Here is a 102,920-nt window from a genome sequence, read left to right as displayed (position 1 = left end):
TATATTAGAGTATAACCTAATGAAAACAGTATTATTCAGTGAGGATATCGTGTTAATATGATTTTGAATAGAGCAAATATTATATCTTATAGTCTAATACTACCCATCATTTAATAACACTGAAACGTAATTATCAATAACATTAAGTTTCCCACAATCTGGAGTACATATGACTAAACCAATGGCTGTAAATTAGTATAATCCTTGGCAAAAATCTAATGGTTTTGTTTGATCTCTCGTTCGGCTAGTGGATGAGGAACACCTTGAAAGTACTATTATTGTATATAGGTCCTAGAATTTCGATTATTCAGAGAAATTTAAATTAATTCTCTGAGATTTTACCAATATATTCTTCCTCTTTAATGTCTCACATCAACTTGGCGCCCAAATACTGTGAAACTATTCGATCAAATTTAGACGAAAGTTCTTATGAATTTCTTCCATCTTTCAATGAATTGGTACAAAAATCTATCATAGTTTGTATTTCTAACTAATCTTATCTAGACGACCAGTAAAAACCAGACAGCACTGGTCAGCTGATTCATCTTAGTATAAGACTTGTCAGGAGTGAATATCCATGAACTCGTCCGAGATCAAGCCTTAAACATTCAGTCTCTGCGTGTGCCATCTGCCATCCAATGGTGTACTGGTCTGTATTTGATTCGCGATAATAAACGGTTATTTTCAGTGATCTGGATAACTATCACAAACCCGACTTGGTTGAAGTTTACTAGTTATGACTTCTCACTAGAACTACGAAACGTAAACTATGAAAATTCTATAATCTCCACAAGTCCCTCTATAAGGATAATAGTCTTCGTCAATGAAAACTTAACACTTGTTCATGGAATTGCTCAATAGTTTTCTGTTTTTTTCTAATAGAAAAAAGGCATCAAAATTTAGCAATAAAATTTATTATCTATACTTCCCAAATTTCATTTCGTTTTTACACTTTTACATAGTTTCAATCCTATCCTTCATGTTCACTTCATTCATGTCAAGCGTAAATTAGTTGTTCATCAGTTACATAGTATGGTTGTAGCCCACTATCACGAATTATCTGAAGTCGAATTTCAATTGAATGATTTAAAAGTAATCCACTTGCCACGTGACTTGAATTTTTTTGATCCCATCCCACTTGAAGCCAATGATGATCAGTGTTGAGGGACCCCAAAATAGGACAAAACAGCTATCTAATTGTTGGGGGATCCAAAAGACTCCTTGAAAAAAAGCCAAAAAGGCTCTGAAAACATTGAGAAGCATCTTATCCAATCAGCACTCACTAGAAGTTTTGTCAAAAACATCTAGAAGGTGAAAAGTCACATGTCGAGTTTCTGATTGGATGGTTACCTATACTGCTACTATGTTTAGTAGCGTTCCAGAATTTTCCGTAAACCCAAGGCCATTTAAAATACTATAAAATCCCTAGATTTGCTGTACATGAACGGACTTTTAGAGTAAGGTGTTTCTTGAGTATTTTGCGCATTTTCTCGCGCGCTCAAGTTGCTGTGTAGATCTAGCCTGAGGGTTACTAGTAGAGCTTAGGAACCGAATCTAGCGTTCAATTAGAAGACTTGTCACTAATGCTTCTTAGTTTCTAATAGCAGCCCAAACTGATGTCAATATATAATGAAATTCAACTATAAACATTTTTCAAACCGAGTATCTGTTGACACAACTCAGTAATGATGTTTCAAATTTCATCTGTTTGTTGTTGGCATAGGTAATAAAAGATATATAAATTTTTCAAAAAAAAATAACTCTCGAGACAAAATGAAGACAGATATAAAAATTACCTTTGTTGTAATTATACTTATCATTTGTCTTCCATTCTCTTACTTAAGTCTACCATTTTTTTAGATTCAGTGATTGAAGTTAAATTGACACTTCATTGTAAAAATTGAAAAGACAGTTTAGAAGTCCAAAACAGTGAGCATTTTCATATTTACATCTTTTTTTATAGCAGCCCTAATCAAAATATTGAACGTTTTGGAACGTTTTAATGTGAGATTTAAAAGATATTTTGGATATATAAAATAGTCGGACAAATATATTCCTCAGTATGAGGTTGTGAAGAATCTTGAATCTCACTAAAGTCATTATTGTTATTATTATTAGCTTTATTCAGTATTTTTGGTACAGTATAGGATTTTCAGCACAAAGCATTTCAGCGAGCAAACTACTTACAATGTTTTCAGTCGAGTTATATTTCAAGCCGTATTTTCAAAGTTAAGAAATGTGATCTTGAGACAGGGTTTATTAAACAATTTATCGTATAGACACATTCGTGAAAACAACTGGTCGAATATATGAATCAAACCAAGATACCAATGTTTTATTTTGGTAGTTCGGTAATTAATGAGAGCTCTGTTGATGCCTCACAATGTGAATCTTCAATCAAACCTAATCAGCTGCTGTCATCACTTACTACTTACGCCTGTTACCCCTTGTGGAGGAGCGTAGACCACTCACCAGCATTCTCGATCGAACTCTGTCGTCAAAGTGCAGTTTATTCTTTTCACTGCTATAACGGAGCTAGGTTTATTTAGGGGGTTATGGAAATTTTGTTCTATGTGGTTAATATGGGACAGCAGTGGTTACATATAAAACATAATAGTGGAAAACCATGTGAACACTAGTTATTTAATGAAAATGTAATATGGATAAAAACATCTGAAAAGTAGAGTATTTTTATCAATATCACCGAATGATCAAAAATGGATATCCACTAGACATCAGGAAACACTGAACACTTAGTCCCATACTATGATAAAATAGCTGTCCGATGTTTTCTGATCTCTAATGGATGTCTAACCTAGATCAGTTTGTGATATAAATAATCTCCATCAACTTGCACACTATGTGTTTGTTTCTTTTCGTTCTATTCACGAATTGAATCTCAAATTATATATCCATATGAAATTTGTTCTATTTCTTCTACTATACTTAAAACATTTAATGTCATAAAACCACCTCACTCTCTTTTCCTTAAATCGACCAATTTTTTTTGTTATGGTCCGTCTAATTACATTTTATTGTCTTTTATTTTTCTTTCTTTTTTATATTCTGAAACTTATTTTCTTTTTTATTACTACAATATGCCTAAATAATTTTTTCAGTCATTTAATAATTCCGTTTTCAATTACTGGGTGAGAATAAAAACAATCCCTTTTTATACCTTCTTTTGTTCTTATTCTTTTCTAATTTTAGTCAATAAATTTTTGTTCATGAACTAAGAAATATTATATATTACCATTGAAAAATTACTTGTTTATATATGCTATTTTATGCGTTCCAGAATAAAATCGCTTCATGACAGATATCTTTATGAAAACAATTCCCCTTTCATTCAAACAAGTTAGTGAAGCCTAGTAGGCCCTCCTGGAGAAAAACAAGCCACATCGAAGCAGGGCACAACTACCGGAGCTAGAATAGCTGTTTTTGCAACCGGTTGGAGTTTGCCCTGTAAGGAGCAACCCCGTACATTACATACACCACTTTTGTCAATTTTTACTTGTTTTCCCATCCAAGAGTAATTGTACTGTGATTCTTTGTGGATTTTGTAATCGGTTGGAGGGTATCGGTCGAGTGGATGATTAGACCTATCTCTAACACCCGGGTTAGAGCTCACGTTGATTCATGGGTCATCTGTCCCACTATCCAGGAGGCACGACGAGGACATGTGAGTCAAGTTTTCTCCTCCTTTATGAAAACACTCTCTCCTGTATAATGTTTCAGTGAATATTTTGCTTGTATTTTATACATAATTTTTCAATAGTTTCATGGTTAGACTACTTTCACTGTATAAAAGTTTGAATCAAGTTTGGAAAAATATTTACTTAGGATTCCCTAAGTAAATATGAATACTACTATATAATGGTAATAAATCTTTTTTAAGACATTTTTGTGGGGATGGCTGTCAGTGAGCTCAAGGAAGCTATTAGAAACTCTGAAAGAGACGAAGACATTCCATCCAATCACCGCTCAGAAGAATATTCCAGAATCCTGACGTATAGATTCCCGATTGAGCAAATGCTAAAAACCACTGCATACGGATTGGATGATTTTGTTTTTACTAAAAAATATAAATACTCGAGTGTTTGTATCATATTTGACTGGTTGGAATAAGATTCCTTACCACTCATCTTCTGTCTCCCAACTTGAAACTTGAAAGATTCAAGCGTTCAAGTGCTCAATTTGTACGCGGTATAGCGAAAATTCAAGTTCTAGGTATAATAATTTCATATGGTTTAAATATTTGGAACAAAAAGTAAATTCATTAACGTGTAATTATTGTAGAAACCTATTTAGTTCATATCATGAAATGAGCTCATAGTTTTAATAATTCTAAGCTTGTCAACATATTAATCAGCATTCTAATTGTGAATAGCCCTCAAAAATAGATTGCTATGTAAGCATTCGGCATTGATGTTGACCATGTTAGTTTTACTGGACACACAACTATCTGACTAGATCAAGTTCCAATTCGTTATAGAAAGTAGCTATTCCGATAATTAATCAACTTAGACATTACATCCTACGATATCTTTGACTACATTTTAAATAAATCTTCCTACTCAACCATCATTATCTTCACATTTAGTTGTTCCGGGAACATTTAAATAGAATAGATTTGAACATCAATGTTGTAACACTCTACCTTACTTGACTCATGTTCTATATCATACTTGCTACAAACTATGAATAATTTACCAAAATAACCTATTATGCTTGAAATATTTTTTTCCTTTAGACAAAGATGAGATTTTCATGGAGTGAATTTAAACTGCATTTTGCAATTAATTGATCACTGGCTGGTGATCAATGTTATGTATTTCAAGTCCCTCTTAGTGCAGATCGGATGCTATCGACCAAGTTGCAATGTGGTCACTTGTCTAGGTGACTCGATATTGCGTGCACTATGTTGAGATAAGATGTTGGTTGGAGTTAGTCAACAGGAAACCCTGAACCCGGGTTTCGTGCTACTTGGCACTCGTCAGCAAGGTGTGCCTGTAATCTTGAGGGACCTGGCGCTCCCTGACGGATTCGATCCCGTGTCACCCAGCTTCACATTCAGAGATGTCACCACTGGGCTATCCGGGCTGCGACCGACCTCCTCCTGGATGGTGTCTGGTTCTCCTGAAAACCGATGTAAAATTACCCTAGCCCGCAAGGGTATATTATATAACTATGAATAAACTGGTTGATTCTGCCAGTAGTCATATGCTTGTCTGAGGTATTAAGCCATGCATGTCTAAGTACATACCTTAAAACGGTGAAACCGCGAATGGGCTATTAAATGAGCTATGGTTCCTTAGATCGTAAACGCTAAATGGATAACTGTAGTAGTTCTAGAACTAATGCATGCCTTGAATCCCTGACCCGCAAGGGTCTAGGTGCATTCATTAGAGCAGAAGCAATCGGATGAGCCTTCGACTGTACCTGTTACATTCTGTGATGATTCTGGATAGCTCTACTGGGTTGGGTTGGCGAAGGACCTTTCAAATGTCTCCCCTATCAATTTGTTCATAGGTGATTTGCCTACCATGACGATAAAGGGTAACGAGGAATCAGGGTTCGATTCCGGAGAGAGAGCCTGACAAATGGTTGACACATCCAATCCATCAAGGAGCACGAGGTCCCTCAAGATTACAGGTACACCTTGCTGACGAGTGCCAAGTATCACGAAACCCGGATCCAGGGTTTCCTGTTGACTACCTCCAACCACCATCTTATCTTAAACTGGATTTGTTCTGTATTTATTCTCAAACTTGTTAATTTTGAAAATAATCAACCTGCTGTATGAATCATCATGTTCAACAGTTTTACACCTACTTTCAAACTGATGAATGATTAAAACGTTAAAGTTTGGTTGGTTTTTGTTAGTTGCACATTTTTTCCCATTACCAATATGCAGATTTTTTAATGGCAATAATTTAAATTTTAAGATATTTTGTATCACGTATTGATCTTAGATAGATAACCACTAAAAAACATGCAAGAAATGAATATCCGTTTCATCCAATTACAAGAATTCTCAATTATGTGCATCTATAATCCTACCACAGACTAAGTTCAGGATATTTAAGGTTCGTAGAAAGTTTAATACAACTTAAACTTCTAAATTAACATCCAATAATTCACATTTTGATAGAGTTTTGTTCTCTGAGCTGGATGGTTTGGTCATGGAGTTTTCATCGTTCTTCTGAACGACATCATCAGCAGCACAAACTTCATATAGAAGTGAAGTGTTCGAATTTCTCCATATGTCGTTCAGAAGAACGATGAATGCTCCACGACCAAACCATCTAGCTCAGAGAACAAAACTCCATCAAAATCATCCACCTGAGCTACAAATCTTCTCCACCATCTCAATAATTCACATTTCTAACTTGAATCAATTTTCTAATGTTATTTTACAGGCTGTTAAAATCATTCTTTCGACTGTTTTTTTAAAAAAAAATCAAATAAGTTAAATTTTGCTTATCACAACTGTAAAGTGAATAGATATAAGAATCGTAAATGTTTCCTTTTCATGTACAACTCTTTCTCTTTTGAGTATCTTGTGTTAGGTATTTCAATAAATCATGGATAAACTTTTCATATTGATGACGTCCATGTGGAATACCACATAAATAATTCATACGTAGTTTTTTGATTGTCTTTTTTTATAGAAAGAATGTAATTTTATGGATTAGTAGTTAAAACATACAGTAAATAGAATAGAGAATAGATGTATCTGAATTACTGAGACTTAAATGTGGTAAATTGACTAACTGATATACTCTAATGTGAAATCATGATATAACAATATGACTAAAATTCATTGATAATTACATCTATTTAGCAATACATGGTTTCCTTTGGACAATTGCGAATTACATATGAGTATTTTATAAAGGATGTGTACTTAAAAGTAGATGATGACACTGATTTAATATCAACCAGTCAAGCGGTTCTCATCATTAAGTAATGGTTAGCCAATCATGGAAAAGTTATTTTATTTTAACTTGGTATTCTTGAATAGTACACTAGTACAGTTCAATATGGGATCAAACTCATTATCCTCATATGGTACAACCAATATAATACTATTCATATACTAAATCAGTATAAAATAGTTCGGAATTTAAATATTAGCTAATCCGACCATTATTTCACGCCACCAGTTAGTCAGTGACGTTATGCTAATTTAATTGATGCGATAAGCCACAGTTCCTCACTAGGATTTCAAAAAAGTTATCTTAAAACAAGTTGTGTATTAGTCAAAAATTTAATGTATTTGAATAATAATTTTAAGACTTTTCACAACACATTCATGTATTTTCCATCGCAAATTGACATCAATTGAAGAAGAAACCTGGAAGCACTGGTTTTCCATGGTGGTCTAGCTTCAATCGACTCATGATCTCAACTATTAAAACTACTAAAATCTCCACAAAACCCCTTCTGATATTGAAGATGTATTGTTTAATATTGTAGTGCTTAGTACTATATCAAGCCCACCTGGATTATTCTATCTTCCAGACAGATTAATTTATTCATTTATTTTAAGTTACATTTTGACCTTATCAATTGTTCGCTTATTAACCTTGATTGTTTCAAAAATTAAGTATAATAGGCTCATTAACATGGTGAAATATATGCACACTTCGTACATAATGAAGGGTTTGTCTCTACTCGGATATTTGTATAACTATAAAGTCAGAATTTTTTAAGAATATGAAATTTATGGGTATTTTACCACTTATAACTAAGACTTATTATCGAAGTGTTTTTTCAACAATAATCTAACTATTAATGTCTAGACTTTTCTGATGGATAACGAAATAGACATATTGATAGATAGGTAAAGTGACACAATATGCCGATGAAGTCTGCTAGTTTTCAAGTCTTTTAGCGATATTTTAATAAAGATTCATGTCTGAATTCACGTCTTAAAACTAGGCACGTGTAAGCCATTTTTCAGTGTGCTGCATTATCTAGACAATATATTCACATTGACATGTGTACACTGATAAACACCTAGTCAAAAATAAAATGAAGCATATTTATGTTCATTTACATATCTCGACTGTATCGTGCTTGTCCAAGATCCGAAATTCTTGAGTTCTATCACCGGTTAAGGTTCACATAGGTGAGGATTTACAAACAACTCCGAAACAGTCATTTAGTGCTCCCTACTGCTAATCTGTGATGGGAACTAACTTCATCTTGAACCATATCCATAAATTGCTCATTTTAGGAATACAGCTTTTCATGCACACATCTTGAACAAAATGAAGTAGAAATGGTAAAAGTGTTGACTGACTAACTTTGATTGATGAGAAGGCAAGATGGGAAATCTAATAAAATTTTTCATACTCATCATGATAGTGATCTAATCTGTTTCATTGTTACATTTGACTCGAACATTCCCTTATTTAGTTCTATATTTTCCATGAAATGAATGAAGTTATCACTGTATATTAGATTGGAACCTAGTGAAAATCTAGTCGAAAAGAATTTTGTACCATAATATATGTTGTTTTAATCTCAACCTTTACAAAGGTTAAAGGATATATTTGTACTATGTTTTCAATATCGAGGTTTATGGAGACTGTTGAATGAGTTACTGAAATCACGAACCAATCTAAGTTCAGCAACCTCTGGAAACATAAGGGCACTGGAGAGCATTTTAGTCCTAGTATTGGACTTCTCAGTAGTGCTCATCCAAGATCCTACTAGCGCACGAATCCAAGACCTTTGCTCTGTATACAACAGCTTAAACTCTAGTGGATTGTTATCGAATTCTCTTTGATACTAAAACTTAAATTAGAGACACTATTTGCCCCAGAGACAAAAGTACTCATATAAAGGATAAAAATAGCAGATTACAGCTTAATTATTACTCATTAGAGAGACAACAAGTGACCTTTCTTACCTTCACCCGTTATGCGAAAACTTGGCAAGAAAGTACCAGTTTCATTTTGGTAAGTAAATATGTAATGAAAAAATCAAATTCCAACCGACTTGAACGATAATCGAATTTGAACGGTCACTGGATATTTGAAGCAATTAGTTACTTACTTACTTACACCTGTTACTCCTCGTGAAGGAGCATAGGTCGCTCACCAGCATTCTCCATCCAACCCTGTCCTGGGCAATCCTTTCCAGCTGCTTCCAGTTGTAATTCATCCTTTTCATATCTGCTTCTATTATCCGACGTAATGTGTTCTTTGGCCTTCCTCTTTTCCGCTTCCCTTCAGGATTCCAAGTTAGAGCTTGCCTCGTGATGCAGTTTGACGATTTGCGTAATGTATGTCCTATCCATTTCCATCGTCTTTTCCTAATTTCCTCTTCAGCTGGAAGTTGGTTTGTTCTCTCCCACACAAGGCTATTGCTGATGGTATCCGGCCAATGGATGTTGAGTATCTTGCGTAGACAGCTATTTATAAATACTTGTACTTTCTTGATTGTGGTTGTTGTAGTTCTCCAAGTTTCAGCTCCATACAGTAGAATTGCCTTGACGTTCGTATTGAAGATTCTCACTTTGATATTGGTTGAAAGTTGTTTTGAGTTCCATATGTTCTTCAATTGTAGGAATGCGGCCCTTGCTTTGCCAATCCTCGCCTTTACGTCTGCATCTGAACCTCCATGTCTATCGACGATGCTTCCCAGATATGTGAAGGACTCTACATCTTCCAGAGTTTCGCCATCAAGGGTGATTGGATTGCTGTTCTCCGCTTTGAATTTGAGGACCTTGGTTTTCCCTTTGTGTATGCTGAGGCCTACTGATGCAGAGACTGCTGCTACATTGGCTGTCTTTATCTGAATCTGTTCACGTGTACGTGATAGGAGGGCTAGGTCATCTGCGAAGTCCAGATCGTCTAATTGGTTCTGAGCTGTCCATTGTATGCCGTGTTTTCCTTCAGATGTCGAGGTCTTCATAATCCAGTCGACCACCAGAAGAAAGAGGAAGGGAGAGAGTAAACAGCCTTGTCTGACTCCGGTCCTTACTTGGAATGCATCTGTCAGCTGTCCTCCATGCACTACTTTGCACTGTAGTCCGTCGTATGAGTTCCGGATAATATTGACAATCTTCTCAGGAACTCCGTAGTGTCGAAGAAGTTTCCATAATGTCCTCCTATCTACACTGTCGAATGCCTTTTCATAATCAATGAAGTTGATGTATAGTGACGAGTTCCACTCAACTGATTGTTCGACGATGATCCGTAGTGTTGCAATTTGGTTTGTGCACGACCGATCCTTTCGGAATCCAGCTTGTTGATCTCGAAGTTGGGCATCTACTGCATCCTTCATCCGGTTCAGCAACACCCTGTTGAAGACTTTCCCTGGTATTGACAGTAGTGTAATGCCTCTGTAGTTTTCACATTTGCTCAGATCTCCTTTCTTTGGAATCTTGATGAGGTGTCCTTCTTTCCAGTCCATTGGCACTTGTTCCTCCTCCCAAATCTTTTTGAATAGAGGGTAAAGCATGCTTGTGGTTACTTCGACGTCTGATTTCAGTGCTTCAGCTGGTATGTTGTCGGGTCCTGCTGCTTTCCCGTTCTTGATTTGTCTGACGGCCATTCTAATTTCTTCCGTCGTTGGTGGGTTGACATCTATAGGAAGATCTGTGTGTGCTGCTTCGATGTTCGGTGGATTCATTGGAGCCGGCCTATTCAGGAGTTCCTCGAAGTATTCTACCCATCTGTTTCGCTGTTGTTGAATTTCAGTGATTGGCTTGCCTTCTTTGTCTTTGACCGGCCTCTCTGGTTTACTGTATTTCCCTGATAGTTTCTTCGTTGTATCGTAGAGCTGTTTCATATTTCCTTCTCTAGCAGCTTTTTCTGCCGTCGTTGCTAATTCTTCCACGTATTTCTTCCTGTCGGCTCTAATGCTCCTCTTCACTTGCTTGTTTGCTTCTATGTATTCAGCTTGTGCTTGGACTTTCTCTGCTCGTGTTCGGCTGTTGTTAATTGCTGTCTTCTTGTTCTTCCTTTCTTTGATCTTGTCCAGTGTTTCTATAGAGATCCATTCCTTATGATGGTGTTTCTTTAGGCCCAGAACCTCTTGACACGTTGAAGTCAATGTTTCTTTGAAGCCTTTCCAGTTGTCCTCCATGGTAGTTTCTTCTTCCTTCAGTAGATCTTGAAAGGCTTGGAATCTGTTGTTGAGAGCTATCTTGAATTCATTGAGTTTGTCAGTATCTCGAAGGAAGGCTGTATTGAACCTTTGTATTGCTGTTTGTCCACTTGTCCAGTTCTTTTTTAGCTTCAGTTTTAAATTGGCTACAACTAGGTGGTGATCTGAAGCTACGTCAGCTCCTCTCCTGGTTCTCACATCTTCCATTGTCCTTCGGAATTTTTTTGATGCAAATATGGTCTATTTGGTTCTCTGTAGTGTGGTCCGGTGAGATCCATGTAGCCTTGTGTATACGTTTGTGTGGAAATATTGTGCCTCCTATGACTAATTTGTTGAATGCACACAAATTTGCAAATCTTTCTCCATTTTCGTTCCTCTCTCCCAGTCCATGTCGTCCCATAATATCTTCATATCCAGTGTTGTCTATTCCGACCTTGGCATTTAGATCTCCCATCAGAATGGTGAGGTCCTTTCTTGAGCATTTCTCAATGATTGACTGCAGCCGCTCGTAGAATTGATCTTTAATGTCGTCGTTGCTATCATTGGTGGGTGCATAACATTGGATAATATTCATTAAGATCCCCTCCTTCTTTGTTTTGAATGATGCTTTGATGATTCTGGATCCGTGGGATTCCCATCCTACAAGTGCATTTCGTGCTACTTTGGGCAGCATTAGAGCAACTCCCTGTGTGTGTGGAGCATTTTCCTCTTCGTGACCGGAGTATAGCAGCATCTCTCCCGTAGCTAGCCTTTTCTGTCCAGCTTGGGTCCAGTGGGTTTCGCTGATTCCCAGTACTGCCAAGTTGTATCTCCTCATTTCCGTTGCTATTTGGCTGGTCTTCCCGGTTTCCCACATTGTTCTAACGTTCCATGTACCTATAAAAATTTTTGCTCTGGTTGTTAGAAGGGGCATCGGCCTCGTGGCTTCCGAAGGAATTCGGCTTTCACCATGAAGCGTCATAATTCTTCTAAATGAAGACCTTCTAACTCTCAGGGCAGAGTTAAAATGGTTTGAATTATTTTTTCTGGTAAGCGTTTTTTAGCGAGTTAGTTTTCTACGGGATGGGGACGCTAACCCCATGCCCAACCCTCCTCCTTTACCCGGGCTTGGAACCGGCAGTAACTCTAGAAGAGCTACAGGCGGAGTTGAAGCAATTAGTCCCTTTGATTAATTTCGATAGTGTAATAAGGAGACGAAGATCATCAGAACTATGTTGAATATTAGCGCAATACGTTTCGAACAATCTGGTCACACATACACTTGTTAAGAACATTTATATATAAAAATGAAGGGCCAACTGGACTAGAAGCCTTAGCCATACGAAAATTCAAAACCCCTTTGTGTATTCAAAAACAGTTTGTTCTCGTCTTAAACCTACCCTGGTAATATTAGCTGATTATCCTTATTATCTTTGTTCCCTCTTACCCCTCATTTCTAGTCTGGTTGACCTTTTATTGATATATATAAATATTCTTAACAAGTATATGTGTGATCAGATTGTTCGAAATGTTTTGCGATAATATTCAACATAGTTCAGATAATCTTCGTCCTATCATTACACTGTCGAAAAGATCACTGAATAGTTTATTGAATCTATTTCATGTTACTTAATTTGTAGATTAGTGTTGATAAACACCTCTTAAATGCATACACATCATCACTTTTTTGGTAATATCATGAATCCACCAATGCTAGACCACTATTGAAAACCTGAAAACACCAGACGGCCGTTTACGTCTGGTATACGACTCCTCAGCAGTGCATATTCACGATCCCTCACACATCTCCCGAACCCACAACCTTTGATCTCACGTACTAATGTTCAAACTCTGGACCACTGAACCGGCATCTAACGGTGTTAATGTCTAATTTCAATTGATTCATGACCTTGCACAACCATCTTCTACAGTCTTCAGTGGATAAATCTCGCACCCGACACGGATTGGACTCCATAACCCTATACTGTCAATCATCTCGTGACTAGCTTCGATAAGTGATCCTAGGAGTTCTGGTGAGAAGTTATGACAAGTGAAGTTCAACTGTGTCTGGTGTCAGGCAGTTACCTACCGAAGACAATAGAAGATAGTCACATTTTAGTACAATTATTTCTATGTCAAATAAGTTTACATTGATTAGCAGTTTAAACTATGAGAGATTGGAGCTAGGTTGGCTGACCTTCAATGTTTAATTGAGATTATGAACCGATTGTTGTTAGAGCGCCATTGAAAACCTGGAAGCACTGGACGACTGTTTCGTCCTATTGTAGGATTTTTCGGCAGCGCGCATCCACGACCCCGCGAGCGGGACGAAACGGCCGTCCAGTGCTCCCATGTTTTCAGTGGTGCTCTAACATCAATCAGCTCATGATCTCAGTTAAAAACTTAATAATCTCCATGACCCCCTATACTGATCATCCATGTTTACTTGCAACAAAGCAATCTATCGATTACCAGTATTAAATTATTATAACCAACAAAGAAAGTCTTTAATAAACAAACTATAATTATTCAAGATTGTTTAACAATCTATTCTTTTATTACACTTAAATATTTATCAGTCAGTAAAACTCTGATTCAAATATATATAAATTGATGTCATAACATAATTAACCTTTACACTATCGACCACTTTGAACATGTCAGAAAGTTATTGCACAAAGATGATGAGATTCATAATTGTGAACTTTAACCATTTAAGTGATAGTTTATTCATAAAGTGTTTTGAAACGAACGAACTAATCCATTTCTTCCTTAACACAATTTATAATTTATCACGTTCAATAAGATATATATTCATTTCAGTTATTCAAATAATGTCTACTTCAATTGAATACATAAAGTGTGACGTAATAAGTAAATATATTGATAAATAGCATATTCAGTATTGAAACATTTACAAATACTAAGGTTTTATTAAACGGTTAATAAACGGTCAATATATCAATGTATATCTCAAATTGCAATTAAAAATTCCTAAGATAAAATCATTTATATTTTGATTGAGATCATGTACCGACTGATGTTAGATCACCTTTGGAAACGTAGAAGCACTGGACGGCCGTTTCGTCCTATTGTGAGACTCCTCAGCAGTGAGCATCCACGTTCCCGCTCGCGGGATTCGAACCCAGGGTCTTCGCTCTCGTGCGCGAACGCTTAACCTACTGTTGAAATAATCGAATAAAGCTAAGCATGAACAATGAAACTACTAAAAGCATACAATTATAGTCATCATTAAACTCATTATGATTGAATATGTCGATTAAAATTCATTTTGGTTGGTTTTTAAAAATGAGTTTTATGTAAATATTGGTTATTTTGAATGATAAATTAAAACAAAATTTAATGAATCAATAATTTTTACTGGTTTTTTTCAGTATTACTAAATCACTGTTTTGAATAGATTTTGTTCACTTGATAATTTCAGCAAAATTCTAATGCTCTCTGTTATTGTAAAACATCCTGTTAATAATCAATATGGGTAACAATATTTCTATAGTACCATTTGTTTTTTGCATTAAAGTACTATTCGTCGAAGATTTGGTGGTGGATACTTGTAACTCAGAAGAATTATTTTATTGAAAGTCTGACATTCACTTAAGTCAACCAGGTCTGTTGTTAGATAGGAACTCACTGAAGACAGTGGTGTACGGTGGCGCAACTTCGTGGACTGGTTGGAGTTAGACATTAACACCGTTGAATACCGGCTCAGTGGTCTAGTTGGTTAAGCATCTGGCACCAGACCGATAGGTCCTGGGTTCGAATTTCGTGGGGGGCAGGATCGTGGATGCACACTGCTGAGGAGTCCCATACTAGGACGAAATGGACATCCAGTGCTTCCAGGTTTTCCATGGTGGTCTAGCTTCAATTGACTCATGATTTCAAACAGTGAAGTCAATAAACCTATTGAACTAAACCTAATTTATCAATCAGTCAATTAGAGAAATTTGTAGACAACTAGAAGATTAAGAGCCAGGTGATGGGATAAAATAGTCGAAATAATTATGCAGACAGTCATAGGATAAGTATCGAAAATGGTTGGTCAAGGTCAACGGAATAAGCTGTCAACCACTGGTGGAGAAATCTTCATAGATCACTTCTATCTGAAGTTTATGGTAATGATATTGTCTAGAAGTACAGTGAAAACTTCATAATGAAACCACCCGGCTCAAAGAAAGCAATGTCAAATACATAATGTTATATACGTTTAACGAGACAACTTAATTTTGTTAAAGCAAGAGAAAAAGTGATAAATCATAACTGTACAGTATCAATTCTTTATATGGTATAATTTAAGAACTGGAAATCGACACTTGTTGTTTCATCAAAGAAATCAATAATTACAAATACTACACTACATCACTTATGATTTCACTAATCTATAATAACAAGGTACACTAAATAATCTATATAATAGGGAGGTAATATGGAAACTTGTTTAATTTTTAGGTATTGATTGTAATGAATTAGCTACAATTGAGAAATTATTGGGAACTGAGGAGCAATGAGCAGATAACCAGTTGATAGACTAAAACTTAAATAATCAATCAATACTGTTGATGGTAGTAGAATTACATCTTTCGCCATTACAATTATAAACATCATAGTAATATTTATCGATTATGTCACATAAAAACCCGTTGGTATGGATTTTCGACCTTACACAATTCATGCATGAATCCCATATTCAAAAATTTAATCATAATCAAGTTAATCAAAGACTCAAGTTAGCATGTTTAGTAAGTACAGATATCAATATTCTACACTTTATCAACAATACAATGGTCTGGGTCTGTGATGTTGTTATTTACTTGGTACTTTAGTCAAGCATTTGGCAAATAGAGATGCATGTTTTATTCTTATGATCTCCATCTTGTTTCAACACTGTAAAAGTTCAAAGCGGAGTCAGTAATCATTTCAACCAAATCCACTGCATTATAAACACATAGGAACGAATTGATTGGTTAAAATGAGTGCTGAATGTGTCCGATAATGCTTGCTTTAAAGATGTAAACTGTCACGAATATTAATTAGTTACTGAACAGAAAACAATGTCTTCTTGACTAAATATTACAGTGAATAGAATTCTGTCGATGAGGTTTGTGATATGACCATTAAGTTCAGTTGGTCAACTTCAGTATACGTTTCTATGCTAGATGATTATTCACACAAACGCTTATTCACCAGACTATGAAATTAATATTGAACAATTAGGCACACTTATCGCTTATCACACTAACAACACTGGTTGTAAAATTTCTTCCTCAGGATACATTTTCAATTTGGTGCTCTAAAACTGTAAACTATCGTAATGATATTCACTGCGATTTTAAATAACTAAATCTGTTGTTTATTACAAGATCACTTATGCTACAAACTTACTGTTGTAGCTGTTCGCTTACGGAAACGTCAGTCAAAGTCGAACATAAGCAGTCAACCAATAACAAAACTCAACTAAATACCAAAGATGGTTGAAAAACTGTGATAACACTATCAAGAGATTATTGAAGTTAGAAGCTAGAGGTCAAGTGTTCGTACGCGGGATCGAAGGTCATGGGATCGAGTCCCACGTGGGAGGTCGTGGTTGTGCACTGATGCGAAGTCCCATGCTAGAACTGGACAGTCAACTAGTGGTTCCAGGTTTCCGATAGTGGTCTAGCTCCGATCGACTCGTGAATTCAACTGTTAAGAAATCAGAATTTTTCGTCATTGGATTCCGGCTCAGCGGTCTAGAAGCTAAGCGTTCGCGCGCCAGACTGAAGGTTATGGGTTCGATTGCCGCTTGCTAATGATACATTCGTCCACTGCTTCCAAGTTTTTAATGGGTGTGTAACTTTGACTGGTCCGTGGTCTCAATGATAACAGGATAATTAAAAGATCAAAACGAATGATAAGTCAGTATTGTTTTATATATTACCGCCCAAAGAATTTTTTCCAAACTATCCAAATAGCTGATTATTCCTAATAATATTTAAAAAACACATTTGGAAATAAAACAGTAAATGGATTTTAATGTCATAAATCATTTCATTATAAGGAAAGCTAATCAAGCATGCCATATATTATATCAAAGTAAATTTTAATGAAAGTCCCTACTTATAATAAGGTTCGATAGGTAGTGATAATAACAACTACCTAGATCATTATGTTTATGACAAAAATGTAAATGAAAACTTTGGAATTACCAAGTATTATTGATCGTAGACTTTGACTTTATGAATAGCATGTGTTTATCAAATGAAAGTAATAACGATTAATTTGGATTATTTTTTATACTATCAAAACCTATTCGGAAAATAATTTATACTGACTAATAAATATACACAACTCCGCCTGGAGTCCCTCCGGGGCTACTACCGATCCCAAGTCCGAATAAAGGGGGAGGGTTGGGCATGGGGTTAGCGACCCCATCCCGTAGAAAACTAACTCGCTAAAAAAACGCTAACCAGAAGAAATATTCAAATTATTCAAACTAATAAATATACACAATATTATTCTGTTTTTTGGCAAGTTTACGAAGAAAAAAACTGTTGAACAGTTATCATCATTGAATAACGTTAAATGAAAGTACTAGCAGGTTGTTTTATTTTATTTTTGAACTTTTCAGTGCACTAATACAGTTTCATAAGAGATCCACATAGGAACTTGTAGATATTTCAGTGAGTATAGTGTTATACATCTTAGTTTGTATTAATATTTCAGTTGATATGATTAGAAAAGATTAATTACTTTTGAATTCCCTTCAACACATAACTGAATATTAATTCAGACATGACTGATAACTTGCTAATGAACTAAATATATGTGAACATAGATAAGTGTTCTTATTTATTTTAATCCACATCTCCATTGTTTATATAAACAATCGTCATTTCATTAGAATGTATTCAATTAACATTTATAAACACATACATTTCACGAAACATATGTTTATGTACTTAAATCTTGTTTGGATTAGCTCATATATTTTTGCAGCGTTTATACCACAAGCATTTGTGAATATACAAACAACTCTGAAATTCGTATTTCGAAAAATGCGTTCCACTTATAACTTTATAATATATACATATATAAACCACTGAACCGGTATACAACGGTGGTCATGTGTAACTTCAATCAATCCACGATATCGAGCGACTATCTTTCATTGTATTCGGTGAGTAACTGCCTTACACTCGACATGGATTAAATCCACTAGTCAAAGCTTCTCACTAGAACTCCGGAAATTTCCTCTTGAAGCTAATTCATGAGCTTAATGGAATATTATGGTTAATCAAATTAAAAACTGAAAGAACTAAGCAACAATTACAAAATAAACAAATAAAAATGTGGAGATTATAGCATTCTAATAGTTGAATCCATGAGTCGATCTAAGCTAGATCATCATTGGGAATATGGAAACACTAAACAGCTATTTAGTTCTAGTTTAGGACTCCTCAGAAATGCGAGTCCTCGATTCAGCACGTGGAAATCGGACCCAGGACCTTCTGTCTGGCGCACGAACCCATAATATCTAGATCACTGGACCGGCATCTAACTAGCTTTAAGATAGATTTCCTGGAGTTCTAGTGAGAAGCTGTTACTAGTAGAGTTCAATCCGTGTCGGGTGCGAGATTTATCCACTGAAGACTGTAGAAGATGGTTGTGCAAGGTCATGAGTCAATTGAAATTAGACATTAACACCGTTAGATGCCGGTTCAGTGGTCCAGAGTTTGAACATTAGTACGTGAGATCAAAGGTTGTGGGTTCGGGAGATGTGTGAGGGATCGTGAATATGCACTGCTGAGGAGTCGTATACCAGACGTAAACGGCCGTCTGGTGTTTTCAGGTTTTCAATAGTGGTCTAACATTGATCGGTTTATCATCTCGTGATTAAAACGACTGTCAATATTCAATAATCAGTGATCATTAATTAAAAATATTTTTAGTTATAACAAAACAACTAAAGGAATATATAGTCCTCGAAAAAGAAAATAATAATTTCTCCTTACGTTATCAAAGTAACATTTTTAAGTGTAAAACATGGTACAATAAATTTGATACAAATTCTTGTAGTGAAATCAAACCAAATCAACTGATATCTCTTCAAAAATCTACTAGAGAACTGAAAAATCAACAAATAAGGTCGTGTTATTTTCCCTTTCTTTTCACCAATCCTCTAGACGCTGGATAATCTGAAAATAGGACATTGTAATAGCTTTGTTTTGTTTTTTTTCTAGTACACTTAACTGATTATTGTAAGCGAAAATTTATCAGTACTTTAGCAAAGAAAACTTCAATCAACCCTTACAATCAAAGTAATCAATAAACAGTGGTATGAACTGAAAACGTATACGCGTATATATATATATATATATATATATATATATATATATATATATATATATATCATGCATATAATAAATTTATTTCTCTTCGATTGTGTTATGCTATAAAAATTGTTTATATTGAATTTTGAATAATATATTAGTTATTTTGTGAAACTTTATTTTGTATCCATGACCACTGTTAGTATGATCAATGTGGATGTACGATGACATCAACAACGGGAACAATGAGACCTTTAAATATAATATTCATTCTAATTATAAAAGTATTTGCTGTTTATACTTAGTAGCTCAATTGGTACTATATAATCTTATTTGTAGAAGCTGAATTAACTTGATAATTATCGAATTAGTCGCAGTCCTTATCCTTTTGACTTTCGTAGGAAGAACAAAGAGTTCAAAGAGTACCTATGATATATGAGTCTATGTAAACTGTGTCGAGAGAAACAAAGTAATTCTTAACAATAGATAATTAAAAACTAGAAGTAAAATACAACAAATATTATTTGAAATAATGATTTTCTCAGAACTTAGTACAATGAGAGGATACAGAGAATTATAGTGTCAATTCTAACTATATTTTTGAGTCTAAAAAGAATTATACAACTATGCATCCATTTTTATCTAATTTTAGTCTAATTTAGAGGCTCATACAATTAGTTAGTTCTTTCTATTGAATGTTATTATCACTAACGTAGATGATCTGTGTCGAATGATTGGTAGCCTACACGGATTAGACGAGAATGATGTGGCGAACCAGATAACTTCGAAGTCACACCTTGCGATCAGCATCCAAGGTGGACTACCCCTTCGTCGTATTAAGGTACTATAGCTGCTCTGATGATTGTGTAACACAAAAGACGTTATAACAGAAATATATTAATAAGAGTAGGTACAAGAAAGAGATTACAAGCACCACCACATGGGCCAGTCCATGACGTACGATTAATTGATGCACGTTAGTTGAAATTCAACTTGACAAGGATCGATTAACTGTCCGACATTCAGCGATCGGATCGCCGAATGATTTGGCTAGGGTCAAGTGACATTTTACTGGCCCTACGAATGCTTAGCATATTTCAAACTTCATTTTACCATTAGCAGTACCCAGTTGAATGTTCATTCTACTTTACACTAAAACCGTTCTTCAACATAATTATTTTATTTGGAAAACAAACATGATTTATTTAATACAACCAACTGCATTGCACTATCCTTAGAAGCTACTGTTCACAAAATTGAAGAGATATACATTTCAGTAGTTTAGATCATGAGTCAATTGAGGTTAAACCACCTTGGAAATCCTGGAAGCACTGAACGGCCGTTTCGTCCTACTGTGGGACTCCTCAGCATGCGCATCCACGATCCCGTCTCGGAAGATTCCAAACCATGACCTATCAGTCTCACGCGTGAGCGCTTAACCTCTAGACCACTGAGCCGGCATCCAACGCTATTAATTTCTAACTTCAACTAATCCACAAAATTGAATGACACATTCACCACTGTCTTCAGTGAATTACTATCTCACAACATACCTGGTTGAACTCCACTGGTCACTGCTTCTCACTAGAACTCCAGGAGTGTCTCTTGAAGCCAGTCACTAGTGAGCATATGTTGATTAATATCAGAAAGGGTCTTGTGGAGATTGTAGTAATTTCAGTAGTTGAGATCATAAGTCGATTGAAGCTAGATCACCATGGGAAACCTGGAAGCACTGGACGGCCGTTTCGTCCTATTGTGGGACTCTTCAGCAGCGCACATCCGTAGCCCCACCCAGCGGGATTGGACTCCAGGATTTATCAGTCACATTCACTTCAGAAAAACAAATGTAAGTAATCAGCCCAGAAATTCACCTATCAATAATTGTGCAGCAATAATTTAGCATAATTCTTAACCACAATGTCTCAAATATATATGTTTTTTATTTCTATTTTCAGTCGCATAATCAGTTAAAATGATGATCGTTGTATGCAGACTTAATTTATATTTTAATTAACTTGTATCGTGAATATAAAACTTCTGGTTAATTAATGATATTCAATAAACATTTTGTGAGTAGTTAATTAATTTGAATGAAAAAATAAGTTGTTATTTTAAGAAGAAAAAAAGGGATTCCTTCATTATGTCGATATTGTTAGTAAAGAAATGATTAGTTAAGTTTTAAATGTTACTGGCATAACACTATTTAAAACATATGTTAGAATATGTAGGTAATATTATTTACATATTAGTATCAGCTGGAGTACCAGGGAAGACTGGATAGCTGTTTTGTCTCAGTTTGAGATTATTCAACACTTCATATCAATTACTCGTTCAAGGATCGAACTCTTGACCTAAAGGTTTTACAGTGAATACAGGAAGTATGGAATCACTGGTTCAGCACTGATTATACATTTTTTTCATTATTGATTACTCCAGGATCAAGTAGATTTTCAGTTGCTGTTACACTGGAAATATTTCATTTTAGTAATTATGTTATCATACTGTTAGATTAATTTCACAACACTGTCAGGTAAATTAAAATTTATAAGTCTGGGGTTGTGAAGATTATTAAGTTATTGATTGAGATCGTGAACCGACTGATGTTAGACCACCATTGAAAACCTGGAAACACTGGATTAAAACAAAATGAAAACTGATTTATATCTTTCTTACTTGTCAATCATGACCGTTAATTATTTGTAGCCTACCTATCAAATAGTCTATAAATAACTTCATAATAATAGTTTCATTCAAAACAATTGATTTTATGATGATAAGAAAATTCAGGAACCAATTGTGTTATATTCCAACAATTTTCTGTTCAATACTCTTTCAAACTAAAATTATTCAAAACACATTTACTTATAAAGCTTATGACTTAAGGCAATAACGAGACAATCCTCACAGGACGCACATATGTCAACAAGAGACGGATCAATTGTAGTCCGAAATAACAATGGGAAGATGCAAGTGAAAAGAACATCAAGTGAATTAAAGACATTTTATAAATGTTGTGACGGTCAATATCTGCTATTCATTTTTAATTAAGAAAGCTCTTTACTGTTTCAGATGTCTTAACTATCTATCCATCCATCATATATAAGGTGATTGAATTCCAATATATCAATTTCTTGTTTTATCAAAGGATAGATTTAAGTTTTTCAGTAATTAGTATGGTAATAATTTTAACCCATTTATAAGAGCGTATGAATGCATACAGTTATCATTAACAATTATTCAGTATAAACAATACTAATAAAAAGAGGTTAATTACAATGTCATAATGATATGCAATAGTTTAAAAGGAATTTTCTATAGTTTCAGTTTAAACTCATGGTTTATAAAGTTAATCAATCTTGGAAGTTAACCAGATAGCTACCGATTCCATCAAGTTGAAGTAGAATAATTGAAGAGTTGAAGCAAAATCTAAATGATCATAGTAGATATAATATCATACTCAATTAGAAACTTGTGAACATTGTGTTTGTTGTCATATCTAGTCATGGATGTATACTTTTGAAGAGCTACAAATTAGGACAAAAACAAATGTTCCATTCTTCATTGATTTTCACTGTTTCTTCAATTTATGTCAGTTAACGAGCAAAATTATCAATATCTAAGAGCTTAAAACTCTATTAAACTTGAATGAATTTTCTATAAAAAGAAAGAACAACAAAATTGAGGTGTTTTTAAAACTAAAAGAGGACAAAAGTAAAAATAAACATTCCTATTAGTTAACAGCTAGACAATGTTTGTTCTAAATCCAGGACACAGGAAGTGTTTTTCACGAAAAATATCTCTAATGAATTTTATGAAAACAGTTGAACATCCATATAAGGAATAGTTTTAAGATGTAACAAAGTTATTTCGGTCGATACAAGTGATAAAAAATGGCTAACCAGCAGATTATATTTCGTTTATATAATATTAATGCTTGAAAAATTGAAAGAATTTTTATCTCACTTTCACTTTCATTCAGTCATGAATAACAAATGTTTTGATAGAATATATGAAGATGATGGCTAATACGAGTTTTACTTAACCTACAATAAAGTTACTATTGATTGATCACCATATAGTGGTAAATATCTTGTGTGTCTAGCCAACAATGCATACCTGTAGTTGTACGGGGACTTATACTCAAGACTGTATTATCCAGTTTCATAATTTTAAGAGTTATCCCATGACCACTGAAGCAGCGACTGACCTCAAACAGAAATGAGATACTTAGAAGTAATTTGTCACTGAGTAGTCACTAATAAGTATACTTCAAGAGTTGTGTTTATTTCAACAGGGAAGAAAAATTAACATTTGCTACGCATGTGTTTTTTTCTCAAAATAGAAGCCCATTGATTATGTCAATTAGAAATGTTCTCTGAATAGTAAACAGTGTATTTTTCATTACGGTGAATATTATATTGTATAGCTTTCCTTTATAATTTCAGTACTATAATAATTAGTGAGATTATTATTTTGGATAAGAAAATGAATATTAGTTTGTTTGTAAGCAATGATGGATAGTGGCTAGCAGTGAAATCCAGGACTCGCGTTTCATCCTATTTGGGACTCGTCAGCTGGATGTACCTGCATCTCAGAGTTGATGTACACTCTGGGACTCAAACCCAGTGCCATTCGCTTCAAACGTCATCGCGTTATCCACTCGGCTACTGAGTCCTGATAACCACTTGCTTGTGCAATGGGGTGAATTTGAATTCACTTGGTATTGTTTGGCTTGTATCTTCCCATTGAGGTTTAAGACTGCAATTGATCAGTCTGTTATTGGCATATGTGCATACTGTTCGTATGCTTCGATATTACCTTAATTCGAGTCCCAGAGTGAACATCAACTTTCTGAGATGCAGGTGCATCCAGCTGACGAGTCCCAAATAGGACGAAACGCGCGTCCTGGATTCCACTGCTAGCCGCTATCAATCATTGCTTACAAATAGCTTGTGAATTAAGGTAATATCGAGGCATACGCACAGTATGCACATATGCCAATAACAGACTGATCAATTGCAGTCTTAAACCTCAATGGGAAGATAAAAGCCAAACAATACCAAGTGAATTAGTTTGTTTGTTTATAATACTGAAATAATTTTAATGTTATAGGTCACAATGAAATGAGGGGGGTGAAGCTATAGGATAGAAAATAACCAATCATAATCTAGAAAACTATTTTTGAGCCTTTAGGTAAAGCTCAATAATGAATAACTATAATCTTATATAACATAAGTGTATTAGAAACACCTTTGTATAGTGTTCAGGATGTTTAAATGACTAGATAAGTCTCAGCCATTTTAGTGATAAGGTTAGATGTGTTCCAATTTGATTTTGTTCATGACAAACTGAAACAAAACATTTTATTAGTTCATTGAATTATAGACAGGATCCTTAACGTATCAGCTCATACGTTAATAAAGATTTAATAGATGATGGTAAACTTTCTATGAAACTGTTTATGAAAACATTTCACAAATAAACTTTTGGTGTGAATATATTTGCACTCAAATAAATGAGATTATGTAACGACGTCTTCATAATATTAAGTTTCGAAAATTAGTCGTAAACCTTTAAAAGGTAATAAACTCTCTGAAATAAAGATAAAGTTACAGATTTCATTACTCTTATTAAAAGTACTTTTAATTTTACAATCTCCTTATTCACCGGCTGAAATGTAATTTTTAAATTACAACCTAGATTTAGGAATCAGTCATTTTCGTCATTACATTGTAGTTACACAAATACAAACAAAATGAAAGTGTCATAAGCGAATAAATGAGGGAAGATCTGTTAATCAACAAATCAATAATTAAAAAAGGATAGCAAGAATTGAATGAGGCACATTTCAAATATGAGCACACCTACGATAGATTTTGTTTTAACGTTTTGTAAAAAAAATACAATACGCAACTACATGAGGATAACCATTATCATCAATTTTAAGTTATAACCATCAGTCGTTCATAAGAAACGTACAAAGTGGCACTTATGCACAGTCTCAAGTTGGCACACCACATCAGTACAATTAAGTGAAATTATCAAGATTAACACCAATATAGTATGAGTAGTAGTAATATTAGTCGTAGTAGAAAAGATTAAGCATAAACGGTATGATTCATGGACCGATTAAATCTCAACAGTTTTCATAGTCCAAGTGACCAACTAATAAGTAAGATTCAGAACAATGAAACTGAAACTTCACAGGTCAATAACTGACATTTGTCGTTGATATTTTGAATTAGTCCATACACAAATCTGATATAAACCTGACATATCAGTATTTATTTACCAATAAAAAACTGCTCAATTTTACATTTTGGCTTATTTAAATTGATCATTATTGTATTCTCAGAGATAATTCAGTAAATGTAGTTAGATTTCGTTTAGATGATTCTGTTAACTTTTCCAGTGATAAAATAGATTACCTATTTCTCATAAATATTCACTTATCTAATTTGTAGTATCAATATAATAGTAAACCTAGGAAGTTGAATTCTATGGATTATTTTATTTGGATGAAATATTACAATGCTTGGTTACGTCAGGTTCAAACTGTCTGGCTAACAATTCCGTTCACAGTATACTATGAAAATAACCAATGAATTATGGCCATTCGATTAGTTTGGGTCAAGCGACTGCTGATTGGCACAAATACTCCATGTTGGCATTTATATATTGTACCTGTTAGTTGGAAAACTACTTTAACGGAAGCATCCAAAACTGTTCAGACGTCTGCTTAGCACAAAATTTTTAATTACTCATTAAACCAATAATAAAATAATATACTTAACAGTAAAATTAGAATAAATATAAGATTAGTTTATTCTCTATTGACTTAACCTGTTACCACAACCATTATTGGAATAAGTAAGTACTTAATATTTCGTAAAACGTGAGATATTTGGATGAGCAACAGTTTTCCACAATTCTATCAATGCATAAATTTATTCGCATCTCTGTTACACACATTTCGATTATTTAATAGTTGAGTTCATGTGTCAATTAAAGCTAGACCACCATTGAAAACCTGAAAGCAATAGACGGCCGTTTCGTCCTAGTATGGAACTCCTCAACAGTGCGCATCCACGACCCCGCTCGAGGGATTCAAATCCATAACCTTCGATTTCGCACGCGAACACTTAACTTCTAGACTATTAAGCCGCCATACAACAATGTTAAGATCTAACTTCAACGAATCCACATTTTGATTAATATTTTCTCTTTCAATATATAACTTATTATCATTCTCATTTATATTACCGTCTCATAAATATGTTCCAAATAGAAATAATTAATAATGGTATTATTAAAACTGTACAACATTTGAACCAGTTATTCATTGCAAGAATTTAAACAAGTGTATATTTATTTGTAGTGATTTCTAAATCACGTTTCATAGTTACAATTAGAAAATAATTAAAACGAACGACATATTATGAATAATAGAAAAGGAGAAGGAGAACAAAATGATTTAACTTGGTATATGAATTTACTGTATTGATAATTGACAGTGATTGAAATTAATGTAATTGTTTGTATATGATCATTAGTAGATTGTTCTATGAAATTGTGAATGTGTATAAAATCAGGACAAGTGTTGTCATTTAAATTTTTTTTTAAAGAAAAAAAGAGAAAGAATTAATCATTTATCAGATATAGAAATAGTGTGAGAACAATGTCAAGTTATAAAATCAAATTAATTCTGACAACCGTGAGAATAAAAGTAAAGATGTTAATTGTTAGGAAACATATTTACATGAATGTGGTTTGTTGTATGGGGGAGAAAAGATACTTTTTTATTGCAATCCAACAATGAATGGAAGTTATGAAAGATAGAATCATGGAATTATTTTCATAAACTATGTTGGAAGATTTTAATCACTGTTGTGCTTATAGTAATTAGAACACGGATATATAGTATTTTGATGTTAGTTGATTTGACGACAATCGGTAGAAAACCTTGAATGTCTTTGTTGCGTTATTCAGAGGAAATTGTTTTATCTGTGAAATTCTAACCATAATAATTCAGTATTCCACTCTGACAGATTGTCAGTTGGCCATCAAGTTGGCTAGTATCTCTTACTGGAAACGGCTAACCAACACGAAACCTAGGTTCAGTGTATCCTGACAACTGCCTTCTAATTAATTAACATTAAACCACAGTGTCCACAAGTCGAGTCATTAAAATTAGTTGTCACACTACAACTTGATCGACTTAATTCCATTATCAATACAAAATAGATAAGCATGGTATTGTTTGTTACTCAGTAACTATTCAATATAAATAGCCACATAACTTGAAAGCTTCCTTGAAATACTATGTACTATAGTGAAAGCTAAGCTTTTGCAAATTTCGTGTTTAACATCCATTAAACGAAATAATATTAAATCTCTTACGTATTTTATTGTTTGTTTATCTGAAGTGTTCCGAATTTATTTGCTAAATTAATTTACTTCCAAATAGATTCACTCAACTGAAATAAATGGATAATACTAACAAGCATGTTATTATTTTCACTAGTCAATTATTCAAAATCATTTACATTAACAATTTGGTTGTGTTTATTCCGTACATGCATGTACATACAGGCAAGTGTAGACGTATTCTTTGACTATTGTGGTCAGTTGGCACTGCTTTACTTAAAAGAAAATAACACTTCATTTAGATGGATAATTAAAAGCTTTATTCAGTATTTGGATATATATATAATTTATGGACGATCTTCGAGCGACGCTAAATCGACCTTGAGAATGTCCACCTACTAATTAGAACTGAATGATGGTTATAAACCAATGTGAGGAATTAAAATTATGATTTACAATTGATGGTTAAGGCTAGGAATTAGATTTAAGATTTTCATCACAAACTGACAATCTATAATGCCAAAACACTATTCAGCTAAATGCATAAGTGAATTTCGTGCTAAACTTCAAGAGCTGTTATCCTAAATCTGATTAATTTGTTTACAAATAATAGTATCACCCCAACATTTAATAAAAATAAAAGACAGAATGAAACTGAAATAGGCTTTTTAAATTTAGTTTTTCATTGAGATCACAAACCGATTGATGTTAGACTACCGTTGAAAACCAGGAAGCACTGGACGGCAGTTTCGTCCTACTATGGGACTCCTCAGCGGTGCGCAAACACGATCCCGCTCGCGGGATTCGAACTCAGGGCCTTGAGTCTCGCGCGCGAACGCTTAACCTACTGGGCTACTGAGCAGGCATTCAATGGTGTTAGTGTTTAACATCAACCAATCCACGAAATTGCGCGACCATCTTCCATTGTACTGTGGTAGACACCTGTCTCTATCCGACACAGACTAGCTCTACTGGTCACGGCTTCGCACTAGAACTCCAAGAATTAATACTAGTATTAGTTTTTGTTTATCAAATAATTATTTATTTAAAACATTGTTAACAATATTGATGATAAAAATAGTTGCCAATAATGTTTATTATTTATTTATTTGAACACATAAATATTGGCACAAGGAGACACCAGTTACATATGCGCCACACAAATCTCATATGATATGTGTGAGGGCTATGATACTGCCCGGGTGCCCAAACCGAAGCAGGTGGTTTTCTTAGGAGGCCACACCCGGAGCCTTCGACCTGAAGGTCTGATCCACCAGGCAGTGGAGCATCGTAAGGAGATGCAGTCCCATGAGAGCCGGTAACCAATGATTGGTTCATACGCTATTTGTTCCTTAAGGATATTGGAGCCTATGTGCACCTGCCATTGATGATGATTATTCAACTAAAAGGTATATTCATTACTACTTATTTGTCACTTGTACTCAATGATTCAATGATGTGAACCTATTTTGACAAAATGAATATATGATGATGATGGTAATTAGTTAATAACTTTTAATGAATATGCCTGTATACTTATTTAGATTTATAACAACATTTTAAAATATCCATATATTTTTCAATATAAATATTGGTCTCAAGTAATAATAACCTTGAAAAATTCAATTAATTAATTAAATAGATAACTTTGCATTGATCATATGTCAAATGTACTTTTTTTCCTACTATAATAATAATGTTTCTAATCAAAATAAATTATCATCTATTATATAATGTTTCTTGTTCTTTATTTTTATCCCCTTTCGTTTCTAAATCTAAAAATTCCTTAGAATTATTAATATTATCGAAGTCATTGTTTAAATTGGAAATTTGTAAAGATGACTTATTTAAAATTGTAGTCATCGTTTCAGGTGAAGTGTATAGATCAAACTCAGTAGTATCAGTTATACTAGGATTAATATTGACAGTTGTTGTCGTTGTTGTTGTTGTGATAGCAGTAGTAGTAATAGTAGAAAAGTTAGATAGATGAGATAAATCAGTGAAACTGCTTATTGAAGTTGCCTGTTCACTACAATATGAAGGTGAGAAAAATTCAGCTTCTGATGCAAATTTCACACGATTTTGACGTGAATTACGCTTTTCTTCAATAGTTTCATCATTATTCTCGTCATCATTATCATTATGCTCAATTATCAAGTGAGTTTTTGCATCTACAGGATTATATTGAATCTGCATATTATTAAATGCTTCATTAGATTTTGTGTGTTGTATTAACTTCAGTGGATTCGACAGTGTTAAATTATTGACAGAATTATTATTTGTAATAGTTGTATTAGTGGTAGTATTAGAAACCAATAAAGCATTAAATTGGTTATTTAAAGTATTTTCATAATTTTTTATGTCTTCGTTAATTTTGTTTTCACAGTGATGTTTGTGAGATACTTCAATATATTCATCATTAGTGTCATATCTACATAATAAATAAAGAAAATGGTGAAGAATTAATTCGAAAAGAAAAACTCAGTTAAAAAAATAATTGGATAAAATGTTCCATCCATAAGCTAAGTAATTCATATACACAACTACACTGAAGTAGATCGTACAAATTTGAAGAGATGGTTGAAATGAATGCTTAAGTTGGCTGACAACAAAAAAAATGAAATAACACCACCCTGAAGCTAGACATATAACATTTTGTGAATAGGTTGAAATTAAATGAATACGTTTATTAGTATTTTATATGCTGTACATTAGTAACTATATAGGGAACTCCACACCCAATTCATCAGCTCATATGTTTATAATACTTATCATCACATAATAATGTATATAAAATATAGGAGGACGATAATAGATCAGGATTTGTAAATCTTAACAGACAAATAATAACAATATTTTTATTACAAAGCTGAATGGTAAATTTATAGTTGAGTGACATTAATAGATATGGTAATTAATAAATCTAAATGAGTCTATAATTAATGCTATAAAAAAAAGACATCAAAGTACCTGTCAATTTAGAGAAACTGAGATAAGATTTTATGGAGTTAAAATCGAAGTGATAGCTACAATTAATAGTGGACTCTGTATATATTATATTGCATGGAATTCAGACTTCTACGTTTAGCGGACTATATGTGTATTCATCAGTTCATGTGCTCTTGTAAACCAAAGTATACAGTCTGTAGCTAACCCTAACTTTCAGCACATACACATCAGAATATTTTCTAGCTTGGTTTTCAAGAGGTAAAATTAACACAATTAACAATTCAATTTTAGATCAATCAATTAACCGATCTACTGGTGATAAAACTCCGCTTGGAGTCCCTCCGGGGGTTACTGCCGGTCCCAAGCCCGGATAAAGGAGGAGGGTTGGGCATGGGGTTAGCGACCTCATCCCGTAGAAAACTAACTCGCTAAAAAAACGCTAACCAGAAAAATTACTCAACTGGTGATAAGTTTGCTTATCACATATCTGTTATCTACATTTAATATTACTATCAATATCAAGCTGATCATGTCAGTAAATTGGCATTAATTCTGTAATTATTGTTCTCAGATTATATATGTATACATAGTATTCTTATTATTATACAATTTATCCATTTCCTATTGATTCTTCTGACAAACAACAAGATAAATAAGTTTGAATATTTAAAATTATTTAACTTAACATGATCAACATTTCCATTTGAAAACTATACTAAATACAATGAGAGACATTAATCACGAACAGAGAATGAAACATCAAATTGGATACTTAAGTAAGTAATGAAAAACATTCATAAAACTATGGGAAACTAAAGTGAAAAGAAGGAATAATTGATTATTTATTAAAGAGTATAAAGGGAATGCTCGTACAATATTGTGGTCAATTTTGAATTATATCTCATGGGGTCTTCAATTACTGGGGTTATTTTCCACACAAATTGTTATATCGAGTAATTGTACAAGTTCTGATACATTTCTTATATCTAAGTTCAATCTGATATTCGAATGTGAAAACCAATAGTGAGTAGTAAGCTCTAATTAGCTAACCCAAAACGAACTAACTCATAAATAAATATATGTTTACTCAGAAATTCAAGCCAAACCTTGGCTAATAACATATCCTTGACATTTGGCCTTTCAATGGTGTAATCGGTTGGCCCAGGCTGTCACAAACTCCCAAATCAGATTTACACTTATTCACAAAATCCAGATCTACAGGCAGTGACTTTCTCAACTAATTTCATCACGTTTGGATTGCTTTCTCCCAACTTAATATTACTTCAGAAAGAACCCAATGGGTTAGTTAAACATTGTTCTGAAATGTGTAATACATCTATTCGCTTCGGTTGGAAAACGTTTGCTATTTCAACGGCAGATTTAATATTCTTTTGTCTAACTTTAGTGTTGCCCACTTTGTGGTTCTATAATACCTGCTACCTGTCTATATCTTCCACTAATAATAATCATTGCATACTTTAACAGGAAACAGGATATCTTTATAGTGTTATAGATTACGTAGGTTGCTAAATACTAAACAAATCTTTTGAGTTTGTGCAGAGATTTTGTCACCAAACGATCGATCACTCTTAAGGCTCAACAAACTAGTTCACATAACTGATCACTATGTAGTTTTGACTCAAATCAATTTTAAAGAATCGTCTTACATTTAGTAGGTGCAAAAAACGTTGATATTTTGCTAAAGATGTTCAGTAAATGCTGAATTTTGTTAACATTTTAAATACCTAGTTATCTATTTAATAAGTAGATTCATGATCAGTGTATTTGTATTGATACTAGTATAATTGTATGTTGACTATGCATTAATAATAAAATGTTATAATGTTCAGGTCAACGTCGACGTGTACAGAACAAGCTGTGAAACGCATATGGAGAAATTCGAACAGTTCACTTCTATCTGAAGTTTGTGCTGATGATGTCGTTCAGAAGAACGGTGAAAACTCCACGACCAAACCATCCAGCTCAGAGAACAAAACTCCATCAAAATGTTCAGGTCTTGATGTTATTTAATCTACAATATCTTTAAGCATAAATCTAGATAAATATTTTTTTAAAAGATTATCTTCATTTAGTTTTTCTTTTAAACTTTTAACTTATAGGAGAAAAATTGTCATTTTATCTATCACATGATATTCTTCTATACAAGTCAACTTTGAAGACAGATGGTCTCTGACTAGACTAATATAACAAATTTATAGTCATCAAAACACTGAATTATGTTTCGGTCAACTAAAAATCATTTTACATAGTTTCATTGTAAAACTAATTGATAGCAGGCGATTATTTTGATTTTTTCTCTCAAAATGTCGGCATTACTTATTATAAGTGTATCTATATGTACAAGTACATGGATAAATGTGATAACAATTAAACAAACAAATATTTAACATTAGACAACTATACATTAAAACAATACAAGTGTCCAGTAATTTAAGCAAATATGCGTGTACATATATATATATATATATATATATATATATATATATATATATATATATATATATATATATATATATATAGAACTACCAGGTTAACAAAATATCTGATGAGAAGACAAGTGTATATTAATAATTATCATCGGAAGAAAGATTATATTAGTGACGTAAACGTGTAGTGCGACAATAACACTATTGACAGTAGAAAGTATACTTTGTCGATGCTTTCTTTTGTCTTTATTTTAAATAAGAAACAGAAGGGAAATAATCGAATAATTTAATATTTATTTTCAAATAAGTATGTGATTAAATAACTTTGATGATCTTTGTGGTAAACTAGTAGTTTATAAGAAAATGAATCCGTATATTGGATAATTCTAAAGTGATCTTAAATCTAACAATTTATATTGCCAGAAGCGGTTTTGTGGAGATTTTTGTAATTTCAATAGTTGAAACCCCCTTCTGATAATAATCATCTGCCCACCACTGACTGACTTCAAGAGACACTCCTGGAGTTCTAGTGAGAAGCAGTGACCAGTGGAGTTCGACCAAGTCTGTTGTGAGATAGTAACTCACTGAAGACAATGGTGACGATGGATTAGTTGAAGTTAGACCTTAACACCGTTGTATGCCGGACCAGTGGTCTAATGGTCAAGAGCTCACGCGTGAGAATGATAGGTTCTGGGTTCGAACGTTGCGGGGGGCGGGACCATGGATGCGCACTGCTGAGGAGTCCCATACTAGGACGAAACGGCTGTCCAATGCTTCCAGGTTTTCCATGGTGGTCTAGCTTCAACTGACTCATGATCTCAAGTATTGAAATTTATATTGCTTAGAAACTAGTTTTTAAGGCAGGTGAGTTCGTATAAAGTAATATTATTATTAGCTATTATTATCTGGTTGAGATTGAAAATACTAGTTAGTGGAATATTTTAGAAAGTATAAACTGATTTTAATACCCTTTGAATTTTGTTCACAATCCCAATGGGATTAATTGAAATTATTACAGAATAAAATGTAACAAAATCGTACTAAACTCAAGTTTAAGAGCATTTACTTCACATTCAATATATATTCACCGTAATAAAGTTGGAACACGAACAATCCTAGTACGAGTGAATAATAATAATAATAATAATAATAATAATAATAATAATGATATGCATGCCAGGTTAGTAAAATAATAATAATAAATTAATGGGCACAGTTTTTATACAATATCTTGTCCTAAAATAAGAATTTCTATGTTTCAAAATATGCTCTACATACTGAGTAATTACTATACTTTAGATTATAGAATATAATTCTTTAATCTAACTAATAATCATTCAACCGAAATTACTAACATGATTAAACATCCTATTTGTGATTCTAAATGTTGATTCAAATATTCATCACAAAGAAAGTGAGTGATTAGGTGAAAATGAGAATGATCTTAGTGGTAAGAAAATATCAAACGAAGTGAATGGATGAATGAATGAGTAGATACCATTTTACTTGTTTATCTACCGAAATGGTTATGTTTATCAAGTAAATACATTACCTGGAAGTGTGATGTTAGCTTGTGTAGGTTAGAAGGAAGACAGGGGGAGATCAAACAAAGACGTGATATCAATCCCTGAGGCTTTTTGACGGTAGAACTGAGTCATGTTGTAAGGTGCAAAGACAACCTGGTTCGAGCCAGAGCGATTATCATAACCAATCTTTGAAAAGGTTAGATGAGACTACTCAAAATTAATCACAGTGGCGTAGATAAACCTTATATGTCGAGTTTTAAATTATCTTATATTTTTGTATTCCGAGAATTCATTCTATCTTTTCGAATCATATCGCTTATGTGTGGTTTCATATTACCCCTGATACTGTTAACACTCCTAATACTCTAAAAAATTTTCCTGAAAACTTCATCTAATTGTGCTTATATAAAGTGACAACTTAAACTGATGCACATGTATACCAGGTTCTATCTTGAGAAACTACCACAACCATCATCAACAAAACATAGGTATTTGTAAACAGTTGTCTACACAAGATAGTCAATGTCCGTTGACCAGACATCATCAACAACAACCTACTGTGGAAGAGAGTAAACTAGATTTCGCTTACGGGAGGAATTAGAAGACGCTGGAGGTGGATAGGATACACATTGCGAAAATCATAAAACTGCATCACGAGATAAGCTTCAACTTGGAATCCTGAAGGCAAAAGAAAAAGAGGCAGACATCAGAAGAATGAACAGAACTTGGCAATAACTGGAAAGGAGAGCCCGGGAAGAAGTAGGCTGGAGAATCCTGGTAGGTGGCCTATGCTTCATGAGGAGTAACAAGAGTAAGTAGGTCTGTTATATATATCTAAGTTCTTTGGCGAGAATTCTTCACTGAACTCTGTGTTCTTAATGTTTAAATGAGAAAATGGGGGGATACTCGGTTTAGAATTCGTCAATGTGATGTGTCGGCAGTTTTTTAGAAAGTGTTACTTCCTGGGAAATTTGGTCTTATATCACTCCGAATTACACTCAAAGACTTAACCACTGGGGCATTATTATAATTGTTACAGTGAAAATTACAATTATGTAATTGTTAAGAGTAAAGACAATATTCGTTTAAATCAGTCACTTTCAAAACAATATAATTTAAAAGCCATTTTCATCCTGAACAGAGCTAGGAAGCAGAATGAATGAAAACCACAAAGCAGTATACATAGATGTTCTATTTCATTTTAAGACCAGTCCACCTTGAGGTCCTAGATTAGTTTATTTACGCGGACAATATGTTACCCTTAATTCATTGAGTCTGGATTTCATTAAATCACATTTTCGACGTTAATATTTGTTCAAAATCTCCGGTTAGTAATTTTTTTGTATTACCGATTTTTTAGACTCCAAAGGTAATAACTTTCCACTAGGAGTGGGCAGAGTAAGATATTGAATCTATCTGTCAAGCCACTGAGCTGTATCGATAGGTAAGAACTTCTTTCAACTAGAGGCCGAAAAATACTGATAATTACTGAATATATATGTTAGGCAACGAAGAGTGAAATCGATTCCAGTGGCACAGTTGGACTTACTCCAGACTGGATAAAGACTTCCTGAATTTCTAGTGGAGCTAAACATGATAGAAGGGAGACAGTAGCTCACTGATGATATTGAATGAAGATAGTGTTACACCACAAATGGGCCATCAGATTTCAACCCCAAGTTACCATACTTACTGGGATACCTGAAGGTCCCAGATTTAATTTCCTGTGAATTCGTTGTAATCCCAATTTTTTAATGGGTTTGTAATCAACATCGGTTGGATACAACCATGGTCAGTGATTGGAAACGTAAGATGACATAGCCCAGAATCCCCAAATACCTATTTCTATAAGTTATTACAGATTTTACATGCAGAATTTAATTAGATTGGCCGTTTGTCACAAAATCACATGAGACAATATGATAGATGGGTATTAGAATAAATACACTGCACACTAGACTAGATACTACAACTCGGCATACTAAACCGCAATATTATATGCGAGAATATAAGACTACTGGACTAGGTTATGCTATACACAAGTACACAATTCAACCGATGATTGAGAAACTGATTCTAGAGATGGAATAATTTATTCACTCAAAGTACAAGTAGTCCACACACAGTGAACCTAGAACTGAAATCCCGAGTCAGTTACAATACATAAATAGTGATTGGTATTACAGATTATGTAGTGGACGTCTATCCATCTGTACTCAAAGACCAATCACGGGTTACTGTAGCATTGGTTTATTGAAAAAGAACCAAATATCCGTGTTTCCTGAGGTAGAAGTTTTTACTCAGTTATTGAATTATCGAGATTCCTTGACAGAATATGTGATATAATTATCTGTTAACCTCTACTTCGTTGGAAAATGAATAAATCTTTACATGACTCCTTATCCAATAAAAATTATCTGAAGAATGATGGAAAGAAATTTTCTAATACAACAATTGACTGTTACTTAGTTACAACTAATGACATATAATAACACCAAGATAGTGAGTAGGCATAGTAACTGTGACATCAGATTAATTCTTTCTCAAGTTGTTCGTTTATTCTAGTTGTTAAAATTTGAAAAGACGAATAAACACTGAACTAGATAATTAACTACTGTTACTGATGAAAAATACAACAAAATATGAATGAGGATTAATGGTTCTTAAATCTAGTATTGTGAACTTTCCTCAGGCAGTTAAAAGCTCTTCCAAACAACAATCCGAGAAAAAGTATATTCTGACTGAAACTATGATAAGAAATTATTTCCTAGTAATTATAGAAAATGTTTTCCATAGACAACTATGCAGTTTTCATTCATAAAATGGTAAATTATGAACAATTCAAATACGACCAGTAATCCTAGTCAGAAACTTCAGGTTTGGTGGAGATAATATTAATTTTAGACTACTTATTTGTCATTTAATAGCCTATATTTTTTCATCTTTAGTAAATCAGCGATATGATCCAATTGTCACTCGTTGTTTTGTTAACCTAAGTGGCTCTGTTTTCTGAATTAATATTCATTCTCTATTGGTTTGTATATTAACTCCGTCATTTAATTCAATGTTTTACTACTTATTATGTAATACTGATCACTTTGTTACTTCTTTAAACATATATTATTTACAATTTTAACGATTGGATATTGGACATTGAATTTTTTACATTTGATTGTATAGCTGGCAATAAAAACCTTGAAGAGATAGAATGTTCAAATAAAGTTCTTTGTTTTAAGTTTATCAGAAAATTTAAAAACTTATTGAAAATAAAAATTTATTTATCCGATGAGTTTATTGATTGGCAATAAAAATTATTTATCAAACAATCCAATTACATGTAATGAGAATAATCCAAGTTAGTGTAGTAAGCTACAATTTACATGTTATTATTCATTCAACTCAGATAACTGATATGATTTAGATAGAAAGTCAAAAAAACATTTATACATTGATTACCTACTTACTTTACTTACGCCTGTTATTCCAAATGGAGAATAGGCCACCGACCAGCATTCTCCAACCCACTCTGTCCTGGGCCTTCCTTTCTAGTTCTATCCAATTCTTGTTCATTTTTCTCATGTCTGTTCCCATTTCCCGACGTAATGTGTTCTTTTGTCTTCCTCCTTACTTTGGCCTTCAGGATTCCATGCGAGGGCTTGTCTTGTGACGCAGTTGTGTGCTTTCCTGAATGTGTGTCCTGTCCACTTCCAGCGCTTCTTCCTGACTTCTGCCACCGCTGAAATCTGGTTTGTTCTCTCCCATAATAGGTTGTTGCTGATAGTGTCTGGTCAGCGGATCTGAAGTATTTTGCGTAGACAACTGTTAATAAACACCTGTATCTTCTGGATGGTCGCCTTCGTAGTCCTCCAGATTTCCTCCCCATACAGTAGAACTGTCTTGACATTCGTATTGAAAATTCTGACTTTGGTGTTGGTTGACAGTTGTTTTGAGTTCCAGATGTTTTTCAGTTGTAGATATGCTATTCTTGCTCTGTCGATCCGCGCCTTTACATCTGCATCAGATCCACTGTGTTCATCAATGATGCTGCCTAGACATGTAAAGGTTTTCACATCTTCCAAATCTTCTGCGTGAAGTGTGATTGGATTGGTGCATGTTGTGTTGTATCGGAGAACCTTGCTTTTCCCTTTGTGTATGTTGAAACCTACTGCTGTTGAGGCTGCTGCTACACTGGTCGTGTTCTCCTGCATTTGTTGTCGCATATGCGATAGAAGAGCCATATCATCCGCGAAGTCTAGATCATCCAGCTGCATCCTATCTGTCCACTGTATCCCATGCTTCCCTCAGTTGTTGACATTCCCGTGATACAGTCGATCATCAGGAGAAATAGAAAGGGTGAGAGTAAGCAACCTCGCCTGACGTTATACATTGATGATATGCCTTAATCTTTGGTCAATATTTGCTAATTGCAAAATTAAAGGTTCATTAGTGGTTGTTTTGTGTTTTTTATTGGATAAATAGTTTACTTATTTTAATTTAATTGAATATTTTTATACAGATTTATTTGAATGCAATATTTTTAATCAAATGACAATGTCTATCCTTTAAAAGCTGTTCAGTGGATAGCTAGGAGAGTAGGGGTGAGCTTAGATGTATGTTTTGTAAGCGATTTTGAACACTTCTATAAATGTAGTCATTTCATTCATCTAAATTAGTTAATTATTCAATCAGAATAATAATAAAAATCTGAAATTACATAAGGGTCGAAGAGTGATAAAAGTAATATAAACCAAATAGAAAGTCAAGATTCCAAACGTTCAGTATATCAAATTTAATAACAGTATGAATTAATTATTTTAGGATATCGAATAGCTTTCTTTATTTCAGTGTTAAATAAATTGCTCTTTATATGAATCAAGACGGACGTTGTGAATGTTGACTTAAAGTGTTAAATGCTCATAGTAATAACACGATTTCATGCGAAATGACAAAAATAACAGTAAAATACAGTAACAGTATAAAATGTCACTCATTGTGTATTACCAACATTTATGATGTAACAGACAAGGAGACTAGTTGACTCACTTAATCGTTAGTAAGAGAAAAGTGTTTAAGAATTCAGGATCAAATTGTAAAATAAAGCTGCCCTACTTCATATAAACTACACCTGAAAATATATATGTTGAGCTATTTTAAAATAGACAATTGAATATTAATAGTTTGTCATGATTTCATCTAAATGCAAATGGATATAATGAACACCTTAAATTTTTAAGAAATCATGCTTTCAATCTTCAGTTTCTCTCATCATTAGATATCTTAAATGAATTGGTATATTCCTAATTCATTTCGAACTCATCAACAATTCGCCCTCTTTCAAATGGGATTAGACTCAGGAGCTGCAGGTCTCATGACGAGCACGAAACTTTAGGCAGATAGGGAGTTAACAAATATAGGAAAAAGTTGGGTAGAAGAAATAGAAAATATCAGCGAATACTTAAAACTTTCTAGTCATCTGAGTTGGTTGATGGGTGCCGTTGATAAAGTCTTTACTAAATTTCAACTTAGTGTAACTAAGTACAGGTTTGTTGAACTGTGAATGCTATTCCACTGACTTCTATTGACATTGAAAGTGACTTTGATATTATCAGCCAGTAAATTTACAGACCGTCGAAATAAGGACTATAGATAAAAAAGTAATGAAAATTTAGTTAGTACTAAGATTTGAGGTTATGCATACGGGTTTTAGTTATGAGTAATTGCTAAGAATAGATTGACAACATACTTCTAGGTATATCAATGATCACGAATTTCAAAAACCCTTAGTTATCCTCAAGACTTCAAAAACTATGATCTGTATTGCATCAACCCCCTGATTTTTATCAATTTCATGCATCTTATTAACTGAATATTAGTAGGTACTGTTTAGCTCTTAATAATCTGTAAGCTTATCCATCCCCTTTTCAATATTCAATAAGTATATAGTTTGCGGTTCCAAACACTTTTCCGTTCTTTTACAGCACATGCCACCTATGGAGATGTAACGTGCATTGAAGATTTCATTTCAAGCTCTAACTTTCACAATATTTGTGTTTTTCATCCACCGTGTTGAAATGCGCTATAAAGACGTGTTCATAGAAGACAGATGTGAATAACTTCAGCCGCTTGAAATGAAATTTCCATCGAAAATTGTGATCTTAGATACAACACTTATCCACTGAATGAACGAAAATAAAACACACTGCACGATTGTTGAGCAGTGAAAAACGGAAAGATAAAATCTACGATTTGAATTTCGCACAGAAATGCAAAAGCCAGTTTTGAAAAATCTGTTTGGTTTATCAGAAAGTATATTTTTACCGAAGTATGTGCTTCGTTTAATTGTGCGGTCACGTCATACTACTTTCTTTTTAGTATAGCACAATAAACTTCTTTGTATTCCTCCGAAGCATTCATGGGCTAAATGAGCTAATTTCTACCAGAGACCTGAAATCTCCAACATTGATTATAATTTACTTGGCAGTTTTTCCTTGTATACTTAGGTTTAGACAAAACTTCGTGATCAAATTCTGATGATAGTACTCCGGTGGCTAAACTGACGTAGACATGAGTTGGAGTGGGAAGTGTGTTAAGAACCTTCATTCCAGTGGTAATAAGACAAGTCCACTTAACCAACAAACCACAAATTCTTATTACTATATCAAGAACAATGAAGAACAACAGTGATAACAATAAATACAAATCAAATGAAATATCTTACCCGTTTAATGATAGATTCCGTTTATCAACCAATTTTTCCACATAAACATTCTGGTGTTGATTAACTGAACATTTATCTTTTTGTAATTCATAATCATGTTGAAATAATATATTGTTATTTATTCCATCCACTGCATCAGTACCATTTGTATTCATTAAATGTTGAAATACTTCCTGAGCATCTTTTGGTATATTAATGCTTTGATTTGGTCTAATAGTTATCGAAGTTGTTGTTGTCGGTGTTGTTGTTATTGATAAACGATTATTTGGCTGATGACTTTGATTGCAAGGTACCGACAATAATGATGAAGTAGATCTATATAATGGTTTAATATCTAATACGGTCTTATAACTGACAGTTGGCTGGTTTTGGTGTTGTCGTTGTTGTTGTACATGACTCTTTTCATTTTCAGCATTATTTATCATCGTCTCATTATCATGGAATAGTAAGCCTGAAGAACTGGAATACAATAAATGACTAATATTAGTAGTAATTGGAGTAGTAGTTGTCACTTCATTCCTTACGTTTAATTGTGTTCTAATATGTTGAATTGCATTTTTGATTTGATCCTTTACAACATAATGATTATGCATAAAATAAATAAGAATAAATAAGTATTATAGAAAAGTAAAACATATTCAAATTAGAATAATTTATTTATAAGTTCACTATTTAATGAGATGGGTGTTCTATTTATACTACTTTCAGTAGTATTCTTCATAAGATTTTGCGAAAATAAATTTCGAAATAAACTATTACATTAACCAGTCAATAGAATATAACATTAAAATATAAAGATATTCATTTCCTTTCATAACAGATAGTGAATTTGGGTGACCAATTAAACTAAGAAATATATAAATACTTCACCATACAAACACAGCATTAACTATAAGTAATCAATCCACGATTAGTTGAAGTCAGACATTAACATCGTTGGATGCCAGCTCAATGGTTGAGAGGTTAAACACTCGTGAGCCAGACCGAAGGTTCTGGGCTCGAATCCCATGTGTGAGATCGTGGGTGCGCACTGCTGAGGAGTTCCATACGAAGACGAAACGGCCGTCTAGTGCTTTCAGGTTTTCAATGGTGGTCTAACATTGATCGATTCATGATCTCAATCAAAAATTGAACAATCTCCACAATCCCACATTGACATAAGTAGTCAGTTTAATAGTGGGAAGTATACAATTGTCAGTTATAGCTCATTTCATAGAGTTATTGGCTACAGATTGTTAAGATTATAAGAAAGCAAATGCCTATCATATTCAACAAATTATACTGAATCAGAAATATTTAAAGACTAGTATTTAGTACCTTCTTCTATTTTCATTTGAATTAATTACTAAAACTTACTCAAGTTGAATAGTCAGATTAATGTTCTATATTTCACAAGATTCAATCTGTTTTACCATAATTCTGGAAATACTGACTGATTTCATTTAATTATCAAAATAATAAGACAGAACTTTGAACGTTCAGTAAAACAAAATCAGAATATTTTACCTTGAACTAAACAACTGTTCTCTGTTATCATCTACAGTACATCATAAAAACTAGTTACAAATAAATTGCTGAACTTATACACACATATAAGATTTAAAAGCTAAACTGAAGGCACAAGTATTTATATGGTGATTTGAATAAATATTATTGTTTAGAATCATAAAAATATCATTGAGTAACTGCGGGAAAATAAGGTTTGATTTTATAAATTTTTGAACTATAAAGTTTCCATGTTTTTTTATCCAATCAAGCTTGATTATTCTAGTTGTTTTGATCGATGGCATGGTGTTGTGAACGAGAGAAATCGAAAATCTCGACAGAGTCTGATAAATGGAATGAAAGTGAAGCAAGATTTAGTTGATCAAATGATATAGTCCCTAAAGAAAATAACTAAAAGATAATGAATTATCGTCTAATATAACAGTCTACAAAGAAGTTATTCTTATAAGCGAATTTATTTCATTAGTGTTTGAAAATAACCAGCAAGATAATGAACTATGTATTGCTCTACTCAGAAGCCATTATTTGAGGAAATGAATATTATCTGGCTCTAGTCAGTTAGCTATTAGTTATAATTAACACAGAACATGCATAAGTCCGTATTAACTTAAGTTCCCACAATAAATCAGCAAAGAGGGGTGAAATTATCAAAATGAATACTATAGTGCCGGAAGTAGTAAAAGCATCAAGGATAGTGAAAGAGGTTAGACATAAAGGATAAGATCCAATAATAAAGAATGAATTCGCGGAATAAAATCTGTAAGACAATTTTAGAACTGAGGATCTAGGGGAGGATCACAGATGAATGAATCTGTACAATTTTAGCCAGTTGAACGCCATTCAGATGGTGGTTGGAGGTAGTCAACAGGAAACTCTGGACCGGGTTTCGTGCTACTTGGCACTCGTCAGCAAGGTGTACCTGTAATCTTGAAGGAACTGGTGCTCCCTGGCGGATTCGATCTCGTGTCACCCAGCTTCACAGTCAGAGACGTTACCACTGAGCTACCCGAGCCGTGACTAACCTCCTGTAGGACTGAGATGTAATCACAACTGATTGATCACTGGGTGGTGATCAATGTCATTCTTGTCTAGTCCTTATTAGTGACTACCTCCAACCACCATCTAAACCACAATACATAGTGCCCGCAGTGTCAAGTCACCTAGACTAGTGGCCAAATTGCAACATGATCGATAGCATTCAATCTGCACTAATAAGGACTAGACAAGCATGACATTAATCACCACCCAGTGATCAATCAGTTGTGAGTTGAACACCATGTCTGCTAAAGCTACTACTACCTCTGTTACTCCTCGTGGAGGAGCATAGGTCGCCTACAGGCATTCTACATCCAACTCTGTCCTGGGCAGTCCTTTCCAGCTCCTTCCAGTTATTATCCACCCTTTTCGTATCTGCATCTATTTCTCGATGTAATATGTTCTTAGGCCTTCCTCTTTTCCGCTTCCCTTCAGGATTCCAAGTTAGGGCTTGTCTCGTGATGCAGTTTTATGATTTGCGTAATGTATGTCCTATCCATTTCCATCGTCTTTTTCTAATTTCTTCTTCAGCTGGAAACTGATTTGTTCTCTCCCACAGAAGGCTGTTGCTGATGGTATCCGATGAACGGATATTGAGTATCTTACGTGTACAGCTATTTATAAATACTTGTACCTTCTTGATGATGGTTGTTAAAGTTCTCCAAGTTTCAGCTCCATACAGTAGAAATGCCTTGACGTTGGTATTGAAGATTCTCACTTTGATATTGGTTGAAAGTTGTTTTGAGTTCCATATGTTCTTCAATTGTAGGAATGCGACCCTTGCTTTGCCAATTCCTGCCTTTACGTCTGCATCTGAGCCTCCTTGTTCATCGATGATGCTTCCCAAGTATGTGAAGGACTCTACATCTTCCAGAGTTTCGCCATCAAGGGTGATTGGATTGCTGTTCTCCGCTTTGAATTTGAGGACCTTGGTTTTCCCTTTGTGTATGCTGAGGCCTACTGATGCAGAGACTGCTGCTACACTGGCTGTCTTTATCTGAATCTGTTCACGTGTACGTGATAGGAGGGCTAGGTCATCTGCGAAGTCCAGATCGTCTAATTGGTTCTGAGCTGTCCATTGTATGCCGTGTTTTCCTTCAGATGTCGAGGTTTCCATAATCCAATCGACCACCAGAAGAAAAAGGAAGGGAGAGAGTAAACAGCCTTGTCTGACTCCGGTCCTTACTTGGAATGCATCTGTCAGCTGTCCTCCATGCACGACTTTGCATTGTAGTCCGTCGTATGAGTTCCGGATAATATTGACAATCTTCTCAGGAACTCCGTAGTGTCGAACAAGTTTCCATAACGTTCTCCTATCTACACTGTCAAATGCCTTTTCATAATCAATGAAGTTGATATATAGTGACGAGTTCCACTCAACTGATTGTTCGATGATGATCCGTAGTGTTGCAATTTGGTTTGTGCACGACCGATCTTTACGGAATCCAGTTTGTTGATCTCGAAGTTGGGCGTTTACTGCATCTTTCATCCGATTCAGCAACACTCTGTTGAAGACCTTCCCTGGTATTGACAGTAGTGTAATACCTCTGTAGTTTGCACATTTGCTCAGATCTTTCTTTGGAATCTTGACGAGGTGCCCTTCTTTCCAGTCCATCGGCACTTGTTCCTCCTCCCAAATCTTTTTGAATAGAAGGTAAAGCATGTTTGTAGTTACTTCGATGTCTGACTTCAGTGCTTCAGCTGGTATGTTGTCGGCTCCTGCTGCCTTCCCGCTCTCTGTTTGTCTGATGGCCATTCTGATTTCTCCCTTCGTTGGTGGATTGACATCTAAAGGAAGATATGTGTGCGCTGCTTCGATGTCCGGTGGATTCACTGAAGCCGGCCTATTCAGGAGTCCCTTGAAGAACTCTACCCATCTGTCCCGCCGTTCTTGAATTTCAGTGATTGGCTTGCCTTCTTTGTCTTTGACCGGTCTCTCTGGTTTACTGTATTTCCCTGATAGTTTCTTTGTTGTATCGTAAAGCTGTTCCATATTTCCTTCTCTAGCAGCTTTTCCCGCCGTCGTTGCTAGTTCTTCCACGTACTTCTTCTTGTCTGTTCTAATGCTCCTCTTTACTTGCTTGTTTGCTTCTGTGTATTCAGCTTGGGCTTAAAATTTCTCTGCTCGTGTTCGGCTGTTGTTAATTGCTGCCTTCTTGTTCTTCCTTTCTTTGATCTTGTCCAGAGTTTCTATAGAGATCCACTCCTTATGATGGTGTTTCTTTAGGCCCAGAACCTCTTGACACGTTGAAGTTAATGCTTCTTTGAAGCCTTTCCAGTTGTCCTCCATAGTAGTTTCTTCTTCCTTCAGTAGATCTTGTAAGGCTTGGAACCAGTTGTTGAGAGCTATCTTGAATTCATTGAGTTTGTCAGTATCTCGAAGGAAGGCTGTATTGAACCATTGTATTGCTGTTTGTCCAGTTCTTTTTTAGCTTCAGTTTTAAATTGGCTACAACTAGGTGGTGATCTGAAGCCATGTCAGCACCTCTCCTGGTTCTTACATCTTCAATTGTCCTTCGGAATTTTTTGTTGATGCAGATATGATCTATCTGGTTCTCTGTAGTGTGGTCCGATGAGATCCATGTAGCCTTGTGTATAAGCTTGTGTGGAAATATTGTGCCCCCTATGACCAATTTGTTGAATGCACACAAATTTGCAAATCTTTCTCCATTTTCGTTTCTCTGTCCCAGTCCATGTCGTCCCATAATATCTTCATATCCGGTGTTGTCTATCCCGACTTTGGCATTTAGATCTCCCATCAGAATAGTTAGGTCCTTTCTTGGGCATTTCTCAATGATTGACTGCAGCCGTTCGTAGAACTGGTCTTTAATGTCGTCGTTGCTATCATTGGTGGGTGCATAACATTGGATAATATTCATTAAGATCCCCTCCTTTGTTTTGAATGATGCTTTGATGATTCTGGATCCGTGAGATTCCCATCCTACAAGTGCATTTTGTGTTACTTTGGACAGCATTAGAGCAACTCCCTGAGTGTGTGAAGCATTTTCCTCTTCGTGACCGGAGTATAGCAGAATCTCTCCCGTAGCTAGCCTTTTCTGTCCAGCTTGGGTCCAGTGGGTTTCGCTGATTCCCAGTACTGCCAAATTGTATCTCCTCATTTCCGTTGCTATTTGACTGGTCTTCCCGGTCTCCCACATTGTTCGGACGTCCCATGTACCTACAAACATTTTTGCTCTGGTTGTTAGAAGGAGCATCTGCCTCGTGGCTTCCGAAGGAACTCGGCTTTCACCATGAAGAGTCATAATTCTTCTAAATGAAGACCTTCTAACTCCCATGGCAGAGTTAAAATGGTTTGAATTATCTTTTCTGGTAAGGATTTTTTAGCGAGTTAGTTTTCTACGGGATGGGGTCGCTAACCCCATGCCCAATCCCCCTTTACCTTGGCTTGGGACCGGCAGTAACTCTAGAAGAGCTACAGGCGGAGTTGTGTTCTTCTTGGTCTCCTACCATTCCTTTTCCCTTCAGGATTCAAAGTTAGCGCTTGCCTCGCGATGCAGTTTGTTGGTTTCCTCAATGTGTGTCCTATCCCCTGCCAGCGTCTTTCCCTAATTTCCTCTTCAACTGGAAGCTGGTTTGTTCACTACCACAGTAGGTTATTTCCAATGATATCCGATCAACGGACATTCAGTATCCTGCGTAGACAATTGATTATAAATACTTGTACTTTTCTGACAATGGTTGTAGTAGTTCTCGAAGTTTCGGCTCCGTACAATGTAACTATCTCGATGTTCGTAATGAAGATTGTAAATTCGATGTTGGCCGACGGTTGTTTAGAGTTCTATATGTTCTTCGATTGTAGGGATGCTACCTTTTCCTTGCGAATTCTTGCCTTGACATGTGCATCAAATCCTCTTTGTTCATAGATGATGCTACCCAGGTACGTGAAGGTTTTCACATCCTCCAGAGTTTCTCCATCAAGTGTGATAGGGTTGGTGTTCTTTGTGTTGTATTTGAGGATCTTGCTTTTTCCATTGTGTATGTTGAGACCTACTGCTTCAGAGGCAGGTGCTGCACTTGCTGTCTTTAACTGTATTTGTCGGTTGTGATCCGGTGAGATCCATGTAGCTTTGTGTGTTTGTGGGGAATCTAAGGCCACATATAGCCATTTTATTGAACGCACATAAATTTACAAATCTCTCGCCATTCTCGTTCCTTTCTCCAAGTCCATGTCGTCCCATGGTATCTTTATACCCAGTGTTGTTTATTCCGACCTTGACGTTTAGTTCCGCTGTCAGGATGATCATGTCCTTTCCTGGGTACTGTATACATTCATAAAATTGATCTTTATCGTCACCATTGCTATCATTGGTGGGTGCATAACATTCGATAACATTCATTGTGATCTCCTTCTTTGTTTTGGATGATGCTTTGACGATTCTGGATCCATGAGATCCCCATCTTATAAGTGCTTTACGTACTTCTTTGAACAGAGCCAGTTTAAATCCCTACTTGTGCGGGGCATGTTCTTCTTTGTGACCAGAGTACAGCAGCATCTTTGTCTAATCTAACCTTATCTGTCTATCCAGATTGGGTCCATTGAGTTTCATTGATCCTGAGCACCGCCAAGTTGTATCTCTTCATCTTAGCTGCTATTTGGCTGGTCGATTTGGTCTCCCACATCGTCTGAACATTCCATTTACCTTTATTATTTGTTGCTCTGGTCGTTAGAAAGTGCATCGGCCTCGTGACTTCTGAAGAATTTCTACTTTTACCATGAGGCTTCATAAATGAAGATCCTTGTACTTCCAGGGAAGAGTTTAGATGGTTTGAATTGTTTATTCTGGTTAGTATTTCTAGAAAGCCTATTTTCTACGGGATGGGGTTGCTGATCCCATACCTAGCTCTCCGCCTTTACCCGGGCTTGGGACCGGCAATAATCCTAGAAGAGCTACAAATGGAGTTTGCCAAAGTATGACCGCTAATATTCAAATACATAAATTCTCGTGTTCAGTACCAAAATCTTTTTTAACAATCTAATAACGAATGCTTCTTTAGTCTCAATTACTATTCAAAAATTATTATATATAAACTAAAATTAACAATTCTACAGTTGTTCAATGATCAACCAACTGTGTTCTGTGTAGAAACAGATGAATATTCCAAAAAGAGAATATTATGGCATAACTTTTAAAAATGAGTTAATTACACAGTAATTTATATTCTACTGAATTTTATTATATTACTCATATATATTAGATTATCAGGCTTTGTATCTTCCAAAAATCCCATATACTTCGTAGTTTGAATTCATTACATTTAATAATGTTTATTAGTGTAAGAGATGCTAATAAGATTTCAGGTTATTAACTAAGTGTAATATGATCGCTTCCCTAGGCCCCCATAGGAAGTGACAGGCTTAGGTAAGTAATATTATAGAACTTTCAGTTACCATTGATAATGTGACTTAAAATGTTGCAATAGTCGAATATTGAGTAATTATATTAAGATTTTCAAAAATAAATTAATCGGTTTATAAAATGTAACGCTTATAAACGAAATAGAACAAAAAGGACCTAACAAGTTAACTGATTGATTAAAACTTTGTATAGTTACCGATATACTGATATATTATAGCCACAATAAATAATTTGCATAACTGAAGATTAATCCTTACACATACACTATGTAGATCATTCTGGCCAAGTACAAATCCGAACTGAAATGAATATTTGTATCCGAAGAAGACACTGCTGAAATTGTGCAGAAAGCCAATGGAAGCTGGGTAGTCCAATTATCTAGGCTTATTGAACATGATGCTATGAGACTAAATGAAATAAATTTAATTTTTAACAGGGAAGATTCTATACTCAGATTTTCGTCTGTTATCCTATTGAGTTGACAAAAGATCCATATTCCACGTGACAGTAGTTGAAACACTCTGTGTAGCATATTAAACACGATTTAAAGAACTTAACCAAACTATTGTTCTCCCTCATTATCTCGAACAACAGAGAAAATTCTTAGCTACTTTTCAAAGATCTGTATACAACAGCATTCTCCTGTCCTAGTTTTAGCTACTCTAAAAGACAAATCTTTTCGAGATTTATTTTATTTTAAACACAGATCAAAGGAAATTAATTCACATTGACATTCATCTAATTATATGCTAATTACATTCAATGATTATTAATTAAACAATTTATTAAAATAAACAAATGTCAATTGAAGTAAACAAAATTATAGTAAATTAATTAATATAATCAAACTTTGTTGAAAGCCACCGGAAAGAAAATCAATAAATTAATTAAAAGATTGATCTCTTCGTAATAAATTGTATTTGAAGAACTAATATTCCATCATAAGTAACATTTTAAGCAACGATGGAAAGTGGTTAGCAGTAGAATCCATACGTGCGTTCCGTTCTATTTGCGACTCGTCAGCTCTATGTATCTGCATCCGAGTTGATGTTCGCTCCGGGACTCGAACCCAGCGCCGTTCGCTTCAAACGCCATCTCGTTATCCACTTAGCTACTGAGTCCTGATGGCAACCTGTTTGTGCAATAGGGTGGAGTTTAAATTCACTTGTATCTTCCCATTGTTATTTAGGATCGCAATTGATCAGTCTCTTGTTGGCATATGTGCATCCGAGTCCCGGAATGAACATCAACTCTTGGATGCACGTACATCCATCTGACGAGTCCCAAATAGAACGAAATGCGCGTCCTAAATTCCACTAATAGCCGCCATCCATCTTAACTTAAAAAGCTTGTGACTTAAGGCTATATCGAGGCAATCCGCACAGGATACACAGATACCAATGAGTGACTGATCAATTGCAATCATAAATAACAATGGGAAGATACAAGTAAAACAACACCAAGTGATTATAAGTAACATTTGTTTATCATTGAAAAATTACGAAAAACATTTTCTATGATACATTGTTGTTGTAGAATTTTTTTCTTAAGTAAATAAGTAATTTCGTAGTTATATAATATACCCTTGTGGGCCAGGGTAATCTTACATTGGTTTTCAGAAGAACCAGACACCATCCAGACTTTCACGTGACAACCCAAACAGTACAGTTCAATCCCGTTTCCAGGAGAACCAGACACCATTCAGGCTTAAATTTTATAACCCGAGCAGTATAACTCAACCCCAATTCACAGAAGAAGCAGACACCATATAGGCTTTAACGCTACAATCTAAATAGTACAGCTCAATCCTGTGGCGCAACTACACAGGTATCAAGCACCCTGGTGGATCAAAGTAATCTATATTCATATTAAGCTATCATGATTTTAAAAAGAATTTCTTATGATCATTTGGTATCAAAGTTAATTAACAGAAAGTAAAAGAAAAGAGAAATAACAGAAATTAGATCTCATTTATTCTCAAAGTTTGAAAAATAGCATGGTCGGATGACAGAAAAATTTGATGATTATGTTTCAAATTTTGAAATATTTAGTACATCATTAAAGAAACATTATAACAGATTGTATTTTATTATTGAATAAAGCTATTGTTTTATAATTAATCTACTCAGAATAGTAGTTACTAAAGTGATTTTATAAAAATAATGTTCAGTTTTAAAAGCAGATTTTAAGATAGAGTGAAATTTGTTGAAATACAACTGAAATCCGAAAAATACTAGAGAGCTGCTTAGTTTCTACTGCTCAATTGCCTAACTGACCTCAAGGGGAGATGGTGAGACTATAATTTATAGACGAACCAATCAGGTATAAGACAACAGGTCTCGGATTTCGGCACAAAATTCACTCGTCCATTTGGATAAATAGAGTTTTGGCATTATAGCTTATGTCAGTTCGTGATGGAAATCCTAAATCTCATTCCTAACCTTAACCATCAACTATAAATCATAATTCTGATTCCTCATACTGGTTTATAACTATCATTTAGTTCTAGTTAGTGGGTGGACACTCTCAAGGTCGATTTAGCGTCGCTCAAAGATCGTCCATAAATTATAGTCTCACCGGGGTGAAACTATTTTTCAGGAATGATTTATAATTCTATAAATCATATTATTTCTTTTGGCGGTATGCTAATATATATTGTGATCCTCATTCAAAATGATTAATGAGTTACTTCACCACTTTTTACTTGTTTAACTCCACAGGTCATAATTTTTTATTGGAACTTCAAGAAATCTATATAAGCTAGTCATTAATAAACAAATATCTTGTAAAGATAGTATATCGTTTCTAAATCCATTATTCATAAGAATATAAAGATGGTGAATATAGTTATAAGGAAATGAGTGCCAGAAATACTTGGCGACTGCTAAAGTAATATTAATTTAATACTGGGTGATGGGGGGCTTGGTAATACTTAAACCACTAGTACGAATCTCATAAAACTTAAGTCCCCTCCTCACTGTAATAAAAAAACGGAACTCAATCCATCAATCACATTTTAAATTAATTAAGGAATGATTAGCTCCATACGTACGTTCACTAGTTCAAGTCGGTTTCAAATGAGATGGAAGGTACGAGATGAAAGATTGGTGTGATATAATAAAAACAGAAAAAAATTCGATATACCATACGACTCATTGATAAAGTATCACTACAAACTCATTACCAATTAGGTCATGTGCCTCAGAAGGGTACAGGTCCCAATTTCGACATGGTAACAGTTTGATCTAATATCTTAGATAAGAAGAAAAGTGTCGGTAAACATAGAAGTAGATAACAATTCTAAACTAGAACGTTAGAATTAATAAATTGCTATGTCGTACAATCATCCGTTTACGATATTAATGTACAAGCTTGCTATATATGTACTCAAACCAGGTACCTGAATGAGAAACACAAGAATAGGAGGTAGTTTTTATTGATTAACTGAGCCGAGAATATATTCACAATTCATTCATAGATATAGATACATTTCCTTCAGAAAATAAAACTACATTTCGACCAGTTGTGTATGTCTATTTAATAAGTAGGTGAATCCAAATCTTGATCAATAGCGTGGACCCACCAGTATCTTCTATTTGTCCTTCGGAATTCGTCTCGTTTGCCCACTATGTCATAAATTTAAATTTCTTAACTTATATTTCATTAGCCATGAATCTCCTATTTTTTTTAAAAATTTACAACACATTTCATCTAATTACTTATTAAAAAACAGTTCCAACATACTACTGAAATACAACTAAACTATTTCAAGAGTTAATTCAGTACGTGACATCTTTAAACAGAAGTATTTAGCTCAGTTTTTTTAGTGGAAAAGCAGATCAATAAAATCTATCAAAACTACAAAACCTACTTTGTTTGAGGAAAGCCAATAACAATGAAATACGATACTTAGATTTTCAATTTTATCATTATATTACAATTGTACAAAACAAACAGCTTATGATAAAACAATGGGAAAAATTAACTTTTATAGTTGAATCTTAGTTTCACTAACTAACGAATAATCTGTAAAATCCTACTATGTTACAATCAATTTGTTCTAAATGCTTTTGAATATTGATCATTTTTATATCCATGTTACTAGGAAATAATAACTTCGGAGTCAGATGTCCTAGTTTTTGATGTTTGTAGATAGATATTAGCGAGTAAAAAAATAAAACAGTCAATCTGTAATTGTCAAATTAAAATGATTAAAACATAATTTATCGTTTACTAGACCTTGTTTGGACGTTTCTATAGAACGCCGGTTTGTTAGTGTTTGAAGGGAATTTTTTGACTTCTGAAAACTTTTACGAAAAATTATCGTGGATCCCTAACATTGAGAAGCTGATATATTTTAGTAAAATGATAAATAGTCCATGAAGGTTCAAATCCCACAGGGATTATTCATTCCCATAAGATTTTATATTGCCCCTGTCAAAAAGGATGAACTAATATAAAACCTATTTCTAAGTTGCGTGTAGATTAATTGATTGTGCGAGTAACTTACTGATCAACATTCAGAATATAATACCACAATTTTGTAGATAAATACTAGTAGGAGTGTTAGGAACTCTCGAGAATTCCTCGAAAGAGTTTTCAGAAGCTATAGAGAGCTTAAAAATCCTTCATTCGATTGAAACTTTCCGAAGAGCTCTAGAAAAACAATGAGTTATCTATCAGATCCTGATTACATAATTACCGATTCCTCCACTAAATTTAGCATACTTCTAGAAGCTTCCAGAATATCAGGGTCACCTGCAAACCCACAAATATCCTTGTCTTCCGTACCTAAACTAACCTTGGAAGTTAAACATCGTTCTACACTTTCGGGGCTAAAGTGTAGGATATTTCTGGGGAAATAATAAGCAACTAGAAAGTCAGTATCAAGTTTTTAAAAACCAAATCTATCAAAGAGGAACCCATATGAACTCTGTTAATAACTTGAGATTACTTGAAACATTTACATTTGTAATGTTATTTATTCTCATGACTCAGAATATTTCTAGCAAATAAGTGAATTAAAAGAAATCTCTTTAATAGAAAATTAGATTTATTTTTAACACTTTTTAAAACTACAAACCTCTAAATCTAAGAAAATGCCCAGAGAAATCGAAATGAATGTGGAGAATATGCGTACACGAGTAAAAAACAAACAAGTACACAATCAATTTTTATTTATTTTTACAATTGAAGTTGGCAAGAGGACTAAATAAATTGGGGTTATTTATTGCTTATATATTTGAAATAGTTTTAACTTTAATGAACACTGTAGAAGGTTTTATGATACATGAACCCAATTTCTCCTACGACTAATTCTACTACCCGGACTACCGAGTGAGCAATGCTGATGTTAGACTCAGAGTAATAGGGAGGGATTGTAAACCTATTGATGAGACAGTGAATGCTTATCTATTGAGATGATTGGAACATGTATTATATATACACAATCACCGTCCGCATTGACGAATGACAACTGGTATAGAAGAAAGTTGAAAGAAAGCTTGAGGTGCTCAAACCAAAACATGAGATTAGTCCATGAATTTATTGACTTTTGGACCGAGCTATGTACGTACATGCAGATAAAATGTTGGGTTCCACACGATTATAGTAACCAATGGCTAAAGACATTGGGTGATGGATGAAAATCTATTGCCATGGCCCAGATGCATTCACTTTTTACCTCCCTTTAGATTCTAAGTTTCTTAATAAACTTCACAGTAAAAATTTGTTCTATAAATCCATCTTTTTCTCTATAGTCATATTTCCGATGTCTAATCATTTCTACTACTGCTGATACTATTACTAATCATACTGTTCTGACACGTAGTTGTGCTGATATAATGCGACAACTTGAACCGATGCACATTGTATCACGTTGTACTTAGAGTATAAGTAATTAAATGACTAACTACCCGCATATTTCTTGAGTACTCATATGACAACAAATTACAAATAAACAGTTAATCATTTACAACATAATTTTGACTTACTTTTGACAGTCCATATTCATTCATAGTTGCATGTTCATGTAGAATAGTATTGACATTTCTAAATACAAAAACCATTTGTCAGTTTTATAGCTAACTTACTTATCAGTAAGAACACCACGTGTTAATACATCGTCCGTAACAGAAGATATAAATTTCAAATAGTTGACTTCATTTTTTCTGTTTATGTTTGTTTTCGTTTTTTTTTTTTGAAGAAAGAATCAATGACAAAGACAATCATTTCTTAATGTTAATTAAACTTGGAAATTGATTATCACATAACTCAAAAAGTAAGTGAAATAATCAATGGCGGCCTGCTTGAACATCTGTGCTACCTGTTCCTGCCATCTAGATATTTCAACAAGTTATCTAATTTTGTGCATTACTGAAGAGTGTACAACCTTTAATTGTATAAGTTACAAAAGACCCAATCAGATATATCGTGGTTGCTGGCAATATACAACGAAAAGAATGTACATTATTTAGATGTCAAATGACTGAACTGCCAAATTCTAACTGGCGATCGCTCAATATTTATCGTCAGGATCAACCAAGAAGTAAGAAACGGAAACTTGTTGAAATACTTTGTGCTGAGAATCCTATGCTGTACCAAAAAGCTAATATAAAGTAAAGCTAACGATAATACGAAGATGAAGTTTTACTGAGATTTATTTTTATTAAGCTGTAGTATTGTCCATTATAAAAATGAATATTGATCTTGAGGAAAAATTTTGTTCTTACAAAAAAATTTGAAATGACAATTCACTTAGTTATACGATAGAAATTTGTTAAAATTCATACCTAAACTTACAAAGTAGATAATTCTTTTACTATCCAACAAAGATAGACGATATTTAGTTGAATATACATCAATGGAGCACTGAACAACTACTTTGTTCTAGTTTCGAACTCATCAACAGTATCTATCCGTGACCCACTCTCTGAGTCTAGTATTAATGGATGATACAACAGATCTACTGGTTTATATTTCCAACTTCACCGAATTCCCGACTTTGTTTGTTTGTTATTTGAAATCTGTGAATTAGTGTTTTACTTCCAACAGTGTTTAACTCTTCAGGTAATGGCTTTTAATGTTAATCTGGGTACATAGACCTTTAGTAATTGGACAATTCCCACGGATCTATTTTTCGCAAAAATGTTGTGAATAATAGTGATAAGTATGATTATTTTATTCGCATCGGTCTAGTACCAAAGATCTTTTCCGAATACAACATATAATATTAAAGTGAAAAAAAAACAATCGGTTATCGAATTTTCTGATGTGTTCTTAACTCAAAATATCCAGTTTGCAAGACATTTAGTCAATACATTTTTCTTTACCATACAGTTTGAACTAATTTATGCGGAGGGAAGAATACGTACTTAACTATCCGTTAGATATTACACTTTAAACAGTAGATCATCCAAGTTCTTATCCATGAAACTTCTGATTAAAGTGGTTGTGATGAAGAACTTTATCATCTTCTTGAGTTACATACTGTCATAATAAAGCCTGAAAACAAAGAGCTATTTTTCTAATATATCGAATATTTTCATTTATCTGACGAGAGATCATGATTTTGGTTCTAAGTAAACTTGAATAAAAGTATGGGTCGTTTGATAAGTTGACTAATCCCCCAGAAAATTTATTCAGTTGTTTGGTATCATTAACTATCATTTATATTTCATCTTTATTCCAGAATTAATTTTATCATTTGTAATTCAAAATGACTGGGTATGCAATAAATGAGAAATTGTAGTTTCAAAAAAAGAAATAGAAATTAAGACCTTAGTTTAGTTAAACGTTTGTAAATATGAAGTAGCTCAGAAAACCGACGTTTCTTGAACACTCATACTGACGAACTTCGCTTAAACTTATAAAAAAAAAGATTTAAGATGAGTATATTATCCTAAATTTTAACGTTGAATGTATGTGTTTATTTATATTTAACAATGGGGAATAAAGTACCTTACCAGAAGAATCCTTTAATTGTAATGAGAACGTTTTGTTTTTGTTTTTTTCTATTTCACCATCAAAGATTTAATCAGTTTCACGTTAAATAAACTGTAAATGATAGTTATTTCTTCCACTAATAAAAAATATTCACATTATTCAAAAACTAAGACTGAGGTAGACATACTTTCAATAGTTCTCTTACCTATTATCTACTTGACAGTAGACATGACGCTGAGATTTCAAAATCATTTAAAATTATTGATGAATAAACGATTGCAAACTTATTACCTTTAACGGAAGTTATCGTCTTCAAAAGTCTTAAAGTGGATTTATGTAATTTAAAGGCTAATGATGGTCACTCTTGCATTGCCCTGGTGATCTCAGTTTTCAATGTATAGTAACATAAATATTTCCTTCATATATTCTTGCATTCTATCGGAACTTCACTCAATTTAATCTTTTTAATCAATCCTTTTTATTATTATTATTAAACTTTTAAAACCAGTTTTTTTATTAATCTGTCCCATACGGTCTATAAGATTTTTCTAGAATTTTCACATTGCTTAACATGGAAATATTCAACAACTCAAACATCTTTTCCATATTTATTATTATGTTATAAGGTGGTGGTTGGAGGTGTTCGACAGGAAACCCTGCTTGACATAAGTTTCTTGCTATTTGGCATTCCTCAGAAGAGTGTCCCTATAAACCTGATGAAACTAATTCTTCCTGACGGTTTTGGTCCCGTGTCACCCAGCTTCATAGCCAGAGAAATTTCAAATGAGCATCCAGACCCTAGCTGACCATCTGTAGGACTGAGATGTATTCACAACCAATTGGTCATTGAGTAGCGACTAATGTCATGTATGTCTAGTCCTCATTAGTGCTAAACAAAGTCCATCTATTAAGTTCTAATATACCCATTGACCTAAGCGACCAGCCTAAGCAGCCTGAATACCTCAGCAGTCACGTCTCTGACTATGAACCTGGATAAAACGGGATCGAATCTTTCAGGGAGCAATAGTTTCGTCAAGATTGCAGGCAAACTTTGATGACGAATATGGAATAGCATGAAACCTAAGTTAAGCAGGGTTTCCTGTAGACTATCTTACATCTTAACATAGTGCACCCGAAGTCAAGTCGCTTAAACTAGTGGCAACATTGGGACTTGATCGGTGGAATTTGATCAGCACTAATCAGTGATCAATCAACCGTAAATATTACTGTTTTGTTAATCCTAATAGATGAGAACATTTCTGACATCATGATATCAAGTATGTAAACTGTCTTATTTTTAAATACTTGGTACTAATAACCCAAGGTTGTAAGCAGCTAAAGAGAAAATAAAATAAGATAAATTCAGGTACATTCATTTTTCTTGTTCAATTGAACAAAATACTAAATAAACTAATCAGGTTTTTCGAACTACGGGAACTCTTTCTTGAAATAAATTACCATTCATAAATTAACATACTAAAATTTCTTTTTTTACATTTCTTTGAAATTTACATTAAAATGGAAATAAATTTTATGATTTATGAAGTTGAAAAAACTAATTTAATTATATGTAAGTTGGTTCAGGATAAATGAACAAGCTAAGTATGTATCTCTTTTGGGTGCATAGATCTGAATTCAGTTACTCGATACTAATTACTTTCACCAGATAAATGACGTGTAATATTACACCATTTGATAAATTAGTTGGAACTCGATATTGTGTTCATTGTCTATCAAATAACAAAGAACGATGCAATTCATATACTTGAAGGCTCGTGTTCCTAATCAAGGTGGTACGTACTCGCAAGCACTCAATGGTAAATGCTTCTAAATGACTACCTTCAGGGGGGGTCGTTAAATAGTTAAGCACACAATGAAGAGAGACCTTCGCTAGTACATTTTCCAGAATTATGTCAATATATTCTTGTGTTAAACAGAAATGTGCAAATTAATGTCCCTTAAACAGATCTATTTAGTTCAGTTAAACTACAATAAAAGTAATATCAAGCTGAACTCTAGCAAAATACTCATATTTTGTAAAAATGACTTGAAAATTTGTTATACACTGTGACATTTTTTTAAACTAAGACGAGCTTCAATTTGATATTTTACAAATAAATAATAAAATGTATCGTGAATTTATCAAGTTTAATCCAGGATTATAAAAAGTAAACTAATATTTAACAGAACGAAACAGTATTATTTCAAGCAAACTAAGCATATATGTGATCAGACTGTTCTAAATGTATTGACTAAATATATCACATAATCCTGATAACCTTCGTCTTCTCATTTCATTATCAAAACTGAGCATAAACAATTTTCTTTGCCATTCAATAGCAACAATATACCATATTGTCTTTCTGAAGATTGAATATTTACAAAAATGGAAATTGATTCTATTCAAAGAATCTAAAGATGTGAAATTGGTAAAATCATATGAATGTTATAGGATCGTTAAAACATTTGATCATTAAAAGAGGTGTGGTGCGTGCTACTTATATTGATATAAGTAGTACATGACGTGAGTCAGGAATGTAATGTCTGGCGGCAGAAGATGGGGAAGATCACGAAAGGAAGAGCGGGACTAGAAAGCAATTAGTATGGAAATGCAGGAACAATGAAGTTCGAGACAATTATTGAACATTTTGCAAATTAAGTATTATAGTATGGTTTTTCTATTTTGCCAAGTAACTCTGTAATTTCTTTAAGAGGAAGTTGTATTATTGTTCCAGTCGGTTGAAACTATATCCAGTACCACAAGAATAGCCTATTTTAGCAGGATATAAATATTCTCATTATGAAAAAAATATAATGGTGATTTACTGATGTCCATTTACTAATTTATGTTTAATACAGTGAGTCTACTTATAAAAACTTATGCTTAATTATTCATTCATAGCTTGATACAGTTAAACTACGGACACATAGTATCATTACATTTTTTGTTCATTAGGGTATTAAATATCGACACAATTGTCTGATATTCATCCCTAACTATATACATCAGCATCATCTAGACAATATAAAAAGCCTTATAAGCAAAAATGGATGGTCGCTAGTAGTTACGCCTAGGATGCGCGTTACACCCTATTTGAGACTTGTTAGCTGGATATGCCTGCATCCCGTAGTTAATGTTTACACCGGGATTCGAACCCAGTGCCGTTCGCTTCAAACGCCATTGCGTAATCCAATTAGCTACTGAGTCCTGATGACCACTTGTGTGTGCGACATCAGCTCTGGGATTCAGGTACACTCAACTGACGAGTCCAAAATAGGACGAAACGTGCGTTCTGGATTCCACTGCTAACCATTTCTCATCTTTCCTTAAAAAGCTTGTGACTTAAGGCAATATCGAGGCAATCAGCACAGGACGTACAAATGCTAATAAATGATTGATCAGTTGCAGCCCTAAACATCAATGGGAAAATTCAAGCAAACAATATCAAATGAATTCAATATAAAAAGCTATTTATAACTTATTTCTTATGCTAAAAAGTAACAAATTAAACAGTTTGTTAATTCTATTTGTATGATCTTGAGTAACTTTCCCTTTGTATGTAATATTCTCATATATATTGGTAAAGTTACATCTAGTTTTATGATATTATTTAATATAATGCCAATCTTAGTATGTTTATTGTAATTATTGATATTTGTCAATGAAACGAATTACAGACATTTGACGTATTAATTTTTGATAAACCATTTTATACTACTGGAAGTAGGAAAACTATTCATTCTAAATTTTGTATTAAAAATATTGGATACAGAATATTTTAAAAGAACGGAATGATGCTTAGTTTCTCACTTTATATAACCCTTTAATTGTAAATTTTAAATAGTTTGGGCTGTCAGATTAAAGTTCACAGAAACATTAAAAGAAGAACAAATTCGTTTTAAAAATATTTAATAAATTAAGTTCCCTTAAATTCACCTCATTATTTCTAACAATAAATAAGTAATCACATTTTTTGAATGTTTACAGTTAATAATCAAAGTGTACCAAGGTTCTGTATTGTTGATGAATTCAAACTAGAAGATTACTGAAGGTATTGCACATTTCGATGATGATAAGAAAACAAGAAGTGAATACAACTACGTATGATTTTAGGGGGTAGAACGCAAAAACCACTTACAAATTTTCAATTGACACTTCATTCCCAGTTGGTTTATTCAGCATTTGTTTGTCTGTATTATCTGTATAAACGTTTTTCTCTGTAAACGACTTTTCCAGTTTCTCTTCATCACATTGCGCGGATGTAGCAATCTAAGAAAGAGGAGACCAAAGAAATAAGATGAAGGTGAGTTGAAATATTTAGCCAAGTATGATTTCACTTGACTAAACATAATGACTATCATTCTAAAAAGACGAACATGCCAATAATCAATTCACCAAAATCAATATATACTGATCTATTTTGAATTTATTTCGAATACAGATTAAGTTTGTTGAAAAACAGGGAATTTTGACAATGAAACTTCTTTGATATCCACTATAGAAACGTATAAAGTATTTACATCGAACAGAAGAATTTCCGACTACAAAAATTCATCTGATTTAGTTCAAGCTATTTTCTATATTTTTTACCTGTCCACATTTTTTACAATCGCAGTTAGCTTAAATGTTATATATTAAATGTAAGAACGAATCACATTAGAACACATATATAGAAAGAATATTCTTCGTCCATATATTTGTGTTCTAATATAATGCGAATATTTTAGCGGTTGAAATCACATTAGGTCAACACATCTGAAAGTTGCACTGATAGTTCATTACATCAATTTCCTTACATAATCGTCTATAACTTTAGTTGTTACTACCGTTTTTGGTAGAAAAAAAAACAAAATACTGAACTAATTAATAATTTTTCAATTGATTTGATAAAGATTTTATTTCCAAATTGGTTGATCATTAAGTAATGACCAATCTCGTATTTCTCTGGTTCTTAGTGGCGGTTAAATCTGTCCAACCAAGTTGCGATGTGACCGTTAGTCTAAGTGAATCGACATTATGTGTACTAAGTTTTGACAGTTAGAAACGGCCCTTATAGCCCAGTGGTAACTTCTCAGATTGTGAAACTAGGCAACCCAAGTTCGAATTCATCAGGGAGCATCAGTCCCTTCAAGGTTGCATAAACCCATTGGTAATGAGTCCCAACTAGCAAGAAATCGAGATCCAGGAACATGTGAAGATATAGTTTCCTGCCGACTTCAACCGCATAACATCAAGACAGCGCACACAGTGTCGAGCCACTTAGACTAATGGTCACATCGCAACTCCGTTGAATATGTCCAGTCAGTACTAAGGAATAGAAAAAAGATGACATCGGTCACTATTCAGTGGTCAGTCAATCCAAATTTTAATTACTATTGATAACCATAAGCTTGATGTATCTGAATATTATTAAATGTTTTGAATGAAATCGGACACTGACGGAAGTAGGATATCCTACTGCAGCTAAGATTTTTATCTACTGTTTTTCGGAACTACAGAACATAATATGGTATGCCCCGACCGTTGTTGCTACCTTGACGTGGTGGTCGGGCTTGTCTATCGTGATGAATCAACCGGGCTATACTGGCTGGAACAACTGTTCCTCAAGGTCCTACCACGTCAGACAGGTCGGTTGATGAGCGATAAGACTAAAAGCAACAAACCCAAGGTCCGAAGGCGAAGTCGTACTACTGACTGTACAGAGGTGTGAAGGCAGTAAGGTGTTTCCTTCAGACAACCAGCATGACGGTGATGCTGCCTTCCCACAAGGAGGGTTGGGGTTAGAAAAGGTCGACCCTAAAAATGCACACCTCGCCTTATCCCACGGATATCCGTCTCCGGCGGTAAGGTCCCAACAAGTACGGAGCTAACGCAAAAATTACCCATAAAAAGCTCGTGTGTGACCGACATCAAGCAGTTGTCCCTTGGGCACTGCGGTCACGCTCTCAGGTCACTAATACCACCTCTAATCCAATTTCCTTTCAAGTACCTCCAGAACAATACTTCCATGCTGTGGGCAACCGGGAAGTGATAACCGCTCTCATACCTCTAACAGCACTCAAGACCACTGTATTCATAATCAACCTCCCTCTTCAATTCCTATTATTCCTCCTGCATCGACTTTCACCTCTAAACTTCCTTTTTCGGCTTCCCCCTCAAGTGTCACCATAGCCAACGATTCTAGTGCGCAAAACACTGTCCCAGGTCTCCAAGAGTCTCCAACCATTGGTTACGATAGTCACGCGGACCCCAACCAAGTAGTCTGCATCTACCAACATGGCTCAGACTAGAAGTTAGTGACTTCAAGCACTGATGCCACGTTTTGGTTTGGCCACCCCTAACTTTCTTCCAACCATCCCGAACACCGGTTAGCATTGCACGACGTGGTAATCGGTGTTTGGGTATACGTAACACGTGGCCCAACCATCTCAGTCGATGAAGATTCACAACCTCATCAACTGATTTACCATCATTCCCTAATACCCTGCGTCTAACCTCACTATTACTTACCCGGTGATCCTAGCAGATGCGAGAAATATTTCTAAGGCATCTGTGGTCAAATACTAGTAGTTAACGAGTGTCTTCTACTCTTAATGGCCATGTTTCGCTGCCGTAAATTAAAACAGAACGGACTGCCGCGCAGTATACTCACCCCTTAATTGATAGACGGATATCTCGCCTTCGCCATAGGTGACGTACGTTGGCAAAAGCCAAGCGAACTTTTCGAATCCGTGCTGAGATTTCGTTAGACACCAACCCATTAGGACTGACCAGACTTCCAAGATAAGTGAAGTTGTCAACGCGTTCGACTACTTCACTCCCTATCCTTAGTTCAGGTGTTGATGCAGACCAGTCCTGAAGCAACAAATTGCACCTAGAGGGAGAGAAGCGCATTCCAAACATTCTGGCATTGTTGTTTAGTGCTACCAAAAGACTCTGCATTTTATCAGCGTCTTCACCAAACAGGACTATATCATCTGCGTATTCTAAGTCGATAAGTGGACCTCCTGGAAGGAGATCAATACCCGAGAATTCAGTAGACGAGAATGTTATTTCCATCAATAAGTCTATGATGATAAATTGGTCCTACCTTGTAGCTGACTGACTGACTGAATACGGTATGCAGATAAATGAAAACACTCAACACTATAAGATAGTGATTTACCTTCCCTGTATAAATAATCAACTTTCATAGGATATATATATATATATGAAACGTTGAAGCACATTTAATGCTTGATATGAAGTTTACCCTTCTAGCTCTTCGTATGAGTGAATAGTACTATCGAGGTTTTCCATCCAGATTCAGCTAATTTAATCGGGATTAAAACTTTGATACATAAGTGTAACACTTTTAATTGCAATAAAAACTGCCACTTGACAAGAAAATAAATAATATAACACGATATAAGTTTTGGAAACTATAGGGAAATAAACGTTTGATGATTAAAAATAGAAATCTTAGGTAGACGTCTCAATATGAAACATTTTCAGATCTGCAATCGGATCTACAATTATTCTACCATCTAATTATATCACAACTTGTGAAATGAATCCAATTAGTGCCCGGTAACTGTTTAAGTCTAATAACCCATCATATGAATGATTCTCATATTATGGATAGAATTGTTAACCAAAAAATAGCTGTTTCATAAACAGGGATTGAAAGTATAGACATATGTAAATATTACCTCTGGTTTATGGACTGTACTATTACCAGGTAGTGTGTTTAGCCACTGTTTAACTTTACCAAAATTATGCAGTCCATCAATATATTCAGTAGACATCGATTGATTTTGTCGATTTCGTTGTGAAATACGTCTGTGATGAGAAGATGGCAGGATATGTTTAGAAGAATAATTAGATATTCTCTTGTTTAAATGAGAGAAAGTGGTTTCTCCTTTATCTGTATTCGATTCTTCATGTTTAGTATTGTCAATTGCCTCCATATCTGATATTTTTAAAACACAAAAGTACGTTATCTTGAATGAAAATGGCATTTCAACTTATCAATAAGCAATCTAAACACATAATTTTTATTCAAACAGCATTAATATCAATGTATTAATATGCTGCGGAAAAGAGATAGGTTAGAAGATTCTTTAAAATAAACAAAATACACTGTGCATTAATAAACCTTAAAAAGCATTTATTTACTTCAGACGAATTTCTGTAAATATCTAATGAAGGAATTTTTAACGTTATATTCAAAATATTGAGATTTTGGAGTAATTCAACTTTATATTTAATGGGTACAGGCAATCAGTATAGGGCTTTAGAATCGACCTTCACACTCTTCAGAAATATCGCGTTATTTGACTTACCAGTGTAAGTAGTCATAACTTAGCGACTAGGCCTTCCATATATTTTATCCGTTTGCAAATCAGACGTTAGGAACCTTAGTTAGTAGCTTGGGCAGATTAAATAATCATATCAATTCATTATAATGTGAATGAAGTCGATAGAATTTGATCATTAATAGATTAACTGAAATAGTTACGGTGGTGGGGTCCTGGATGCACGTTACTGGGGGGTTCTATACTAGGACAAAGTGGCCGTTCACTGCTTCCAGGTTCTCAGTGGTATTCTGACTTAGATCGGTTCATGATTTCAATGAAACGCAACAGTCTCCACAACTCCATACTGTAAAACAATACTGACCAATGCATTTAGTCTTGGGCTTTTTAAGATCAGCATGAGTTTGAAGGATATGATTCTTGGCATTAAAAAGCACTTAAAAATATTAATGATGGTTAGTGTTATAAATTAATACTAAAACATTTTAAACAGACGACGCGAACGTATATATAGGATTTTATCGGTTATTGCCTATAATAGCGTTATCAATGTTGATGAAAAGTTATCTTTCGTGTAGGGAAATTCTAATAGCTCATTTATTTATGAAATATATGTCAATGACAGTCTGGTAAAATGGTACAAGCCTCGCATGTAAACTTATATGCTTTGTGAAAACAGATCCTCTAAAAGAACTGAACGTTGAAACGATCATTCCCTAGTTTTAGAGGTGTTATGACTTAGTCTACAATAATATTGAATGTAGAAGTAAAACAGTCAACTGATATAACTATTTTCAATAAAGTTATGTGCGAACGGCTTTTGATTACTTACACTTAGCTAAATGATGTTTTGAAACCTATTTATTCGAATTGGTAAATTTATGAATATAAATGAATTTTTTCCATCCTACCCTTGCTAACATTCAGGGTTGAAACGATCAACCCCTACTTTAATAACTACTCTGATTCAGTTGTCTAAAGCATAAAGTTTGGAGTGATGGGTACCTTATTTGAATCTCAAATGAAGCATTAACGTGGTAGCTCAAATTATATTAAAGCACTAACTTAGGTTGACATTATGAATCACCTGATTCCCCCTCAGTAGACAGATAATGGTGTACTCACTTCAGGCCCCACAGTTTTTAAGCTCAACAACGTTTGAAGTATGGTCGCTCACTACTGAGGAGTTTCAATCTCACAAGAAATACCTGTTCAGCACTCCCTAGTTGTCAAGAACTATTAGCTAGTGTCAGATTTTCAGAAAACGTCTTCAATGAATATCGTTGAAAACACAAGTAGCATATATTAATGAATACAGACTGAACAAAACCACATTTATTAAAATAGGAAATCAATATAAATCAGCTTTTTATTTAGCTTTCTTTTGTACCAACAACTCATCATTAAATATATGTGTAACAAATAAATGTTTGTAAGGAAAGGAAAAGGCCAGTAAATTACCTGAATTTGTTGTACAGGTTCCGACTTGTTTTTTGAAGTGCATTACAGGTTTAACATCCAAAGAAACTTTCGAATCAGACTGACGACGACTAATTCTTTTAGGTGGATTGTAACATCGCAAACTGATAAGTTTGGATGAGACATTTGATTTCATTGTTCTTGGAGAAAATGGTTTAGGACTAGTAAACTTATCCCGGTGGATATCTAAAACATCAGTGCTCAATAACTGCCTTCGATGAGCAGTCTATAAATATGTTTTTATTTGTTGTAAAAAAATTAACAATTTCAAACCAATTATCGCTGTAATAAGTTAAACTGTCATACAAATAACAATTATCATTACTAACTAAAATTTAAAATGTCTATATACATCCCGTACCTATAATATCAATTGAATTTTAATGATATGTGTAACGATTCGATGCTAACAATACCATATATTTACTTGCCATTTGATATAGCCTTAAATCAGTAACTGTGGTGGATTCACTGTTTATCCTCCTCCAAAAACAGTGATCAAAAGATGTTCAGAAACTCTCCAATAAAAATGTAAAACCCACATTCAATATATGTATCAAACCATATTTAAAGTCTGGGGATAAACACCGTGGTTAGCTTCACGGAAAAATTGAAAACCCAGATTTAATTTTACACTTCATATACGACATAAGTTTAATTCAGGATAATGAAGATAACTACGGTGAGATATTACTAGGTGTTAACCAAGATTATCTTTCGAAATATGGAATCTAGGGTTATTCATATGATCAAGATATTAAATAATGCATAGTTTAAGGGAGCTTTCATCAATTTTCTGGATAAGGAAATCAGAAAATAACGTCCAAACAAAACACGTGGTTCATAGGAGCAATGTATTTGAAACAAATAGATCAAATCGAAACTCCATAAGATTTGTAAAGAATAAACTCAAATCAACTATATATAACAGTGAGAATATCTTGGGAATATTGACTTTAATTGCAATATTAAAAGTAATGTGATAAGCTTTGCTTTTTCCTTGTGCTTCTAGTTGCCGTCCTGTCTCAATTTTCTAACTGATGGTTCTGATTTAAGATATCTTGATAAGTTAAAGAGCAGTCAGACTGCGCAAAAAGTACTCGAATGATCATATCGTTTCGCTTTCTTACTGAACTATTCAAACGAAATTTTAACAATGGTATTTTACTGCTCTTGAAATACTACGCATGATGGTATCTTGATGTAAATGCCTAAAAAATATGTCGTTCGTACTAATCGATAGATTATTTGAACATGATTATTTGTCTCGTCCAAATTTTAAATAAATACGTCCGATTGTTCTTACTGGGTTCTGTTTGACTTGAATACTGGCCAACACGTGACTACTGGAGAGCGGATTGAACAGTTTTTGGAATTACTTGTTAGCGTACTGAATTCTTTTACCTTTGATTTACCACACAAAATCATCTACAAACTATGACCCTTTAGTTAACACTTAACAAGATTATCAATATTATCAAAAATATTTACTGCGTACAGTAGACCTTGACTATCAAGATCATATCTCTGCTGCCTTTCAATCTTATTGATTGGACAGTGACCGTCACAAAGTACCACATAATTTCTACTATGTCCATCAAAAGCATATTTTTGAAACCGAAAGAATTTGAACATGTGTCTACTGGAACATAAATGTCGCAAAAATATTTACGTCTCCACGGAGAAGTATTTTTACGCAATTCCGTACAATACAAAAGACAGAAACTACGCATATTAGTTTGCGACCTAGGGGAGTATCTTGCACTTATACAATAATTGGTTTGTGAAAAAATTTGCGTAAGAAGTCAAGAGAGCACACTATAAATATAAGTACGTGTAACCTACACAGGATACATGCACATTTTTGTTATAGATTACCAAAAACATAAGACAAACAAAAATGTTCTTCTTAGCATTGAAAAGAGAATTTATACTAACTTTGGTGCTAAAACAATCTACATCCAGCTTTCGTAAGATTATAGGTTCTCCATCTGAGCAATCACATTTCTCGCATGTATTTTTATTGCCGACAACTTCCGAACGATGCTCACCTAACCCAAGTGGTTCCATAAGTTTATCGTTACTATCAAGGATAAATCTTCTCACAATCCTATCAACTTCAGGATCATCTGAAAATGTATTTATCTAACAATATCTCGCAAGACTGAAAAGTATTACAGTGGTCAGATTACAGAGACTATTTGATTCTGGTCTAGTTGAAAGGGGTATTCTATCAGCTCCTTTGTATGACTTCAGATAACCCTTGGCTGGAAAGTGAAAAATAAAGTGAACTCACTAGTTGGATTGTGTGAAAATGAATAAGGTGTTGTATTGTCGACATAGGCTTTTGAAAGCTGTACTATAAGTAAAAATTTACCTTTTACGGACTGAATATTTCTGTAATGGGCATTCAAATGCTGTTTAATCAGGATCTTTGAAGACACTTTACATTTTCGTGGAAAAATTTCTACGAATTAAAAAGCTAGTAATTCTCGAAAATTCACATACCATGATCATAGGGTTTTAGATTGGTGTTATTACGAGAATTAATTTCGGGATTCGACATGAAGGATTTATATGGAGCGCAGAAACGGTATCTTTCACAAAATCCACAGACGCCGAGCTTGATTGACTTAAACACGCTTATAACGGTACCACTGAAACATATAAAACAGCTTTTCAGCCTTTATTCCTGGTTTAAAATACAAAGTTGTTCATTCCTAAGGCGGCATTTCTATTATGAACCCCTCACGTTCTGTTCTTGAAATTGTTATATATATCTGTTTATTTTCTAAATACGGTAGGAGTGAATTCTCTTGAGCACACCACATATGTCTCTAAATGGCGCCCTCTCAGGATATTCTATCGCCAATTAACTATTTACTGGTGCCTCAGAAATTGTATGGATACTCGCGAGCACGTTCCGGCTGTTCATCGCGCCAACAGGTTATAAATGCATAGCATTCACATTATGTGATAAGAAAGGTCTAAAGCTTGATATGGAGTTTTATTGACGTAAATTTTTTAAAAGTGTATTACAAGATTAGGAATGTAGTACCAACTGTCGGTTAAAACATTCTGTGATAATGAACAAATCTTGTTTACTGAAAAACGGTCAGTGAAGAGAGGACTATTCATTGATATACCCAAATAGCGACCAGCATTGAGGACCTTAAGGCAAGTTTAGAACAACCATCTATCATAGTATTTATGCATTCTGTTTAAGTTGTGTTTACGTTACCCCCAGTTAACCAAGACTTTACACAATAATCCCTTAATGACTGGTTCCAGAGTGGAGATAAGTTGTTAGTCTGTAGTGACTCACTTTTATCACGAGAACACGATTGGTTTATTGAAAACACTTATTATTATAACCAATTGTACCAGTGACTGTTTTAATGTGCTTTTGTTTAACTGTGCTAAAAAGTATCCATTATTCTTACACTTTGATTGTGACCTCGCGCGAATTCGGTTACGCTCTGTAACCAAGCTTGTATCCTGGCACGATCTCGGTATTCTTTCGATACCACGAGATCGCCAGCAAATATATCTCGACTTGCTTCATTAACTGCCTCCTGATATTTCGCTTCCAGGGGATTTTATGGATATCCTGGCACGCGTTCCTGGGTAGCGGTGTTCATAGTCAATCTCGACTCGACACCACGCTGCAGGTCTATGAGATTCCTGTGTAAATATATTCATGTTGAGCGATGGTACGATTTCACCTAATCTTATTGTTGGTTTAAACTAATGTGATTTTAGCCTAAACAATTATGGACTTCCTTTAAATCTACTGTGAATTCTGCCGATATTCATGGGTGTCAAAATGTTGTGGTATATCAATATAGAAATTTCAAAAGATGAACCCTGACTTGGAGGTGAAATTCATTTAAGTTTTTGGGACCACAGGAATGTTGTGTGTTGTTTAACTCTCCGTGGTACGAATCTTATACTCAAAATGTTCTATAAGTGCCAACAGTTCAGCACAATGAACTGGGTCGGAGACAAATACATCAGTACAGCTGGTTTATCTGACTTCATACTATACATTTTTTGTTGCTATAGGAATACAAAGTAATGTTCGTCTTACCGTTGGTTTAAAAATATTTTATATAATTATAGATAGTATATTTACTCATTTCGTGTATATAATTATGCAATTATCGATCAGTTTTATATTTGCAGGGGAATATTGTTAAATTATTGTGTACTTGTAATCCCATACTGTTCTAAACATATGGTAATAGATAAAGCGACTGACAAAAGTGATGAATACAATAATTAGGTGTTTTGATTTAAAATGCTGAATGTTATATTTTATGACTGAACATGGGTATTATCTGTTTCCCATTTTACATGTAGAACTTACAAATACTATGCACTTGTCGGAAAATTAGTCTCAAGGTTTGAGTAAGATTTCCAGAAATAAAAGACTATGATTGGATAAAAAATGAGTTATCTAATAAGTAATACATATAATGTGCATTATATATTATAGTCATTTAAAATTTACTGCTATAGATAGTTCAGTTTGCTGAACTTCTGTTTCAGTTTTCACAGCATTAGTAACAATATCATATTCGCAACGAAATCGGTGAATTTCAACTTCGGTTTAGCGAGTAACGTGTCACTTAGTTTAGCAATGTAATTGCACTTAAGTTGAGATACTAAAGAAACAACATTTTCAAAGAATGTGGCAGAAATGTTATATTCAGTATTACGATAAATTTTGATTAGATTGATTCCGCGTAAGAATACATCGGTACTAATTGTTTGTTTATAAGACGAACTGTCATTTACTCAGCATCTTATACGTGGCTGAATAGGAAACGACTAGGGGGATATCATATAAGTAAGAATTATTTGAAAGAACTGATTCCAGTGGTAAGTCAAGCGGATGATATTAAAATGCATTAGGGACTTTGACCTGACCTATCAAAAATTATTCAGGCGTCACATAACTTTTTAATCTTCTGACGCTCCGTACGATTAGACCCGGACCAGGTTTACTGACTGAACTTGTTTATTTGATGATGGTTAGCTAGGCATTGGTTGTTGACATCTAACTCTATAGTAAGTAATAAAATCTGGTAAGTGACATGTATTTCTCGTCAAGCCTCCCTTATATTTTCTTAGGGGTAAGAATCCACAAAATTACGGGTGAAGATGCAAATGATTGTATTGTACGTAACATGCGATTAGGTTTAAACCACAAATCAAAGTTCTGGTGAACTATTTCCTGATCTCTTTAGAATGAGTGTGGGTCTAGAAGCCCGATAAATAGAACGGGATATGAAGATTCGCTAACAATTTTCCAATACTGAAATATATAACCGAGAAATTGGTGCGAAGCACACAATTCTTAGTTGACTTGGGCCGCTTAACGTTCTGGCAAGCTGACTGCCTTGAAACCAGATTTATAAGAAAAGCCGTTTACCATGTCCATGAAAAAGAACAAAGTCCATAGCATAATAATATGCTTTTCTGACTAAGCGGGTACACATCAGTTTTACGAGTATGACCAACAATTTACAACATGGGATTACGGATAAGATAACAACCATGTAAAGCTAACTAAGTTGCTTAAAGCCTCAAATGACTCTATTACCATAGCTTTTATTTATAGCTGTTTTTACTGTTATTATCGAATGCCAACCGCTGGATCTGTACTTGGGAGTCTGAAAATACAGGTAATAAGGCGACTTGGTGATCATCATAAAATAGATAGCATGAGTCTAAGAAGCATCACATATAAGATAACCTTGTAATTATTGGATAGTTGTTTTCCTCTCAATCATAAACAGCTGGAGACAACCAAGCGTGTGTGGATTGAAATCATCGTCCACACTATCAATTTTTCCTGCTTAGTAACTCCAAGCACCTCCATTTTTTGATGTTAGGCCCTTTGAAAGTTGTGGTTATCATGCAGTTACTTCTCACTTCAAAACTCTAAGTTCCACACCCTGTACCATGTACAAGCATATCCAACAGTTTAGCTGTTGAACGGTTGGTAGAAAAAAGCATTGCATGCGATAAGGAAGAAAGTAGTTCAGTCAAGTCGAATAAAATTCGGTTCGTTGTATCGTTCAATGCGGTCAGAACAAACACAGGTATTTTGTTATTTTTAGTCACAAAATGCGAGCGAACAACTAAATCTAATGTATCACCTGAGCTGGTTTTCTGGTCCTTTTCCAAGGTGAAGAAGGAATGATACTGGAGTTGTCCATAAGTAGGGATTGGAAACATTATCGTTCAAGAAAAGTCAGACTTCAGGTATCTGTGGTGTTTAATGTAGCAGTTTGAAATTCACATGAAATAACACTCAGACTAGTTATGTCACAGCCAGACCTACCAGCTCAATCCTCTTGGTTGACTAGCATGACTGGTTCTATCTAATCACTGTCTTTGTATCTGCCTGTCAGCTAATCTCGGTTCATTATTTAGATGGCCTCGTTTAATAGTGAAGATATTTCATTACATTCTCATTCCTTAATATCGTAACTCCTACATAGTTGATGGATATTTCAGTCTCGTTATAATTTTCATACTAACCACTAATGACCTAGTCAGGAAATGAACTTCGAAAGAATGCTAATTTACCTCAAGAATGATACTTCTCACTTGGGTCGGGTAAAAGGTAAAACAACCGAATTTGTACTTGAACTAATCGTCTGATCGAACCTATTCAACTCAGAGGCCTAAACTTACAGTCGAACCAGTACATAGGCGTGATAGGGGATATTAGTGTATCCTGTCGCTGACAATTATATATTTCAGTAATTAACTACATATAGAAAGATTTCCACTTGAGGTAAAACAAAAACGAGCTCACAAAAATTTCGTGCTATCTTCTTTGAGGTTATAAGGGATGATTTGTTGATAAGTTAGAATAAGTAAGCAAGCTTATGTATTTCTGCAACTCAACGCAATATTTCATATTAGTTATCCTACCTAATGTGACATCTTGACATTATTTTTGTTCTCAATGCAACATTCGAGTGAGTATGGTGTTAAATTTGTATTTTCAAGTGTAATTTTAGTTCGTTTTTTCATATTTGTTGTGAACTTTCGTCTGATTTGACAATTATACTGTTTAAATTGACCTGCGTAAACTTCGTATGTGTTATAAAGTAGGCCAGTGTATCTATTTATTTATATGGTGGTTAATAACATGTAATAATAAGTGGTTCCATAAGTCTTCGACATTGATGCTGACCTCGTTTGTTTTACTAGACACCCTAGTTGAATGTGCTCGGCTATGCATCCGTAGATCACTGGTAGGAACGTGGTGTTAAGCATCCCTTCCAACTACTAGACAGCTTAGACGAAACATTCCTCAGCACATAGATAGCTTCCAAATATATCCTCGAACCCCTTCATTTCTGACTTCTGATTTGAATGGTCTGTTATCTCTTGATTATAAAGCTGTTATTTGTAAAATAGTTGTCAAACTCGGATCAGTCGTGGTATCTTTAAGCGAATCTTTAAATGTCCACATAATCGGCGTATAACTGGTTGTATTACGTCTAATGTCGTCTCATTCTTTGGAGAGTCAATAAACTTTAATTTGTACCAGTTTTGTGTTGTTACTTCGCATCCTGGGTATGGCGTTGGTCCCTGTTTCTAAATATGAGAAGTAAACGGAGAATATAAAAAGGCCAGAACTTTCCGCTGGAAGGGGTAGTAACGACATTTCCTGCTGACATTTCCAACAATTGGCCTGAGATTAATTCAGTTTCATAATCACATGGATAGATCGATCCACGTATTGCTGATCGGTTACTCCACATATGACTAACTAGTGTTTTCTACCACTCACATTCAGAAGGAACCATTTAAACTACCCTAATACTTTATTACAGAATCAAATAAACAAAGATGGGTAATTCTTCCTAGCATATTTCAAAGGTTCGGCGTTTTGTGATCCGAGTTCTGACTCCCTTTTGAACTAACTCCTGAATATCCCATGAACATAAATCTTCTATTTTATTCCATAAACTATACCATGAATAACCTTGTTTCATCAACAGTGGTTATACGAAAGCAAATACGGATTTACTTGAATGAATTTAAGTCTTTGTTTACTCAGACGGATAAGCGGAGCGGTAAAGGGGAAGTACTAACTCCCATTTACTATTCATTAAAAGCGTTGATACCATTTAAAATAGACAATGCCTATTGTGACAGAGAGACGGATATTGGATAAAACAATGAGTGACAGACATACGTACAAGTACACACAAAGTGCATAAGCGTAGAAATACTAGCACACGAACATAAGGTGTAGATTTGCTGATGGTTCAAATGGTTCAAAATGGTTCAAATGGTTGTGGACGGAATAGAAGAAGCTTTCGCTTAACAGGCTTCCGTGTCTAGTAGCAGGGGATCACCAAATCCTTCAGGCAGGAACCTAGGTATGTTAACAATAAAAAAGGAAAAGAAATTGGTAAATCATAATGTGATGCTGTCCTTGGTCCTTAGGAATAGGTCAAGTCGCCTCTTGAAGGACTCCTGAGAAGTCGCTTGGACTAGCTCGGCCGGCAGCGAATTCCAGCTTTTGACAACTCTTAAGGAGTAGAAGTTGTGTCTACATTCCGTCTTGCTATGTTGTGTTTCCAGTTTCTGGGTGTTACCCCTTAGATTATTATTCGAACTAAGCTTAAGTAGGTGTTTAAGAGGATGTCCAGAAGTGTTAAGAATACTATAAGCCATTAGTAAATCACCTCTAAGACGCCTATATTCTAGTGGGTAAAGGTCTAGTGATGGTCCGAATTTTCTGTGAAAAATAGCTATTATGAAGGTAAAAATGACTTAACAGTCACACGCTGTCCGAGTTATCAAAGTCTGTTCAAATTCTAGTATGGATTATGCTTGTAGCAGTATTAAACGCTTCAGGCGGTTCCTTCGCCTTTTGCGTTGCTACGTGAAGGTTACATGTGTATTTCCAGAACCATACTATTACCATGTGACGGGAATAATTGGAAGGATATAAAACACATACTTACACGTATAATTGAAGAAAAAATATGCTTGTCCGAGTCTTTGCGTTTATTAGACGTCGTTAGGAACTTGTTTTATGGCTCCACTGACCAAAATGAGCTTACAGGCAACATTTTGCCTGTTCACAACGCAAACGTTGGCCTGGGGAATTTTGTTTACCTTTGTATGCATCAAAAAGAGAGGAAACACTTCGAGTCACATGTATTCCCCTTTATTATCAACTGTATAGTGATTAGTGAGCAGTTTGCGTTTGAATATAGGTCTTTACAAAGTCTTCAGAATCAAAGTAATAATTGTTCCTTCCGCTCACTGAATTACTTTCAGAATGTTGTACGTTACTGCCTTATGACCTCGCGTCTTCCATCATTGCGAGTTCGCTCCTTTGCCTTTTGCCTCTAAACCCTTTATCCAACCAGTGGCTAGATGATGTCAACTTTACATACGTGCTTCTAAATATTTTAAATAGGTATGCTTGTGATCTACTCAAATTTATTGTAGTCGATCCTCCGAACTAGACAAGTTGCGGTGTGTAATTTCCTATCTCGACTACTGTCGATCTTCTAAGCTACTATCTCTAAAAGGCCTTGTAATATCACGTCGTGTCTGGTCACATTTGGATATGCTGAAATGCCTGTCAACAGATCTTGCAACAAATCATGACTTCGGGCCAACGTATGGTCGTTTGGTGAACGCCCTATCATCTACTCGCCTTCCGTGTTTATTAGTTGACAACACATTAACAAGTGATCAAATGGCCTTCAAGGCACATCTTCCAGTGGTGAGTCAAATTATGATTATTGCTTTTGGATTGAAAGATTAAAAGACCTGGAATTTTATGGTACAATAAGAGTGACTCAAACAGTAGTAACGGTTCGTTTTGGAGTCCGTATGTACGAGCTAATTAGTCGTTAATCCAATGAATACCAGATAGATTTCCCACACACTTGGGAGTGTTTGATATACATTAAACGTACTAATAAAATCTCAGGTACTAGTTCTCGGCTTTTTATTACCTGGAACTTAGTTTTCTGCCCGTAGTAGATTGTAGGGTATATAAGGTGTTAACACTAAAAAAGCCGTGTAAATATACTTTCTCGTAATTAAAAACATAACATCTTGTCCGTTCCCTTGAAATTTATAATATTAGGTAGAGTTAATAGGTTTTTCATTTCTCCCTGACTTTCCCATCATTGATATTCTGAAATCTCTTAAGTAAATACATTGTGATTATTTTGATCTCATACAGGAGAACAATTTATACTAAGTTTTCTACTGAAAGTACTTTTCTATGCATTAAAAAGTGCAACTTATTAACCAAGTATATGTTTATATTTTTGAGCTAGACATTGTGTGATAACTTGTAATACCTTCGGAATCAATGTAAGTGGAGCTGAGTCCCAACCCATTATCCAATAGTTGAAGGCCATACCGTTTAACCACCGAGCCACTCCTTCAAATACAAGCCACTGAAATTACAAATATTCAGATGATGGTTATTTTCAGCAAATATCGTCCCTGCTCCTCGTCTCAGGGTACCAAGTACTTCAGCTATATTATCAGAATCCGCCATGTAAACACTTAGTACCAAACCACTAGAAATTCTCAAGAAAGCCATGTCCCTTGGTACTATACATGAGCCTGGTGGATGTAACAGACGAAACCAGTTAAGGTTGTGCATATCTATTTAAGCCAGACAATGTTTTTGAAATTTACCTTGCCATCATGTATTAAGCAATATGGCACATCTATAAAACTAGTTCTGATTTTCGTTACATTTGGCATCTAGCTGACAGCCTTCGATGACTGTATTCGGTTCATATTGTTTATTCGGAATTTGTATCTGTAATGATAGGTTCTATGTATCTTCGTTTGAATACTGTTTATGGTGTTTGTTTCCGTAATAAAGTCACCTTACTACATAAGATTTTTTGGTTGAAACGAATCCAGCTTACTCCGATATTCTCCACACCGAGCGTTGCCTGGCAATCATTGAGTAGGTTTCCAAGCATTGAAGTGGGAGTTGATTTATAATAAATCGCTTTTCGTCCTCTCATTTTCGTAAACAACACCCCCGCCACGAGAAGGCAATGAGTAGGACTTCCCTGGCAGAGGCTGTATACGCGTGGCCGTGTGAGAGTATTTCGAGAGGGAGAGCGGACTCTCCCCACTCTCGGCCGTACCAGGGCATTCGGGGGGCAGTATGAGATGACGGAACGTTTTCTTAAGTCAATAATTATTAGTCCATTGTAACTCCTTACAGGTAGTCAATTATCACAACCGATTGTTTTCAGTTCCCTAACGTATCTCTAGTAACAATTATGCTTCAGTCTTTTTTTAGACGTAATAAAGATTTCCAAGTCTCTTTCATCATCATTTCTGATTAGTCATAAAAATTTCCTTTTATCTTCAGAATCCTACTGCAGTTTCTGTGGTTCTACTTTTGTGTAAGGTTTCTATGTTTCTAAGTAGAATATTTAGTATTTCTTGTTTTTAAACTACAGGTTCATTTTATGGGTTCTCGTGTAGGAGGGCAATTATTGAGTGGGGGCATATCACAAACTGAGCATTTGTTCTCAAAATACCCAGATCTAATCGCTGTCATTCCCTTATGTCCTCGTTTGGGAGATGGTGAAACTCTGTGGGTGGACCATGTCCGAGGACCGTTCCTACCTCAAGCTCTTGAGCTTTCTGTGAAAACTGGCTATCTTTTTGAAAAAGCTGTTAATTGGAGTCGCTTTATTTTGTTAAACAGCAGTCAGTATCCTGCATGGATGTCTGAAGTTCAATATTCTGCGCAATGTTTGGTCAGAGAGATTATTCTAGTCTCCTCCGGCCTCTTTCCGAACGAATTAAGGTATAATAGTGACGTAAGTCTTTATTTAGTTGAGACCGTGTAACTGCTGCTGAATATTGCTTACCTATGCATGAAAATTGTACAGTAAAGTTGATAGTCACATTTGCACTTTGCGGTTGCTGAAATTACGAGATATCTAATGAGTCAGTAGCTTTTTTGTTAGTTGAATGAAATTTTGATAAAATTCTTGATTTGTGAAGTTAGGTATTCTAACCACTATTTTTGTATCATGCGTGTTTCCTTCCGTAACACAAATCCATGGACTTTATAAATGCGCATACGTCTCGATACTTATTAACATAACTTACCAAGAAGTGATAGTAGAGTTTGGTCGAGTGTGAGATAGAAAAAACAAATTATGATTTTACCAGATAGTTTTTCGTTGTAGACGTATATTCAGTTGGAAAAAAATACCACTCTTCAAATCACCTATTCCATTTACTAGGACTTCAAGAAATAAGTTTTCCAACTATCACATTTTTCTTGCGTTGTTACATTAGTCAACTTTGACTGCAACACCAAGATAGCAGTTATATTTTTAATATGACTGGAGACAACTAATCTTCTAATTATTCATTCGCTTTAATATGCAGTTGCAAAATCTCAGTGCATATTACAATATTTTTTCCTGTTTGTTTTCAGCTTATTCGCCCCAGTCTTTTCAGTCCTTTATGGTGGGATTATCTTACTTCCAAACCAGGTAGCTCAGCTAATCTTTTTTTCTTGAAGTTACCTTTTTATTCTCACAAAAGATATCCGAATGATATGAAGAATATTACATTATTTATCAAACTATCAGCATTCCGATTCCTAAAACTTAACCAATTGTTTTTTGACAGACAAGTTTGTAATTAGTCGAAGTGTTTATATTCCTAAGTGATTATCTCTATTAATAACTTTCAATATATTAATTCATGTCATCAAAACCAATACATTTTTCATATGCTTATGTTAGTGTAACGCCATCATTAGAGAAACTTTAAATATCTGTAAAGGAACTACTGCAGAAAACCCGAATTTTGTAGTCCTTTCCTCTAAGACCATGATCTATTAGAAAAAGTAATGCCTTGTTTTTTTGGTGTTGAGGGGTTTCCTTGTTGTTGTCAATCCGTAATGATAATTAGTTACAGTTTGTGGAAGCATACATTAAACTGACTTATCACAAAAAATCTAGAACATTTTGATTGCTGATACTTTACAACATTCTAAAGGGTTATTATGTCATTTAGTAACTAATACAGTTCAGTAATCGTGTGCAAATTTGAATGTTAGCTCATACATTGCTTCTTTTGCGTAATTATCAGGAATACTGCCTGGAGAATTGTCTTGGCTGATTACCTACAGTTGAATGTCGAGATTTCTATTCACTGAACCTTAACTCCACCTTAATAACATTTTAAAGGGGATGATAGAATATTCTTATTCTCAGCAATCGCATAGTCTTTTTCTATACACCGCAGAGAATTCTGGGATAATTTCATTGTGAACTTCTACATTAAAGGTCTTTCGAATTGATCTCTGCAAACAACTTTAGTGAGTATATCTAAAATAGCTTCATATGTATATTTGTGCGGTTTTTTTTTCATCTTCAGATGTCCAATCCCGGTATGTAACGAATAGATCAATACAACCAAGTAATCCATCAATTTACCCCCGTAATACTGAAATGAAATGGATACAGACTAATTCCACTAGTGCTATGTTAAAATTTGTTGATAAATTCATTTGCGAAGTTATGTGTGATATTCAAAATGCCATAAAAATGATCCAAGTCAATAAATCATCTCGTTGTAATGTAAAGAAAACTGATTCATTATCACAAAGATCTCAGAATGCGTATGAACATGAATCATCAGTCCAGTCCAATTTGAATGTAATAAACTCTCCATTAAATACAAGCAAAATAAATAACAGACTATGCAATAATGTTGGTCGATTTGCCACAAATCGTCCTGATTCTGGGTTTGTTAAATTATTTTCCTTATTTTTTTTGTAAATCATGAATTATGCATCGTGTCTAACTAAAAAAAATTTAATCAGACATTTTGTTGAACATTATAGACCATCCTAGTTAAAATGATCCTATTATACAGGAAAGTAAGATTGGTCATAGTGACAGTCAGTCAGTCAGCTACAACGTAGGACCAGGCACATATATGCATCGGTCCAAGTTGCCATACCTCATTAACACAACAAGATGGACACCGGATTCATAAAAGTAGTTAATTCAGAGGTGGTAATATATAAAAGAAAGATTGCAATAAGGATATAGTACAAGAAGAAAGAATTAGTTCGTAGAAAGAAAGATATGAAGCGATTTTAATCTCTTAGTTTAAGGGAAGACAGAGAGTGTATACACCGACGCCATTGTGATCGATTCTGAGCCATGTCACCAAGAGTCTCCAACCATTGGTTACGATAGTCACGCGGACCCCAACCAAGTAGTCTGCATCTACCAACATGGCTCAGACTAGAAGTTAGTGACTTCAAGCACTGATGCCACGTTTTAGTTTGGCCACCCCTAACTTTCTTCCAACCATCCCGAACACCGGTTAGCATTGCACGTCGTGGTAATCGGTGTTTGGGTATACGTAACACGTGGCCCAACCATCTCAGTCGATGAAGATTCACAACCTCATCAACTGATTTACCATCATTCCCTAATACCCTGTGTCTAACCTCACTATTACTTACCCGGTGATCCTAGCAGATGCGAGCAATATTTCTAAGGCATCTGTGGTCAAATACTAGTAGTTAACGAGTGTCTTCTACTCTTAATGGCCATGTCTCGCTGCATTTTATCAGCGTCTTCACCAAACAGGACTATATCATCTGCGTATTCTAAGTCGATAAGTGGACCTCCTGGAAGGAGATCAATACCCGAGAATTCAGTAGACGAGAATGTTATTTCCATCAATAGGTCTATGATGAAGTTAAACAAAAATGGAGAAAGTGGACTGCCTTGACGGACACCACTTGAGGTTGCAAAAGCAGATGTCAGTTCGCCATAAGCTCTGACTCGACTGGTAGTGTTCGAGTAAAGAGCCTTTACAAGGTTTATGTACTTCTGAGGTACGCTTTTCAATGACAGACACTGCCACAGAATCTCGCGGTCAACGTAGTCAAATGCTGCTTTTAAGTCAAGGAAGACCACCATTGTCGGACGCCGATAAGTATGCCTGTGTTCTAGAACCTGACGAATGGTGAATATGTGGTCGATGCAGCCACGACCAGGTCTGAAGCCAGCTTGACTCTCTCGTGTTTGCAGTTCACGAGTCTTAGTTAAGCGTCTGATAATTATCGAGGCTAGTATTTTAGATACTATATTAGTTAAACTAATCCCTCTGTGGTTGTCACAGGATGATTTTGACCCTTTCTTATATACTGGGACGATAAGTGGCTGTGACCAGTCAGATAGGATAACGTCTGACTCCCAGATCATAGCTAAAATATTAGTCAACCTAATCGCTAAAATTGGACTACCATCCTTAAAGACCTCTGGAGCCAATCCATCTGGACCAGCTGCCCTTCCTCGTTTCAGATTAACTATAGCCTTTTGAACTTCTGCTAGAGTTAGGGGACCTACTTCAATGTTCCATTCACACTGTCTGGGAATGGAGGGTAGTTGTAGAGTAGCTGAAGGCCAGCTGAACTGTTCTCTGAAATGTTCTGGGTCAACCTCGTTTTCAGAACTACCTAAGTGTGACGTCAGTTCTTCCTGGAACCTACTTTTGGTTTTCTCGCTACTCAATTCAGTTCTAATGAGTCTTTTTAGTGTGACTTTTTTGCGTCCAGTGAGGCGCAAGCAGATGCGTGCCCGTATTAGGGCATGGTCGGAGTCCAAGCAGGTATTCCAGAATGAGCGACAATCTTCTACCGACCCTCTCCAACGATGACGGATGGCAATATGGTCTATTTGAGCCCATCGTTGGTTTGGTGTAGGGGGTCGCCATGTTAGACGATGTCTCTCCTTATGCTTAAAATTTGTGTTTGCTAAAAATAAACGATTGTCTGAGCACAGTTGCAGCAGACGATCACCATTATCTGTTCGTTGTGCCGGAATACTAAAATACCCACCTAAATGCCTTTCTGTTTGGTTTAAACTACCTATCTGGGCACTCAAGTCATAGTGACAAAACTCAATGTTGCTAGTTTTGTGGTGGAAAAATGTCACAGTAATTTTAGGTTCAAGGATAAATCAATTGTCTGGTAGATTATTGTTTAGTGTAACGATGTTAATGTTTTTTTTATAAACAACCATTTCCATTTATTCTTTTATTTCATATTTGGAAAGAAGTCACTACTAACACGGCAATTTACAATGTCTAGATGGTAAAGATTCTTGAAGTATAGACAGAATTTTAATATTTATATGTTTTCAAAAATCCTATCTGTAAATAATCGTGGGCAAATATTCTTTAAGTTTTATTGTCATTCACTTGAGTCATCGATTTTGTCTTCAAGCAATTCGAAACCGATTCAGTGTCAGTAGCAGTCAGTCATCTACAATGTAGGACTAGGCCCAGATATGCATCGGTCCAAGTTCCCATACCTCGCCAGCACAAAATGAACACTAAATTCATAGAAACTGTTTCAATGATAGTAAGAAAAAATTTCATATAAGGATATAATACACGGAAAAAGAATTAGTTCGTAGAAGGAAAGGTATAAAGTAATTTCAATCTCACGGTTCGATGAAAGACAAAGAATGTATACACCTACGTCACTGTGATCAATCCTAAGCCATGTCACCCAGAGTCTCCAACCATTGGTTACGATAGTCACACGGACCTCAACCACGTAGTCTGAATCTACCAACATGGCTCAGACTAAAGTTAGTGACTTTTGGTGGTGTTTTGTTCTCTGAGCTGGATGGTTTGGTCGTGGAGCTTTCATCGTTCTTCTGAACGACATCATCAGCACAAACTTCAGATAGAAGTGAAGTGTTCGAATTTCTCCATATGTGTTTCACAGCTTGTTCTGTGCACCTCGATGTTGATTGGTTCTTGTTGACCTTAAATTTATCATTATTTACTTCTTTGTTTTGGTTGTGTCTCCCATTGGTTTGATTTTTGTTCCTATATTTATGCATGATTTTCCTGATTGGTTGATAAATTGGATTGATTTCAATATGTTTGTTGATTGCTGATTGACCTGAGTGCCAAGCTTCTAAAAATTCTCTGGTGTTTTTGGAGTTTCCTCTGTCTAAGATTTCTACATTTTCCCAATCGAATGAATGTCCGTAGTTATCCACGTGTATTGATATAAGTGAAGAGATATCATGGCGTTTGACTGCTAATTGATGTTCATGTAGGCGTAGGTGGAGGGGGCGTCCGCTTTGTCCGATGTAGTGTTTGTCGCAGTTGGTACACCTAATGATAACGGATGCACACTACAGGATCTGCAAATACCAACACGTCATAGAAGACCAAAAGATAAAGCTACAAAGGATGCTCACATCAGAACATTTGGAAATCGTGACAACAGCCATCGAGATATCATGCAAACGACATAGAGAACAAAGAAGAAACACCTTAAAGAAAAAACTAATCAAGATCTCAAAACCACCCATGGAAGAAAACACAAACAACTGCGTGATCAATCTGTCAAAACAACCACTAACAAATACGGAGGAACACCTGCTCCAAAAAGGATTAAACTACAATACAAGCGACGCCTCAAAGCTACAGTTCTTCGCAGCACTAGAGTCATCACTCAAAACTTCCGGAATCAGTGAAGAAACACAACAGGAAATAAGGCAAACTATAGTACCGATAACTCAACAGGTGAAAGAAAACAACCAACTGACTCCACAAGAACAAAAGGCATTGAAAGAACTCAGAAATAGAAAAGATATTATCATAATACCAGCGGACAAGGGACGCACCACAGTAATCATGGACAAAGAAGAATACATCAACAAAGCCGAGGAACTACTCGAAGATAAGAGCACATACAAACTGATGGACACAAATCCCGTCAAAAAATTAGACAATCAAATCTCAAAGACTTTAAACAAGCTAGTCAAAGCAGGAGAAATAACAAAAAAAGACCAATGGAGAATGAAATCCAGTGGACCAGTACTCCCTCGATTCTACGGTAGACCCAAAATACACAAACCAAACATCCCACTACGTCCAATAGTAGCACTCCCCGGAACGCCAACATACAATTTGTCAAAAGAAATTTCACGAATACTGAGACATCTAGTAGATTCAGCCAAACACTCCATCAAATCCCCAACACAATTCCTGGACCAAATTAAGGATATTCAAATCAACAACGACGAACTCATGATATCCTTCGACGTAACAGCACTGTTCACCTCAATTGAACCACAACTAGCAAAAGAAACTATATCCCTGCTACTCAACAACGACACAAATCTCACCAAATACACGACGCTTCAAATTAAAAGTATACTGGAACTCATCGATTTATGTCTAACAACATATTTTCAATTCAACAACAAAATCTACGAACAAACAAAAGGGACACCAATGGGATCACCAATATCAGGACTGATCGCAGAAGCAGTGATGCAAAGACTAGAAGCCACGATATTACCAGTGATCAAGCCAAAAATTTGGATTCGCTACGTAGATGACACCTTTGTCATCGTCAAAAAGGATGAACTGGAAAACATATACAAACTGATCAACAACGTTTTCAACGACATCAAGTTTACAATGGAACAGGAGTCAAACAACCAAATAGCATTCTTGGATATATTGATCACTAGAACCGATACAGGAAAACTGGAAACTCAAGTATATAGGAAACCGACCCATACAGATCAAATCCTCAATTACAACAGCAACAACCCAAGAGCTCACAAAATCAACTGCGTACACACATTGTTCAAGAGGGCGAGGACACACTGGCAGCACGAAAAAATGAAGAGAAATACCTGAGGGACATATTTCAAAAGAACGGCTACCCAATCAACTTCATCAAAAAGCACCAACGGCACACAGCATCAGAACCCAAATCAAGCACAAAAATCAACAAAAGGATCACCCTACCGTACATACAAGGAATATCAGAAACCACAACGAGACTGCTGAAAACCTTCGGGATAGGTGTGGCACACAAATCAACAAAATCATTACAATCAATCCTATGCAAACCAAAAGATGAAATAACAAAGGAAAACAAATCAAACATCATCTACAAAATAAATTGTGCCAACTGCGAAAAACACTACATCGGACAAAGCGGACGCCCCCTCCACCTACGCCTACATGAACATCAATTAGCAGTCAAACGCCATGATATCTCTTCACTTATATCAATACACGTGGATAACTACGGACATTCATTCGATTGGGAAAATGTAGAAATCTTAGACAGAGGAAACTCCAAAAACACCAGAGAATTTTTAGAAGCTTGGCACTCAGGTCAATCAGCAATCAACAAACATATTGAAATCAATCCAATTTATCAACCAATCAGGAAAATCATGCATAAATATAGGAACAAAAATCAAACCAATGGGAGACACAACCAAAACAAAGAAGTAAATAATGATAAATTTAAGGTCAACAAGAACCAATCAACATCGAGGTGCACAGAACAAGCTGTGAAACACATATGGAGAAATTCGAACACTTCACTTCTATCTGAAGTTTGTGCTGATGATGTCGTTCAGAAGAACGATGAAAGCTCCACGACCAAACCATCCAGCTCAGAGAACAAAACACCACCAAAAGTCACTAACTTTAGTCTGAGCCATGTTGGTAGATTCAGACTACGTGGTTGAGGTCCGTGTGACTATCGTAACCAATGGTTGGAGACTCTGGGTGACATGGCTTAGGATTGATCACAGTGACGTAGGTGTATACATTCTTTGTCTTTCATCGAACCGTGAGATTGAAATTACTTTATACCTTTCCTTCTACGAACTAATTCTTTTTCCGTGTATTATATCCTTATATGAAATTTTTTCTTACTATCATTGAAACAGTTTCTATGAATTTAGTGTTCATTTTGTGCTGGCGAGGTATGGGAACTTGGACCGATGCATATCTGGGCCTAGTCCTACATTGTAGATGACTGACTAACTGACATCTCGTGTTGATATCGAATATCAATGTAGACTGATATACATTTGTGCCAGGTTCAATGTTGTTAATGACTGACTAACAGGTGCAAAAGCATTGAAAACTGGCACTATATAGAGAGCTACCTTGTCCTAGCATGCAACTGCTCAGTAATGGACACTCACAACCACTTCACCATCAGAAATCAAAAAAGAAAAACCTAACCAAGTTATTTGACCAATATTTTTTTATTGCGATGGTTAACTTTAACTATTTACTAAATAAAGAAAGCATTCCTTTCTACGCTCTTCTTTTTACAGAAATGTAACCACCTCCAATTGTTTACCTCAAGCCAACTGTTCTGAACATGCGGAAGGTGATACACCAGTTGTTTATCATTGTGCTGATAACTTAGTAGAAGGACCTGTAAAATATGTATGCCGTTTCTATTTATTTGTTTATGTAGTTCTTGTATATTTTTAATATCAATGAGAGTAACTATATTTTATTAGTTTCATGACACACTTTTAAAGTGATTTTCATCACGAATTATTGCCAGTTAGAAAACGTGTTACGAGCGAGTGGATTGGATTTGAATGGCATGTAAATCTACCTTTGTCACTGGCTACCATGGAATAACACTACTTAATGTTATTCCACTGTTTTGTGATTTGGAATCTTGCTTATTAGTTTGAAGAGTAGTGTCTTACGAGAACTACATTAAGTTTAGTCGCCCTGAAATCTTTTTACATTTCACACAAACCATAACTATCACGATGAATTGAATAAAAAAATATGTAATCGCTCTCTTCAATCGCTAAAAATTAACAGTTATGAAGTATTCATTTCTATTGTTTGTTTAAATCCTCACATTAATATTTATGATTTTAATTTATAAGGCGATAGTGTTTAAAGCGAACAGTACTCGATTTGATTCCCGGATTGAACATCAACTCTGAGATCCAGGCACATCCAACTGACAAGTCTAAAATAGGTCAAAATCCACATACTAAATCTCACTATTAGTCGCCATCCATCTCTGCTTAACAGTTATGAAAAGTTTAAAATTATAACTTGTTATTTGCAATCTGAGTTACTAAGCTAAGTACCCTAATGAACTGCAGATCTTTATACCTTCAATCGGAAAGTAGTTTAGGTAAAATCCAATCAACAGTATTGTGTATTACTTCTTAAGACAAGATTTAGTGTTTACTTAGTTCCTATATACGTACGTATTTTATTTCTTGGTTTGAACTTTCTTTTGATAGAGCCAACAGTTATCCGTTTTACATACTCATCATTTGTATACATATGTTGATAAACTAATTTCTAATGCATTCCAAAATGCCAACAAATTAATGAGTTGGTCGAATCTAATGTCTAAGCAAATACTTGATGGAGTCAAATATTCATGTATGTCCCGTAATCATAATAATGGATCAAATATGATGAAGTCAATGATCAGTGATATAGCTGTTGAATTTAATAAAACAAATTCTCTCACTAATGCTGCCGATAACCGGTTACATGAAGATGACTATATAGATGAAAAATCTCCACAACATCAAATAAATCAACAGAATGGTTCTTTCGATTGTGAAGAGAGATGTCCCACAGACTATCTAGATGAAAACCAGTCCCATCAAATCCTAAATAAGTGTCCATCTCCAGAGTTGTTTCATATATTTTCAACAAATAATTCTTCATTAGTTAAGGTAATTTCGTTTGCAAACAATTACTTAAAATTTCTATCTATTTCACTCTAAATGGGTTAAACTATAAACTAGAGACCATTATGACTGTATCCCGAATGTGGCTACTACCTTGATGGGGAGGTTAGATTTGGCTATCATGATGACGCGACCGAGCTATATTGGCTGAAACACATGTTCCTTAAGGTCTACCATGCCAGTCAGGTCGGTTGGAGAACAGTAGGACTAAAATCAGCAACTTAAAGCTCGAAGGCGAAGTCGTACTTCTGACTGTAGAGGGGTGCGACATCAGTAAGGTGTTTCCCTTGGACAACCAGGATCTACAGAGATGCTGTCTTCTCACAACGGAAGGAAAAGGTTAAAAAAAGTTCGAACCTAAAAAATTTGTACCTCACCTTACCCCGCGGATTTCCACCTCTGGCGACAAAGCTTTTCGAAATGCGAAGCTAACACATCAAAACTTTTCCATAAAAAGGCTTTGGGTGATCCACAGTCACGCTCCTAGGTCCCTAAGACTACCACTAATTCAGCTTCTTTTTCAAGATCAATAATATATATCATCCCACTGTCTGGACAACCGGGAAGCGACAACCTCCCTCAGTGGATTTCATTGGCGTCTACAGAACTGATAGAATTTCAAAAACTCATCCCATCTGGCGGGAGGGTAATCTCATCTAATTGGTCTTGATCGCTGATCGCCCTAGTTCCTAGGAAAGGGCAAAAATCCTCTTGTGACAATCACAGAGGACCCAGTTTAACTAATAAAGTCTCTAAAATATTAGCCTCAATAATACTTTGACGTCCAACTAGAGCTCGTGAAGACTGAACCTAAGAAAAGCAAGCTAATTTCAGACCTGGGTGTGGACATACAGACCAAATCTTCACTTATCTTCAGGTTCTGGAACATAGACATAATTTTCGACCTCCGACTGTAGTTGTATCCCTTGATACTACGGCGGTATTTGACTCCGCTGATCATGAAGTTTCGTGTCAGTGTCTGTCATTGAAAGGCGTGTCTAAGCATTACATTAACCTTGTACAGGATCTCTATTCGAACACTACTGACCGAGTCAGAGCTTACGGCAAACTTGGTTACTTCAAGTAGCAATCGTCAAGGTTGCCCGCTTTCCCTATATTTATTTGACTGTATCGTAGGTATGCTTTTAGAGATAACACGTTCATCGTCTGACATTCCAGAGATTCACTTGTTGACTTGGAATACGCGGATGATATAGTTTTGCTTGGTGAAAATGCTGACAAAATGCAGTTTTATAATCACCTTAAGCAACAACACAACCATGTTTGGGATGAGGTTTTCTCCCTTCAAAAGTAAAATGGTACTTCAGGATTGGCTTGCATCATCGTTATAGGGAGTGAAGTGGTTGAACGCATCGACCGCCTCACTTAATTTGGTAGTCTTATCAGTCCTGATGGTCGGATGTTTGAAGAAATCTCGATACGGATTCAGAAGGCTCTATTGGCCTTTGCCAACTCGCGTCACATGCAGCGTAGATGAGATATCTGTCTCCCAAGTAAAGGATGAGTTTACTGTGCAGCACTTCGCTCTGTTCTACTTCATGGATGTTAAGCATGGCTATTAAGAATAGAGGATATTCATGGGTTACTAGTATTTGATCATATGTGGTTTCGAAGTATTGCTCGTGTATTTTGGGACTACTGAGTAAGGAATGCCTGGGTTAGGTATAGAATACTAAGTGAGGATGTGAAATCAATTGTTGAGGTAGTAAATCTTCATCAACTAAGGTGGTTGGGAACATGCTTTACGTATGCCCAACCACCGCCCACCTCGGCAGGTGATGTTTCCTGGTGTAGGAGTAGGCTGGAAAAAAGCTAGGGGTGGCCAGACGGAAACATGGAATTAGTCCATGAAGTCACTGACAATTGGATTTAGCCATGTTAACAGGTATAGACTATCTGGTTGGGAATCCGCGTACTTATCATAAACAATGGTTAGGAACTTTAAATGACATTGCTCAGAATCGTTTGCAATAACGCAGGCTCATCCATTCTTTGTCTTCCCCCAAATTATGAGATTCTAAATTTCCCATAACTTTTCTTGTTTTTATTTCACTTATTTATATTTTCTTCTCGAATCCTTCTTATTACGGCTGATACTGCTTCTACCTCTCCAATTCTGGGATTTGGCCTGACAATTTCATCTCTCCGTGCTAATGGGGTGTAGCAGCTTGAACTGATGTGCAGAAGTACAGGTTCTACGTTGTGACTGACTGATTACGACTGTATACGTGCTCATAATCTTGTATATGTTTTTTTGAGTATATCCAAGTGTTGGTAGTATAATATAATAATTTATTTAGCAACTAGCGGCACGCTTACAACAATCAATCGAGTATGACTAGACAGAAAAATAATAGTTGTATCTGCCCAGCAAATAGAGCCTGGGCCAACTCACATTTTTACGGTGATAGTGACTGACTGAGTCGTAATAATTATTTTGACTAATATAAAAAAATGATGCTTATCATTTATCTAGCAATCGTATAGAAAGGACTAGTTACACTTGAAATAACACAGAAGCAATGGATTTAACGGATGCCTCAATCAACACATATTTCACTTGAATAAATGCCAGTAGAGATTATTCTTAAAGTTTTCTCTTGATTACCTCAAATGACTGTGTATACTCTCCTATCTTTACAACCACAACAAAACTAATAGACTTTTAACTAGTGTTAACTTTAATATTGACACAACAACAACAATTAACAATTGGGTTATTCTTCGTGACTTAGAATAATTGTTTCTCCGAATCTAGTTAGTGGTAAGATTTTTGTACTTTACACATTTTCTCACTGTATCTTCATACTGTATTTAAGCATGTCTTGTTATATGATATGCTTTATTGAGATTGTAAAGCGATCTAAGTTAGACAACCACTGAAAGGACTGAGCGGCCGTTTTGTCCTAACGTGAAACTCCTCATAAACATGCATGTACGACCCCGTAGGGATCAAATCCAAGACCTTCAGCCTCGCAGCGTATGCTTAATCTCTAGACTACCAAAGCAGGACCTAATGGTGTACAAGTTTAACTTCAATCCATGATATTGCCAGCTGCTCAGTGCTTCCGGGTTTTCAATAGTTGTCTAACATAGATCATTTCGTGATCTCGGTAAAATTTAACATTCTCCACAACCCTATACTGGTACAATACATTATCTATGGATTTGAAGGCGCTTTATTTAAACTGGCTTAATTTGTATATCTTATTCGTCACAGATTGGGTGCACATTGTTGAGGAGTCCCATACTAGGACGAAACAACTATTTAGGGGTTCCTGGCTTCCTATAGTACCAAAACTGAGATGATTCTGTGACAGATACAAATTGCATTGCTTATTTCATTAATTATTGTTCAACAGCTATCAAAATATAACGTGCATAAGTAAACTGTTGGTTAGTCAATTTAACTTCATTTCTAGCATATTAATATGCATCAGTCTCAACTTCATTAACTAAAATACATAAAACCTTCAATAATAATATTAATATTTGTAACTTAAGACTATTTCCAAATAATACGAAGTCTTAAAACAAGGATGAAATCTTTTTATTCTGTAAGTTTTGTCGTTCTCGCCTCATCTAAATTTATCAAGGGGAATAGTTTGTATTAAAACACCAAATCATATATTTTATGGCATACCATTATAATCCCGTAAGTACCCTAGGATCATTCGTGCTTTATTTGTACATTCGATCAATTATATATTGATCAAAATGACTATACTGTTATTGTTCCCTTTGCTTTTCTGTAGATAGTAGTGCTATTCATTTTAGAAAAATCAACGTATTTATGTTATTCACATTAAAAAGATCTGTCGAAAACTGTTTTCACTTTTGAGTGGGAAGTTAATTTTGCTTGTTAATTAGAGTTCCAACCAACCATTGCTGATTGATCTCTGACGAAATATATGCTTGGTACAAACAGGATATCTTAGTATTACCCAGACTGTGCTATGTGTAACACCGAAAACATGATCAATTGTGTCAGCCAAAGAGTATGCTGCTTATCAGTTTTCTCAAACCTGACCTACAACCGTAAAACATGACTTTAAGTGAAAAACATGAAAAAGTTCCAACTATTAATTGGTGCCTACTCCCTGCTACTATCGAAACGTTATTCATGTATGATGAAGCAAATTTTAATTTTAACTATCGGGTTTACCGTAATATATATAAACCATGTCGATAAATTCCTTCGAATAGCCCTGACAAAGTGATGAAAATTTTATTATGTTTATTGAATAATACTATTCTAACTACCTTTCATTCTTTCAGGATACTAATGAACAATACATCAAGAAACATTCGATTAAATACTCAGATCAATTGATATCAAGTTGTATAAATTCCGAAAAACTCCTGTCTATACAACCAAACTCCATTATGAATGGTTTACCTCATGTTTTCATTTCAGAAAAACTCTTCGAATTTTCAAATAGTATAGCTGTACAATGTCTTATTTCAGCATTCGGGGAAATTTACATCCAAAGATTGTCTTATCATTTGAATCAAGTGTGTTTTTGAGAATGATTATTTTCTCTATTATTTTTTTTATTATTATCTAAAATTAAAAATTATTTTTATATTTTTAAATGATTTTTAACGGTAGAATTTGAGAATCATGTTACACTCTGTTCTGAACTCGTTCACTAATTTTACTGCTGCCCGATAGTCGATGTTCTGATCAATCAAACTAACAAACAAACACAGTAGAAGATATGATTGATATTATTATTTAATTTGTGCAAAATCATTCATCTAGTATATCATAGTGAAATATGAAATTATATTGTTCATTATTTATTTATTTGAACACATAAATATTGGTACACGGTGGCACCAAATAGATACGCGCCACATAAATTATTCCGTTCTTGTAAGGGCTGGGACACCATCCGGGTACCCAAACCGAAGCAGGTGATTTTCTTAGTCACACACCGAGCCTTCAACCTAAAGGTCTAATCCGCAAGGCAGTGGAGCAACGTCAGAAGATGCAGTTCCATGGTAGCCAGTGACCAATAATTGGTTTATACGCCATTTGTTCCCTCGGGATCCTGGAGCGCGTGTGCACCATTGGTTTATTATCAGGGTTTTCCAACTCTCCTAGGTGGACCCTCTGTATCCACCAACCAGGTTAGAGCGCCAGATATTCAATTTTCCTCCTCTCAATTTCGTAAACAGTAATTCAGCGGGAAGGCTGTGAGTAGGACTTCCCTGGCAGTGGTTGTATGCACGTGGTCATGTGAGTGAGAGCACTTCGAGAGGGAAAGCGGACTATCCCTAACCTCGGCCGTACCAGGGCGTTTGCTATTCATCGAGTGAAAGTACCACTATACCAAATAAATCATTCATATAGTTTATTTTACTATGTGACTAAGTAAATACCACTTGTATTAGTTAAAATTGTAACTCTTAAATAAGTTTCATAAAAACATCTGGTCGAGAACCTGAAATCCTCTTATTTGAATTCGGTTATAATCTAAGTTTTCTTCGAACTTCTAGTCTAACTTTGACACAAATACATAAGTATGAAAACTGAAGTTGAAAGGAAAATTGGATTATAACCGAATTCGAACGAAACAATCTCAGGTTCTCAACCAAATGTTTTTATTAATACAACAAATCTTTGACACAGATAAATAAGTATGGAAACTGTTGTATTTTGTTTTCTAACATTTTATTATCAGAAATCCACTGGCTATATATTTACATTATAGTTAATATTGTTACGACTAATATGTTTCGATAATGTAATAAGAAGATGAAGATTATCGAAATTTATCAAAGGGACTAATTGCTTTAAATAACTAATATGTATTATGTTGTTGTTTACTATAGCTTACGTATTTGACTTCGAACTATTGAAAAAAACAACACTTGGAAGCTATATTGTGTAGTTTGGAATCACTAAGGATGCGTATATTGTATATAACTTAGTGTATAACTTTACAAAGAGTTGCTAAGCTACCTACTGTTGTTGTCATCATCATAGTGTCTTAGTGGGATGAATTTCTACTGAAGATCATTAGCTATATACAGTTGTATGTAATAGACATTAAGGCTTGTTCATTGCATTCGTGTATGCTATTTTATTATCAGAAGGGCTACATGTAGATTACTGAGTCATAATCCAGCAAATCACATTTCTAACCACATCAGCGGCCAGCCACTAAGTCACAGGTTTGCGACCCACTCTTTCTCCCTACTTCGGTTTGGGAAACTGAATAGTATCACCAGCCCTCGTGCTTGAAATGTAGTTGTGATCCAAATAAACGAATCTGTCCCTGGTAGATGAATCAAATTCAACTTCAGTTGATATTTATTATCGACTTCTCAGATGACTGGATCATATTGTTAGTTATTTACCAAAAGTGTTTGTCTTTTTTCTGTAATTTTAAAGAATCCTTCAATGAATACAACTGACTTTATCATCAGCAACAATAATCAAGATCCATCGGAATTAAATCAATACAATCATTCGAACATACGACCTCCAGGTTTAATATTAGACTGTGGGCTAGAAGAATATTCCTCCAACTATTACGCAGATCCACAACTACGTATTTTAATCCAATGGATATCAGCTACACTAGTTTATAATTCTCCTTGTTCTAAATTGAGTTATTTAGGTAGTAAAATAAATTCATTTCCAGATGATAAAAATAATGATAATAGTGATTTAAACAAAGAATTAAAAGATTTCAAAGATGAAATTTCCATGGAACACTCGTGTTCACCTTTGGTTTGTTGTACAAATGGCAATTCACAATTAAAAGAGGTAAGCTATTTACGAATATTACTTATTAAATAATCAGTAGTTGTATAGTGCTTAAGTTCCAACTACAAAGTTGCAACTTTAAAAAACTCTGTTCAGCTCACTTTAGTTTGAACAGCCTACTGTTATCATCATCGTAGCAGTTTGTGATGTGGTCTTAGCAACCACATTGGACAATCAACTTGATGCTTTGATGACAACCGGATTTTGTGAAAATCCACTCAATATGCTTAAAGTCTTAAACTCTCACTAGTTAAGTAATTAGTTTATGCGCTTACTGCTACTACTTTAACCTAGTTTTAAATTTACGCAGACGTCGTTGTCGTTAATGTTGACAAGCACAGCTTCTAGTGACTAAGTTTTTGGGTCGATGGATCAGAGAGTACTTATCACTCTTGCAAATACGAACAAAGTGGGTACGAAAAAACGGGATTTACAAACTAGTGATTAAGTTTTGGTTATAGGAGACGATAACTCATTTAATAACTGGCTTAAAGTGGCAGTAGAAAGTGTTAAACAGAGAGAAGATGGCTTTGTTGGGTGAACAGACATTAGAAAATCGAAAGGAATAATCAATAGGGACATATATATCTATTGAAAGGAGGAGACGATTAAGGAATCGAGATCAGAAAGACTCACCAAAGCAACTGTAGCAAGAGAAAGTTGTGCCATTTTTGTACTTGCGTGTTTCCAAACTAAATACCTAATTAGTGAGAGTAGGGAAAGACATTCTGTCTTTGTGGGGTGGTATTAAGTTCGCTTGCATTTTGTCGTTTATCCTCCCCTCATTCAACTCATTTTTCGTTCATTATTTTATATTACTTGCTAATATTCAGTAACCAGTTTCGTTTATAATAATACCAGAACGTTTGATGTAATGTCCTCTGTTCGTTGTGAAATATTCTCAAGCATTTACTTAAATCAATAACATCTGCTTTATTTACCAATAAAATTACACTCTGTCAACCCTTATGACAGTCACTTTCAGTTTTTGTGTGTTCTTAGGATCTTTGTTTAGACGCAAAAACTTTCATATTTGTGAGTTTCTAGCTCCCATATTAATTATTGATAATCCTTATTGACTCTAGACACAGTTACCGACGGTTATTTATGCCATCATATGTTTTAATAAATGCCTTTGCCATAACCACAAGAAGCCTCTTTCTTTTCAGATATACAGAAACGTTAACCTAGATTGTTTAGTTAGACACTTCGATAGAACTGACACTAACCTTAATCCCGAGGATAGCGGTTTTATAATTCACACTTCCCTGAATGTTGAAATTGTATCATAAACCAAGGTTGGAACGCTTATATAGTAAAATTTTTAAAAAATGGAGATAGAAATAAGGGGGAGTCAACATCATAGAAAATACTAGACATTAGACAAATATTGGTCGATACCTGAGTGAAAGTAATGAGTCAATAATATCTGCAAGTCATATTAGTAAGTAATAATGATAATAGTAAATAATTAATCCAAAAGCGTAATTAGCAATACTATTGTACCAAGACTTTCTTTTTATTTTAGATTGACACTATATAAACACTACACTTAATTCGTAGTAAAATTGAGTAGTGACAAGTTTATGGTATTCATTAATATCCTTTGTCACAATCCTAGTTCAAACAGTTTTTGAAAATATAAACCAAACATAGTGACAATTAGATTGTTATCTAAATGATTCCTTTGCTTAATGGATTTTTTGTTGTTGATATCTTCAATGAATATACATATATAGTCAAACTGATATACCATATGTATTTCATTAGCCTTTTTTTATTTTTGCCTTCATTATTAGCTTCAAACAGTTGTTTCATTGGTATACAAAGCTTCATGGACTGCTAAAGATTTATTTTGTGCCATATTGGATTATTTTCATTATAGATCTGAGCATTTAAAACATTCAAATAATAATAATGATAGTTTTACTCAATTACAAAAGAATAATCATGATACTTCAACTTGTTTCAATTTTCAAACTATATCAACATCAGAAGAAAAATCCAAGAGAACCGTTTTATCTTTATTTGATTATCTCATTCAACAGTTTCACAATGTTCAATAAATGTTCTTGTATCGAGTAATTGGAAGAAAGAGGATTAATCACAATCAATGTAATTATCCTAAAATCAAGTAGTTGCTACGTTGCATAATATATAAAGAACGATAGAAGAAGGAACTAAGAGAATATTTTCTGATGAATGGTCAGTATCATATTCATATATGTATAAGTGTAAAGTTATGATAGAAAACTGAATGAAAAGAAATTTCTTCATTCACTTCGTTCCATTTTTATTTGTCAAATGTCAAAATGAGAATCTTCACTAGATTAAAAAGAGAAAAAAAGTTTTTTCTTCTCTTTGAACATATTGAATGTGTACAGATTTCTGAATAAACTTTAAAAGATTATTGAAAAAAAAGAAACAAACTATGGTTATTTTCATTTGTTTATTCATGTTAATGAATTAATTCTAATATTCATTTTGATATGAATTATTATTATGATTAATTTAATGAGAAGATTAATTAATTAATTTTTATTCATTTTATTAAATTTTATTATTTATTTATTCATTTTAACACATAGATATTGGTACAAGGAGGCACCAAATACATATACGCCAAACAGATCTCATTTGATATGTGTGAGGGCCGTGATACTGCCCGGGTTTTTAAACCGAAGCAAGTGGTTTTCTTAGGGGGGCCACACCCGGAGCTTTCGACCTACAGGTCTGATCCATAAGGTAATGGAGCAACGTAAGGAGATGCAGTCCCATGGTAGCCGGTGACCAACAATTGGTTCATACGCCATTTGTTCCTTCGGGATACTGAAGCCCATATGCACCATTGGTTTGGAATCAGGGTTTTCCAACTCCCTTAGGTGGTCTCTCCATGTCCATCAACAACCGGGTTAAAGCGTTGGACATTCGCTTTTCATCCTCTCAATTTCGTAAACAACACCCCCGCCACGAGAAGGCAGTGAGTAGGACTTCCCTGGCAGGGGTTATATACGCGTGGCCATGTGAGAGCATTTCGAGAGGGAGAGCGGACTCTCCCTAACCTCGGACGTACCAGGGCATTTGGGGGCCATTTTATTAAATAGTCTCATATAAATCATTTAATGTTCTTTTTTTTTAAAAGTAATCAGTCAGTCTGTTAGTAACAACGTTAAACTTCATACGTACGTACATACATCAGTTGGAGTTTTAAAAAAGTAATAATGTTTAATTAATAAATTGGTTACAAATTGGTTACCGGCCATGTTTATGGCAGCGAAACATGGTCGGTAAGAGTAGAGGATATTCGTAGGTTACTAGTAATTGATCATAGGTGTCTTCGAAATATTCCTCATATATCCTTGGACCATCGAGTAAGTAACGAAGTTGTTAGGAAACGGGTACTAGGTAAGGATGGCAAATCAATTGATGACGTAGTGAAACTTCATCAGTTGAGATGGCTGGGACACGTGTTACGTATGCCCAACCACCGACTGCCTCGATGTGCGATGTTCAATGGTATAGGAGTAGATTGAAAGGAAGCTAGGGGCGGGCAGACCAAAACATGGCACAAGTCCATGAGCCACTGACAAGTGAACTGAGTCATGTTGGTAGGTGTAGACTACATGGTTGGGGACCGCAAGATGATAGGAACCGATGGTTAGAGACCCTGAATGACACGACTCAAAATTGTTTGCAATGGCGCAGGTGCATCCACTCTCTGTGTTCTCCCAAATTCTAATCTTCTGAATTCTTCATGTCCCTTTTTTCCTCTTTCCAAATTTATTTCACTGGATTATACTCTTTAAATAACATCGAACCCTAATCTATCCGATTACTGCTTATACTCTTATTACCTCTACCACTACGGGATTTGAATCGACAACTGCATCTCTGTGCTAATGTGGTATGGCAACTCGAACTGATGTATGTACATACGAAGTTCTACGTTGTTACTGACTGACTTACAAAATAAGTTAGATTCTTAATGGGAAAAAAAACAGATTATCGATTTCAATTTGAAGAGAATAGATGGTCTGTGTTAATCTCGACAATGATGATCTGTCAATTGATTTAACTTTCTTTTGAAAGAGTCAATAAATGGAGCTTAAATCACATGTTGAGGTAATGAATCCCATTTGTTGATGATTCGATTGGGAAAATCGATAGCTGATAAGTAATTTGTTCTGGGCTTGTGAACTTGTTTTTCTTTTAATGTCCTCTTAAATTGTCTGTTTTGGTAGACAAGAAAAATGAGGGCATATGAGATGTAAATTTATCATTAAATAATTTGAAAACTGTAATCAAGTCCCTTCTGGTTCTTCAATATAACAATGGAAATAAGTTTAGTTTAGCCAGTCAAGCATTACATGTAAAAATAAAATCAATAATTTGTTTAAAATGTAGTTAATTTGATATGTTGTTATAACATATTGAATCATTGTTGATAGATCACATAAATATTCCTATACTTTTTTTAACTAGACATGAACAATGGGGTATTCTTATTGTTGTTTCACTTATTTTAACATGGTGTAGCTTTTGGTTCCCTGTTTGATAGTGATTTTTTTTAACAAATAAATATTGTAAATTCACTTGGTATTGTTTACTTGAACCTTCCCATTGATGTTTAGGGATGTAATTGATCAGTCTCTTATTGGCATATGTGAATCTTGTGCGTATTATCTCGATATTGCCTTAATTCACAAGCATTTTAAGCAGAGATGGATAGTGGCTAGTAGTGGAATCCAGATCGCGCGTTTCGTCCCATTTCGGACTCGTCAGTTGGATATACATGCATCTCAGAATTGATGCTCACTCTGGGACTCCGACCCAGTACCGTTCGTTTCAAACGTCATCGCGTTACCCATTTAGCTACTGAGTCCTGTTAGCCACTTGCTTGTGCAATGGGGTGAAGTTTGAATTCGCTTGGTATTATTTACTTGAATCTTCGAATTGATGTTTAAGACTGCAATTGATCAGTATTGTTGGCATGTCTCTATTCTGTAATGTATATTTTAAAAAGTGTTTGTGGTTAAGTACCCCTAGTTTAGAGTTAAAAATTTTTTTCAGAGATAATATAACAGTTGGTTTCTTAGTATTTGTTCTATTGAAGAACAACCTCGTGAATATATTCTCCTTAGAAATGGATAAAGAATGGAAGCTAATAGTTTCGATCATGTATCCTTATAATTCCTCACTCTTGATGTATGTATATGGTTAGATACGTTTCCTACTCTACGATAATCAGTTACACATGAATAGTGTTCGTCTCAATCATTCCGTTAGATTTAGGTTTACAACCAATTTGTGATTCTTATTCAACGTTCCACTTCTACCCTTAACGCTTATTACCAATTCGTCCCGTCCATATATGTATAAAAAAGACTAGATACTCTACAAATTATGCATTTATTAAAATATCCCCGTTTGCGTATCTATTTCTGTTGTAAGTAAGAGCCAACAACTAGTCACCTAGTGTGGAATAATATTTTATACCTTGGTAGGAAGCATACTCCCTATATATCTTGTTAAATAACAATTACTTTCAAGATTATAATGTAAATATACGCTATATACTAGTAAAGTTGACGGTAGTTGAATAATATAACATTATTACATAACATTTAACTGTTCTATTTTTAATTCAGTTCTTTAGATAGTCATGTTTTCAGTATACAGTAGGCTATTCGTACAATGCCATTCAAGAAATATTCTACACAAATCTCTATCCAATGTGAAATTCAACTGTTCATAGCACATTAAGTTCTATTTGTAATCGTAATTGTTTGCCTGTATGTAACGCGGGAACTAATTCATATTACCTTATCTCTTTTTTCTGTCTAAAAGCTTGAGGTTATTTCTAGAGAACTTTAAAACAAACATCCACTTGGCATAAGGTCTTTCCTTAACAATAAACGCTTATAATTTTAATTTCGCGCATTAAATGACAATTAACAAATGGGAAAAACATAGTTGATATGTAATTCGTGGCTTAATTTCCATATTTCAACACTCATCATGGTAAAGTCATTGGGACGTTGACTGATTGAAAACAAAAACTAAATATCCGAGCATCTCAATGTTGTTTTGCTTTCTCTATCAGTTACAATGAAATAGCATCATGTTATTCAAAATAATAACCCTCATTTTCTTAACTTTAATTACATAAATTGATCTCTAAAGAAGTACAAATCGCCTTACCAATGAATACTAACAATGTTGAAATTCCCCTTGTTTTAATCCTTACGTTAAACTAGTTTTTTAATAGAAAATACAGTGATGCATTGTGACGCTATCAAGTTTATATTTAGTTCGTTATGTCTACTTAAGAAGTTTGAATGACAGAATCAAATTAACATTAGACACGAAACACAGATTGCTTATTCTATGAAGATAATGCAATAGATTAAAACTGATATAATAATATCCTGACGAATCAACTTGATGAGCTAAATTCTTCGATAATAAAACGTCTCCGGAAATCAACTTTCCAATTGAGTATTCTGTTATTTTCATGTATATATACATATATATATGCGAATGTACAGCTTAAGTAAATGATTTCGTCGAAAAGAAGATTTTCTCTAAACTCTTGGCTCAGTGGTTAAACTCTCGCGCTTGAGACTTGTAGGTCCTGGGTTCAATCCCGCGAGGTGGGGTCGTGGATGTGCATTGCTGAGGAGTCCCACAATAGGACGAAACGGTCTTTCAATGCTTCCAGATTTTCCATGGTGATCTAGTTTCAATTGACTCATGATCCCAACTATTGACATTATTACAATCTCCACAAAACCCCTTGTAATTCTCTTTTACTTATTCAATGGCACTGAGGGTTATTTTGATAAAATTGTAGCCTAACAGCTTGATCATACCACAGTGTATTTTTTTAGATGTTTTTAGTTGAATTATTTACATAAAATAAATCTTTTCAGCAATGATCTTCACTTACTGTGTTTCCCAATGAATGAATAAGATGGTTTCCAGTAAACATTTACATTACCCATTAATATCTTATCAATACAAACTGTATCTAACTTCTCATAATATATAGTAGTATAATTTGCCAACAAGAAAAATCATCATTCAGAAATTTGTTTATTTAAATTCCACTGAAATTTTACTTAGTATTATAAAAATAAATATCTAAATAAACCAATTAGATGGATGATAAAGGAAAATGGAATTCTGTTTTTTTTCTTTCCAACTGAATCATTATTATTACTATTATTATTATTATTATCAACGTTCTTGAATGACCATTTTTTTCCCAATTTACAAGACCAACTGAGATTTAACTAATGAACTGATTTACTCTGCTTTTTTTTCTTTATACAACACTTATTATCTAACTACCAATTCGTGTTCTAAGTTTTGGTACGAGTACGTATATATGTATATATATATATATGGTC

The 102,920-nt window shown here is 34.7% G+C and overlaps 2 protein-coding genes across 4 annotated transcripts; one reads left to right on the top strand and one right to left on the bottom strand.

Moving 5' to 3' along the window:
- Window positions 1–27,279: 27,279 nt before the first annotated feature.
- MS3_00006246 (uncharacterized protein) lies at window positions 27,280–69,761 on the bottom strand. The gene is made up of 12 exons (XM_051214371.1): window positions 69,589–69,761; window positions 69,458–69,547; window positions 69,377–69,424; window positions 69,259–69,347; window positions 69,019–69,225; window positions 67,063–67,306; window positions 64,996–65,255; window positions 61,443–61,573; window positions 55,452–55,529; window positions 55,353–55,410; window positions 41,441–42,009; window positions 27,280–30,231 (listed from the first exon to the last, which is right to left on the bottom strand). Exons 1-12 carry the CDS (start codon window positions 69,644–69,646, stop codon window positions 29,520–29,522), a joined length of 2,544 nt encoding a protein of 847 aa, XP_051067535.1. The 5' UTR covers window positions 69,647–69,761; the 3' UTR covers window positions 27,280–29,519.
- Window positions 69,762–75,974: 6,213 nt separating this feature from the next.
- Window positions 75,975–99,867, top strand: MS3_00006245 (uncharacterized protein; the record flags this gene model as incomplete). 3 transcript variants are annotated; one of them, XM_051214370.1, is made up of 11 exons in its annotated part: window positions 75,975–76,366; window positions 76,405–76,546; window positions 76,596–76,858; window positions 78,582–78,947; window positions 79,577–79,634; window positions 80,527–80,896; window positions 87,297–87,411; window positions 88,245–88,691; window positions 93,006–93,242; window positions 95,131–95,508; window positions 97,308–98,110. In XM_051214370.1, 9 exons carry the CDS (start codon window positions 76,700–76,702, stop codon window positions 97,572–97,574), a joined length of 2,397 nt encoding a protein of 798 aa, XP_051067534.1. The 3 variants fall into 3 exon arrangements, with proteins under 3 accessions (XP_051067534.1, XP_035585876.2, XP_051067533.1); XM_035732711.2 differs by having other exon boundaries at window positions 76,579–76,858; window positions 97,308–97,574; XM_051214369.1 differs by having other exon boundaries at window positions 88,245–93,242; window positions 97,308–99,867.
- Window positions 99,868–102,920: the final 3,053 nt, after the last annotated feature.

Source organism: Schistosoma haematobium, chromosome 2, assembly GCF_000699445.3.
Source record: "Schistosoma haematobium chromosome 2, whole genome shotgun sequence".
In the NCBI taxonomy this organism is placed as follows: Eukaryota; Metazoa; Platyhelminthes; class Trematoda; order Strigeidida; family Schistosomatidae; genus Schistosoma; species Schistosoma haematobium.
The sequence above is the reverse complement of the archived record's forward strand: the minus strand, read 5'-3'. Positions and strand labels throughout refer to the sequence as shown.

What these genes read in the sequence shown, in the direction of transcription:
- MS3_00006246 (XM_051214371.1), bottom strand. Translation starts at nt 69,646, where the DNA reads ATGTCGAATCCCGAAATTAATTCTCGTAATAACACCAATCTAAAACCC. An exon ending in AAATATTCAGTCCGTAAAAG is followed by an intron (nt 69,425 to 69,457) that starts GTAAATTTTTAC and finishes AGCTTTCAAAAG; the next exon opens with CCTATGTCGACAATACAACA. An exon ending in GTACAGTCCATAAACCAGAG is followed by an intron (nt 61,574 to 64,995) that starts GTAATATTTACA and finishes CCTCTTTCTTAG; the next exon opens with ATTGCTACATCCGCGCAATG.